At 35.5% G+C, this 137,818-nt stretch overlaps 6 protein-coding genes, 1 non-coding gene and 1 pseudogene across 8 annotated transcripts; 5 read left to right on the top strand and 3 right to left on the bottom strand.

The window, feature by feature from the left end:
* Positions 1 to 55,440: 55,440 nt before the first annotated feature.
* Positions 55,441 to 60,448, top strand: LOC140036212 (RNA polymerase sigma factor sigD, chloroplastic-like). The gene is made up of 6 exons (XM_072077531.1): positions 55,441 to 55,455; positions 56,170 to 56,273; positions 56,429 to 56,603; positions 56,943 to 57,011; positions 57,146 to 57,346; positions 60,347 to 60,448. Exons 1-6 carry the CDS (start codon positions 55,441 to 55,443, stop codon positions 60,446 to 60,448), a joined length of 666 nt encoding a protein of 221 aa, XP_071933632.1.
* Positions 60,449 to 61,012: 564 nt separating this feature from the next.
* On the bottom strand, positions 61,013 to 64,483 carry LOC113732337 (ferredoxin--nitrite reductase, chloroplastic). Its single transcript, XM_027258041.2, has 4 exons — positions 63,957 to 64,483; positions 62,782 to 63,136; positions 62,188 to 62,476; positions 61,013 to 62,054 (listed from the first exon to the last, which is right to left on the bottom strand). Exons 1-4 carry the CDS (start codon positions 64,342 to 64,344, stop codon positions 61,314 to 61,316), a joined length of 1,773 nt encoding a protein of 590 aa, XP_027113842.1. The 5' UTR covers positions 64,345 to 64,483; the 3' UTR covers positions 61,013 to 61,313.
* A 4,420-nt stretch (positions 64,484 to 68,903) lies between these two features.
* Positions 68,904 to 72,429, top strand: LOC113732336 (RNA polymerase sigma factor sigD, chloroplastic-like). Its single transcript, XM_027258040.2, has 5 exons — positions 68,904 to 69,443; positions 69,737 to 69,967; positions 70,044 to 70,184; positions 70,728 to 70,928; positions 71,970 to 72,429. Exons 1-5 carry the CDS (start codon positions 68,964 to 68,966, stop codon positions 72,252 to 72,254), a joined length of 1,338 nt encoding a protein of 445 aa, XP_027113841.2. The 5' UTR covers positions 68,904 to 68,963; the 3' UTR covers positions 72,255 to 72,429.
* A 534-nt stretch (positions 72,430 to 72,963) lies between these two features.
* On the bottom strand, positions 72,964 to 74,076 carry LOC113728916 (ferredoxin--nitrite reductase, chloroplastic-like; annotated as a pseudogene).
* A 1,262-nt stretch (positions 74,077 to 75,338) lies between these two features.
* Positions 75,339 to 81,454, top strand: LOC113732335 (phenylacetaldehyde reductase). Its single transcript, XM_027258039.1, has 6 exons — positions 75,339 to 75,568; positions 75,738 to 75,907; positions 76,516 to 76,704; positions 79,446 to 79,608; positions 80,475 to 80,661; positions 81,056 to 81,454. Exons 1-6 carry the CDS (start codon positions 75,451 to 75,453, stop codon positions 81,201 to 81,203), a joined length of 975 nt encoding a protein of 324 aa, XP_027113840.1. The 5' UTR covers positions 75,339 to 75,450; the 3' UTR covers positions 81,204 to 81,454.
* Positions 81,455 to 84,920: 3,466 nt separating this feature from the next.
* TRNAG-UCC (transfer RNA glycine (anticodon UCC)) lies at positions 84,921 to 84,992 on the top strand. The gene has a single exon. It is a non-coding gene; the product is annotated as a tRNA-Gly (tRNA).
* Positions 84,993 to 91,804: 6,812 nt separating this feature from the next.
* LOC113732334 (uncharacterized) lies at positions 91,805 to 97,999 on the bottom strand. Of its 2 annotated transcripts, none has more exons than XM_027258036.2 (6): positions 97,580 to 97,999; positions 97,418 to 97,495; positions 96,054 to 96,153; positions 94,251 to 94,393; positions 93,391 to 93,514; positions 91,805 to 92,508 (listed from the first exon to the last, which is right to left on the bottom strand). In XM_027258036.2, the coding sequence occupies exons 1-6, from the start codon at positions 97,883 to 97,885 to the stop codon at positions 92,411 to 92,413; spliced, it is 849 nt and encodes a 282-aa protein (XP_027113837.1). In that variant the 5' UTR covers positions 97,886 to 97,999; the 3' UTR covers positions 91,805 to 92,410. The 2 variants fall into 2 exon arrangements, with proteins under 2 accessions (XP_027113837.1, XP_027113839.1); XM_027258038.2 differs by having other exon boundaries at positions 92,429 to 92,555.
* Positions 98,000 to 130,862: 32,863 nt separating this feature from the next.
* LOC113728915 (uncharacterized) lies at positions 130,863 to 132,819 on the top strand. Its single transcript, XM_072077529.1, has 2 exons — positions 130,863 to 131,245; positions 131,457 to 132,819. Exons 1-2 carry the CDS (start codon positions 130,863 to 130,865, stop codon positions 132,817 to 132,819), a joined length of 1,746 nt encoding a protein of 581 aa, XP_071933630.1.
* The last annotated feature ends 4,999 nt before the right edge of the window (positions 132,820 to 137,818 follow it).

Here is a 137,818-nt window from a genome sequence, read left to right as displayed (position 1 = left end):
AGCATCACTTGTTTAATGTTTTATTTTTCTTTAAAAATAAAATAATATTTTAACTACTCAAATACTGTAAAATGATTAATTGTATGATAAGCAATTGGTAAAATCTCATGTATGTTTAAATGAAAATCCAATGTACAAATCTTGTCAAAAGTATATATATATATATATTTTGTTTCAAAAATAAAAATAGAAAAAAAGTTAATTGACAAATTGGATGGGTTTCTGATTAAACCAGTGAATCAAATGAATTTGATCAAGTCAACTCTTTTTATTCGATCAAATTAGAGATGTGGTCCAACCTGATGCTCAAGTCACCAAGCTAACCGATTCAATTGCCAAGTCGAACTGAATCTAATAACTATGGGTTCAAGTACTGTGTATACAATATAAAGGGAGAGGAAAGGGGTTTCGCGTAAATATTATTTATCATTTTATGAACTTTCATTTTTACCCTTTTAGTAACTATTTTTATTTTAACCACCTAAACATGTGATTATGATTAATTGTCTTGAAAACATGTTTTACTTCAACTATTTACACTTCAACATAATTGACCCTAAGCCTTATAACTACCAATATATTAATTATTATGTGAAATAAATATAAGAGATTAGAGTTTGCTTTATCAATTAAAGTCCGTTTACTATAAATATTATGCATTTTTCTATTGCACACATATTGAGTGTGCAAAAGGAACTAGTTCCTATAAAAAGAGTTGAGGCAAAATTATCAAAGGAGTAAACTAACAAATATGCTGGAAATTTTAGGAAATTTGTATATAAGATATGCTAGGACTATCAATGGAGTCAACTCAACTTGAGCCAATTGAACCTAATTTTTAATTAAGCCAAGTAGAGTTTAGGCTTGAATTACATGTAAGCTGAGTTTGGGCTATATTAGGCTCAGTCCTGATTAAGGCCCGACCTTTGTATGTGAGTGCGAGTGACATCCCTAGGTAGGGTTTACCATTCATAAATTATAAAATATCGTAAGCTAAATTATGAATTTACCCTAATGTGCACATACTAATACTTGTATTATGTGCACATACGTCATATTCACCAAACACATTTCTATACATTAAAGTGCATTTTTCTATTCAATACAAGAGTAATTTAGTCATTTAGTAATAATTTTATTGCTCATTTTAATTTGTCAAGAATAACCCATACTACATTTGCAAATTCTCAAAAATTACACCATACTTATACATTTTCAATCTTCCAATTCCCTTTTTTCAACTTTTCCCAACAATTAGTATTGCACCTGCCTAAAAGAAAAGTTGAAAAACCAATTCTGTAGAAAAAATTACCAATGGAATCACTTTAAAAACAATGTGTATAATACTGTAATTTTGTAACAAGGATATGATATTCAAGTTAAACATTTAAATGCACATCTTTGGCTATTATTGCTATCTTGGCTTCTCACATAGTTAGAAGACTTTTCATGATTTTGTATTCCTTTTATCGTATCTCTCCATGACAAGTTGAATTTAAGTAATTACACGATAAACAACAAAGTTTAATTATTTTGATTGAAAAAATATATAATTCATAACGCGGGGAATTTTGATGTTTACTTTTGAGAATTGAAGATTTTGAGTTAACTTCATTGAGAGAATACATATTTTATGATGAATTCAATTAATAGCATTAAATTCTCAAGGAAGAATGTGATAAATTATTTTCATAGTATATATGCACTTAAAAAGTAATTTTAGTGAGGGAAAAGTTTTTATAAATATAAAACTAAGCTATACAAAACAAAATTTTCTCATGGAGTATAATGGCCGACTGCTTTGTAGTGGTGTTAGTAAGTCGTTAGACTCGACAAAGTGATTGCATTTATAATCCACTTGATTGACGTTAAACTAAGAGGGCTAAGAATGATACTCAAGCCCTTTTTTTATTGGGGCTTTGAGGGGAAACAATGAAAATTTGTGTGGAAATTTGAAGACTAAGATATTCAAAAACTGTTGTGCAAGTAAATTGTTGGAGGAAAAAGAATTAGTGGTTGATTTTACTATTGTAACCTCACCAATTCTTTTATGAGTTCAAAACAAAAAATCCCCCCTATTGTATACCTAATACATAGGTGATAGGTTGCAATTTGTCGTTAAATTTATGATTAATTTCCCCTTTATTCTTGTCAAATATTGTTTTAATTGTCAGATTCTACTTATATTTGGTATTCGGTACTAATTATAGGAGGTAGAGTAAAAAGTGACTAAAACGGTGATCTTTCGAGAATTGCTATCAAGCTCGGGGACGCGAGATTTGCACATAAGAGTTTCCTCATTCAAGATGGAGTTCAAGCATGGCATTGGCTGGACACTAAAAAACTGTCACTTTTCTTTTAGATATTTGATTCAATTAGGGGACAATTAGTATTATCTTAGGAAGTTTCCTTTTTTAACTAGAAGTTTGTTTTCTTTTGGTTAGCTAGATAAGGAAGCTGAACTATTAGTATTGAAAAGACGGTACTTGAAGGCGAGGTTTTTTGTTTTTGGGTACCTAATCTTGCATGAAGACGGCTTGCATTTTTCTTTCTCTTTAGCTTTTGCTATTATCGGATGTTTAGATAATTCACTTCAATGAAATTGCGTTGTTTGATCCCGACAATGTGCAACTAAATTCTTTTTTTCTAGCCAAGGAATAACAAGGATTTGGGTGATCAATAACTGTGAGATCTAATTGTTTTCTTAATTTCTTTTATTGGTTAGTACTCGTATGTCTTTTGTTTTAATTTCTTTTGATTGTTGAGTTGTTTGAATATCAAAGACGCCTAATATTTAAGTCAACTTAGCAAATTAAAGTCAGTTAGGACAATTAAATCCGTAATTGTTTAATTGTTTTAAATTAGTGGTGACCAGTGTGATTGGTTTCATGTTAGAGAGATATATAATCTAATTTAAATAAACCCTGGTAGTGTATTTATTTATTAAAAAAAGGATTTTTCTAGTTTCTAATGCAATCAAGAAATAAAATTTTATGGGCGTACTTAGGGTTATTTCTTGATTAGGAAAGTAGTTAATGGGCGTACCTTAACTATCGAGACACCAAGAAAAGCTAATTGTCATTGTGTATTTGGCAGCTATAACCTGTTTATTAAAAAATAGATGAAATAATTTTTGTATCAATGAACTGTTATATGAACCATTTTCAAAGTTACATCCTGCTAGAGCTTCGTTATTCTTGATTTAAATTTAATTTACTTCTGTTCTAGTATTTTTATTTTCTTTGAGTAGTTGTTTTTAATCGTAATTTTAATTCTCCAAACTCCTCCCCCACCCCCCCCCAAATCAATTTTTACTTGGAAAGAAGGAAAATTTCTAAGGATGGCAATGGGAGCGGGGGGAAATTTTTCTCCCCATTTAGAAACGGGGCGGGGGGCAGGGGACTCGTTTAAAAAAATAAAGATATATATATATATACATAATTATATATATAATATTTAATTTAATTAGTTATAAATTTATAATAATGATATTATTAGTTATATGTATCATTTAATGTATATTAGTATATGTAATATAATTGACATTATCAATTATACTACTAATTATACATGTCTATTAATAAAAATTATTATTTATTTATACTAAATTTACTAATACATTTATATTAAATTTCTAATTACACTTAATACAACAACATTTTTTTCTAAAAAAAATACTATAATAATTTAGTGATTGTATTTGTATCAAAAGTGAAAACTTGATTATTTTAGTTATATTTGTTATATTATATTAGATTGTATTCAAATAACTTTTATTTAATTATTTTTATGAGTTTCAATTGTGAAGTTATAGTAAATAATAATTTGGTGATGTGTTGATATTTTAGTACTTGATTATTTGCTAAAATTTAATTAATAATGAAATTATTTAACAAAATTTTTTAACCCCCACGGGGAAGCGAGGCGGGGCGCCCCATTGCCACCCCTAAAAATTTCTTCTCAATCCATGTGGAGACGACCTTACTTGTCATTGTAATAATTTATATCTGGTCGTAAGTAAGTTTTTATTATTGCACAGGTTGGACACCTGTCAACAGGAAAGCCTCCATCATTTCAAAACATACAAAACGATATCTCATGTTTTGAAGTAAATTGTAAAATTGATGAAATCTGATAAACTTAATGGAAATTGCGTATTGGAATCGAAAGACAAATTCTTTAAACTTAATTTTTAGTAAATATACCAGTTCTACCATTTAGCTCTCAATAAAACTCCCAGTGATATCAAAATCCGACAAGTTTGAGTAGAGAAATCCAATTTGCTTCTTGATTGAGAGAAATCGAACTAGGCTTTGGGAGAAATCAAATTACCACCCAATCGAAAAGGAAGGTAAAGCTTCTTGAGGGATGAAGTGAACCACCGAGCAAATTGTTGCTGGACAATCTTGGCTAAGGTAAAAAGTTTTGATTTTGGATTTTTGCTAACAAACTGTTGTTATTAGGTTTAAAGTAAGAATGTTGGTAATAAAATTGGGATTTATGTACTGATCAAGGGAAACGACTGGAAAAAGACTTGAACCTGTGGTTATTTCCAGCCCACAGGTGAAGATTGCTCATGTCTTCGTCATGCTCTCGAGGGGTAGCAGAGCTAGGGATCTACAGTACCAATATAAAATTTGTGATTCATGTACTGATCAAGGGAAACGATTGGAAAAAGACTTGAACCTGTGGTTATTTCCAGCCCACAGGTGAAGATTGCTCATGTCTTCGTCATGCTCTCGAGGGGTAGCAGAGCTAGGGATCTACAATACCAATATAAAATTTGTGATTGTCGAAGAAAGGCAAAGGTGAAAATTGTTGAGTCCAAAAAGCCATCAAAAGGGATGAATGTAGATTTTGGTCATGGTGTAATTCCATCTATAGAGATGAACCCACAAGAGAAAACTCTTTTGGGAGGCCAATGGTTGAAGAACATTTCCTGAACTTGAAATTGAATGATGAACTGAAGAACTTGAAAGCACTAGTTAGCTGTTGTCTAATGGCATCTATTTTTTCACTTTTGCTTCTGTTGATAATGATGTCTATAAAATAAGACAATGATTTTCTTATGAATGAAAATTTAGAAATTTGGTTGTTTGTTTTGTTCATAAAAATCATGAAAATGTGCACCTTTTTCTTCTAATTTTCTAGAAAATATCCTGCCAAAAACAATGAAACGAAACAAGCAACTGTGAAATACACTTCCAGCCCTTAATCAAATTTGTCCATTAAAATACTCAATAAGTACACAAAAGTTTCCAAGAACTATAACTTTTCTAGCACTTGAGAAATACTTGTCCAGCCCTTAATCAGAAGTCTCCATTAAAACATTCAATAAGTACATTAAAATTTCCATCAATTGACAAGAATTCCAAGTGAAGCAGACAAAAGCATCCCACCAAACATAAATTGCCTCAAAAACATGTCCAAATGTTTGCCACCAACCCTAACAAGAAGCACAAACTGTCTGAAAACCTACACAAAAGTTTTTCAACAAACATAAAGTTCATCTTAAAATCAACTATCAAGTTGCTATGTTAAGTGAGCTACAGTTATCTAGATCTTGCTTTCTTGGCTCTTAGGTTGTATAGAACATCAACAACAGTAGGATGATGGGCTCTTTTTTCTGGTGAAGTCGTGCCAGCAGCCTTGTTAGATCCTTTCTCGCTTCCATCCATAGGCTGCAATTAAAGATGGAAACAAAAAAGTTGGTTATGAAATTGAATGAAAGATGCTTTATTAATTTGGAAATACAGTGCACATAAGCCAACCTAAGAACATAATTGTCTGGCAGGCATGCTTTTTGCCACACTCATAATTGTCGGCTATGTTTACTACTTCCCAGGCCTGCAGCTTATTTTTTGAACAGGTGCAGCAGTACTACATCCTTGTTCTTGATGGACAATTGGTTGTGAGGGCACCATTAGTGAGGGAATTGTTGAATCAACTGCTAAACTTGATTCAGCTACATTTGCTTTAGATGCTTGCAAAAAACAAGTTCATATTAGTGCTAAATTAAAGCTTTTTGAGTAAGCACAGTGTAAATTCTGGTTCATGTTATCCTGTAAAATTTAGATTTGGGATGAATGGCATTCTTACAAGTCCTTGAATTATGTCTAGGCTGAAAACATCTCTTGCAATATATCATAAGATCCTTCCTAGTTGAACTTGACCCTTTTCGGTCTCATCAGCTGCTCTTTGTTGGACCTTTGGGTCTACCAGGAAATCTTCGAACTACTGGAGGATTTGGGGGTTGTTATTCACATCTTACCCAGTAGTTATCACTTGGGACAAGTGTGATAGTATGCTCATAAGTTCTCAAGTAATTTTCTCTACTAGACTTCACATCTCAAGCAATCTTCCTTGCTGGACTTCACAATCAGATCTGCACTTGTCTAGCAGCTCTTCATCAGAAACTATTAGTTCCTGCCAATCCTCTTCTTGTATATGTGGTGCTCCTTCTGCTTTTGATTTTCCCTCATTATTTTCACTGTTCAGTTCTTCAACTTGCGATGAAATCTGAGATGGGTGTTGGTATGATGCTTGAGATGGAGTCTGAGATGAAATTTGAGAAGAGATGTGAGGTCGAATTTCTCCAATGGTATCGAGCCCTCTAGACTACTTCGTACTTTTGCTGAACTTCTTTTTCTTATCAGTTTCACTTTTGGCAGGGCTTTTCATAGCTACCTTTGCAGGAAAAGAAAACACATGATAAGGTTGAAAATAGGTGGAATGTAATATGGATTCGCCTTTTGGTTTGTTGCATTTATCTACATCTTTCTTAGCTGCAAAGCTATCCTCATCCTCTATTGTCTCCAACCCCTCCTTCAGCCATTCAGGATCCTTATCATCAGCATAATTTGTTTTCTTTGGAGTGGTGTTACTAACCCTATTTTCTTTCTTTTCTGAAGTCTTTTAAATGTTTTGGTGTTATGTACCCCACCATCATTGATGTCTGCACATTTATTTTTTAATATTGAGGCAGCCTTTGTCAAATTTGGCTCCACCAAATTGTCCCCACCATGTTCAAGTGACTTTTCAAAAGGATCATCCCCACTGCAGACATAAATTATTCTTGTTGCCATACCCCAATGTGATTTATTCATCAATTTAACATCATCATTGTCCCTAATTGGATGTAGGCCACCATCTAAGTCAACATTTGGGGTACAAAACCAAAAGGTCACTCTAGTTGCTTGCTCGTCCACTTTTTTAAACATTCTGCAAAGGTCAACTATGGAGATCTCGTCTTCAACTCTATCTTTACAGACAGCCATATGGGTTCCTGTATAGTGGAGGATTGGATATTTTCTAAAACTCCCATCAAAATACATAAGTATGTCTACTTTTTCCTTTGAGTTGTCTTCTTCTGTTGAATATTTCAAGGTATATAACAAACATGTTTTAGTCCCCCACCTAATATGTCTCGGTCATTGATATACATAAAGCCAAATAAACAGAAAAGCATAAACACATTCAATTTTAATAGCTAATCTTTTCTGCACCACTAAAACCACTATCTCACATGACAATGACAAGTATAGAAATTTACACGTGATGCATACAACTCTTTGTTATATATCTAGTTGTGACAATTATTTGAGTTATACTTAAATACAAATAGAACCTATGACAAATGGAACTTTCACAAATTATTTGCATGATTCCTAGTCAACATAAATAATCACCCATTAGTAGAGTCATACGCAAACACTAAGAAATCTTCCGAAAACTGGAATAAAATTAAGACAATCTTTAAATATTGAAAATCAAATTAGCAAAATTCTCGACTTTAAATCCAAAGTAGCAGTCCCAAAACTCACAAAATTAGCATTTTTGTATGGTCAACAACCAAACATAGCATCTTATTTAAGTAAATAACATCATCGGTCCAAAGAATTTAAATGAAATCAGCAAAAATCTGAGATAGGTAACCCTAAACCCTAACTAACATGAACGATTTATAGCATACATACCCATTTGCCTTCGATTTTATGGAAGAAATCTTAGTCTCATTGTCTTTTCCTTCGCTCCTCTTGCTTGATTCAGATCAAAAACTGCACAAAGCCAATCGATTTGGCTTCTCTCTCGCTGTCTCTCTCTACAGATGCTCCTCTCTCTCTCTCTCTTCGTAGGATTTGAAACAATGAAATAAATGATTCCGTTGAACTGTGTTTTACTTAGATATATGAGGGCAATTTTGTGATTTCATCAATTTTCATTAAGTTTACTTGATTTCGTCGGTTTTACAATTTAGTTCAAAACATGAGGTGTCGTTCTGTACATTCAGGAAGAAGAAGAGTTAGTTAGATTTCATTCAGGAACCTGGTCTGATTCTCAAAAGAATTATTCAACTATTAAAAAAGAAATTTTATCAATAGTTTTATGTATATCAAAATTTTAAGATGATTTATATAACAAGAAATTTTTAATAAGAATAGACTGTAAATCTGCAAAAGAGATTTTACAAAAAGATGTTCAAAATATAGTTTCAAAACAAATATTTGCTAGATGGCAAGCTATTTTATCCGTTTTTAATTTTGATATAGAATTCATTAAAGGAGAAAATAATTCATTACCAGATTTTCTTACTAGAGAATTCTTACAAGGACATGGATCGTGAATTGATGGCCCAAAGAACAGATCGAGAATATACCAATTATTTGAGAGCTCAAAGAGATTCTCCCAAACTCCAAAACAAAGAAAAAGTTATCCGATCCAGAGGTTATCAATACTTTGTTCAAACTAGCCATGGTAGGCAAAGTATTCCAGCCTATCAAATTCCTAAACATGATACAATATACATTCAAAAAAGCTCTTATGCTACGATTACCCCACAAGAAAGAGCTTTTATTATTCAAAGAGAGATTCAACGAAATACTATCCGAATTCAAGTCCTGAGAAGAGTTGAAAGAAATGAAGAATTTATTCAGTACTACAAAGAACAAAATAAGCAATTATCTGACCAGCTTAAAGATATTGTTTATTAATATTGCAGGAATATGGATTCAAAAGCAGGAAATTCCAGGCCAAAGACTCCTCAAGATTATGAGATGAGTCCAACTCCTGTAACCCAAAATAGATTCCAAATATTGCAGGATTTCCCAGCCTTGACATATAGTCAAGCTGCCTGCACTCCCATTTCTTCTCAAATAAAACCTCTTCAACAAATTCCAAAACCCTCAGAAAAATTCAATGAAAATACCTATTTCACCAAGCCATTTACTCAACATATTACTCTAATCAGATTTCAAGAAATACCTTTATACTCTACCCTCAATCAAATTACCCAAAGAATCTTTCCTCAAAAATGCAATTGGCAACCAGATGATTCCTCAAAAAATTTGGATTACTATGAATTAATTCTTACAGATACTCAATCTGTTGAAATATTTCCTATTCCAGATAGAAAAAATCCAAATATAGTCAGCCATTCAAAATGTATAATAAAGAAAGTTTGTTCTCCCAATGAATGGACTTCTCTTTATTAGAAATAGAAACGTAATTCAAATAAAGTAATAAATTCAAAGTCTAAATATGCAGTCGTAATGTGGCTCTGATACCACTTCTACCCAGGCTGCTTTCTATTGATGATTGCATAGAAAAGTAATACATTTAGTGTAAATAGACTTACAAGAATATTGAGTAGACAACGGAAGCTTGTATTGTAGAAACCTTGAATCTTCTATATTGAATATTGAAAGTTAAGAGACTTGAATACAAAAGAGTGGTTGAACTTGAAAAGAGGTTGGTTGAATTACAAAATAGGGAGAGTTTTCACTGATCTAATCTCGTAGTGTTCGCCGATGCCTTTCTTCTGAATTTTGATTCTATTTATAGAGGCTCGGGACTTCTCATTTCATCTTCATTTGAATTTCATTTGTCTTTTGGGTCGACACTTTATTTGTGGCCGACATCTTTTTCAAAAGTCATTTGGATCTTGTCCGCATGGTCCTCCGAAAGGATCGAAAGTAGATTCGGATGATTCTGCTGACTCGTCAATTTTGTTGGTTTCTTCTTTCGTATCCTGCTTTTGCAAATAGTCCAAATATTCTTTGAGTAGTCTTGGATCTTGAATCATCTTTTTCATCAGAAAGTCATTTGAACTTGCCTCGGATACCATCTCAGTATCTTTTTCTTTTTCTTTCTTTATTGGAGTAATTGTTGGGGTAGGTGCCATAGTGGTTGGAGTAGGTGGAGAAGTTGTTGTAGTAGGTACCGTAGTAGTTGGAGTAGGTAGCTGTTTGGTCCACTTGAGTTTGTCCCCGGTTGTTAGGAATCTGATGACGTTTACTTGATCTCCAAATTCCTGATTGAATCCTGTCCACCATTTAATTTTGAATTCTCTGACCAATGACATTGGAAGTGGTTTTTCTAATTCTTGATGGATCTTAAAACTTCAGCAAAAGATCCATGGAACTTTGAACTCCATATGAAATAAAATTGGCCTTGTATATTCTTCCCCCTTTGCTCTTTTTAGGTATGTCTGAAATCCCATGAGCACGTTTGGAGGTAGAATTTCTGGTTGTGGTCCAAACCATTTCCACCAATGATTGAACCAAATTGGAAATTCTCTACTGCAACTTTCTTTGAATGTGAAGAACCAGGAATGATTGAATGGTCTAAAAAGGAAAACACGATATCATGCCATTTTGTAATCTTGATATGTAAATCCATCTGGAATGAATCTTACTGAAAAGGATTTTTTAGAATAAAGAAAAGTCAATTCATTGGAAGAACAAACTTTCTTTATTATACATTTTGAATGGCTGACTATATTTGGATTTTTTCTATCTGGAATAGGAAATATTTCAACAGATTGGGTATGTGTAAGAATTAATTCATAGTAATCCAAATTTTTTGAGGAATCATCTGGTTGCCAATAGCATTTTTGAGGAAAGATTCTTTGGGTAATTTGATTGAGGGTAGAGTATAAAGGTACTTCTTGAAATCTGGTTAGAGCAATATGTTGAGTAAATGGCTTGGTGAAATAGGTATTTTCATTGAATTTTTCTGAGGGTTTTGGAATTTGTTGAAGAGGTTTTATTTGAGAAGAAGTGGGAGTGCAGGCAGCTTGACTATATGTCAAGGCTGGGAAATCCTGCAATATTTGGAATCTATTTTGGGTTACAGGAGTTAGACTCATCTCATAATCTTGAGGAGTTTTTGGCCTGAAATTTCCTGCTTTTGAATCCATATTCCTGCAATATTAATAAACAATATGTTTAAGCTGGTCAGATAATTGCTTATTTTGTTCTTTGTAGTACTGAATAAATTCTTCATTTCTTTCAACTCTTCTCAGGACTTGAATTCGGATAGTATTTCGCTGAATCTCTCTTTGAATAATAAAAGCTCTTTCTTGTGGAGTAATCGTAGCTTAAGGGCTTTTTTGAATGTATATTGTATCATGTTTAGGAATTTGATAGGTTGGAATACTTTGCCTACCATGGCTAGTTTGAACAAAGTATTGATAACCTCTGGATCGGATAACTTTTTCTTTGTTTTGGAGTTTGGGAGAATCTCTTTGAGCTCTCAAATAATTGGTATATTCTCGATCTGTTCTTTGGGCCATCAATTCACGATCCATGTCATTAAACGAAATTGGAAATTCTCTACTGCAACTTTCTTTGAATGTGAAGAACCAGGAATGATTGAATGGTTTAAAAAGGAAAGCACGATACCATGCCATTTTGTAATCTTGATATGTAAATTCATCTGGAATGAATCTTACTGAAAAGGATTTTTTAGAATAAAGAGAAGTCCATTCATTGGGAGAACAAACTTTCTTTATTATACATTTTGAATGGCTGACTATATTTGAATTTTTTCTATCTGGAATAGGAAATATTTTTAGACTACCGGACGTCCGATACTCCAACGGCTTGTTGACTCTTCAACTACTTTCTATCTGTTGGAAACATTAATGAAGCATTTTTTTGGTCTCCTATAAATAGGGCATGGTCAGAAATTTCAAATAGCTTTTGCACATTGAGACTACATCAGATCTTGAGTGATTAAAATGTTAGAATATTCTTTAAAGAAAATTTGTACTCTTAGTTGTGTAATTTTCGATAAGTTTTTCAAGTGTGTTTCTATTTTTTCAATAGTGTAATTTTGTGAGAGTTATTCGAGTGATAGTAAAACTTTCTTACTTGACCAAGTACGGTTTGGGGCGAGGAGAAAGTGATCCTTCCTTTGTACACAAGAGATTGGTTGTAAGTTGATTAACTTAAAGAAACTTGCTATATAAAGTAATTTTCAAATTCAAGTGGAGTTTGAAATTTGGTTACTGTCTTGCAATATAAATTGTTTATCTCTTCTACTCTCAAGCACTTGTGCTTTTTCATCAATTGCTCCATTGTGCGGTCTTTTAAAAAAAGAGGGCAAGTTCTCAAAAAGTGACTCATATCTTGATCGATTTTTTTAAATCACCTAATTTACCCCCCCTCTTAGGTTGTTTTCGATTCTTACAGATAATACCTTCAAAGTGCATATTGGTGGCACTGCCACTTTTAGAAGCTAGCCAGTTCTTTACTCTTACATCATTTAAAGGATTGGAGATGGTGCAGTCGGTAACAAAGATACCCTCAACAGGCAGTTCATTGTCATACCTTCCAAGACTTCCAACACTGATTCCGTGGCCAGGTCCACATGTCACTTTGCTTATGTTAACTTGTTTGGCACCATCACCAATTGAGATGCAATCGTCCCCGGTTCTTATGTTTGAATCTGTGATGACTACTCCAGTGGAATGTCCAATGTGAATACCATCAGTGTTGGGACTGTCCCCAGGTGCTGTGATTGTGAAGTGTTGGAATGTTAAATTAATATACGATATCTTTATCAGTGTTGGAATATTAAATTAATATACGATATCTTTATCAGTGTTGGAATGTTAAATTAATATACGATATCTTTATGATGTCAATTTTCAAGTCAAGGGGATCATTTTATTGAATCAGTGAGTCTTGACTGAGTCAATTTTTGAGTCAATCAACAATTTTTATCAAAAATCTTGCTAAAGACACAATAGGGGCCTAAAGGGTATTTCACTTCTAAAAGTTCTTCATTTTTCTTGTTTTATCAAAGCCCTCACTCATTCCTTTTACTCTTATAATCACTTCACTTCTTTAATTAAAAGTTATATCTCAAGTCAGGAGTAATCGTGGCCATTGTCATCAATGCCGTTTGTAAAGTTATCATTTTTATCACCCACCATTATAATTGTTCTCATTCTCACCGTTGTCATCAATCAACAATCATCATTATAAGCCATTAATTAGACGATTTTCTTCATTCGTTAAGTAGTCACTTTTTCAATTTTATAAGTTATGGAATTAAAAAACTTAAACTTATCTTGGATTTCTGACTAACCTATCTACGATTTCTTAATTTGATTTTATCCTAGGTATTTTGGTAATTTTAAATAGCAAATGATAATTTGCATACTTATAATAAAAGCAAATAATAATGGGTCACATGCTTTGCACGTGCTTATAGTATCATGATACATGATATTTTTGATACACTAAAAATTTTGTTGTTAATATCATAATTGTTGTGCTTGATCATTATACTGTCATGTCCCCCCTTTATTGTTGGGGGGCAAGAAAAGTTTACCAAGAAAAAAGAGGAGCAAAATGATCCAGGGTGGACATAAAATCAATAGAACGATATTGAGTTACTTTTAGGCCTTAGTTTCTTATTACTTTTTTTATGATGCGGACTATACATAACTTGCAAGTTTAGCTCAACAAATTAAGCGCAGCCTGTAAAATCTAAAAGAGGAATTTGGCAATAGCAATTGATGCTGAAAACCAGGATGCATGTCTTTTTGAATACCGAATGCACATATCTTCTCTGCTGCTTGAACAAGAAAAAAGAAAAGAGTGTGTTTGGATTGTAAGTTATTTGTCCAAATATATTTGCTTACATCACCGTTACTTTTTGGCTGTGTTATTTGTAGGGAAAGGCTGAAGAAGGCTGAAAGTGGCTCTGTTTGGATTGTAAATTATTTGAGATATTTTTACTGTAGCACTTTTTGTGATGTGATGTATGTGAGATAAAAAAGTAATTGGAAAGATAAAAAGGTGTGTTGGAAATTGTAATAATGATGTAAGCAAATAAATTTTGACAAATAATCCTCTATCCAAACAAACCCACTGATCTTTAGAGAAGCGAACAAGAATCCAAAAATGAAAAAAAAAGAGGAAGCTGGAAAAAGGGTAACTTGTATTTGATTGTTTTTAATTATTTTTATAATAGAAAAATAAATTTCTAATAAATTTTTAATATTTGTTGTTTTGCAGGTATTTCAGTGTTATCACTGTCGATTTCAGTGTTCTCCGTCTCTGGAGAAACTGAAACGGCATTATTTCATTGATCTGTCCAGGAGGCATATGCGAGTTCTTGACGAACATTACGGTTCGGAAAAGAAGGGGTCAAAGAAAAATTTGGAAAAATTGGCTGAGTGCGCTAAATGTGGGAACCTGTTTGAGAAATCAAGACTCCACTCTCACGCTTGTAACCATTAGATTGAGTTTGGAGGTGTTCCATTCGAGCCCTCTTACTATGGACATAAAGAGGATGATACGTTAAAGGGTCCGAGCAGCAGCCCAATGGAGAAGCCCAAGCCAAAGTCCAGGTCCGAGCTTCCAAGCCCCCCAGCCGAAATGTAGAGCCACCGGAGGAGTTAATTAGGATTCTTACCATAGACTAGAGATATTTTGTTTCGGCAGACTAGAGATAGGCTCTGTTTGGATTGTAAATTATTTGAGATATTTTTACTGTAGCACTTTTTGTGATGTGATGTATGTGAGATAAAAAAGTAATTGAGAATGTAAAAAGCTGTATTGGAAATTATAATGATGAAGTAAGCAAATAAATTTTGGCAAATAATCCTCAATCCAAACAAACCTTGTTTTGTTAGACTAACTCTTATCTCTAGCTCTTTTCTCTAGTTCTTAGTAAATGTTACCTGATTGCACGTCTCTTAGAATTCTATTACTTCATGTTTTGGAATGAACCCGTGATGTCCCTTAACGTATGTTTAAGTGGGAAGGCACAAGACCCGATCTTTCTTGTAATATTTTATAGCAGTGGGGTCATGTTTTATGCAGTTAATTCGGTGGATTTGTGACCCAATACAGGATAATGAGTGATGAGTTGCTCTCATGTTGTCCCATCCAGCTTCAGATAGGAATTTAAAGTTATGCACCTGTCCTGAAAGTCATCACTGCATCAACCACCCCAACTGGAAATTCCTTCCCCCAGCAGTTTCCTTCTTAGCTCTACAGCTGTATAAGCTCTAAAGGATAAATGCACAGTAGTAACAAAAGTTCATCAGCAGCATGTATGGTGCAGCATGATTGAGTTTGACTATTTAGTGACTTAAAATTTTAATACTAAGTACTGAATCTGAGGATAGCATAAAACTATCACATTGAGTACTTCTTAAATACGATAGAGTACTTCTTAAATTAATAACATTCCAACACTGATGGTATTCACATTGGACATTATGCTTTGGTTAAATTATTGACTTGGGTTTTGATGAAATTAAAGTCTTGGTTGGATATCTTATATTTTAGAATTTTGGAGTTGTTTTTAGTTGGTATTCATGTTGACTTTCTAAAATTTCATGTTTTGATGCTTTGCTATGAATTGGGGGTCAATTGTTGTTGATATGGTTGAAACTTGGCTTAAAGTTTTTAACGAACCAAACTGTTTGTGAACAAGTTTGTTTTCGGCTTGTTTGAGTTCAAAAATTATTCGATTGTATAATAAATGAATCGAACTCAAATACAAATTAGATTCGTTTAATAATCAAGTCAAACACGAAATTGTTAACAAACTATTCAAATAGGTTTGTGAATACATATATAATTATAAGTAAAAACAAGTATAAATACATATAATATTACTAAATATATGTATATATATACCTCATATTTTCCTTTAAAAAGTAATTATACATAAAATTAGTATTATTTATTTTCTAAAACAAAGAATATAATTAATTCATTCTAATTTATGTATTATTATTATAAAATATAATTAATCATTTTAGAGCTCGAATTCGACTCGTAAACAAGCCTAATTCGAATTTGAGCAATGTTTATAGCTCATTTAATATTCATTAAGTTCGAACCTTGTTCATATATTATATGAATAGATATTGAACACCAGGTATTCGACTTGATTCACCTCATTAAAAACTCTAGCTTGGGATAAGGTTGAGAATGAGTTAAATTGTGTTGGGAACAAAAAAGAAAATTTTTCATCATATTCATGATAGAATTCAATCACTATTTCAAAGAATAGCTTTTTATTTTTTAATTTTTCTAGCAAGGGATTGATGGGATTTAAGAAATGGAGGACAAGAGAATTTGAATCCAAAACTTCTAATTCTTTTTATTTCTTTTTTTATATATTATAATAGTCAATGAGTATTATCACATTATAACAAATTCATGTGCAAAAGTTTTTAAAGGCTAATATTTTTTTGACAAACACCGTAATAACTATTAGTCTTTAAAGACTAACATGATAATTAAATATTTGGAATACAATGGGTCTATTTGGATAGAGTGTTATTTGAAATATTATTTGGAATAATTACTGTAATATTTTTTGTGATGTGATGTATTTGAGTTGAAATGGTGATTAGGAATATAAAAAGGTGGGTTGGAAAATGTGTTTATGATACAAACGAAGTATTATTTGGAAAAATGAGGTATCCAAACAAACCTAATAATTTTTTGATGTAAGTATGAATGATATGTCATTATTGATGTATTATTTATGGTTTGCATTGATTCATAACTAATAACAATAAAAATATTTCATGCTAATGTATGTGCTAAATACTAGTTTCGTGGTAAAAGTGAATTTAGTTGTTTTTATATTGGTTACCTGTTTCTTTAATTCAAATTTCTAAATTCCTAGTTTGTAGGGAAACTATGACTTAGTTAGACAAACTTATCCAAAAAAACCAATATAGATTAATTCACTGTGTCCAACACAAACTATCTATCAACAATTAGATTTTCTATTGAATATGGTTTAAAAACTAGTGTAGAACTTAGTAAATTTGTAGTGTACTTGTTTGCTTTATGTGTGCATGATGAATAACAAAAATTGTCATTTGCAAAATATTTTTGTACAAAAAACTAATGGGCAAAAATACATACCCTTATAAGATGGCTACATTTTTTTTACCTTAACCATGTCATTAAGATTTTCTTTAATTGTCTTCATTTTCTTGATATCTTCATCTTTGTATAGTATTCATGCAAGAGAAATTTAAGCTAAACTTGTTTTCGAAAATAGACGGTTTGTTTGGATATCAATTTTTTTCGAATAATATTTCGCTTGTATCATAAACATATTTTTCAACTCACATTTTTATATTTTCAGCAATTTTTTTATCTCACATACATTACATCACAAAAAATTCTATAATAATTATTTTAAATAATATTTCAAATAACACTCTATCCAAACAAACCTAGAGTTTCTTTCTTAGTTTTGAACAAGTGTTAAATTCTAGCAGCACAATAATGGTGTTTTTCAATTAATTAGTTCATATGTTTGGCTAAATTGATTTCAAGAAGTTATAATTTTTAAATTATGATACTACAAAGAGTTTTATCACTATTTGCATTTAGCATGAAGCATATCTTGGTATTTTATGAATTCTACATTTTTTGGAAAAAGTGTAGCACAACATTACTAACTACAAGAATAATGCAAAACTCATTATTTTACGTTTAAATTTCCAATTTCACAAAATTCAGTAGAATCTCTATACCCTTCACAAGTGCAAAAAATGTCTGCTTCTTTTAAGGAAAAAAAGAAAAGTGACCTTTTTGGTCTCATAACTTTAGGGTGTTTGTAACTTTATGGTGTTGGCTGATGTGGTATCTTATGTACTAGTCTTACCAATTTAATCCTCATCTTTTTAAAATAAAACCAATATAGGAATTTTAATGGGCAATTGAAAACATTAAAGGAATTGATCACATGTATAGTGATGAGGTGAATTCTGGCCAAATGAGCCTAGTCGAAAACGCACGAGCCTACCAAAAATCAAGTAGCTGGGGTCTTGTCCCCCGATTTCACTCCAGTACTAAAGTTAGTTAAGGTTCAAGAGTTTAATATACAAGTTAGACTGCGTACTTCATTTGGAAGTATTAGATGAATATTTATAGTACTTGTACCTAGAGAAGGAATGATAAGGTCTACCTCCTACCTGACATCAGAAAGTGTTAATTTTAGTTCCTAACTTTTAATGTTTACAAAACAAATGGATGATACTAATATTCTTCAAGAAATTCTTTCAGCCATGAAGTAAATCAGATTCAAAAATCAAGTGTAATTGAAAGAGACAAAGGTTGCTGAAAACTGTCGGACGCTCATGAAGACAGGACCGGACGTCCAACAATCGTTGCGTAACTTCGGACGCATGAAAAACTCCACCACCGGACGTCCGAAGGAATTAAGACATTCCATCTAACTCACTGATCTCGATCGGACGCAAAGCATTAGAGCACCGGATGTCCGATAAACGACGAGTTACTTCGGATGCAAAGCATTGGAGGTACAAGAAGTCCGAAAGAATTGAAGAAAATTTCTCATATTTATCATCTGCTTTCGGACGCAAGTATCAGAGACACCGGGCGTCCGAAAGAATTAAAGAAGTTTCCACAAGCTCATTGCCTGCTGTCGGACGCAAGTATCGGATATACTGGACGTCCGATACTTCCAACGACTAGTTGACTCTTCATCTGCCTTCTATCCGTTGGAAGTATTAATAGGACACTTTTTGGTCTCATATAAATAGTGCATGGCCAACTACTTTCAAAACATTTTTGCACATTGAGAATACGAAAAGATCAAGAGTAGTTTTAGTGAGAAAATACTCTTCCAAGAAGATTTGTACTCTTAGCTGTGTAAATTTGGTATAAACTTTTCTTGTGTGAGAAAAATACTTCAATAATATAGTTTTGTGGGGGTTATCCGATGATAGTAACACTTCCTAGCTTGACTAAGTGTAACTTGGGGCAAGAAAGAAGTGACCCTTCTTTTGTACACAAAAATTGATTGTATTTGATTAATTTGAAGAAATTTGCTCTACAAAGTAATATTCAATTTCAAAAGGAGTTTAAAATTTGGTTTACTATTCTTTCCCTATTACTTACTGTCTTGTAAATATAAACTGCTCACACTCACAAGTAATCTTGCTTTCTTATAATTTGTTCCATTGAGTGGTCATCTAGAAAAGAGGGTAAATTTTATATTGAACCAAAAAGTGTCTCATAATTTGATTAGTTTTTAAATTACCTACTTCACTCTCTCTTAGATTGTTTTCGATCCTTATAATTGGTATCAGAATTTAGTCTTCTCGAGATTAAGCTCAAACGACTTTGGAGTAAAATGACAACCAATAATGCCATATTTTTTTAAGGACAATCTGTCACTAGACCCCTAATATTTAATGGATCCAATTATGTGAGTTGGAAGTAAAGAATGATTATTTTCTTATAATCTATTGATATTGAACTGTGATTTATTGTTAATGAAAATTCATATGATACCTCTATAATAGATGAAATCACTCATAGACCAAGATAAAAATCCAGAAATGAATTGACTGGTGATGATAGAACTCACCTCACTTTGAATGCCAAGACTATGAATGTGTTGTATAGTGCTTTAGATTCAAATGAGTCTATTAGGGTCAAAAGTTGTAGGTCTGCTAAAGAGATTTGAGATAAATTGAGAGAAATTCATGAAGGAAGTGAGAATGTGAGATAACAAAAGAAATCTATCTTAATTACTAAATATGAATCATTTAAGATGGAATCTCATGAAAATATTGACAAAATGTATTGTAAATTCAATGATCTCATTAAGGATTTAGAGGTGCTAGAAAAAGAATACTCCTTAGGAAAGAAAAACAGAAAAATCTTGAATGCCTTGTCCAAGGAGTGGGAGAGTAAGGTGACTGCCATTGAAGAAGCTAAAGATTTGAATTCTATGCCTATTGAATCTCTTATTAATTCTCTAATCTCTTATGAGTTGAACCTTAAGATTAAGGTGCAAGAGGAAGAGGATGTAAAAGTGAGAATGAGCATTGCTCTAAAAGCATCTCAAGATGAAGATGACTTAGTTTCCTTTAATGGAGAAGATGTGAAAGTTGATGACAATGATCTTACTCTTTTCACAAGAAACTTCAAAAGAATCCTCAACAAAAAGAAATTCAGAAAAGGAGAACTTAGCAATACATTTGCAAATCAGTTCAACAATGCAAGAAAAAAAGTAAAACAAGAGGCCAATAAAAAGTAAATTGACAAATATTTTGAATGCGGTCAATTTGGACACTATATGAGTGAGTGTCCAATGAAGACAAAGAAAGAAAAAAAATTGAATGAAAATCAAAATTCAACAACTTTCAAATCATATGGAATGATTGCAACTCAGATGGTGATGTTGAAGAGGAAGAAGAATATGTTCAAATGGCTTTTATGGCCATTGGTGATGATGAGATAACTACTTGCAACTCTTAACTTGATAGTGATGATGAATCTGATAATGATATTGAATCTTTCATTGAGAGATTGCATGATAACTTGAAAGAATCTTATGTTAGAAATAAGGAACTAAAACAGAAAATTAGTTTTTTGTTTCAAGATAATGCAAATCTTTTTCAACAAAAAAAAATTGAAAGATGAAAATGACTACTTCAAAAGGAATGAGATTGTTTTACTTTTTGAGTTTGATAGAAAAATAAAACTGTGTGATTTGTTCAAAAAGGAACAAAGTGAATTGAAAAGAAGAAGGGATTGTCTAAATGAATTGCTTCAACACAAGAAATAAAACTATTTTCAAAGGAATGAATCAAACCATCATTTTGGCATTCATGAAAAAATGTTGAATTCTAGTGCAAATGAATTTATCATTTATAAGAGAAGGCAAGTTAGATTTGTTAAACTTGTCCATGCAAGTAATTCGCTGACTATGTGTAGTGTTTATTCTCAAATTGATCACATGAAGAGTAATTGCTATGCAAGGAAAAATTTGAGAAATGACATGAAATGCATGTGGATAGTTAAATATAATACTAAATCTCAAGAATTCAAAAAATAAATGGTACCAAATATTATCTTGTGAACTTTTGTGTAGGTGAACTTGGTGAATATCATTAAGGAATCAAAATAGTTCATAGATAGTGGATGTTCAAGGCACATGACCGATGATCCATCACAATTCATCAAGTTCAAACCAAAATCAAGTGAAAAAGTAATATTTAGAGATGATAACAAAGTTAAAACAGTTGGAGTAGGAGATGTTAGTAAGAATAATCAAACTTTTATTCACAATATTCTTCTAGTTGATAATTTGAGTTATAATTTGTTAAGTGTTAGCCAATTGTGTAATAGAAATCTGTTTGTGTTATTCAAAAAGTATGAATGTCTTATTTTTTACTCAAAATTTAATATTATTTTCAAAGAAAAAAGAATAAATTACATCTATGTAGGTATTCTTGAAAATGTTAATTCCTCTACTTTTGAATGCCTTAAAGTTTCAAATGAAGACCCTTGGTTGTGGCATAGAACAATTTGTCATTTCAACATGAATTTGTTAAAAGAAATTTACAAAAAGGAACTTGTTAGAGGTTTTCCAAAATTTAAGTTTGAAAAGGATAAAATTTGTGATACTTGTTAATTTGAAAAAACAAGTCAAAGTTTCTTTTAAACTTAAGAAATGTGTTTCTACTTTAAAAGATTTAGAACTTTTACATTTTGATTTGTTTGGTCCTACACAAATTGCTAACTTAGGTGGTAAAAGATATTGTTTAGTTATTGTTGATGATTATTTTAGATATATTTGGGTGATGTTTCTTGCTCATAAGGATGATACTTTCAAAAATTTTGTTTTTATATTTGCAAAAGTTCAAAATTTGATTGGGTCAAAAATTATTAAGATTAGAAGTGATAATGGCTCGAAATTTAAATTTTATGATTTTTCAAAATTTTGTGAACACAATAAAATTACACATAAATTTTTAATTGCAAGAACTCCTCAATAAAATGGTATTGTTAAAAGAAAGAATAGAATTTTTCAAGAAGTCGCAAGAACCATGTTAAGTGAATGCAACTTGCCAAAATATTTTTGGGCCGAAATCGTAAATACGGCTTGATATGCAATGAATAGAGTTCTTTTGAAACCAATTTTGAACAAAACCTCTTTTGAGTTAATTTTTGGTAAAAAGCCAATTGTTGGATATTTCAAAATTTTTGGTTGCACATATTTTATTTTAAATATCAAGAAACATCTTGAAAAATTTGATAAGAAATTCGATGAAGGTATTTTCTTGGATTATTGTGGTAACAAAAGAGGATTTAGAGTCTATAACAGAAGGACCTTTATTATTGAAGAAGTAATACATGTTACATTTTAGGAATCTAATGATGATATTTCTAAGAGTTGTTGTGAGGATGATGATGTAGGTGTTCAAGAAAGACTTAAGAAACTCACAATTTATGATCAAGACAATGCTCCACTAGAAGAAAATTCAAAGGAAGATGATTCTCAAGAGAATCAAGTATTAGAAGAAAATGAAAAAGATGATGGTGCACCTAGGGATCTTCCAAAAGTTTGAAAATTTGTTCAAAATTATCCCAAGGAGCTTATCATTGGTGATCCATCCGAAAAGGTAAGAACTCGCTCCTCCTCTAAACAATTGATGAATAATTTTATCTTGGTCTCGCATTTTGAACCTAAAAATGTTGTTGATACCTTAAAAGATGAAAACTGAATTTTAACTATAGAAGAGGAATTAAATCAATTTGAAAGAAACAAGATTTGGTCTCTAGTTGAAAAGCCTCAAGATCATTCTATCATTGGCACAAAATAGATTTTTAGAAGTAAAATGAATGACAAAGGTGATGTTGTGAGAAATAAGGCTAGACTTGTAATTAAGGGGTATCCTAAAAAAAAAAAAATTTTTGATGAAACATTTGTTCCCATTGTTAAGCTAGAATCAATTAGAATATTTTTGGCATTTGCATATTTCAAGAATTTTAAATTATTTCAAATGGATGTTAAAAGTGCTTTTTTAAATGGTTTTATTGATCAAGAGATTTATGTTGACCAACCTCCCGATTTTGAAAATGAGACATATCCAAATCATGTGTTTAAATTTTTAAAAGTTTTGTATGGATTAAAACAAACTCCAAGAGTACGGTAAGAGCGTTTAAGTGATTTTTTGGTTGAAAATGGTTTTAAAAGAGGTATTGTGGATACCATTCTTTTCAATAAACAAAGTTCAAATGATCTTTTAATTGTGCAAATAATGTGGATGATATTATCTTTGGTGCTACTAATGAGTGTTTGTGCAAAAATTTTTTCACTATTATGCAAAATGAGTTTGAAATATGCATGATGGGAGAGTTGAACTTCTTCCTTGCGCTCCAAGTGGTTCAAAATCGAGAAGGCACATTCATTAATCAAGCTAAATATACAAAAGAACTTCTCAAAAGATTTGGAATGGTGGATTCAAAACAAGTTGGAACACCTATGTGCACATCTACCAAGTTTGACAAGGATGAAAATGTATAAAAATTGATGAGAAGAAGTATAGATGTATGATTGGTAGTTTACTTTATTTAACCTCAAGTAGACCTGATATTATGTTTGCTGTTTGCTTGTGTACTCGTTTCCAATCTTGTCCAAAGGAATCTCACTTAATTGCTGTGAAAAGAATTTTTAGATAGTTAAAAGGAATCTTGAATTATGGTCTTTGGTATCCTAAGTATCATGAATTTTCTTTATGTGATTTTTGGATACTGATTTTGGTGGTTGTAGGATAGATAGAAAAATTACAAGTGGTACATGTCACTTTCTTGGTAATTATTTTGTATTTTGATTTAGTAAGAAATAAAATGCTATTTTCTTGTCTGTGGCCGAAACAGAGTATGTTGCTGTTGGTGCATGTTGTGCTCAATTGTTGTGGATGAAAAGTATCTTGAATGATTTTGGATTAGTGTATGACTGTGTGCCTATGTATTGTGATAATACAAGTGCCATAAATTTGATAAAAAATCTCATTCAACATTCTAGGACAAAACATATAGACATAAAGCATCATTTTATTCCTGATTTTGTCCAAAAGGGTGAAATTTATGTACAATATGTTTGCTCAAAAGATTAAAGTGCTGACATTTTTACAAAAATCCTACCACTGGACCAGTTTGTATTTTTTAGAACAAAATTGGGCGTTTTGAACGTCCAACAGTGTCCTAAACCATTTATTCAGAAAAATTTTGGTTCGGACGGTAGTGTTAGGCGCCGCTCTTCGTTCGGCCGTCCGACATTCAAAAGAGGCGTATTATAAAGCAGTCCTTTCCTTTATTTAGTTCATTTTCAACCGTTGTTTCGGACGCACTCTTTCCTCTTCTCTCACTTTGAAATCTCAAATTTATCTTTCCTCTGAACAAGTTTCAAGAAATCTTTTGCACATTCATTAGCACTCATAATTTTCTCTAACTGCCAACCACTCCATCGATCTCAATTCCCAGCAAAAACGCTAGTCACTTAAAATTCACCTTTTTTGAAAGATTCAAGCATACATTGTAGTCTATACTGCAATTTTAGTTCATCTCATACACCACTCTGCAATAAAAATATCTTGCATATCATCATGATTCGATTGCGAGGAGACCCTGCTGGTACCGGACGCACTACCAGGCTAAAAGATGAAGACATTGAAATTGTCGAGCCTTTCACCACGAAATCACCCAGAAAAGGGACTGAAACACGAGGTGAAAAAAGGAAATATTCTACCAGAAAGAAACGAACTGCTCAAACTGAGGAACATCCAACTGTTTTGCCCGATATTAGTGATGATGAACAGCCATCTGTTGAGTCTTCCACCAGGAAATCACCAAGAAAAAGGACTGATGTACCAATTGCTGCTCAATGCGGAGAAAAAAGGAAATGTCCTACCAGAATGTAACCTGCTGCTCAAACAAAGGAAGAGCCAAATCCATTGCCCAAGTTTATTGATGATGATGCTAGGGAGAGATTTGAATGGATTTTACAGAAGGGTTTCATCACTCAAAGCACCATTCTCCCCTCTGAATTCCGTAAGTTTGACTTTGAACCAGTTCTTAGGCTCTTTGAATTCAAAAAATGGTCTCACATTCTGACCTTACCCAACATTTATTATCCTGATATGTTTCATCAATTTTTTGCTAATCTTAGAAAGGGTAGTTCACATACTGACCTTGTTTCTCGTATCAATTCAGTTGATATTGCATTCAATCCTGACATTGTTAATGCGATCTTAAAAACCAAAATTGAAGATGATTTTAAAGAAAAAATTATAAACTTTTTCTCTTATGAAGAGTTTCCTTCTGCCTATCATCATTTTCATATTGAAAAATTGATGGCCTATTTTCAAACATACTTTTACACACCTGTTGAGGCAAAATTGGAGGATCTTAGTTCTCAAAATCTGATCATCTTTACAATAATTTCAAACCTGTTGGTTTCTACTAATGGTTATAGGACTGATGCCAATAAAATGGAGTTTTACTTGTTTTATTGCTTTGTTGAGAAAGTCAGAATTGACGTTGGCTTTGTCATGTGTAAATTTTTGCTTAAAATCAGCACTGATAGTCGTAGAAAATTTTTCTATAAAAAATTTATAATTCTAATCTTTGCTCATTTTAAGATTTCTTACACCGGCATATCTCCAAAAGAGGATGCATTCTCCATCTTTTCAAAAGCTTACTTTGAAAGAAAAAGTATTAGATTCTTTGATGGTCATTGGTGCTATAAAGAAACTATTTTGGAGTTTAGGACAAAGAGTCGTCATGAAATTCTTGTCACCCCTAGACCTTCCAGAGATCAGTCTCAGTATGTTTCACCCTTTACCACCCATCCTAGAAAATCATCCACTCAACCTTCCTTATCTAATTTTGAAGTCATCTCCCTACTTGAGAAACTTAAACAACACATTCTCCTTCTTTTAGAATGTCTGATGATGACCATGTCACCTGAGCAACAAACCACCTTTATAGACAAAAGAAACTTGTTTGTGCCTCCTGTCCCTCAAGAAGATGAAAATATGCATCAAAAGGAGTGTCGAATTGAGTCAACCCCTGTTCCACAAGATAAAGGGCCACATATTGAGTTCACTTCTGAAGTTCATGTCTCAAATTCTCAACCATAAGATAATGGCAAGGCTCCAGCAACTGAAACTAGCGATGATGATGATGATGAGGAAACTGAAGAAGAAGTGGATTCTGATCAGTTTCGCCTTGCAAGAAGAAGACCTGGATCGTCCAAAATCACCATTTAGACACTCTTAGACACTTGCATTTCATTTTAGGATGACACTTCATATTAGGCATTTGCATCTTAAAAGATTTTGATATTTCAAGTATTCTGCACTAATGGATGTTGGTTAACTTTAATGATTTCTAGTTAATTTGCTAATGTACTCTCGATAGTATTTCTCTTGTTGATAATTTTTTTGGTATAAATTTCCTGTTTTTAGCTAATGATTGTTGTATGATTGGCTTGTGATTGCTGTTTTTTCTAGTACCAATTTTTTTTTATTTGTGAACTATATTTCTGGTGTATTTGATATATCAGATTGAATATTGATTGTTGGTTGTTAATATTGAATGAGTTGGATTGCTGATATTGATAATGTTGGGTGTTACACTCATCTTATGATGACAAAAAGGGGTAAAATGGATATTGGGATCCGTTGTAATATTGTAAAATGATAAATGTGTAAGGGGGAGTTATTTTGACTCTTAAAAATTTTGGCACTTAAAATTTTTTTATGATTTGAGTGAGGGGAAGCTTATGCTCATTTTTCTTTCCTCCATCAATTATTTTGTCATCATCAAAAAGGGGAAGATTGTTAATTTTAGTCCGTAACTTTTGATGTTTATAAAATAAATGGATGATACTAATATCTTTTCAAGAAATTCTTTCAACTATGAAGTAAATCAGATTCAAACATCAAGTGCAATTGAAAGAGACAAAGGTTGCTGAAAGTTGTCGGACGCTCGTGAAAACAGAACCGGACGTCTGATAATCGTTGCATAACTTCGGACGTATGAAGAATTTCACCACCGGACGTCCGAAAAAACTAAGACATTTCATCTAACTCACTGATCTCGATCGAACGCAAAGCATTAGAGTACTGGACGTCCGATAAACAACGAGTTACTTCTGACGCAAGGACGTTCGAAAGAATTGAAGACGATTTCTCATATTTATCATTTGCTTTCGAACGCAAGTATCGGATGTACCGGACGTCCGATACTTCTAAAGGCTAGTTGACTCTTCAGTGGCCTTCTATCTGTTGGAAGCATTAATGGGACACTTTTTGGTTTCATATAAATAGTGCATGGCCAACTACTTTCAAAGCACTTTTACACATTGAGAATGCGAAAAATTCAAGAATAATTTTAGTGAGAAAATACTCTTCAAAGAAGATTTGTACTCTTAGTTGTGTAAATTTCGTATAAACTTTTCTTGTGTGAGAAAAATACTTCAATAATTTAGCTTTGTGAGGGTTATCCAAGTGATAGTAACACTTCTTAACTTGACTAAGTGTAACTTGGGGCAAGAAGGAAGTGATTATTCCTTTGTACACAAAGATTGGTTGTATTTGATCAATTTGAAGAAACTTGCTCTATAAAGTAATATTCAATTTCAAAAGAAGTTTGGAATTTGGTTTGCTATTCTTTCCCTATTACTTACTATCTTGCAAATATAAACTGCTCATCTCTTCTATTCACAAGCAATCTTGGTTTCTTATAATTTGTTCCATTGGGTGGTTATTTAGAAAAGAGGATAAATTTCATATTGAGCCAAAAAAGTGTCTTATAACTTGATTAGTTTTAAAATTACCTAATTCACCTTCTCTTTTAGGTTGTTTTCGATCTTTACGGAAAACAGCCTAAGATGGCGGTGTCAGATGTAGGTCTGATCAGTAGGGTGGTTGGCAGTCAAATCACTCCATCAGTCATGAGTCAATCAAATAGCTGAGATGTTGGCAGTCCTGAGTAAGAGGAAAACGAGGTGGGTCGTCTCTTCAGTGTAACCTCGTTGATCACTTCATCTGAGGACGTCTAAGATGAGGTGTCTGTTGTCGACAGGAGTGAACGAACTAACAGAGGGCTCAGGTAAACCGAGGTATCCACATAAATCCCCTAGCCTCGGGTGGAGTGGGCATATCGAACACCCCTTTCGAGGCTTCATCCAGGAATTCTGGAGGGACACATGTGATAAGGGGTTAAAACGAAGCATAAGGGTGTTTAACGTGCCCAGCTGAACGGATGACAGTTACTCCATCGGACATTTAATGCAGAGAGAAAGAGAGGGAAAGATGTGAGCGTTTCAAAATTTAAATAGTCTGCCTTTTTACCTTCCTCCCCTTCTATAAATAGTGGAGGATTTATAGTTCATTTTCACTTTGAATTAAAAACCTTTAGTCTATTCAAGGTAGTAATTCGAAGCACTAGTGCCGAGCTACTATCTGCTGAGCCTTGTTTTGTGAAGAAATAGTAAGTTCCTTTCTTTTTAGCTTTAGATTATGGCTAAGGTAGTCCGAACTCATAAGGAGACGGTAAAACCGAACTACGAGGAAGCAAGAGGCTCGATCGGTCCAAGAAAGAGACAACCAACTCAGAGGAGGCGACCAGCTCGGGAGAATCCGAGGAGACGGGTTCATCAGACTTCTTGAAGGAATTAGATGTGGTTTATAATGATGAAGTCGAAAATGAGATGCCTCGAGATAAAGGCATGGTTATTCCCCAAACCCCACCAGATCTCTTAGCCATTGATTTCTATGAGCTTCCCTTGTTCAGAAGTACCATTGGAAAGGAAAAGGTCAAAGAGTTGTTAAGGACTTGTCCTTGGAGCCAAGGTTACAACGTTTATTATCCCAAGGCAAATGAATCAGCCGCGCTTTCCCTTGAAGGTCAAGTGGCCAAGTACGCTGACCAATTAGAAGCCGAGTTGAGGATGCCGACCACAAAATTTTTTCGAGATAATCTCCAATACTAGGGAGTTCGAATCACCCAACTCATCCTTAATGTCATTTGAATTCTAGTGGGATTAAAAATATTGTGCCGAGAAGGGGTGATTTTATTTTCAAACTTATTCTCCGAATATTAAAAGCTAGTGGTGGATGCCCGTACCTCTATCAAGAGGTGAAAGAATAATTTCGTCTTCGTACCAATCGAGGACTTCCTGCAGGGATTCTGGTGGAGGCCACACAATGCTGCAGCTAACCCGTCACGTAAACTTATAGAAGAGCCAAATTTCCTAAAAATCAAGGGCTTGAGTCTCAAGATAAATAGTTGGTTCTATGCCGAGACAGTCCTAATGAATGGGAGTATCAGTCGAACACTTCTCAATCCCAACAAACCCCCTTACTTCTCTTCTAGGTTCAAGAAAACTTGTAATTTTCATTTCATTGCTTTGTGTTCCTCTTTTTGTACTAGTAGTAATTCATTTCTTTTTTACAGTGGTAAAGATATTTGACCTAATTATCTCGGGAACGGGGGTAGTAGCCAAAAGATAAAAGTGCAAGGCTCCAGCCAAGCCATCTGGAGGTGGAAGAAAGAGGAGCAACATCTCAACTGTGCGACAAGCTCTTGTAATAATAGTGGAGGAAGGAACCTTGGCTACGCCTGTAATCTCTCAAGGGGTGACCACCCGAGGTGTGACCGTGGTCTCAACTGGCCATGAAAGAGGTAAAACCCTTCCTTTGTACCCTCCAGTCATTGTGGGTGTGTCTCTCTAGAATAGGTACACCTACCTCCACGTCCTACTGGCTCCGAGACAAGACATTCCGATGAGTACTATTGTCCAAAATGGGACATCAACACTAACGACCAATGTTAATATCCACGTCCATCTCGGGAATTGCTAGTGCATAATGTTGACTACATGAAGTAGCTGGCTGGCGGATCACCTTGCCATTACTTGGGTTTCCTCGTCAGCCTTTACTACTGAGATGACCAGGCGTTATTGCCTTATACTTGAAACACATCAGTCGACAATCGAGTTTCAAAAGAGAATGGTCTCTCTAGAGAAGGAGCCAGTTGTATCTAATAACGAGAGTGATCATGCTATCGTCGAGTCCAACTCTTATAAGACAACCTTCGAGAAAGAGCAAAAGAGGATCCATTAGGAGAAACTGGCTAATGATACGGCTCTCGAGAAAGCGGGGACCTCGGTCGTAGAGGCCTTTCAAAAATCTGAAAGCTTCACTAAGAACCTCAACTAGCTCACCTTACTGAGCTTCATGTTCGTCTATATCTCAGCTATCAATGAAGTTGGACCCTTACTATTCGAGGAAGATTTGGAGAAATTCAAGGCTAAGAATAGCTATAACGAGGACGCCAAAGAGTTATGTGATCACGTGGTAGAGGGCATCCAAGAGGGGAGAAACCTGGCCGAAGTGAGAGAGGAATTTAACCAATGGTTTGCTGAGTTCGAGCTCAACGAGGAGTTTGAATATAGAGGCAAAGGCCAGGGAGACATCGAAACTATAGGGGATGTCGAAGTGGTGAGGGTAATAATGAAACGAGACAGGTGATACTTAGGAGTGTTACTGAGTTCGATATTTTGCATTTGAAAAAATCCATTGCACTATGTATTTATCTATAATATTAGTATTTTTGCTGTATCAACTTGGCTATTCACTCTATACTTAGCTCTCCTGTCCCTCTTATTTTTAACAAATATGAACCTGTTGAAAATAAACTTGTTGAAAATAAATCAACATTTATATCATTAAGGGTAGTACAACTTTTGGTTCTCGACATACCAAGTTTGAGGTACAAGAGTACCATCTTGGTAAACTAATTTATAATAGCCATTGAGACTAACTTCAATAACACGGTAGAGTTCTTCCTATTTTGGAGTTAACTTCTCTCGGGGTTTGGATCGACAAATCGAATTTTTTCTAAGAACTAAATCACCTTATTTGAAATAAAGATTTTTAACCCTAGTATTGTGATAATGGATCAAGATATTCTTGTACAAAGCAATTCTCATCACTATTGCCTCCCCCTTCTCTTTCAATAAGTCTAGGTCGATTTGTCACTCCTAATCGTTCATCTTGGCCACATAAGTCGCTATTCTATGACTTAAAATGAGGAACTTGATCAGAACAACAGTTTTAGATCCATAGGTTAAAGAGAACGGTGTTTCTTAAGTTGCAAATCTCGGCATGGTACGGTAGGCCTAGAGCACGTTTGGTAATTTATTCGCCCATGCCATTCCAACCCAATAAAGCCATATCTTGAGGCTGTGTAGAAGAGTTCGTTTAAAGTTTTCGACCTGACCATTGGTTTGGGAATGGTCTACCGAGGTAAAATGTTGTCTGATACTGAGATCTTCACACCATTTCTTAACTGGGTTATCAGGAAATTGTTTTCTGTTGTAAAAAATGATAACCCGTGGTACCCCAAACCTGCAGACAATATTCTTCGAAAAGAATTTCTGAACGATCTGACCAGTTGTACTCGTCAATAGTTCGACTTCTATCCATTTAGTAAAGTAGTCAATAAGAACCACTAAATAGGTATAGTTATCCGGTGCCTGAGAAAAGGAACCGATTATATCTGTTCCCCACTATTAGAATGGCCAAAAGGATGTGATGGGGATCATTGGATTAATCGGTTTGTGATGCTCAAGGGCATGATATTGACATGAAGGGCAATTTAATACAAGGACTTAAGAATTCCATTGAAAAGTGGGCCAAAAATACCTGAGAAGCAGAGTCTTTTTGACCAACAACTGGACTCTGGCATGAATTCTATAGAGTTCTTTATGAATGTCCTTAAGTATCTATTTTCTTCTCCCTCCCCTGCGATAATGCATCTTAGTCATGGTTCGAGATAAGATCTCTTATATAACGACTCGTTATGTAGGTCGTACCGATTTGATCTGCATTGGATTTTTCTAACCTCAGGTCGATCCTCAAGGAGGGTTCCTTGATCGAAAAGTCTGACAATGGGATCTATCCAAGTTTTCTCCAGAGTGGACTTGGCAAACTTCTTCTTCGTTGTGGTTGGATTTGGTTAACACTTCTACTAAGACTCTTTTACTTAGTTCAGAAAATGAAGTGGGGGCTAATTTGGAGTGAGCATCGGCTCCTTGATTTTAGGAGGAATGTATCCTCTGAATCTCAAGCTACTCAAAGAAATTGGAGAGTCATTGGACTCAAGAGAAGCATTCCTTCATGTTTTCTTCTTTGGTTTCATAGTCACCCAAGACCTGTTGAACCACCAATTGGGAGTCGCTGTATACTTGAACACGACGACCTCCTAGTTCTCGTGTTAAACATAGACTAACAATTAGTATCTCGTAGTTGGTCATATTATAAAAAGTAGGGAAATTGAAGTGGAGGGCAAACAAACATTCATTTTCGTCTGACCCTACGAGGAGCAAGTCGACATCATAATTTTCATTATTAGAGGAGCGTTCACATAAAGAGTCCATATTGGTAGGGGTTGGACCGATTCTAGGGCATCTTGGTTCATTGCGGGGGTGGATTCAGTCAAGAAATCGACTAAGTTTTGTGCCTTAATCACTTTCCCGGGCTTGTAAGTTAAGTCATATTCCCCTAACTCAACGGCCCACATAGTCAATTGCTCTAAGGCCTCCGGCTTGGTTAGAATTTGATGGATAATTTGATTAGCCTGAATACAGATGCGGTGAGCCAAGAAATAGGATTTTAATCATCGAACCGCGTGGATTAAACATAACACTAGCTTTTTCATCTGAGGGTATCGACATTCAGGCCCGCGAAGAGCTCGACTAACATAATAAATAGGTCGCTGGACACTCCCATCTTCTTATATCAACACAGCACTTTTCTTATAAAGTTCTTGAAGTATTTGATATCAACACAGCACTAACAGTTATTTGGGATAGTTATCTCTTGAATTGCCTTGACCTTATCGGGATTAGGTTCAATGTCCCATCGGGATATCAAATACTCCAAGAACTTTTCTGAGGTGATTCCAAATATACATTTCTTGGGATTGAGTATCATCTGAATTCCCTATAATATCTCAAAAATTTTCTGCATGTCTAAGAGAAAGACATTAGAGGTCTTGCTCTTAATTAGGATAGCGTCCACATAGGCCTCCATATTACACCCGATCTATTTTTGGAAGATTTGATTAATAAGACATTGATAGGTGGTTTCGACATTCTTTAATTCGAAAGCATAGTAGCATAGCAATAAACGCCCTGATCAGTGATGAAGGCCGTTTTCTCTTAATTTTTCATACTCATTCTTATTTGATGGTAACCTTTGAAGATGCCTAGGAAACAGAGGACTTCATGTCCCATAATTAAATCAATCAAAGCGCCTATTCTCGATAGTGGGTAGTAATATTTCAAGTAGGCTTTGTTGATGTTGGTAAAATTTACACACATGCGCCACCCGCCATCGTCTTTCTTGACCATTACAGGATTGGATAGCCAAATCGGATATTGGACCTCTTTTATCATCCGTATTGGAAGGAGTTTATCCATCTCTTTCAAGATAATTTGGCTTCGCTCTGGGTCGAAATGTCTCCTCTTCTATTTCACAGGACGTGCCCGAGAGTCAACGTTGAACTCATGTGTCATCAAACTATACGGAATGCCAATGATCTCCTCGGCTATCTAAGCAAATATATCCTCGAATTTCTTGAGGAGGTTTATCAATATGTCTCAAATGAGAGGAGGATGAGCCATTTCAACTCGGACAATCTGTTTAGACTATATAAAATCTAGCGCAATTTCTTTTACCTCATCTCCAGTCTTTAGTTTCTGGAACTTTCCGATCTCTTGAGATTCGATTGCGTGGATGAATAACATGTCAAGCCCTCTACTTCTTGACCTTGATAAAAAGCTAATAGAGATTGTGACTTTCAAGATATCAAGTAACATTCGCGAGTTATTTACACATCACTAATAACCTCGATTACACCCGTTGGGGTTGAAATTTTGAAATTTAAATGATAAGTTGAATAGATAATTTAAAAGTCATTTAAGGTAGGTCGACTGATCAAAATATTGTATGGAGAATCAACCTTTATCACAGCAAATTTAACAGGGATAGTACGATGGCGAGGGTAGTTTTCGACGGTCATTGTCAAAGTAATCATCCCTTCAAGATAGATTACATATCCCCTAAATCCTATCAGTGAGATTTGCACTGATACCAGTTGGTTGTCTATCAGTTGCAATCTTTCAAAAGTACGGTAGTATAGTACATTCATTAAACTGTCAGGATCAGCATACATTTTTTTAATGAAAAAATTGTTGACACTTGCTTCGATCACCAAGACTTTGTGGTTAGTTGACTCAGCAGGAACGGATCATCTAGACCATATACTACTATTTGGGTGAGTTGAAAGTTCGACTCCATTCAATCGAGATCAGCCTGATGGTACATCATTTTTCGGGAGTTCTGACTATCTCCTCCCATTAGGCCGCCAGCGATAATGTTAATAAATCTCGCTATGTTGGGTTCGTAGTCAGAGGATCCATTTTAGGGAGGTCAGTTAGTCTTCCTAGGATCTCGAGAGGATCTATCGTAACTCCTTTGGTCACGCCTATCTTCATGCCTATGATCTTGGCGCTCATCTTGGCGATTTTTCTGGTGATTTGGACCTTGATCGCTTTTGATGAATTGTTTCAAGTGCCCTTGTTTAATGAGATTTTCAATTTCTTTTTTGAAATCAATGCAATTTTTAGTCTCATTACTGATGTTTCGGTGATATGCACAAAAGAATTTGCGTTTCTTTTCTCTCTCTTCCCAGTCATCTTGGATGGAGTTCAACCAAGTTGTACTGCTCCATAATGGCAAAAACGTGCGATTGCATCGTGTTGAGGGGAGTCAACTCAATTTCGGGACTGCTTTTCCTTTGCTATCTGGTCAAATACACTTTGTTGATTTTGGGAGGAGTTCTGTCCCATGATCCCCAATGTTCCAACATCAGTCCTGACTTGGTCATTCTTCCTTCTTGAATCAGGAGATGTCTGGGATATGTGAGTTTTCCTCTTCATGCGATTGACGTCCTCACCTTGGATACCCGTGCCGACCTTCTATCGAAACTCTCTTAATGTCCGGGGCTATTCCTTATGTACTTCAGTGTTGAAAGTCCAGACTATCAATTTCGGCAATTGTTACTTGTTTATTTAGATCAGGAATTTTGACACTTTCATTGTAAAATTTTTGAACATATGAACATAAGGATTTACTGGGGGTTTGATGAATATTCATCAAATAAGTGGGCGTCTTGATCATTGGATGAGATGAGAAGAACCTGTATATAAACTTATCCACTAATTCTCTCAAGAGAGATATATTCTTAGATTCTAAACTCTAGAATTAGGGATGACAACTGGAACGAGTGCCCGTGCGGAGGGCTAATGGGGCTGGGGTTGAGACGGGGCAGGAAGAATCTTTTTCCCTTCTTTTAGAAACGAGGCAATATTCTCCCGCCCCGCCACCCGTTAAAAAAATTAATAAATGTATGTATATAATTATATATATAATATTTAATTTAATTAATTATAAATTTATAATAATGATATTATTGGTTATATGTATTATATATTATACTAGCTTCTGGGCGCGGGGTGACCTGTATGTAGTTTGTGTTCAATATTATGATTGAATTTTGAATTTTATGTGTAACAATTTAATAAGTTGGAATTGTTTAGTTAAATTTGTAATTTTTGATTACGTTATTGCATGATTAAAAAGTGATAATCTATATATTGATTGTGAATAACTTGTGGGTAAAATGTGAGTTTGATTTGTGAAAAAAAAAAAATTTATTGTAGATAGAGGTAGATGTCTAATTAAACATATACACAATTATAAGTTTGTGCTGGTGATTGAAATTTGGAAAGGATAGATAGAAAGATATAATAGTCTGCTTATATATCGAAAGATAGAAACAGGCCTTGGTTTCATTGTAGCAAAACTCCCTTCCCGCTTTTATATAGTTAAGGATATATATATATATATATATATAAGATAGGTACATCGGCATTAGTTTTGTCTTTGAGGATGTTGTTGCTGAAGGTATAGCTTCATCTGGTCTGAGAGCTCGTGAAGCATTGGAAGCGTTTCAAAGTCATTGAGAGTTGAGTGCAGTATTGAAGTCCATGCATGAATATGGTAGAATTTTTCAAACTGCCTAATGATTTCATTTTTTTAGTTGAGCAAGTTCTGTTGTTTGCTCGTTTTTTTGGGCAATTAGATGGTTAACATATTTAAGGACTATGGGGTTTGATTGAATACTTCTGAAAGTTGTGTCTACAAGTAGTTGTTGGGAGATGCGTGAGTTTGGGTTTGTAAATGCACGATTTTCATCCGAATTGTTCATATTTTAGTAAGGAGTTTTTGGTGTTTGAGGAAATTTTTGAGAATGGTTGTTGGAGTATAGCAGAGGTTTAGCTATATTGGTGTTATGGTGGTCAGCTAGTTTGTGCCTTTATTTATAGACAGAGTTATTTTTGTTTTAGTTTAGTTTTGATAATAATTTAGTATTTTTCTTTAGTAATTTACTTGGGATAAGTATGTTGTTAAGTTGATGTTGAATTTAAATTATAATTTATATATTATTATTTATTTTGTATTTTTTTATCGTTGGTTTGTTGAATATGTATGTGAACTTTTTGTGATGGATATTGGTTGTAAAGCTATTCAAATTGGACATTGTTTGTCGCATATTATTGTTTGTGATAGACAATGTAGGGTTAGAGTGAAGCGTGTTTGACAAATGAAATATTTTTTTAGATATTTATATATTGTCTCTTTATAATGGAATTTTTTGTTGGTTGTTGTTTCTACAGTGCATATTATGAGTTTTTTATATTTGTTATTTTCTTTAGTAGTATTTTCTAATTAGGTTTTTTAATAGGTATATGTATCTGTGTATATGTGTGTGTGTGTGTGTGTGTGTGAAGATATGAATAGTTCATTAATTGTAAGTACTAAAACGGATATAGTTCTATATATTCATCATTGAATATTTGTTCAAAATATTCGTTATTTTGTTTGTGAGTAATGATTAAGGTGAACCCAGGTTTAATGCTATGGTATTTAATTACTTTTCTCCATCCATTTGTTAGGCATTCATCTTCATACTTTATTTTCCATGTATGGTACTGGCAATGAAATATTATTATTCCATTATTGTTTGGATGAAAGTGTGCTATGTTCTTTAGATAGATCTCCTGTATAAAAAATTAAGTAATTTGTGAGTATGTGTTAGATGAAAAGATACATGTTTAAATGTTTAATAAATGATTGTTTTTATATATAGTAACTTAGATGTTCGGATGTCATTAAAAGATAGAAGGAGATTTCTGCCATCAATTTTCCTTGCTTGAGAAGTAACATGCAATATTTAGTAAACTTTGTAAGTAGTGCATTTTTGTGATCGGATGAAACTTTTTTTTTAATATTTGTTTTCGTGTTTTTTTGTGTTGTCGTCAATAGGTAAGATGTTCCATTCATAAGATGCTGCACATTTGTTTGGTGTGAAATTTGTTACTCTAAATACCATGACTCTGATGTGGAAAAATTGGAGAAGGAGTGATCACAAACAGCATGGTCTTGTATGAATTTGTTCTAACCACTGTTTTGTCCAATCTCACCCAAGCTGACAAACCAAATTTTGTTGCCAACTTTTAGGATCGCTGTTATCCTAAAATGGTTGTCAAGATATAGAATGTAGTTGTTTGGAATAGTTTGTGTATAAATAAGATAGTTATTGAATTTTTTGGTGGTTGCAAAATTTAATATATGTATGTAGTTAGGAAATAAGTGAAAGGATGTGTTTAATACCATTTGATTGTTATTGCACGTGATGTGGTACATCAAAAAGGATTTAATGAGACAGTCTACAAGAATTGAGATTATATATGAGTTATTTGATTGGTGGGGGATGGGATAAAATATATTTTGTACTTGAGTGAAGTTCGAGTGGAGGATATGGCCTTATAATCGTTTCAAGCCATGCTATAACATCTTGGTCATTTCTCCAGTAGTGTAATTTTGGCTTATGGATGAACCAAAATAGATTGTCTTGTAGCCATTCAACAACTTCATATGTTGGCCGAAGATTAAAGTGTAAGGTTGCTTTGATTGCAACAGTGGATTCATTGTCTTGATTTAGAAATGAGTATGTAGTTATTTTGTCTCCATTGAGGTTGTTGTATGAATCAATGTTTCAGTAAACAAAGGAATTTGATTCCATGGGAATTTGTTTGAATTTTGTTGCAGATTTATTAGTCAGGAAGAGTAATATAGAGATGGGTGGTTCTTTATGCTGGCAAGTGATGAATTTGATTTTAGAAATATATATATAGAACTCTATGGTAGTTTCTATAATTTATAATAATTTTGTGTATCTGACATAAGCCTTTTTTTTTTTAGGAAAATTGCATGCAAAATATTTTTTCTATAGTATAGAAGGATGTATATGAGTCATTTGTTTTTTTTCATTATGTTGGATAGTGTGTAGTGGAGCATGAGTTGTCAACTATTTTGATTTTAGTGATAATAGATGAGTGAGATAATGTAGAGTGTCTAAATGGTGGGAAAGAAGCTGACTAAGGATAAGAGTGACAAATATTATGCATAGTGGATTATGTGATCAAGTTAAGAGCAATGGTACAAAAGACTTCATTGGTATTTAATACTGTATGTACATAATGCATTAGTGCACATAGTAATTCATACATTGCTTAGTTATGCATGCATGTGTTACTATGTCTTGCTTAACTGTTCTTTATGTACATATATGGTCAAAAACATGAGTTGGGCTAGAGTATAGTTCATGTTAAATACAAAAGCTGCAGGACTAATACTATAGATGCAAAAATAGTTAATTTTTGGATATAGATGTTGAGAGAGTGTTTCAAAAGGAAGATTTGTCCGTCACTTGTGATCATTAGTTATCCTTCATATGCTTTGCTTCTTGATCCATATCTGGTTCTAGGCTACGCTTTGCAGATGATTTGCCTGTGATACTTCTACTATATATGAAGTAGTGACATTTGTTGGTTTGGAGATTGGTGTTTCTTATGTGTTGTCATTTTCAGCTAGCAAAGATTCTCTCTCAGATAGTCCAGAAATCATGCAGATATCTGCAGCAATAGTCATTGATGATTGTTGGTTTGGATTATTTTCTATGACAAGTAGCTCATCATGTGGGGTAGGAATAAAGGATGCAAGGAAGAAGGTTGCTGGTCCTTGATTCATTCCACGGTTTGGAGTAGCTCAAATCTGACAGTACATTACCTGTGCAAATAGGTTCTCATTGAAGCTATGAACTGGAATATTTTCTCCCTATGAAGGAGAATGATATAAATAAAATGTTTATCCAATTCATATGTGTCATGTATAGTAACAATTTAATGGTTGATAGAGATCTACTTATAGAGCATGATTTGTTGTGAATTTCTTTTGCATTTAGTCCAATTATATCTTCGGCATAGTTGTCTTGGACAAATGCATCTATGTGTGCTGAGTCGTCAGATATTTGGACAAAAAGTCTTACCCTGTATTAAAGTATATAATGATGAATTATACATGTGGGTGCTAAAGGTTAGTGCAAAATTATATACTAACATATTTTGGCACTGGTCTTGGTCTGTCTTTGTTACCGTTGTGGCAAGTGAATTGTATGTCCATGGGAGCATTGCTAGTGTAACCACAATCATCACAAGTTACACTATAGAATCGTTGATGAGGATTTGTGATTTGAATTTTGTCTTTGATCCAGAAATCTTTAGGCTGCATAGAGATAAATAGTTAATTTAAAACATAGGAATAGTATAGAGGTTAAAAGTTAGAATGTCTGTATGGTATATAAAATGGATGAAAAAAACATTCTACTTCTTCTTAACAGACCAAAATAACTCCACTAAAAATTTGAGACATTTGTCGGATGTCATTTTCTGAAGGGGGACTGATCTTTTGTTTGCTTTTCTCATATGGCTTTTCTGACTTGATTTGATCAATGTACGCCTTATTTTCTTCAAGCTTGAGTAAGAAGGAAGAAGAGGAGCTGATGTTCTTGTTACTGTATAATTTTTTTGGCATAAATGATATTTAGATGTGTGTACTAGGTTGCAAGAGAACTCATTTTTTAAAATGGTGGGTCGATGAGTATGTTAGTGCTTCCTTTTGTTCTAAGAGAGATACTTGGAATGAAATTTATGTTTTGTCAGATGTAATACTTTATATATGTAGTATAAGAGATGATATTGTAGAATTTATGTATTGTACCATAATAGGTAGTCACTACAGGTATCAGAATAACAATAATTGGGTGTGTATGAAGAATCTGGAGAAGGTATGCTGCTTCGTTATACACAAATGAGTCCCAAAGTGTGATTACAAGTGGACGCTGGCTAATGAATCAAAATTTGTACAAACAAAATAGTGTTAACATGGAGGAATGTAAATGAACATATATTTGGAATACTCTTGATTAATGATGACAAACTCTTGAATGATAGATGACTTTTTCCAGCCAATAACTCTTTGTGGAAATGTTTGGATAATTGCACATATTAACAGATGATAGAGTTGTAATTATAATTGAAAAAAAAAGATTTAACGATGTATATAGTAGAATGTATGAGAAATTAGAGATTTACTGAATCTTTGCTTTTGTTTCCTTGGTATTGGTCGAGTTCCCAGAATGAAGTCAGTGGGAAGTAGGTTGGGAGTAGCATTGGTAATTGTGATGCAGCTTCTTGTATGAATGACTTTCTGTCAAATGTGAGTTGCAAAGGAATTGTACCCATTTGATGTATGTGTTGTATCTTGGCAATGTAGGCGCCTCCGACATAGTTTTTTTTGTAACTTGAAAAGATCACCAATGTATGGTAAATCTTGTTGATAAATGATTCCTTGAATGGTGTTATTCTGCAAGTTATATAAAAAGAATTATGATCAATCTGGAAAAATGACAGTATTTATACAATGATATAACTGTGAGATATCACATCAATTATTTGTTTGGATCAAGGAATATTTGATCTTGAATATTCATACCTCAGCATTTGCAAATAGGAGCGAGTGGTACCCTTTTGAATATGGAGTTAGTTTAAAAATTCTGGTAACTTCGATGATATGCAACTTTGCGAACCAATGTCGCTCCTTTTCCTTAAAGTCTTTGATTGGAAGCATAGTTGAAGAAAATCTCGAACAAGGGATTCGTATAGAGCAAAATTGGTTGAAAATTTAAAGTTATTATAATGTAAGCTATTATTATGATAGTTGAATTTTGTGTGTTATTTTTTGTAAAATAAGTAGGAAAAGTAGTGAGAAGGTAGAAGGATATGATATGTAGCTTTTAATTGCCATTTTGTGCATGATATGGTTGTTTAAATAACTAAAAAATGTAAAGATGATTTTTTCAAATTATGATGATAAAGATAGTAACAGGGAAATCATGTCATAGATAAATGAATGAAAGAACAGAATATTACTTAGCCTGTATGAGCAATGGATAGGACCTTCTCATAAACTATATTTCTTGTAGAAATAGTATCATTTTCTTCATCAAGATGAGTTTTTACTAAGACGACAACATCATTCATTGTTTTAGCTCTAGACAAGGCTACATATAATTGTCCATGTGTGATAAGTTGTAATTTTGTCATTAATTTTATAATTATTTTCCTATTTTATTTTATCAAATATTGCGTTAATTGATAGATTCTACTTATATTTGGTTAATGGTGCTAATTGTAGGGAAAAAGAGCAAAATGTGACAAAAATGGGCAATTTTCCAATTAATTTGATGGTGGCACGTTCGGGACCGGTTTCCAAGTTAGATTCAAACTCTGGGCAGCTTTACAGGAAGATTTGGAAGACTTGAATTCCAATTATTAGTTTTATGGTCGAATTAGGAAACTTGAAATACTTTCTTTTGCGGTTTACTTTTCTATTTAGGAGACTAGTCTTATTTGGTAGTAGACTTCAATTAGGAAATAAAAAGGAATAAGGAAAAGCTGGATTCCCACGTGATTAAGAGTTGGACAGCAATAATCTTGCGGGGAGGGACTCTTTGAAGTATTAGGGGAAGCCGTCACTTGCTTTGGGGAGGCTGGTCGACTGGCCTTTTCATGAGTTTTAGAGAAAAACTTATGCGATCAAATTCAAGGGAGCCTTGCGGATTTCCCTTGAGGATGTGTAGCTAAATTTTCATTTTCTAGTCAAAGGTCAATTTGAAGACTCGGTTCCAAACATCTATGAGATCGAATTATTTTACTTATTTCTTTTATTCATTGGTATTCGTACGTTTTCTGGTTTAACTTCTTATGATTGTTTTGTTATTTGAATGTCAAGAGTCCGATATTCGAATTAACCTAATAATCTACTGCCAATTTAACCGGTTAAATCCGTAATTATTTGATTGGTTAATACCAGTGACGACTAACGTGATTGGTTCCATATTAGGAAAACGTATGATCTAATTTAAGCAAACCCTCATAGTGTGTTTGTTGGTTAGGGTTGGATTTTTCTAATTTTTAATACAATCGAGGAATTGAATCCTACGGTCATACCTAGGGTTATTTCTGGGTTGGGAAAATAGTTAACGGTCGTACCTTAACTATCGAAAAAATAAGGAAGAGTTGGCTGTTTATCGCGTGTATGACAACTATAATCAATCTATTAATGAGTAATTGAATTATCGTTGCATCGATGATCAGTTGAATGGACCGTGTCTGAAAAGTTACACCTTTGGTTAGAGTCGTATCTATTATTGATTAATTCCTGTTTATTTTCTTGAGTTGCTTTAATTTAGTGAATTGGTTAATTTTATATTTTTATAAAAAAAAATCCCCCATACTCTGGACTCTAAAAGAAATAAATTATTTCCAATCCCTGTGAATTCGACCCTACTCATCGCTATATACAAAATTTATAATTTTGTTGAGTAGGTAATTATTATTACACAGACTCGACACCTATCAATATGCAAAAACTAGTTCTTTAAGATAAAGACCAATAAAATTATGAGTCTGTTCTTGTGCATTATTGATAGTCATAGCAAAACAGAGTCTAATGAAAAATTGTGTTCTTTTAAATGCAATTATATGGACATGAGGATCAAAACATTGTAATGATATTTTTGGAATAAAAACTTGCTTTCCACTATGATTCCTACAACAATCATTGCATGAATAACATTCTTATTAAATCCGAAACAAATTAACCTTGTTCCATTACACAGACCTTCCCTAGGATTTAAATTTCTGAACAATATAGCAGGGTAGTTTGTCTTAAGAATTAACTCATGTGGTGGTAAACTTGGAGGTTCGAGTAATTGCAAAAAATTTTCATGGTTTGCTTGTTTCGTGATGTCAAGAATTTCATCATAACCAAAGTATCTATGTTCTGCACCATAAAATTGCTTAATCAAAACATCATTTATTTCATGCACAAAATCGTTTCTAGTAGTGAATATAGTTCTATTAACCATATGGAGTGAGTCAGGGCCAAAAGCTGTGAGATCAGGTAATACTGATTTAATCAAAACATTTAGTAAGGAATCATCATCAACAAATGGAATGACAAGGTTATTGGGTAAAATGACTCTAGAATCAACAAAAGTGGGTATGGTTCCATTGCTAATGGACAAAAGGAATTCAGAGAATGGCTTATCTAAGTGTACACGCATGTTTTCGACCAATTATATTTTCTCAAGATAATTCCAAACATACGACTTTACCAAACTTGCAGAGATGTAGTCCTCCTTATATCCGTTCACCACGACTGGTAATATTTGTCGAAAATCACCACCAAAGATGACAGTTTTTCCACCAAATATAATCTTTCAAGAGTGTATCAAACATTCAATGGCATATTTTTTAGCTATTGTTGCTTTATTTCGAATGATCAACCTTGCTTGTTTGATTAGTTTCACTGCCCCACTTTGCTTCTTAACAGTATAAGCAGTATCATTCTCTTCATTAATTGGGATTTTGAAGCGTGAGTGTGCTATGCGACCACCTGGAAGGATTGAAACTGTGACTCCGCATGAAACAGTTGCTAATGCAATTTCACCTCTAGATCTGATAGTGGCCAACAAAGCTAGATATAGAAATGTCTTACCAGTTCCTCTTGGTCCATCTATAAAAAATGCACCTCTTTTATGATTACTAACTCTATCCATAATTGTATTATATGCAATTTTTTTGGTCCCTATTAAGAAGGAAAACTGATGCCAGATCATCATCAGAAACTTTAATATTTTGTTCAGTTTCAATTTCTTTTATTTCTAATTCTGCTAGAGAACAGTCTACATCAGGGATTGTTATGTTAAAATGTGCAAGTTGCTTCTCCATGGATTGCAAGTGGGCATTGATTAACTGAAGAACCTTGACTTTTATTTTGATCAATTGATAGTAGGGCTGTGCATCGAAATCGAAAGCGGTAATTCGGAAGTTTGAAATCAAAAATTTTTGAAATTTTGGCTTGAATTTTCCCGACTGAATTCGATTTCGAAATGGCCAATTCCGATTTCGAATTCGATACCGAATTGAATTCGGAATTCGGTGAATTTTGAATTCACAGAATTCCTTTTTTTTTCCTCCTCTCTTGTTCAAAAAAGCAAAAACCTGTTCAAATTTAATGCAGTCCCCTTGGATTCCACAAGTCGGCTGTCTCAAATTCAAGAGGAAAGGATAAAGGATGAAGCTAAATAGCTGATAACATAACAATTATAACCTATACAATCATCCTAGCAGAGTTTGAATTGCAGAAATTACTTATGGCCCGTACAAACATCCAAACCAGAGTGCCTTTTCAATACTAAAAATCACAAGAACTCTATCACTTCATAGTTCATACGAGAATACTTATACAACCACTCCAGTGAATACTTATACAACCATTCCAGTCCAAATTTTAAATACAAAACAATTCCAGTAAATAATACAAATCAACTATTATCAAATAATACAAATGTAAGCAACAATTCCAGTCCAAATTTCACACAAATAAGACAACAAATATTTCAAAATAAATCATAAATGTAAAACAACATTTCAATTTGCAACTTTCGAGGGATTGAGGGATAGACTTGACTACTCAAACTTGAATTTCTATACTCCAAATCAGAATCACCATTAGAGAATTCAAACATCAAGAATTGTGACTTCTGCACCTCCTTTGATCAAACCTATTATTCAAGAAAGAAAAAAGAATGAACTAGCTTAATTGCATTTATGAATAGAAAAAATATTTCAAGTTTGTCAATAAGAAAAAAGACAATTTACCAAATTCAAATTCCTCAAGATCCTCCAATTTTTCTTCTACATTCAACTCATTTTCGGATGCCCGAAACCAGTCTTGAGCACAAATCAAGGCTTGCACAATTCTTGGAGTTAAAGAGCTTCTGAATGGGTCAAGAACACGCCCTCCGGTACTAAAGGCAGATTCGCAAGCAATCGTAGAGACCGGGACAGCCAACACATCACGAGTCATTTGCGAAAGTATTGGCAACCGAAGACTATTACCTTCCACCAATTCAAGATATCGAACTTGGGATCCTCATCCTCACAATCCTCACTCAAATATTTGTCAAGTTCAGATTTAGTATTCTTTCCTCCAAGTTCAACTTTTCTTTTCTTGAACTCAATTTTGTATCTATCATTTATTTTTTTGGATTCTCCATCAAAGGAAGAGATGCTATTTTCAGATCCGCTAGAAAGTGAAGAAGTAGAGGATTGAGAAGATCCAGTAGGAGTATTAAGTCTCTTGTAATCATCAAACAATTCATACATTGCATCCTTGGCTACACGAGCCACAACGGCACCCTCGGTATCACCATACATTTTACAAGCAATGAATTCAAAATACTCAAACTTTGTCCTAGGATCAAGCATGTAAGCAATGAAAATCAACATGTTCATTTTCTCCACTTGTCCCCAATACTTATCATACTTGTCTTTCATCGTTTTTGCCATTCCACTCAAGTCAAGATTAGCACTTTCTGCCATTTCCTTTAGGATGCCATTAATGTGACTAAGCTCATTGATAAAATTATTAGATGTCACATATTTGGAACCAGAAACTTTTACTGTGAGATCATAAAAGTTCTCCAAAAATATAGTTAAGAATCTTGCCTTTTCCCAATCAACTTTTGTTGGCAAGTGCTCTAGCTCATGCAGCATATATGCATCTTGCTCCTCAAACCTCTCAAATGCCCTCTCAAACCTATGAGCACTGTCTAACATTAAGTAGGTTGAGTTCCACCTAGTTGCCACATCTAAACTAAGTAACCTTTTACTGTCAATTTTTTCAATTTCAGCACATTCCTTGAATTTTTTCAAATGAGAAGGTGATTGTCTAATATATCTCACAATTGTTCGGATAGAATCAACGGACCCCCCAAATTTTTTTAGGCCATCACTCACAATCAAATTGATTATGTGAGCTACACATCTTATATGAATCCACTTTCCCCCTAATATAGCTTTACCCCAATTTTGCAATTTTCCAGCCAAATATTGTACAACCGTGTCATTTGAATAAGCATTGTCAACTGTTACTGTGAAAACATCATCAATCCCCCACTCTAATAAGCATTTCTCAATACTCTTCCCAATTTCAGTCCCTTTATGACTACTAATTGGAAAAAATTTAAAATTCTTTTGTTCAATAGCCAATCACAGTTAATAAAGTGAGCTGTCAAACACATATAATTTATTCGCTGGATAGATGTCCAACAATCAGTGGTAAGACAAACTCTAACAGCTCTACGCCTTAACATATTCTTCAACTTAATTTTTTCATCTAAATAAAGTTGATAGCAATCTCTCGTAATTGTCCACCTTGAAGAAATTTTAAAAGAAGGACAAGCAGTTCTCATGACATGCTGAAATCCTTTACCTTCTACATGTTTGAATGGAAATTCATCAACAATCAATATATATGCAATGCCTTTTCTAATTGCATCAGGGCCATACTTCCAACTAACAAGTGCGCTCTTAACACCCCCCTAAGAGCACCAACTTCTCCCAAACATAATGTACCTTGCCCCTTACACATATTTGCAGGATTCGTTTCACATGATTTAACATGGGATAAGAGAGGAGTAGTACCATTAGACTTCGGATCAGTAGCTATCATTTTCGTACAGTAGTTACATATGCCATGACAAACACCTTGGACATAGTGAAGCTGAAAATGATCCCAAGTTGGTGACCTTTTCTTGTACTCGCCTATCTTTTTCTTAACACCAAGGCCAGATTCTTCACAGCTGTTGGAAATAGGAGCTGGACATGAAGATGGCATTGAATCACTTGAACCTTCTATCTCCTCAAAAGTGGACATGTTTATTGGTATGCAAAAGAAAATAAAAAAAAATGAAGATAGTTTGAATCACATAATGCAGTTTCCTGGAGAACTTGTTTCCAATTTAGCGCAGAAAGTAAGAAGATGGAGCCAAACATAGCATCATAAATACTAATTCAACGAGAGTTTAACACTCAAAAAATTGGAAGAAAATCATAGATGAATTTGCCATAACCAATATGGCATAGGACAGGGAACAGAGAGGTTTTAGTCCTCTAGAGGTGCGGGCTTCAATTAGTACGCATAGATGGCTATAAAAGCATAGGAAGTTGAAAGTAGATAATTAAACTTCATGAATCAGAAGTTTGAACTCCTCCACTTGAGTAATACTTCTATAGTATTATGTATTTCTATAGTAATACTTCCATCTCAGGCCACTTCATTCAGCTTCCTAACTCTTTCTGCCTTGGCCTCCGTGGCACTGGTACCTTCCATTTTCACCGTCTATGAACCCACCCCCTTCTTATCACTTTCACTTTCTTCTTAGTTGCTTCATGTGAGCTAGTTGTGTTCTGCAATCTGCTTATTCATAAACAGATTACCATTTGGTTCCTAATATTTACTGACATGTTGCGTAAACGATTTACCTTTCCTTTATTATTTGTATAGAGATTTGGGAAAATGTTTTCAAAACCCCAACCAAGTTTCTTCTTTGAGCTCAGAGGTAGTAACTAACGTGGATTGTGCCATTTAGGAGAAGAACACTGACATCATCTTATTTCGTTTGACTATTATTAACCCTCGATGGTAAATAGAGTTAGCCTGTGAAAGAGAATATAGCAGGGGATAGGACTACCGCTTGATCAGGCTCACCGTTACAGACTTCAATGTGAGAGTTTTCTGCTGCACTTTAGTTTTTTTATTCTTCTTGTTGTTCTTTTTTCATATTTTTGAAAGTGTTTGAAGTAAGTCAGTAACACTCCCAAGTGGGCCAAGACAACCTAAAGCTACAATTTGACTACCCCATCACTAATCAAAAATGCAAGAACACAGGAACAACAAACATAATAGCCACCGCCTAATTCATCCAGAACCTAATTCAGAAATACTTAGAAGCTGTTTGATGAAATGCCTAAGAAAAATAAACTAGAAACATAGATGAAAGCTAAGTAAAATCACCGGCGTACCTCAATTTGTCCTTGAAGATGAAGGGTGATGATGGCTTGAAGATGAAGGCTGATGATTGCATGAAGATGTTTGTCGGTCTTGAAGATGAAGGCTGATGATGTCTGTCTCTATCGGGCTGGAAGAAGGTGAGAAAGATGAAGGTGAAATCGAGACCGAGAGTGAGAGAGAGTAAGCTGAGTCGGAGAGGGAGGAAGGAAGGTGAGTGAGACAGTGAGTCAGGCAGTGGAGGCGGAGGAAGGAAGCTGAGACTCTGAGGAAGACAGTGACGAAAAGGCGATGACGAAGAGGCAGCGGAAGAGTAAGGACTAAGATGAGTTAACAGATTAGGGTTTTTGCAATATCATGTATCACAGTATCAGTATTAACTTATTATTTCAATTATTAACTTATTATGTTATATAATATATATCATATATGTATTGTTAAATACATTTTCGAATTCGACCCGATTTCGACTAATTCGAAATCGGAATTACCGAATTCACTTCCAAATTCGAAATTCTGAATTCAATTCGAAATCAAAATTTTTCGACTTTGCACACCCTAATTGACAGAGAGCTATCTTGTGAAATATCTTGTGAGAGATGGACTTCATGTTCTTGACTTTTATTTGATTAATTGACAGAATGTTATCTTGTGAAATATCTTGTGATTTTTTTCCAAAAAAGTGGTGGATTTGGAGGTGATATATGGACCAGTATCATAGCAAATAACTGATGCAAGTTGTGGGACATATGATAGAGCACAACTTATGCTAAACAATCTTCCGCATTGTGATCAGTTTTTATCAGTCCTAATATCTCTATTGCTTGTCTAAATGTTAAAGTTGTGATTGATCCAATGCATTTTAGGTCTTCATAAGAAATAGGCCCTTTTACATGCATCAGAAGCAATCGCAAGTAGTATCTTTCACCTTGGATAGGGTGCATAGCAATCACTCTTCCAATTATACTTCTTCTTTATCTATGCTCCAAGTTCCTATGAGTTGCATTTCAAACAAAGTGCTGTGTAAAATCTTTATATAAACATTTGAGTTTTTTTGCATCTTCATCTGTAGCATTCATTTGAAAGAATTTTGTTAGCATAGTGCGTGACATTCGTTCATCTGTAGCTACTCTTTCCAAGATATCATTTTCATTAAACACCATTGATTGCTCTCCTTCTAGATGAACTTGTAAGGACATGACAGATGGATTTATGTCAGTTAGATCAAAAGCAAATATACGCCAAGTTGCTTATGGTGCACATAGCCACCTTGCTGATTGAAAATTTTTTATTTCATCAATTGGGCCGCTGTCTTGTTTTGAGTGTAGTTGATATAGGATCTTTGCGTGACCTTTGTATATATATTTATAAATATATTTCATAGGTTCAATGGTTTAACATACCTCAACATTGACGTGGCAGTTGTACTTTGCTAGTAGGTATGGGTTATATAAATCCACCCAGCGATTATCAAGCTCATAGCCTCTCACTTGAATTTTTCTTCCATTGTCACGATGCATGTAAATTGGGTATGAATTTTTGTTGTGCCTTGTGAAGTCAGCAAAATCTTTTGGGTACCTAAACTTGCATTTGTCGTTTTGCTTCATACATGGAGTTGTTTTGTTCATCACTCCACATGGAGCATGTATCATGTAAGCAACAGCAACAAAATGGAGATAAGGAAAAAAATTGAGTCTAGTAATTCAGCAGAAGCAACTCTGTCATAAGCTTTAGGGGATTCGAGTTTTGATTCATTTGCTAATATAATGAGAAAATGTGCCTGAGGAAGTCCTCTTTTTTGAAATTCTATGACATATGTGTAAACTGCAACCTTGTCAAAGAGGTTTTTTTCACGATATCATCTTTTAGCATTTCCAACTTTGCACGAAATACCCTTGCTGTTAGATCGGGTCTGTTATGTGCTTCTTCATGATCCCATAGATGCTGTGTGATTTTCGGCCAAGCTGGATTACAGGTAATTGTCAAGAAAATATCTGGCTTTCCATATTGTTGAACTAAGGTCATAGCATCCATGTATCTACGCTTCATGTCTCTAGACCCTCCAATAAACGAAGCTGGTAAAAATATCCGACGATCAATATTAGATGTTGAGATTTCTCCATTTGCAATTCTGTCTAAGATGCCTTGGTATATGTTGGTTCTAATCTATCGCTGCCTATTTCGATGAAAATCTAGCTGAGCATATTCTAGCTTCACATATGTATCAATGCAAAATTACTGAAACAAACGACCACAATGAAGCAGGAGAGATTTGTTCAATTTGACGCATTTGAAATTTGTATTAATAGTACTCTCGACAAGAAACTGTGGTTCTTTTCTTTTACCTGTATGCAAAACTTACATAAAAAGGAAAATGCTTCAAAATCTTAGAATTGCTACAAGAGAAATCTCAATAGCGAATATGCTTGACAACGGAGTATAAATTTTATATTTTACCTGCACTCTCAGTCGCTATAACATCTTCTACGGTAGAACAATGATCTATAACAATGTTTTCACTAGCATAAGTTGTTGGTTGCTGTGTGGACAGAGTTTGTTTTACGATTCTTTGAATCCCTTCGTGCCAACCTATTTCATCCCTTGCAAAGATGAGTGGATACTATAGTGTATCATAACAGCCGAAATAATGCTTAATAATCTGTGGTCTTCCATTTTTACCAAAGACTTGTATATGTTGCGATGTATCACCAATATTGAGGTCATTTTCAGCCCAAATAGCGGCCACTTGAGAAACTGTTGGTGTGTTGTAGACTTGCTAATCTAGATTTGCATGTGACTTCAAAAAGATCCTATGACTACAAAGATCGTCAAAATCTCTCAAGCTTTTAAAAAATGCAGCATATGGATTATTGTCAAGGATCTATTGTAACTGGTGAGCAATCGATTCACGAAATTTTCCAGATATAGCCATTAGATTGTTAATTTCATGTTCCGTGTCAAAATAATACAGTTGAACATTTGATGGTTTTTGTCCATCTGAAAGTACCAGTTGGTTCAAAAAGTGATACATCTGGCCTTGGATACGAAATGCATAAATGTCTCTATCTCTTTTGTTTAATTCTTTATCATAGTGCACTCTCAAGGATGTGAACGCGAACATGTTATTATAGCTTTTTACACACTGTCTAAATTCCATTGCTTCTAGTGAGTTTGTACTATAAAGCTTTATCAACTAATGAGAATTTTTGTCTCTGCAAGGTGGATTTGACCAGATGCACCACAGAAACCAAGTGGCTCGAGATAGAAATGTTTAGCATTACAGAAAGGACAATCTTGAACAGCAGGCAGAATAGACGGCTGTGTAGGTATCTTGTTAATCAAATGACTTTTCTTTTTTTGCTTTTGTTGATGTCCTAATGATTTTGTTAATCGTGGTACATCACTCTAACTCTTTTTTTTTGCTTTTGTTGATGTACCACGATTTTCTTTTGACCTATTGCTATTTGTTTGAGAGCTCAAAAACACTGTCTGTTCTTCAACTAAAGGAAAAGAAGAAGTTGTGTCAAAGAATTTATTGATATAATCATGAAGGATTTGATTTCTTTTTAGTAAAATATGTGACTCATAGATGAATCACTACCTCTAAACATAACTAAATCAGTGTCTTCTTGAGAGGAATGAACTTGGTTCTGAGTAGAGGATGAACATGTGTGATCTGCATGGAAAGATTTTGTAATAGGGTCTTGATTTCTTGCGATGAATTCAATGGTCCAAGATTGGAAGTAAATGAGTGCAAAAAAAATCAATTCCTATGTATTATTTCTTACTTAGTGAAGGTGAACTCAATACAGTCCCAATGTTTTCACCAGCAATATGTGGTAAGACTATGCCATTTTGAGCTACTCTTGACGTGACTATGCATGTATTGAGACAATAATTATATTGGGAGTCAGTGTTATCGAAATTTTGTGGCACAGATGATGTTCCAGCCTTAACCATTCTTGCTTCTGTATGACGACGATTTTTTTCTAAAGACATTTCTTCATAAGAACCATACTTCCTTTTGCGGGGCATAGATATTAAATCTCTAAAAAAAAGAGAGAATAACAAAAAAGATAAAGAAGAAATAAGCAAGAATATAAAAGATCATGTATCATGTCGTACAAATTTGAATGAAACACAATGGAAAAAAAAGATTTACACTAAGGAAAATATGCAAGCATATAATCAGAGAAAATTTGTTAACTTGATATCTGTCAGAGATACATATACCAGTTATCCTTAGAAAAGCAGAGACACTGTTACGGCTGTTATAAAGTATAATAAGAATTTCCTGAAAAATAGAAAGCAATGCTCATCAGAACAAATAGCCAAAGAATGAAACATTTCATAAGTATCTCCGAACAAAGATTTATTAATTAAATAGTTAAATGTTTAGAAGAACTAAATCATTAGCGAATATAACACTTAAAATAATAATAAAGAAATTTCTTTAATCATTGGTGAATCATATAGAACAAAGAATATAATAATAATTATTGAAAAATTGGTAAGAAATTTAAGAAGAAACAGTCATGCACATGTGAACGTTGAAAGAAACAGAGAGTTCATTGAGTAAGTCGATGACCGAGGAGAACTTGACTGATATTTATATACGTTGACTATTAGAAAGACTAAATGATTAAAATGATTTAAGCATCAATGAATAAGATTGGACTTAAGACATGCAGAAGCAAGAACAAAATAAAGAGAATAAAATAGAACCTGAAACATGTGCAGAGAAGCAGAAAATGAATACATTGAGCAAAAGGTCGAAAATAATGCAAGAATGTAAAAAGTAGAAAACATTGCTATTGAACAATCAATCTAAATAAACTAACCTTTTGTAGAATACAGTAGGTGAAGTAAAACAAAAGAAGAACAACAATAACCAAGAACTCAGGAACTCTGAAGAACAATGGAGAAAAAGTAAGAAAGCAAATGTCGTTCGTAAATGAAAGACATGGAATAAAAACAAAAAGCAGAATATGTGGAGCCAAAATTGAGACCAAATAATGATAATATTAGCTACGCAAAAGCTCCTCAATAATGAAGAAGCAAAAGCTATATCGCAGCCAAAAGTCAGCAGAAACCAAACGAATGGGTTTAAAATAGCAGGAGAGCAAACAACTCATATAAGCAATTAATGAGCCAAACGGGAGATTGTGCCAAGTGTAATATTGAGAGCCTTTGCAAGAAACAGACCACACGCCCAAGCAAGGCATAGCAAACACAGGCCCATGAATAAACTATACATATGAAATTGCAATGGGCAGTGTAGGCTAATAGCTGATAGAATGCAGATAAAGTGAAGTAGAGACGCAAATAGAGCCTCTAATGATGTACAATGAATGCTAATATTTTTTGTTTGCCATTAACACCTAAAAACCTATTCAACCAACCAAAACTCTGAAAACCCAAAAATGCCTACCAATGTCCACGAAATTACCTCCGACTAAACCGGCCCATGGATTCACTATAGCAAAACTCCCTTCCCGCTTTCATATAGTTAAGGATATTACTGTATGTAATATAATTGATATTATCAATTATACTAATAATTATACATGTCTACTAATATAAATTATTAATTAGTTATAATAAATTTACTAATATAGTTATACTAAATTCCTAATTACACTTGACACAATAATACTTTTTTCTTAAAAAAAAACACAATAATAATTTAGTGATTGTATTTGTATCAAAAGTAAAAACTTCACTACTTTAATCATTTTATTTTCTCATGTTGGATTGCATTCAAATAATTTTTGTTTGATTGTTTTTATGAGTTTCAATTGTGAAATTACAATGGATAATAACTTTGTGATATGTTGATATTTTAATACTTGATTATTTATTAAAATTTGACTATAATAAAATATATAACAAATTTTTATTAATCTCACGGGTGCCCTCGCGGGGGAAGCAGGGTGGGATGAGGGACAGGTCTCCCAACCCAACCCTGCCCCGTTGCCATCTCTATCTAGAACCATTTTTTAACATTCCCTTGGAGGAAGACTGGGAAGAATCGGAAAATGATTGAATCGAGCACACAGTATAGTCGAAAGATCAAGATGAAGGCATAAATATGATCCTGAGAATCACCTTGCCCATCATAAAATTATAGAACGGGGAGTTTGAAATTGGATGGAACCAGGTCATCATTTATGTTATCTATGAAGGGTTGTGCCTTCACGTAATCGATAGCGAACCTTGAGTCTGGGTGCATCATTTGTTCGCCTCCCGAGCAGGCCTTGAGAAAAAGCTCTAGACAGGGAGGCCAATTTAGAAGTAGATTTGGAGGGGATTCACTTGGAGTAACTCCTTCTCGGATGGCGGTCATTTGATTCCTCTTCGAAAGAAATTTCTGGGGAGGTAACCAGCCATCATTTTGATGATTCGGTTTTTTCCTTTCCCTTCCTCTTAAAAAATCTTCCCAACTTTTCAAATATGTCGAGATTCTCTGCTACAAATTTAGCCATTTTAGTGAGGGTTTCTTCATTTGTAGGCTGAGGATCTGGTCTGGGCTCCTCAATGCATTGAGAAGTCTCATGTTAATTATCATCCCGAGGAGCTCTTTGACTTTTTGATCATGTAGGTATTATATTAACGAAACTATCGTTCCCACAAACGGTGTGAATTGATGAGGTGAATTCTGATTAAATGAGCCCAGTCGAGAACGCACGAGCTCACCTACCAAAAATCAAGTAGTCGGGGTCTTGTCCCTCAATCTCACTCCGATGTTTAAGTTAGTTATGGTTCGGGAGTTTAATATACAAGTTCAACTGCGTACCTCAATTGGGAGTATTAGATGAGTATTTATAGTACTTGTACCTAGGGAAGGAATGATACCTGACATCAAAAAGCAGTTTAGAATGGCGGTGTCAGGTGTAAGTCTGACTAGTAGGGTGGCTGGCAGTTAAATCACTCCATCAGTCATGAGTTAATCAAATAGCTAAGGTGTTGGCAGTCTTGAGCAAGAGGGAAAACAAGGTGGGATGCCTCTTCAGTGAAACCTCGTTGATCACTTCGCTTGAGGATGTCAGAGACGATATGTCTGTTATCGACAGGGAGTGAACGGGCTAATGGAAGGCCCAAGTAGACCGAGGTATCCACATACAACATGTGCACTTTTAAAACAACCACTTTAGTATCATTATTATTTAGAATTATGTCCAATTTTTTAAAACAACCATTTTAGAAAGGCTTTTTCAAAGAGTTTGGAGAATGAGAAAGTAATTACGAATGTTGCTATAAACCAACCAAGACAATATTTGACACCTAAACAAGAGGCAACATATACTCTTTGCGTTAAGTTATGTTCTGTTTTCAAAGCCTGAAACAAGAAAATTTCCAGCAATTCTCAATCTACATTTTATTGCTTCATGGACATTAAAGTCCTATGCACCTGGCAAAGGAGAAAGAAAGAACATTAGCTCAAATCATATGAATTTTGTAGAAAACTATTTAACAAGCACATAGAGATGACATATAAAACTTGTTTCTTTGTTAAAGTTACAGCATTTGCTCTTTTGATTTAAGTGTTCAATCAGAAAGTATTTAAATGTTTGTTAAATGATATGGAGATTTCTAAACATTTTTAGGAGGAGGCAAGAGTTGAAACTGTGAGAAAGAGAATTGAAGAAACTACTGAGAATGAAGTTACTCTAGCTCAATGGGCCAAGGTTGTAGGGATGAGTAGAAATTCGTTAGATAAGGTTTTGTGTGATTGCAGAGAAGCTTAGGAAAGAATCACAAGATGCTATAGAAACCTATAATTTCTATTGCATCTTCTTATCAAGGCAAAGGGCTGAGCTTGCAAGATCTGATCTAGGTTCTTTTATATTTATTTCACTTCTTTAGGCAACAGTCATCTTCAATTATTTTTGAAAAAAAAGCTTTGTCTCTATATACTGTAGAAGGAAACCTTGAGCTTCTTCGTGGTGCAAAGAATAAGGTATCAACATATGTTTACTGGTGGATTAGGCAAGCTATCACTAGACCAATAGCAAAGAAGTCTAAAATTACTCGGTTGCGAGTAAGAAAATATGTACTGTTAAATTCTTTGTTCTTCTACAGGTCCACCTGACCAATTAAATTTGTTCAGCTACTACCCTTCTATTCAACGTCACTCATTAATCGCTCTTAAAGTTTGTTCTAGTCTGTTTGAAATAGTCACAGTCTTCAATTTGATGTACATAGTTTCTAGCTTTTGCTGAAGCTTTAGTTTGCCTTTTCTCTTTTCAAGTTCCTTTTTTTTTTGTTTATTTACTATGAAACAAAGGTCAACACTCATGATAACATGGCAAGCCAGTTGAGTAACATTACAGATTCATGTAAAGCATTCTTTGCCTGGTTTTTCCGTGCATTGATATAGGCTATTTGCACAATCATACTTAATGCAGAATCAGCAGCATACACAAGCACATTCCCTAAATTTATCATGGTGCATGTTGTTGTTGATCATAGATATCCAAGATCATTTTGTTCTTACCTGAATTGAGTGCAATAATTTGTAGTGTATATGACTTTGAAAAGAAAGTTTGTAATTGGTGAATGCAATTAGCCTATCCTGTATAGGGAAGCGTAAGTGAACTGGTCCCAAGGATATGCGAGGCAAATGCTATCTTAAGTAGGAGGCTATGGAAACTGCCAACATGCCAAGAAATTGCAGAAGCCGTTAAAAGGGACATTTTGACTGTGGAGCTTGCTCTTGAAAGATACAGAGAGCCAATTTCCCTAGATCAACCAATAGTAGCTGGAGCTTCCATATCATTGCAGGTTCTAATAAATTTCACTTTTGTTCTCTTTCTTTTCTCATCGAAATCATTCCTACGTTAAATTCAGTGTGTTATAGGAGACCAAGATATTAGGGAGAAATGTCTTGAAAGAACCCACCAAAGAGCATAATATGTAAGTCAGGGACCTAACTCTGATCCAAAAATTTAAACTATTAGGTTTCGGACCCTTACTTATATATTAACAACTCTTTCTCTATCTCTCGAATTAATGTGGGATATAATCATTTACTTATGAACCTAACAAATCATTCTCTTCATGAGTAACCTCTCACATTAAATTCAAATTTACAAGCCCTTCTTCAAACCCTCTTTAATACTCAACACAAGTTCAGCTTATCACTTAAGGTCACATCTTTTGCCAAATATGGACCCGCCCTTCTTCAATATGCAAATTGCATTCTGAACCTCTGCCAACCTTTGACTCTTTGGTCTAATTCCAACCAGATCCCCTGCTAAACCCATGGCGCACTTAGTCCAACACTAGCAAAATTCCTTAGCACTTCGGTCCACTATCAAGAAGAGAATTTTCACTGGTTCAACTTCTAAAAGAATTCACTTGCCCATGATTAGCCCAATTTTGTAACCTGAAAGTCTGATATGACTTGTTAGGACCCAAACTCGGAACACACAACTATTAAGACATTAAACGCACAACAATTTAATGACAAACAAACTACAAGTATGAAAGATAATCGACACATAATATTTAACGTGATTTGCCTCCACCATTGAATTTACGTTCACGGAGAGAAATAAGTTTTTTATTATGAGAGAAAAACCCTATATAAGAATACAATTTGAACCCAAATTCAACTCTTGTATACCATCTCTCATCTTCTAAAAACCCTCTCTCACACCCCATACATAAGGTTACATGTCGCTCTTGTGTGTGCCTTGTGTAATATGCCAATCTATCTATTTATAGATAACATTATTTGACCAAAAAATCAATTAACAATAGAAAATCAATACTAATTCCTAAATTGGTTTAGAATAGGAAATAACTCCTATTTCTAAACTCATACAAATAGAAAATTTCTTGACTACTATTTTAAGTAATTAAAATCAATTAGAAAACTAGTTACTTCCACACAAAATAAGAAACCTGTCTAAAAAAATAATCAATTTTCTAACAAATCTCCATCTTGGCAAAAATTTCTTTTAACAATCATTTGTTTTCAACTATCAAATAATATGGTACTTAACTACACACCCAAATTAATTCAGTTTTGATACCAAATTAATTCAATTGACAAATGAGTATGTATAGTTACCCCGAGTCTAATCTCTTGTTGACTCGTGAAAAGGTGCCTCAATTCATCATCTCTCTTTGCAGAATTTTTTCTGACCACCATTGCAATCCGAGATCCCTTTCTGTGAGTTCTAACCTTAATCATTGAGGCAATCAAGTGAAAAAATCATCATACTTTTTTCCATCATCAAGATTGTCTTACCACGTGTGATTTACAAAACTCCACCTAAAACGAAAAATTCGTAACTATCGGACTCTTTTGGTATATGAAAATTAGATCTCTTTGTTTTATTAGGACACATACCTCACCACCTAAAGAACATAATTCGAATCTAATAACCATTTGAGATGAAGTATCAACTGATGGAGTTATAAGAAAGTCTCCACCGATTCACGTCTAAAATCAACATTAGATTTCACTTTTTCCTGACTCTTGAATCACTTGCTTAGATTCACCATCAAGTATCTTCATACTTTTTGACTTTCCATCTTTCATCTTCAATGCTTCTTACCAAACTCTTGAAACAAGGATACCACCCATTAAATTATTCAATTGGCAATAACCACCAACCCACTTGATCTTAACAGTTAATTAGGATCCAACCATTTGTTGGGGAGAAACATCTCAGGAGAATCCATCAAAAAGCCCAATATGTAAGTCAGAAATCTAATTTTGATCAAAAAATTTAAACTATTAGGTCTCGATTCCTTACTTATATATTAACCGTTCTTTTTTTTATCTCTCGGATCAATGTGTAACATAATTCTTTACTCATGAACCTAACATAAGAAGGTGTAAGGAATGTTTTAAAATGTTTTTTGTAAGTAAGATCAGAATGAATCATCAAAACTGACTCAAAGTTCAAGACCAAATCACATTTAAAAAGAACCAGACTCGTATGAATAGAACATAGCACATAACATTGGGTACCAGACTAGTCTAAAAGAATGAGGCAACCTGATATGACATTTTTTTTCGAAATAAAAACCATTTAACCACATAGTCAAATGATTGAAGACATCTTAACTATTCCTGAAGCAGCCTACAATACAATTCACTCCTTTCTCTGAAAAGGAGTACCGTTCTTCACAAGACTGCAGAACTTAAAGTTGCAATAGCAAATGGATTCGTTCCTTGTCATAGATGAAGGATTAGATCCTTGTCGTCCTGATTCTCTCATCCCCTTCTTATTTCCTCTTCTGAAGAAATGTTAGAGAAAAGGTTGCCAATAAATGCTTAAAAGGAAATTAAAGACCTTCCAGATCTGAAAGTAACAGTGAGTGCTATAACTTGCAACTAGCAAATTTTTTCTTACATTAGCAGAGGTAATCTTACGTAGCCAAACAGGGATAAGAAAACTAGATAACATTATACTATCATTGGATTCCTTTCAAAAGAAAAGATTAACGAGACAGCCATAGCCTTTTCAATAAAATGCTTAATGGTTTAGAATCCCATTAAGTAGGATCCATCAACATTCATCCACATATTCCTGGTGTCCTTTACAAGTGTGTGGAAATTATCGTTTCAGTGTTGATTCTTCCTGCTCCGTTTCTCCATTACCCACTCTTTGTCATTTCCCTAGTACTAGTATAAAACCAACCAAAAAAAGGAATGCTTAAATTGAAAGGAGACACCAATTTTAAGTATATTTTAGTTCAAATTATCAGAGTGCAACTATGAGCGGTATCTGTTTATAAGCTTTTTGAATTTCAATGGTTGTGCAGGAGATTGTAGCAGGGCCAGACGAAACAACTCCAGAAGCAATGTTGAAGAAACAGTTCATGAAGAGGGACATGGAGAAACTGCTCAATCATTCGACGAGATAGGAAGACACCTAAAACTTTCAAGAGAGCGAGTACGGCAGATCAGTTACACTGCCTTAACAAAATTACGTGAGAGTGAGACTAGTATGGTAAATGATTTGATAGCATATATATTGCATAGCTGAATCAGCAGATTACATATATGACATAATAAAGAACTAAATTGGCAGAAATTGTGGTTCTGCAGTTATTCCTTGAAGAGAACTCAATAGCATTATTTGAAACAAACCAAAAACCAAATTGACCAAAGTGGATTTCTTTTCTCAAAATGGTGGTTTCCACTTTTATCTATTGTACCTATCTGGTAGAAGCGTGATAAATTAGTAGAGTTAGTGACTGCAACTAGACCAAGGAAAACATGATCTTTTTCCATAGCTGTTTCATTTATGAGATAGTAGCTGGTATATAATCAGAACGGCCTAAAGCCTAAAGTGAAGGTTTCCTAATCAACAAGCGAACTGCATTTACCGCAACGAGCAGGAATACGTGTATTAGACTAGCTATCATAATCAAATCATTTGTCATCCACTTTGCGTTGTTGGTTACATCATTACTAAATGCACGACGAAGAAGAAGATTTACCTGATATAAATATTCCATCTTGAGCTATTCATACAAGTAAAAGGGTAGCTGGAGGATTTTGCCTTTTCAGATCAAACAGGGAAAAGAAAATGCAAGTATAAATTATACCTGTCTAATTTCATCTCTAAACAAATTTACGTCAGAAATTTTATTCTAGCATCTTGTACGTGGAAGCTGCAGAAAGCTTCTGAACAATGGTTTCAAATTAGTCAAAAGTGATTCATCCTTCGTCATTCTCTTTCCCCAGCACAGACATCCAAATGATAAACCAGAGGAGTTATCCAAATTACTCTTCCCCTCCTTCACTCTCCCGACGGACTGCATCAAATTGATTTATTAAAAGGTCTACAACCAAGGGTACCAAATCATCACATGGAACTCCCTTCTTATAAACTTCTCCTAAATGTGAATCACTGCCAATTCTCCCTCCCAAGAACACATCCGCACCTTCGACTGGCTTTCCATTTTTATCTCTTGTCATGCATCCCATGAATCCAATATCTGCAACTTGAACCTGTCCACAGGAATTTGGGCAGCCAGTCCAGTGCATTCTTACAGGCCGAGTGATGGAAACTTGGCGCTGAACCTCCTCTGTGATCTTCAGTGCACGAGCTTTAGTCTCTATTATTGCCTGCCCACAGAACTGATTGCCAGTACAAGCTACCAAACCTCTCATGAGAATAGGTGGTTCTGGAGAAAACCTGTTCTTTAAAAGAGGCTCTTTGAGCAATGCCTCAAGCTTTGCATTCTCAATGTTGGGAATTATGATATTTTGTTCCACAGTTAATCGGAGTTCACCCGAGCCATACTCATCAGCTAAACGAGCAAGCTCATCCATGTCATCTGCTTGGACACGACCTACTGGTATATGAAGACCTACGAAGCTATAGCCTTCCTGTTTCTGTGGATGGATACCAAGATAATCTCTCCTCTCCCATTGCTTTTGAACCAGGTCTTCAGATGATGCTCTCTCTAGCTCTTGTTGGGGAATCCTCTTAACAACCTCAGACCTGAAACCTTCTATTCCCTGCAAGATTGACATGGACAAACTCGGATAAGCTAAAATAATTTCATGTTCTCTTATCTGTTCAGCAAAATTTGCATTTAACTGCAGTAACTTATTAATGATGTTCTGAATGAAAAGAGAATGAAATGCTCACAAGTTCATCAATCAACCACATCATTCTTGTTTTCTGCCTGTTCCCTCTTGTACCAAGATCTCTGAAAGTTTCTAGTATTGCTTTACAAACCGGTATTATATCATCTCCTGGAACCCATGCATCAAGAGGGATTGCGTCTGCACAACGTTTGGGGCTAAAAAATCCACCCACCAGTAAATTGAATCCAAATCTTCCATTTTTAGTGGCAGGCATATAGGCAAGATCATTTATGTGAGGGTGCTCGTAAAGATCATGAGAGCCAATTACGCATACATTCCACTTCCTTGGCCTGCACAAATAGCATAAGTTACTAAGTTAAAACTTATTGATGAAATTCAGTGAAACTTTTGTGGATAAATAGCGGTATGCTGTAAATTTTTACAACTTTCTATTACGATATCATCTGCTTCATAATGTTGGTAAATTCACCAGAGGCATTAAAAATTATAAAGAATGTCTAAAAATTGGGGACAAAAAAGGGAAAAACCACTGTGCTGAGACGATATATTTATCAGAACCAAGCAACGAGATCTTCACTGACACACTTATTACCTTTCCGTAACAAAGGGAGCTAGCTAGCACAGAAAAACTTACAAATTACTGATGCTTGGATTGCCACGGGAATTTGCAGTTACAAACTGAGAGAGCAAGTTAGTATAAGGCCTTGTGTCAACAATTTCTTCAGGATCAATCCCTGCAAGAGGGTTCCCAACTGGATTCCTTACATTGTCCATTCCACTCTGTAGGCTTGTCAAGCCAACTTCTTCCAGTCCTTTCAAAATCTCTGGTACATCCGGGAGAACAACACCTCGAATTTGCCAATTCTGCCTTGTTGTAACATCAGCACACCCCTCCTTCCCATATTTCCTTATCACACTTGCCAGATATCGAGTTTGAGCACTAGTTGTTACACCATTTGGCAGCTTCAATCTCATCATGAACCGACCATCTAGTGATCACAAGTCACAAACAGCAAATTAGGATTAAGTGTATAATGCAATTAACATTTGAAATATGAAGAAAGGTATATGTGGTGGACAAATCTTTCTTACAAATATATAACGTGGTTTCAACTCCAAGACTCTCATAGATCCCATTTTTCAGGCCCAATGAACATCCATTCCACTGTAAAAGAACTATGACATTCCTCTGTTTTCGGGTGTGCATATATAGTTGAGGCAAGCCAAAGGCAGCAATCCTAATCGGGTATGACCTTATCCAACAGTATGGCATTCTAGTCATAGTGCATTTTCACATACAAAGACCAGCTGCAGCTGAATATTCATCACCCTTTTCAACATATTATATGATTTAATCAAATATGCATTATTAGGTGTCTGTTTGCAAGTTTGCAACTTCAATCTAGACAACTTAGTCTAGTTTTTTATACAGGGACAATCTAGTCAAACTGAAGAGATCACTCCAGGGACAATTCTACCAAAATCATATGAACATCTTCTTCCAGTATAATGAGCTAGAACTAGACTAATGTAGTGAAAGATGACATATAGCTCCCTAACTAATCACACAACAAATGTTGCCAAAAATATTGACATATGAAAAATGCAAGGAGAGCTAATTTTCTGACTACACTCCAATCAAAGGCAGAAAAATGTGAATAGAAATCACTTAACCGATTCATGATATCTATTAACCATCCACTCATCACAAAACGCGTGTCATTAATTATTTAGAACATAAATCGACTGATCTGTGACAAAAGTATGTATTTCTTTAGCACATCCTAAAAAAAAAAATTTCAGACTTACAATGGTGCTTCCTCCTATGGAACAGACCAAGCCACTTGAGTCTCACATCAATATCATCCTTAGTAAGCTTGGATTTATCAATTTCTTCAACTGGGATGTTAGCAAGCTCTTCAATTCCATTCTCCACGAACAACTTCATAGGCTCCTTCTCAATCTTGACTTTCTCCGGAGGATTTATACCTTGTCTGTATTTCTCCTTTAGCACCCAATATCCTTCTCTTTCCTCTACTCTAGGCTCCAGCCTCAGAGCATCAACATCTGCTGCCCCCCCTGATGATGATGCTGGTGGTGCAACAGTCTGAGATGCTGGTGGAGTTGCATGAAGCCTAAAATTCTTAGAGTTTGGCCATGGATTTGGTGCCAAGAATTTAACTGAAAGTGATGCCATTCTTCCAAAACTGCAAGAAATTCTTCAGGGCTGGTGGGATCGGTGGTGGAAATGGTGAAGAGTTGGAAGAAGGAGAGAATGAGGTGAGACCATTTTGTAGAGGATGAATATGTGACAACGGTTTCCAGTGGACTCTTGGTAGCTGCTAAGGGTCGTTTTGGACTCTAGCATAGGTTGTTTACAGCCTGAAACGATGGGCTTCTTGCACCCTTTCCGCTAAGGTTACCGACCAATGGTGATTAATGCACTTTTTTTTTTTTTTTATCCAAAACAGGAGAAGGATGAGACATATAAAAAGTCCCGGGGGGGCGGGGGATTTAATCCGAAACCTCTAATTTTTTAAATTTTAATTTTAATCATTAGATTAAGGTTTCACTAGTAATAAATGTATATTTAAAGGTGTTTACATTAAATAAATATAATACATTTGTAGGAATTTATCTTACATTTGCACGGTAAATGTATATAAAGGATTAAGTAAAATAGGTTTAGATTAGTGGGTAGTCATTTAGATAAGTTCTTAATTATTTAATGGAAAATGATAGTGTTAAATGGTAGAAGGTGAGGACTGAGGAAGGAATAACTGGACGAGTTTAAATAATGCAAGTTGTAAATTGAATGGTAGTGGTTTAGTGTACAGTTGTCGAGATAATACAGTTCCTTTAAAGTATATGATGAATTATTAAAAAAAAAAAAAAAAAAAAGTATATGATGAATTAACTAACATCAAATCATGATTTGTTAGGGGAAAGAGTAGGTTTGTTAGCAAGATGATTAGGCGTAGCTCCAGAAACCACAAGCTATTTCTAACATCATGTTCAATTGATTAAGATAAGACCAAGATTATCAAACTTTTCTCAGTTATGTGATACTTTTACAGAAATCTGTCTCATTATTATAGATTATCAAGTCCACAAGTGTAATTCCTTTTACCACACGCAAAAAAAAAAAAGAAAAAGAAAAAATTTGGAGACAATTACCCAAGTTGATTTTTATTTTAAGCTTGTACTTCTAACTTTTAATTAGAAAAACAAATCAAAAAGCTACCCATGTACTTCTCTTTCTTCTCATACGTAGGCAAAAATGGGTTTTGTTTCACTCTATTCGAGTTAACAGTTTGGATAGAAGATTATTTGAGAATATATATTTTTTGAAATACTACAGTATTGGAACACATTTTATAATATAACGTATATGAAATAGAAAAGTAGTTAAAAAGACAAAACGGTAAAGAAAATGTATTTATGTTGTAAGTACAAAAAATTTTTCCAATAAAAAGCTATCCAAACGCTCCCATAATATTATTCAAATTCTTTACTTTTGTTTTTATTTTTAATATATTGAGACCATTTTACTTATGCAATCATCAAGGATATAACAAAAAAATTTAAAATGTGATTGTCAGATAGTACTCCAACTTCAGCCTTATATATTGTGTATATAGATTTTTTTTTGGTACACAAGAGGTGCAACATTGTAAGTAATTCAATTAAGGGAAGTTGCTAAAGTAATCTTTCACAGTTTGAGAGCATTTTAATTTAGTTCCCAATATATAAAAAAAAAAATTATTTTCATTGTTGACAAAAAATTAAAACAAAGTGGTCCATATTTCATTTCTAGTTGTTTTGTTCATATATACACACACATTATATATTTCGAAAACGTTTCTATTATTTTAGCCACTTAGGGGATCAAATTAAGGTCCATTTTTTTTTTTAATGAAGTACCTCAAATTTTGGAAACTATGGTCCCTTTTCTCGAAGTCGATCGAGCAATAATTAGAGCATAGTGTAAAGTTATAAGCAAGTAGCTTAGTTAGGAAAGATTTCACAAACTTTTACTAGATCAAATAATGCAAATTTTGTTATCATTGTTGATTGTACTCTTAGGATGAGCTTTATGAATTGAGAAGTTAAATTATCAGGAAAATGGATTAGAATGAAGTTTAGCAAATAAAGAGGGTTAAAAAAAAGACAAATTATTTTAACTACAAATAATTACCTGATAAAAGAGAGATCAATATAATTTCGTAGCTTCTACAACTATTTCGAATTGTGGTGACGTTTTGGCCTCCAAGCATAGCCAAAGGCCAAGCGGACAATCACCGCCGCCAACTCGATCACTACGATCATTCCACCGCATTGCAAGCCGCCTGAAGAATGGTTGAAAAGGCCAGATGATGTGGCGGCTAGGTATCGTAAGCTTTTAAGCCACAGACTTCGACTGTTTTTGTCACATATTAGCTGCAAACTCAATTTGTTCCTTTTTGAAAAAAAAAAAAAAAAAATCCCACCCGCCTGTGTCTTTCTCATCAAAATTGTCTATTACAAAATTCGAATCTTAAAACTTGATACAAAAATGTCCAAGAGTTCTCCTCCAACAGAATTTTTTTTCTTTACAAGCTCAAGTTACAAGTTGAATTTTTTTTTTTTTTTTGTGTTTGAGTAATGGTTAATTGATTAAGGTAAATTTTGTCACTAGTCCTATTAACATCTGCTTAAAGTTTGCCTATAATTAATGTTTTCTTTTCTTGCCTATAATTATGTTAGAAATAAAATGATTTTTTTACTAAAGAAAGAGTGGAAACGGATACGAGTTGACAAATTCAATTTTGTTTTGAATGAGAGTTAATTGATTATGTGTAATATCTCACTAGTCAACATCGTACTACTTAATTTTTCTTTTTTTTTTTTAACCTCATACTACTATTTCCTCGTTAAAATGATATGACTACTAGAAGCACAAAATTTTTACGTTTGTGATTGCTCGCAATGGGACTATTGTTCGAGCACCTGAGTTGCCACCAGAAGTATTAATGATGCACACTGGTGATTCTCGGCAAACGCATTTTATTGTTATTTTTTTTTAATTTCCAAAATGCAAACGCATTCTACTGTTTTTTTTTTAATTTCCAAAATGCCAGTCAACTGTGCCCCTTCTCTTTTCTTTTTTTGGGGTTAAGTAAAATAGTATGAACTCTCCCTACTCCTTTTTTTTTTGGGTTAAGTAACATAATATGAACTCTCACTTGGGCCCTGGTTGATAACCTAATTCAACACTTAATTTTAATGAATTCAAATCTTAACATATTCAAACCATTTGATAACCAAAAATTGAACATCTAAATTAATTAAGTGACACTGAATTTTCTAAGCAAAACTTACTTCCAAAATTAAGTGATAAGCTATTCACTTATCACTGAATGTGATATGCACTCAAATGTATTAAATTTAGGAATATTATCACTTTACGCCCTTAAACTATATCACTACTGTTAGTTTACTCCTTAAGTTATCTTTTAGTCACTTCACCTCCATAACTAATTCAACTCAATATGTTAAGAAATTTTGGACAAAAATACCCTTTTATTCTATAGCATTACTACATTATTATTATCACTTTATCCCTTTTAATTATAATGATATAATCACTTTAAATCCTAACATTATTTTCTAGGTATTTTACCTCATTGTTAATCTAACCAGTATGGTAAAACAAATTTAAATGTATTTACCCTTTTTATATATATAATTATAATTAAAAAATTACAATAGATCCAAAAATATAAAAATAAAAGAATTTTCTCAAATTTTTGTTTTTCACACTTATTAATACTAGAAAATGGAAAATAGATAGGAAAGAAGGAGACAAAAAAAATTAGATTTTACAAAAAAAAAAAAAAAACAAAGAAGAGTCTAACATTGTCGTATTATTTTAAAGTTGTCGGGATTAGAATTGGAATTGAGTAGTAAACAGAAAAGTAAAATAATTTAAAATAATAAAAATATTTAATTCTTTCTTATTTGTATTTTTTTAAAAAAAGAATTAAACTCTCTCTCTCTCTCTCTCTCTCTCTCTCTATCTCTCTCCCTCCCCCTCCCCCTCCCCCTCCCCATCTTTCTATTTTTTTTTTCAATATTAATAAGATTGTCAAGAAATAAGAGATTAATATTTTGACTTTTTTTTCTTAATACTAAAAAGGAGAAAAGTCACTCTAAATTTTCTATTATTTTTACACAAAGATAAGGGTACTTTCTTCTAAAGTTTTTTAACTTGTTAAATTGGTTTAACGGTGGGATAAATTGCTTACAAAATAACTTTAGGGGGTAAATTGATAATGAGACTATAGTTCATAGGGGTAAAGTGATAATAATTTTAAGGGCTAAACATGTTTTTTTATTTTAATCAACAAATTTCGTTAAGTTTAACCGTTAATTTTGGAGGTAAAATGACTAAAATGTAACATTGAGGGAGAAATTAACAGTGACACTAAACATTAAGGGGGTAAAGTGATAATAACTCTTAAATTTAATATTTAATAATTTAATAGCTTAATAAATTTAGATTTTAGATTTTAGATTTTAGATTTCAAATTTTAGATTTCAATTTTATCAAATGCATCCCTTAATTTTACTACGAGGATGAGCTGGTGCACATTAGGAAACAATGGCACATACAAAGTGGAATATTTCATTCTTTGCTTTATATTTCTTCCTCTGGACCCCGCATAGGAAAATATCATGCAGAGAGTATAAATGATATATCTTCAAAAACCTTTGGACAATATTTTCTGCATCCTCTCAGTCTATCCAAAAACAGAGCTCTCGCTTCAAAGTTTCATGGCGATCAGTGGATGCTCATCTACAAACCATTCATCAACTCTTCCCACTATATCCTTCTCTTACTATAGTCCAACTAAATCATGTCATCAAGTTTTCAACAATCTTCAGCTTCCTCCAAGTCATTCTTCCTCTAAGCATGCTCTGAAGTCAACTCCTGAGGTTACATTTGCCACTTCTACAGCTACTCATGAGGGTGTGACACTCACCATTGATGCTGCTAAGGCTGCAAGAGCTGCGGTTGCTTCCGCATTTGAAATTGAGAACTTCTTGGATTTCAGAGAGAGGAAGAAAGATGATGAAGAGAAGAGTTGGAGAAATGGAGTGTTGATGAGGAGGAAGAGGAGAAGAAAAAGGAGAAAGGCTTTTTCAGAGAGTGTGGAGAATGAGAAAGTAATTATGAATGTTGCTATAAAACCAACCAATTCAGGGCAATATTTGACACCTAAACAAGAGGCAGAATATACTCTTTGCCTTAAGGTATGTTCTGCTTTCAAAGCCTGAAACAGGAAAATTTCCAGCAATTCTCAATCTACATTTTATTGGTAAATGGAACATTAAAGTCCTATGCACCTAGCAAAAGACAAAGAAAGAACCTTTGTTCAAATCATATGCATGTTGTAAAAAACTATTTAACAAGCACATAGAGATGGCAAGTGAAACTTGTTTCTTGGTTAGAGTTACAGCATTTGCTCCTTTAATTTAATTTAAGTGTTTAATCAGAAAGTATGTAAATGTTCGTTAAATGAGCGGAGATTTCTGAACATTTTTAGGAAGAGGCAAGAGTTGAAGCTGTGAGAAAGAGAATTGAAGAGACTAGTGAGAATGAAGTCACTTTAGCTCAATGGGCCAAGGCAGCAGGGATGAGTAAAAATTCACTAGATAAGGTTTTGTGTGATGGCAGAGAAGCTCAGGAAAGAATCACAAGATGCTACAGAAGACTTGTAATTTCTGTTGCATCTTCTTATCAAGGCAAAGGGTTGAGCTTGCAAGATCTGATCCAGGTTCCTTTATTTCACTTCTTTAGTCAGCAGTTATCTTCAGTTATTTATATATAAAACCTGCTTTGTCTCCGTGTAGGAAGGAAATCTTGGGCTTCTTCATGGTGCAAAGAAATTCAATCCAGAGAAGGGCTATAAGCTATCAACTTATGTTTACTGGTGGATTAGGCAAGCTATCACCAAAGCGATAGCAAAGAAGTCTAAAATTACTCGGCTGCCGGTAAGAAAATACATACTGTTAAATTCTCTGTTCTTCTACAGGTCCACCTGACCAATTAAATTTGTTCAGCTACTACCCTTCTATTCACCATCACTCATTAATCACTCGTAAAGTTTGTTCTAGTCTGTTTGAAACAGTCAGTCTTCAGCTTGATGTACACAGTTTCTGGCTTTTGCTGAAGCTTTAGTTTGCCTTTTCTCTATTCAGGTTCCTTTTTTTTTTCTTGTTTATTTGCTATGAAACAAATGTCAACACCTGTAATAACATAGCCAGCCAGTTGAGTAACATTACAGATTCATGTAAAGCATTCTTTGCCTGGTTTTTCCATGCATCGATATAGTCTATTTGCACAATCATACTTAATACAGAATCAGCAGCATACATGAGAACATTCCCTAAATTTATCATGGTGCATGCTGTTGTGGACCATAGATATCCAAGATCATTTTGTTCTTGGCTGAATTGAGTGCAATAATTTGTAGTGTATATGACTTTGAAAAGAAAGTTTGTAATTGGTGAATGCAATTAGCCTGTCCTGTGTAGGGAAGCGTAAGTGAACTGGTCCCAAGGATATGCGAGGCAAATGCTGTCTTAAGCAGGAGGCTACGGAAGCTGCCAACATGCCAAGAAATTGCAGAAGCAGTTAAAAGGGACATGTTGACTGTGTGGCTTGCTCTTGAAAGAAACAGAGAGCCAATTTCCCTAGATCAACCAATAGTAGCTGGAGCTTCCATGTCATTGCAGGTTCTAATAAATTTCAGTTTTGTTCTCTTTCTTTTCTCATCGAAACCATGTCCTACGATAAATTCAGTGTGTTATAGGAGACCAAGAAGGTGCAGTTTTCTCCTTCAAAGTCATGATGGTTAGGCAACTGCCTTGCAAAAAACGTTTTAAAATGTCTTTTGCAAGTAAGATCAGAATGAATCGTCAAAACAGACTCAAAGTTCAAGACCAAATCACATTTAAAAAGAACTAGACTCGTAAGAATAGAACATAGCAAACAACATTGGGTACCATACTAGTCTAAAAGAATGGGACAACCTGATATGACAAATTGATTCTCGAAATAAAAACCATTTAACCACACAGTCAAAGCCTTTTTAGGCAAATGATTGAGGACATCTTAACTATTCCTGAAGCAGCCTACAATACAATTCACTCCTTTCTCTAAAGAGGAGTACCGTTCTTTACAAGACTGCAGAACTTAAAGTTTGAATAGCAAATGGATTCGTCCCTTGTCATAGATGAAGGATTAGATCCTTATTGTCCTGATTCTCTCATTTCCTTCTTATTTCCTCTACTGAAGAAATGCTAGAGAAAAGGTTGCCAATAAATGCTTAAAAGGAAATTAAAGACCTTCCAGATCTGAAAGTAACAGTGAGAGCTATAACTTGCAACTGGCAAATTTTTTCTTACATTAGCAGAGATCAGAAAACTAGATGACATTATACTATCATTGGATTCCTTTCAAAAGAAAAGATTGACGAGACAGCCATAGCCTTTTGAAGAAAATGCTTAATGGTTTAGAATCCCATTAAGTAGGAGTCATCAACGTTCATCTACATATTCCTGATGTCCTTTACAACAGTATGAAAAATATCGTTTCAGTGTTGATTCTTACTGCTCCATTTCTCCCTTACCCTCTTTGTCATTTCCCTTGTATAAAACCAACCAAAAAAAAAAAAGGAATGCTTAAAGTGAAAGGATACACTTTGGTTCAAATTATCAGAGTGCAACTATGAGCAGTATCTGTTTATAAGCTATTGAATTTCAATGGTTGCGCAGGAGATTGTAGCAGGGCCAGATGAAACAACTCCAGAAGCAATAGTGAAGAAACAGTTCATGAAGAGGGATATAGAGAAACTGCTCAAGGGACTATGTGATAGAGAAGTAAATATCTTAAGACTGTACTATGGCCTAAATGGGAATACTCCTCAATCATTCGAGGAGATAGGAAGACACCTAGAACTTTCAAGAGAGCGAGTACGGCAGATCAGTTGCACAGCCTTAACAAAATTACGTCAGACTAGTATGGTAAATGATTTGATAACATATATATTGCATAGCTGAATCAGCAGATTACATATATGACAAAATAAAGAACTCAATTGGCAGAAATTGTGGTTCTGCTGTAATTCTTTGAAGAGAATTAAATAGCATTATTTGAAACAAACCAAAAACTTAATTGACCAAAGTGGATTTCTTTTCTCAGTATGGTGGTATCCACTTTTATCTATTGTACCCATCTAGTAGTAAGCATGATCTTTATCCATAGCTGTTTCATTTATGAGATAGTAGCTGGTAAATAATCAGAACAACCTATAGCCTGAAGTGAAGGTTTCCTAATCAACAAGCGGACTGCAATTACTGCAATGAGCAGGAATGCGTGTATTAAGCTAGCTGTGATAATCAAATCATTTGTCTTCCACTTTGTGATGTTGGTCACATCTTTACTAAATGCACGACAATGACGAAGATTTACCTGATATAAATATTCCATCTTGAGCTATTCATACAAGTAAAATGGTAGCCGGAGGATTTTGCCTTTTCAGATCAAACAGGGAAAAGAAAATGCATGTACCTTCTCAGAAATAGTTTCATGTATAAATTATAACTGTCTAATTTCATCTCTAAACAAATTTACGTCAGAAATTTTATTTTAGCATCTTGTACGTGGAAGAGATCCCCCATGTGTCAATACGTAAACACTCTTGTATGTGTTAGAAGCTGCAGAAAGCTTCTGAACAATGGTTTCAAATTAGTCAAAAAGTAACTCCTCTTTCGTCATTCTCTTTCCCCAGCACAGACATCCAAATGATAAACCAGAGGAGTTATCCAAATTACTCTTCCCCTTCTTCACTCTCCCGACGGACTGCATCAAATTGATTTATTAAAAGGTCTACAACCAAGGGTACCAAATCATCACATGGAACTCCCTTCTTATAAACTTCTCCTAAATGTGAATCACTGCCAATTCTCCCTCCCAAGAACACATCAGCACCTTCGACTGGCTTTCCATTTTTATCTCTTGTCATGCATCCCATGAATCCAATATCTGCAACTTGAACCTGTCCACAGGAATTTGGGCAGCCAGTCCAGTGCATTCTTACAGGCCGAGTGACGGAAACTTGGCGCTGAACCTCCTCTGTGATCTTCAGTGCACGAGCTTTAGTCTCTATTATTGCCTGCCCACAGAACTGATTGCCAGTACAAGCTACCAAGCCTCTCATGAGAATAGGTGGTTCTGGAGAAAACCTGTTCTTTAAAAGAGGCTCTTTGAGCAATGCCTCAAGCTATGAAGACCAACGAAGCTATAGCTTTCCTGTTTCTGTGGATGGATACCAAGATAATCTCTCCTCTCCCATTGCTTTCGAACCAGGTCTTCAGATGATGCTCTCTCTAGCTCTTGTTGGGGTATCCTCTTAACCACCTGATCTGTTCAGCAAAATTTGCATTTAACTGCAGTAACTTATTAATGATGTTCTGAATGAAAAGAGAATGAAATGCTCACAAGTTCATCAATCAACCACATCATTCTTGTTTCTGCCTGTTCCCCCTAGTACCAAGATGTCTGAAAGTTTCCAGTATTGCTTTACAAACAGGTATTATATCGTCTCCTGGAACCCATGCATCAAGAGGGATTGCGTCTGCACAACGTTTGGGGCTAAAGAATCCACCCACCAGTAAATTGAATCCAAATCTTCCATTTTTAGTGGCAGGCATATAGGCAAGATCATTTATGTGAGGGTGCTCGTAAAGATCATGAGAGCCAATTACGCATACATTCCACTTCCTTGGCTATATTTTTTAAAGACAGAATTAAATTGGTAGAGATAATACATGTGGGACTAAATTGCTTAAAACTTCAAAGATAAAGGACCGAAATGGTCATTTTTCCGATTAAGGCCCAATGCGTTGACTTATCCACATTATGTTAACACGACTACTGGTTCTAAGGACCAATTTCACATGGCCCAAGCTTGATGCAATCAAAATAATAGGCTATTGAACTTAGGACACAACCAAATAAATAAGCCCTCTTTGATAATCTAATTTATCATTTAAATTTAATAAAATTTAAATTTAATATGTTCAGATATATTTGATAACAAAAAATAGAACATATGAATTAATTAAGTGATATTAAAATTTTTAGGCAAAACTTGCTTTAAAAAATAAATGATAAGTTATTCACTTATGACATACACTGAAATGTATCAAATTTAATATTTAACGATTTAGTAATTTAATAAATTTATATTTCAAATTTTAGTTTTCAAACTTCAATTTTATCATATACATCCTAAGTAAATAATAATAAATAACTAGAAGCACATGGGCTTGGTTTAATATTTGGGATAATTTTAGAAACCTCACCTGAGATTTCTCATGATATTACTCAGTTCCTCTAAGGTTTTTAAAATCTTACTTACTTCCCCTGTCAATTTGATAAGATCAAATATCCCTATCAAAGGTCACGAATTGACAATGTTACCCTTGCTTTTAATAGCTATTTAACCAAAGAGCCAAAACAAAATAAAAATTTTAAACCAACAAATATAAATTAAAAAATAAATATCAAGGTCATGGTGGGACAACAAAGAATGTAGATAAATTAAATCTAGTCAAAGTTAACTATTTACAAGGATTTTGGTAAGTAACTAACACCTTAAAAAATTTTATGGGCAGTTATAATGAAATCAATAAATTATTTAAGAAATATGTTTTAATACATGGTGTAGTTTAAGTTGTACTAAAAAATAAAATAATCTCCTCATATGTGTAGTTTGTAATATAAGTCCAAGTTATAGAAAAACTTTATAAATAAGTCAGAAATTAAAAAATAATCAAAAAATGATCTAATGACTAAATATATATTTAGGAATATCCTTGTTTTGTTTGGTTAAACATCATGCATTATATTAGATAATAGTTGTTGTATATCTGTAAAATTACTCATTATTGCATTTATCTTTCTTGTATTTCCTTCGAAGGGGCTAAATGTTATAAGAAATGTCAATCTAGGGAGGTATACGAGATTTTAAAAACCTCAAGAGCGTTGACTGATATTATGCAAAACGCTAGGGAGGTTTCTGAAATTATCCCTTTATATTTCCTACAAATTTAGTGTACGCATTCATCGTCCACCACAAAAGTAGCTCGAGCAATAGTTTTTAGACAATTTGGGATGGTTCAAATTCCCAGCTTCCTTGCACTTTCGCTGATTACACCAGCTGCAGAAACAGAGACTCACTGAAGAGGAGAAATGAGCGGAGAAGGGAAGGTGGTGTGCGTGACTGGAGCTTCGGGATACATAGCTTCATGGCTAGTCAAGCTGTTGCTTGAGCGTGGCTATGCTGTTAAAGCTTCAGTTCGTGACCTCAGTAAATCATTCATGCTCTTTACTGCTTTTGGTTTCTTCTCTGAACTCTTTCTTGTGTCCACCCAATACATTTCACCTATCAAATTTAGCGTTCAATGAATTGTTCGGGTAAATATTTGAGAAATTTAGCATCCCTTTAATTGGTAGTTTGTTTTTGCATGATGACACAGATGATCCAAGAAAGACAGAATTCTTGGAGGCACTGAATGGAGCCAAGGAAAGACTTCACTTGTTCCAGGCAAACTTACTAGAAGAGGGATCCTTTGATGCAGTGGTTGATGGATGTGAAGGCGTTTTCCATGCTGCATCTCCAGTTCAACTTTCAGTGAGCAATCCGCAGGTACATTTCAAATGATGATCAAATTTTGAAAAATTTGAATTTCAACTAATAATAACTATATGCCTCTTAACATTCGTAATTCTTCACATGCTTAAATAATTGTTATGTGGCTAGTTAGTTACTGAAATGGTCTAATTCCTTTATGTTCCTCAGTTACAAAATTGTTGTGTACTAGAAGTCTCAAGTGCAAAGAGAATGAGTATTCTAGTTTCTCAGCAGCCATATGGATGTTGCCGACAAAATCGTAGTACTCAAAGGGCATCCTGCAAGTCTCTGTTTCTATGTTTCTGTTTTTGTGGATTTCCTCAAGTAACTTACAGGAACTTCAAGTCTTAATCGAGTGTTTAGAGTAATTAGGATGAACGATATCTGTAAAATAAGCTGTCATCCAGAAAAAAGTTCAAAAAGGACAACAGTTGGATAACATTAGAACTAGTATAGTCTCAACAGTGTGATGCATACACTATATATAAAATGGTATTGATAACAATTTCTTAGGCAATGATTTCACTCCTTTTCTATGGGTTAGTGCATAATGGAGCTTATGAATTACACAAATCTGTAACGACTTCATCCCCACCCCCCTTTTTTGGCTGTTAATTTCTTAGGCACAGCTATTGGATCCTGCAGTGAAGGGAACGCTGAATGTGCTACAGTCTTGTGCCAAAGTTCAATCTATCAAAAGAGTGATTTTAACGTCTTCTATTGCAGCAGTTGCTACCAATGATGAATTAAAGGACGGTGTCATAGTTGATGAAAGTTGGCTTTCAAATCCATTATATTGTGAGGAGCACAAGGTGTGTCTATCTGCTATTTTCAGTTAAACTGCCTGAGGAAATGCTTGCTGTTTGTTAGATTCGACGGTAATCAGCCCAATCGCCTGATTGGCTGACACAGTTCTTCTGGTCGATTCAATTTGTTTATGAAAGATAGTAGTATCACTAATGAGGCTATAAGTATTGAAAGCACTTGCAATAATTGGTTTTGTTAGAATCCAAACGCGGAACACGTGATTATTGAGATATCAAGTATATAATAATTTAATGATTAACAAGCCACAAGCATGAAAGATAAACGACACTTAATATTAAACGTGGTTCGATTCCACCATTAAATCTATGTCCATGGAGAGAAATCTATTCTTTATTATGAAAGGGAAAAAAAATCATATACAAGAATACAATTTCAATTCAAACCCAATCATTGTATACCATCTCTCATCAACCCTCCCTTACACCCTATGTATAAGGCTACATGTCGTCTTTATGCGCTCTTGTGTAGTATGCCAATCCACTTATTTATAGAGAATATTATTTGGCCAAGAAACCAAATAATAACAGGAAACTAGTACTAATTTCTAAACTTACACAGAATGGGAAATAACTTTTAAATTCTAAATAAAATAGAAAATTTCTTGGTTACTACTTCAACTAACTAAAATTAATTAGGAAACTAATTACTTCTACACAAAACAAAAAATTTGCCTAAAAGAAATTAAACCAATTCCTAACAAATCTCTATCTTGACGAATATTTCTTTTAACAATCATTTATCTTCAATTACCAAATAATATGGTACTGAACTATACATCCGAATCAATACAGTCTTGACACCAAATTGATTCAATCGGTAAATGAACATGTGTAATTATTTCGAATCCAACCTCTAGTTGACTTGGGAGAATGTGTCTCAATTCACCATCTCCCTTTGCAGGATTTCTTCTCACTATCACTTGCAATTCGATATTTCCTTCTGTGAATTCTATTTCTAACCATTGAGGCAATTAAGTGGTAAAATTACTATATTTCTTTCCATTTTCAGGACTGTTTTGACACGTGTGATTTTTAAAACTCCACCTAAAACGAAAAACTAGTAACTGTTAGAGTCTTCTGGAGTATGAAAATTAGATCTCTTAGTTCTTTAGAACACATGTCACACCACCTAAAGAACATAATCCGAATCTAATAATCATTTGGGATGAAATATCAACCGATAGAGTTGTAAGAATATCTCTACCAGTTCATGTCCAAAATCAATATTGGATTTCACCTTTTTTTTTTATCCTTGAATCACCTGACTAAATTTACTGTCAAGTATCTCCATGCTTTTCGACTTTCCATCCTTCACGTTCAATGCTTCTTGTTAAACTCTTGAAACAAGGATATCACCCATTAAATTACCCAATTGGTAATAGTCACCAACCCACTTGATCTCAGTAGTTAACCAGAATCCAATCACGAACCCCGTTCTGATACTAGTTGGGATTTAAGTGTTTGTGAGCAATTCAGTCTCGGAACTAAACTCTGATACCACTTGTTAGGATCCAAGCACGGAATACGTGACTATTGAAATATCAAGTACACAACAATTTAATGATTAACAAGCCACAAATATAAAAATAAACGACACGCAATATTTAATATAGTTTGACTCCATCATTGAACCTACGTCTACGGAGATAAACATATTTTTTATTATGAGAGAAAAAAAATCGTATACAAAAATACAACTTTAACCTAAACCCAACAATTTTATACTATTTCTCATCTCTCAAGAATCCTCTCTCACACCCCATATATAAGGTTATATGTCGCCCTTGTGTCTCTCTTGTATAGTATGTCAACTCACCTATTTATAGAGAATATTATTTGGCCAAAAATCAAATAATAACATGAAACCAATACTAATTCCTAGACTTATATAGAATAGGAAATAACTTCTAAATCTTAAATAAAATAGGAAATTCCTTGGCTATTACTTCAAGTAACTAAAATTAATTAGGAAACTAGTTACTTCTACACAAAACAAGAAATCTGGCTAAAAGAAATTGACAGAAGGCTCTACAGTTAAATATTCATCACGCTGATAACACATCTTCTCTTAAAAGGCTTAGCAAAAGAGCCCTTACCATGCTCACCCATCGCAAAAGCACCTCAGCCTTTGTGAGTAGAAGATACTTAACAAAAGATAAAGTAAAGAAAACAGAAGAAAGCAACGGAGACGAAACTTTCCTATTGCTAGCATTGCTAGCTATTTGATGGCATCAACAAAATCAAAACGCTAAAAGCGCGCAACAGATTGATAACAGACCAAAAGAATGTGTTTTATAGATGAAAGAAGTGTGGGATTACTTCGAAGCCAAAAGGTATATTACTATGGAATGAATATTGGAATGCTTGCTTGAGAAGGCTTATTGACATATGCACAAAGAAAACGTCACGCTGCTGAAAATGTTAACTTTAGTTTCTGTTTTGTTGTTTACTCGAGTGCTAAGAAATCAAAACAGTAAATTTAGCAAGTAATCTGCCAATAATTATAATCATTCGATGCGATCAACTAACATTGTCTGGAGGGAGAAAAATTAACCTTGTTTAGAGCCATGTATACTTCAAAAATAAGCCCCATTTCTCCAGAGTAGAAGGATTTAGAGAATGTGACTGGATGGTCTCCCAAGTGTCTAGAAAATATACTTTTCTAATGTTCGACTTGAAGAATTATGCTCTCAACTAAAGCTACCAAATATGTTCTCTCTTTTCAGTTATGGTATCGACTATCAAAAATTTTGGCAGAGAATGCTGCTTGGGATTTCTCAAAGGAGCATGGTATTGACATGATTTCAATTAATCCAGGAATGGTCATTGGTCCATTCTTGCAGCCTTCTGCCACTTTGAGTGCAGAAGTGATCTTGAGCCTAGTAAATGGTATGTTAAGAAATTTATCATATTGTTAAGTAGTCAATCTACAGAAAGTTTCTTCTACACAATTAAAACAAAGAAGCCGTGGTTGACTCTGGTGAAGTTGTGAGCCTGCTCATTTTGTATTACAGAAAAAATATACATTGCACACAATAGGTATGCATTATTGGGCATCATATGTAATCTTTTCAACTCCTTTTATTTGATTATGTAATGCACATGAATACAAACAGGTGAGCGCATATGTCTAGTTGCTTGGTATACAATCATATTGTCTAAAGAGCTTGCTACCAAATTCTTCTTTGGAACTTACCTGTGTCAGCATTTCTTCACTGCCAAAGCTTTGGAAGTTCAATGTGAATTAAACAAAAACATCTGCTTCAGTTATACGAATTATTTACTTTGAGGTAGTCGCATAGGACTTGGAGGCTTTTCATTTGAAACACAGTTTAGCAGTTGAAAGACTTCTTATAGCAGACGATATACGAATTGGAGCTTGTTGTGGTGGCTTCTAAAGCTTTCTTACAAGATAGAGTAACCAGTTTGAGTACTAGTTCGTTGTGATCTCTAGTCTCTGCAGATTTTGCATAAGTTACCTGCCAATCTGCTTGGTTTTCGTGACTTGATCATTTTCCCATGCAGACTCTCTCAGACCACAGCGTTATTTACCCGACCTGGTTTCTCACGTTCCCTCTTCTTTTATATAGTTTTTGGGTTGTAAAATGTCCAGAAAAATGAAGTAAAATACTTCATGTTAAATAGAAATTTGTCACATTTGACTATTTACGTCTCTCTTTAAGTATCCTGACTTTACAAGTAATGATACTCGTCAATATGGTAAGAGATGTTATCCCTTTTACTGTCGAATGCAGGAATTGACCCATTCCCTAATATGATTATACCATGGGTTGATGTTAGAGACGTTGCATATTCACATATTGTTGCCTTTGAAATCGCTTCTGCCAGTGGAAGATATTGCGTAGCTGAGAGAACTGCAGGCTGCTGTGAGCTTATCAAGATTCTGACTGAACTCTTCCCTAATCTCCAATTGCCAGATAAGTGAGTCTGGTTTTCCTTCTCCGTTACGCCACACTGACGTCTTTGCATGCTTTAGCTGATTGCTTGCAGCTCCAAAATGTATCTCATCTTTTGGCTTCTTTCTCAACATGATAAAGAATACTGCATCCTTCTGTACCATTTTAGTAGTATTAAGGGACTGATTTCTGATAATTTTATAGGCCTAAATCCTAATCCTGGTTGATGCATGATGTTTTTGCTGTTAAGAATCATTAGCTTCTTCTCTGGATCCTAATCCATTAGAATGCAAGATGGACCTTGGCATAACATTGGGTAGTAATTAGTAAACTACCTCACTTTCTCAACATGTTTTTGCTGCATTCTCACTTTTACCTCATTTTTTTTCCTGTTCTGAAATGGTTTTAACCTTTTGCAGATGTTCTAATGGCAGTCCACTAATTCAGCTGAAATATGATGTATCAAATGAGAAAGTAAAAGGTTTGGGCATTGAGTTCATGCCTTTGGAGGTGAGCCTCAAGGATACTATCGAAAGCTTCAAAGAGATGAAATTAGTCAGCCTTTGAATCATGGCATTCATGTACTGTCATTAACTTGAAATTGTTTATATCCAAGTTTGGAAAACATACAATTTCAAACTTTTTATTCTTGTTTGTACAAGGTACGCGATGGAGATTATATATAAAGTTGCTAAAATGTAAACAAAAAGGACAGAACTGGTACGAGCATGAATAGGCTGCTCCATAAGGAAACAATCAGAAAGACATTTTGGTATATCTGAACAGATAATAAAAGCATAGCACCTCATTATTGACCATTTCCTCAAATTTTATTGTAATCTTTTTTGGTAATTTTCACCCATATATTCAATTTTTTGTGCTTTGAAAAATTCTAATCCTTAAGGGAACAATTTGTACTTATGTCTCCAAATTTGTTGGGATAGCTCACTTGTGTATTTGATAAAACTGAAATCTAAAAATTGAAATCTGAAATTTGTAATCTAAATCCATTAAGTTAGTGAAATATTATATACTAAATCTGATATATTTAAGTGTACATTTTTGGAGCAAATTTTGCCTAAAAAATTTAGAACCATTTAATTCATTCAGATGTTCTAGTTTTGGTTATCAAACGTATTTGAACATGTTAAGATCTGAATCTATTAAATTTAAGTGTTGAATTGGATTATCAAACGGGGTTCAAAAAGACTTTTAGTTATATTTAAATAGATAATAAAAGCATAGCACCTCATTATTGACCATTTCCTCAAATTTTATTGTAATCTTTTTGGTAATTTTGTGCAATATTTTTAATTTTTTGAGCTTTGAAAAATTCTAATGCTTAAACAAAATTTTCGGTCACACTAAGACAGAAATAAAGGTCAAGTCTTTCCAAAAATAAATTTTTGCCCTAGTCATTGTCAAACTTATTTGTAAGAATCATTATCTAACTGGTGCTCATAGGATACTCGTTAAGATATATTTCATGTGTCATATTTTTAGAAATGTAAGATTAATTAGGGAAAGTAAATAAATACAAGATAAAGTAAGTAAAATTAAATAGAAAAAGTATATAAATGCAAGCAAAGATAATAATTATTAGTATGTGTATATACATTGTAAGTTAGATAAATATTAAGTGTGTTAATAAGTGCCTTATGAGCAAACGTTACAAAAACTCTTGATTTATTACTTGTTACAAAATGAGAGCAACTTGAAAATAGGATCAAGACAAGTATCAAAGTATTTAAGTGGAGAACACTTTATGATTGTTTTCTTCTTTTTTTTTTTGTCAAAATTTATGATTGTTTTCGAGATTACAAAATCTGCATGATTAGTAAGGCAGATATTAACAGTCGTGTATGCATTTTCTTTTTTTTTTTGTGGGATAATTTGAGCTTTAGTATTCCAAGCTAGCTTTAATTAGGGATGGTAATTTCTAACACGACCTGAAAATACGATACAAACCTAATACGAAATTAATTATAGTAGTTTAGTGACAGTTTCTTAAAATATATGATGAACTAACTAACATCAAATCATGATTTGTTAGGAGAAAGAGTAGGTTTGTTAGCAAGATGATTAGGCGTAGCTCCAGAAACCACAAGTTATTTCTAACCTCATGTTCAATTGATTAAGATAAGACCAAGATTATCAAACTTTTCTCAGTTATGTGATACTTTTACAGAAATCTGTCTCATTAAGATAGATTATCAAGTCCACAAGTGTAATTCCTTTTACCACAAAAAAAAAGAAAAAGAAAAAATTCGGAGACAATTACCCAAGTTGATTTTTATTTTAAGCTTGTGCTTCTAACTTTTAATTAGAAAAACGAATAAAAAAGCTACCCATGTACTCCTCTTTCTTCTCATACATAGGCAAAAATGGGCTTTGTTAAAATATTTTTGTTATGTTTTCACTCTATTCGAGTTAAATTTCAGATAGAAGATTATTTGAGAATATTTTTTTTGGAATACTACAGTACTGGAACACATTTAATAATATAATGTATATGAAATAGAAAAGTAGTTAAAAAGATAAAATGGTAAAGAAAATGTATTTATGTTGTAAGTACAAAAAAATTTTCCAATAAAAAGCTATCCAAACACTCCCAATATTATTCAAATTCTACACTTTTGTTTTTATTTTTAATATATTGAGACCATTTTACTTATGCAATCATCAAGGATATAATAAAAAAAAATTAAAATGTGATTGTCACGTAGTACTCCAATTTTAGCCTTATATATTGTGTAGATAATTTTTTTCTTTTTCAGTACATGAGAGGTGTAACATTGTAAGTAGTCCAATGACGGGAAGTTGCTAAAGTAGTCTTTCACAGTTTGAGGGCATTTTAATTTAGTTCCCAACATATAAAACAAAGTATTTTCGTTGTTGACCAAAAATTAAAACAAAGTGATCCATATATCATTTCGAAAACGTATCAATTATTTTAGCCACATAGGGGATCAAATTAAGGTCCATTTTTTTTTAATGAAGTACCTCAAATTTTGGAAACTATGGTCCCTTTTCTCGAAGTCATCGATCGAGCAATAATTAGAGCATAATGTAAAGTTATAAGCAAGTACCTTAGTTAGGAAAGATTTCACAAACTTTTACTGGATCAATGCAAATTTTGTTATCACTGTTGATTGTACTCTTAGGATGAGCTTTATGAATTGAGAAATTAAATTATCAGGAAAATGGATTAGAATGAAGTTTAGCAAATAAGAAGGGTTAAAAAAAAGACAAATTATTTTAACCACAAATAATTACCTGATAAAAGAGAGATCAATATAATTTCATAGCTTCTACAACTACTCCAAGCATAGCCAAAGGCCAACCGGGCAATCACCGCCACCAATTCCATCAATACGATCATTCCACCGTATTGCAAACGGCCTAAAGAGTGGTTGAAAAGGCCAGAACATGTGGCGGCTAGGAATCTTAAGCTTCTCCAAGAGTCCTTAGCAGAATTTCCGACCCAGTGGTTTGCAAACTCAATTTACTAATTATCTAATAAATACAGCGATTTCTTTACAAACTCAATTTACATGTTGAAATTTTTCGCGTTTGAGTAACAATTAAATTTTTTTTTATCAAATCGCAACATCTAACCTAACTTGGCGAGAGGTCTAACGAGACCTAGAAAAATCGAAAGAAACTGAACTACTATCGACCTAAATAGGTACACTACGCATCTCTATACATTTAGAAGAAATTACATATAATGACACATTGATGAGAAGCAAATTCAAATCTTGGCGGTGATTAACTGTCCAAAGATTTAAAATTTTAGATTTTTTGATGATGACCAACTACCCCACAAAGACTTAAAGTCTTTGGTGGAGTGACCAACTGCCCAAAGGGCCGTTGGTTGAGCAACAGTTAGTTAATTAAGGTAAATTTTGTCACTAGTCTTGTTAATGTCGTGCTTAAAGTTTGCCTATTTATTAGTAATGCTTTTTTGCCTATAATTTTCTTAGAAATAGATTGATTTGTTTGCTAAAGAAAGAGAGGAAATGGTTACAAGTTGACAAGTTCAATTTTGTTTTGAAAGTCAATTGATTATGTGTCATTTGTCACTGGTCAACATCGTACTACTTAATTTTACTTTTTAGCTCGTATTACTATTTCCACGTTAAAATAATATGGACTTCTGGAAGAACAAAATTTTTACGTTTTGATTGCTCGCAATTGGACTATTGGCGTGGGTACCTTAGTTACTACTTGCTACCAAAGTATTAATAATATATAATGTTGTGTCACCTTAAGCAGGAACCAGCGTTTGTAGTCCAACGGTTAGGATAATTGCCTTCCAAGCAATAGACCCGGGTTCGACTCCCGGCAAACGCATTTTACTGTTTTGCGTAAGTTCAAAAATGCCAGTCAACTGTGCCCCTACTCTTTTTTTTTCCTTTTTTTTTATTTAATATTGGCTTAAGTAACATAGTATGAACTCTCACTTATATTTACTATGAGGATGAGCTTGTGCAAGTGGAGACACAATGGCACACCAACAAGTGTGTGTTTGTGTTCTGCTGGATACAAATTGGCATATTTCTTTCTTTGTTCTATATTTCTTCCTCTGGACCCCGTTTAGGAATAAGGCGCAGGTAAATAGACAAAATTTGGATCCACAGGTGTATTGAACTTATACTTTATCTGAGTAGTTTAGTAGCAGCAAATTACTTCAGCCGGTGCTTCCTCATGTAATTTTAGTGGTTGTTAATGCAGAGTTGGTGTATTGCCTGTAATATCGCAGGGAAGTCTAAAGAGCCTCTTAGTTTCACTATAAGGTTGAGAATTGCGTTAGGTACAGGCAAAGGAATCCTCTACCTGCATACAGAAACTGTGCCCCTACTTGGTAATAAACTTTTGGTATAATGGGCTTAAAGCACAAAAACAGAAATAATGCAGTTAATGATTTAAAGGTTGCGGTGTTAACTAATTATATACATATGAATGTACTATGCAGCGAAAATTTAAATACTCTTATCTCTAACCATTGTTGCCAAGCACAAGTTAATCTTTTCTAGTGTCTTTGATTTCTTCTTGTCTACTCTAACAAAACAAAATGTGTAGAAGAAGGAAAAGTAGAAGGAGAATTTAGAGTAAGGATCTTCTAATCTATGTCTAACCCAAAAGTGTATTATTGATGGAACACCACAGACTATTTATATGTTAGGCTAGGGACCCTTACTAGCAAATACAAAAATTTTTGAGATTTCCTTCCACTAAGGAAATCTTGTCAAAATTCATAACTGAAAATAATATTTTCTGACTAATTGATTGATTTGATTGATCAACTGATTAAACAAGATATCAATCAAAGATATCAATCAATCATTAACAAATGAGAGATACTAATCAATTAACCAGGATATCAATCACCAATCATTATCTAATGGGAGAAGTTACTTAATTATTGACAAAATGTCAATCAATTAATTATGATATCAATCACTTCAGAATCAATCATGTGGGTCATAATTGTTTCAAAAGGAGACAAGTTTTATATTCTCTCACTTGACCCATATGAAATAGTCAGATAACTTATGAGTGACTAACTACTTAAAAATGGCCATAAACCTTGTTTGTCACTCACCAAGTTCAACAGTTATGTAACATTTGCTTAATTAGAAAATAATAATACACAAATCATGACAGTTATACTTTCATGGCAAACACTTCCTTCCATGTAATCAACAAGTTGAGTGATTAAAGATATCAATAATTAATCAATGTAATCAAAGATATTATTGTAATTAAAGATATCTTCCATGCAATCAAAGATATCAATCAATCATTAAAAAATACGAGATACTAATTAATTATTGATAAAATATCAATCAATTAATCAAGATATCAATCACAATCATTATCTAATGGGACAAGCTAATTAATTATTGACAAAATGTCAATCAATTAATTATGATATCAATCACTTTAAAATCAATCATATGGGTTATAATTGTTTCCAAAAGAGGCAAGTCTTACATTCTCCCACTTGACTCACACAGAATAGTCAGATAACTTATGAGTGACTATTTATTTAAAAATGGTCATAAACCTTGTTTGTCACTCACCAAGTTCAACAGTTATGTAACAGTTGCTTAATTAGAAAATAATAATACACGAATCATAACGGTTATACTTTCATAGCAAACACTTCCTTCTATGTATTACAGTGTATTATACTTCCTAATCAATTGCTTTAAAAGAACTTTATGAATAACTTCATATAAGTTATTCATGGTCCAACTTTATGGATCACATGATCCTTACTTTATACATGAAGAACAATGTGCACAAAATCATGTAAATATAAGTATCTCACGTGTCTAGACAATAACAATAGTTTGAAAATAATAGCAAAATACTAAATGAACTACTGAGTTCCATGTGAGTTATTTGATCAACAATAATAGCAACCTTTAGTTGTTTGATCAACAATAATAACTTCTTGTTGTATACTTAACAGCTAAATTTTACTTTCTAAATAACTATTGAATACCTTATGTCAACTTGCTTATCTTGATTCCCACTCTTTCATGTATACATATAAAGTCGAATCGAATATCTATAGTGTGATATCGACAAACTTTATGTCAAACGGCAGATGCCTATGGTATAACTTCATAGCATCCTTAATGAATTTATATATTCATTCCAATGCATGATGTGAACATTATGCAATTGTTCACTATTATTACTTAAAAGTAATCAAAGAACTCTTGCATGAAGATCTTAAAATAGATTAACTATCTTTTACATTCTATTTTGTGAATATCAATGATAGAAGGGTTTCACAAATATCATTATTATCCTAGACCAAGTCCTCCGGATATTCAATATGAAGAAAGATCAAAATTTAGAACAACTAAATATGATGGAGACTCAATATATGAATGGAACATAGATGGCAAAGCAGAATATGAAGTATTAAATAATTTGCAAGAAATGGGAATGGCGAGATTAGCCTATAAAATTAAAAATATTCAAGAAAGAAATATTGCAACTTTATTAGTCTCAAGATTTACTGGACAATTAAAGAATTGGTGGGATAATGCTTTAACATTACAAGATAAATTATCAATATTAGATCATACACAAGAAATAGAAGATGATCAAGGAAATATTCAAATACAGTCAGATGCTGCAGAATTTTTAATAGTAACAATAGTAATGTATTTTATAGGAAATCCTAAAGAAGAATTAAATTCAAATAAAACATTCTTAACAAATTTAAGATGCCCAACATTATCAGATTTTAGATGGTATAAAGATATGTTTTTAAAATAGAAGAATTGGTGTTTTATTATTTGATTTTGGTGTATTTTATTTACTTTTATAGCTCATGAACTAAGTTTTTAGTAAAAATATGTATTTTATGATTTAAGTGTCAAAAAATTGCATTTCTATGAATTTTAATGGTGAAAATTTCATGTTTTTGTAGGTTTAATGATTCAATCATCAATTGTACTGACTTGAAAAGATATTTGAATGATTATTGATGAATTGGAGTGATTTAAAAAAGACATGAATTGCCAAATGTTCAAAAGAGAAAATGCAATCAAGAATAAAAGGAAGGGAGTTTTTTTAGTTTTGACACCTTGTGATATTTCAGCTATATGTTGAGATACACGTATTGGATTGAGATAATTTTTAAACTATTTTGAAGTTAAGAGATAGATCTATATTTTTCGTGAGAACCTCGAAATTCAGTCCAGTCGTTTTCATTGTCAAAATATAGAAGTGCAATTTTGTTGCCGAAAGTTGAAATAGGGGATTGACCAGTCAAGGGTGTTTTGATCATTTATCGGTCCACAAAACTTCAAATTAGATGATTCTAGAGGCATTGGAAAGCTAAATCAAAGGGATATAACTTTCATGTTTCGTACAAGAATCAGTTCAGCTTCTATCATCAAGAAAATATTAGTTGAATTTGGACCAAAAATAGAGCAAAGAGAAGACTTGACCAAAGATGAGCAAACCTGCAAAAGAGCAAAACGTGGGTATAATACGCGATCTTAAGTCGCATTTTCGAGGTGGTGTATTCTTCAATTTTGGCTGCAACTTACTTTGCAACTTGTGCTCTATTCACACAAGTTTTTTGACCCATTTTTCTACAAGAATTCTAGCTGTATCTAAGCAAGTAAGTATAGAATCTTGTAGAAACAACCTTTGAGAGTTTCAAGAATAAAAAATGTCAACTAGAAACAACTCTTCTTGATCTTGAATCTCTCTATAAATAGCAGCCTTGGAGGATATTTTTCACAATTTTGGAAGGCTAGAGAAACTCCACAATTTTGATAGTCTTCACTAGTTTTTCTTAGTTCACTAGTGTAGTATAGTTAGTGTAGTTTTTCTTTCTTGTACTTATAACTAGATTTGGATGAAGATTTGAAAAGCAAAGATAGAGAGTTTGAAACTTATGTGACAAGGTTGACTTCTCTCCTAGCACTTTCTCTTTTGTATTTGATTTTATATTTAGTTATAATACAAGTTTGGTATTTGTTTTCATATTTTATTAAAGTTTATGCCTAAAATTATGAATAAACTTTTCATATCTTGTTAGTGATATTTACTTGGTTATTTGATGATATTATTTTGAACAAGTTATTTATCACTTTTGCTTTTCTAATCATGATTAACCGGCCATTAATTGTGATAATGTTAAGGTGTTAAGTTTGCAAATGAAAATTGAAATTTAACACTAGTTCAAGAAAGTGATAACTAGGAAGTACACTCACAAGAGTAGATGTGCACCTATGTGGGTTTAGTGACTTGTTTCATGTAATTTCATAGAAGAAATGAGTTTGTAATTAATTTCATAACTACAAAAGTAGGTATGGCTTACTTACAAGTACAGTTGATTCACTACGAGAGTAGGTTTCACATACATTAGGAAATTACGTCGTAATTAATCAAGATAATAGCATTCACTTAACCGGTATGTCATTTGTGAGAGTAGTAAGGAATTTCATACCTCTAGGAGTTTTATATTATTATTTGTATTACTTTTATTTTATGTTTATAGTGTAGATTTAATTTCTTACATTTGTCATAGTCTAAATAATAAAGAAATTTGAAAATCATCGGTAATTGATAATCTAACCTGTAGGTTCAACCTTTAATACCCTATATTTAATCACGACTCGTATACTTGCAAAAAATTGAGTGTGGGGTATTTAGGATTTATAATTGTAAAATTTGATTGTAGATGAGTTAATTGTTATATGTATACCTCGCGTTTGTCAATAATTATTTTAATGAATTAATTGTAACTTGATATAGATGCCATTTTTTTTAATTTCTTTAATCACTCAACAATATGTGAAAAAAAAATACAAAATTTCTCCAAACACCAATATACTTAAGATGTTGTGGTTACTTCTAAGTATACGGTGTTATAAGAAAAATTGTCAACTAGTTAATATTGACTAAAAATTCATAATTTCAATCACCAAATTGTATATGATGAAAAGTTTTCTCATCAAATATTTGGGATGCTGTGACTACTCCTAAATATATAATATAAAAGTGAAATTCTTAGCATGGTATCTTGTTATTTGTCAATAGTCAAAAACTTTATGTTGACTGAATTTCATTGAATTTTCCTTTCCTTTTATAATCACTTAATCTTATGTGATTAATGTTCTTTACACCATATATTTGAGATGTTGTGACTACTTCCAAATATATGATCCAAGAAAACTTCTAAAATGAATATTCATAGAAAATAAGTAGCCAACTTGTTAACTAGAAATCCTTGATTTTAATCACTGAACTATATATGATAAAAATTGTAGTACACCAATGTTTGAGATGCTATGGCTACTCTCAAACATAAAGTGTGCTAGAGTTTATAAAAATACCAAAATAGTCAAAAATTTTGTGTTTTGACAAAAGAATTTCTCAATTTTCCTTTTTTTATATTCATTTTTAACCACCAATCTTTATGTGATTAAAATACTTCATGCATCAAATAATTGAGATGCAAGACAAACTTTATAAAGGAAATTCTCTGAAATTCAAATGTAATCAACCATACTAATGTTGATATTATAATATGAGATAAATGAACATAAGTATAGTGCACAAAAATATTACATAATTCCAAATAATAATAGAAACGTAGAGGCAAACTCATATTGAAATCATACCTTTAGATATTTATCTCGTAATAAGGTAGCAGAGATTCAATAAGCCAGCAGATCCATTCATATAAAGTCAACCAATTATTTTGCATAGATTAATATGATATTAATCTTTTGATCGATGAATATAATAACTCTTTATATGTTTCTTGAATTGTTATATTGTATTGATAACAACAATCAATACATATAACCCTTACAATCACAAATATATAAGTCCAAGAAACATTCAAATTATTTGTAGTTATACTAGATTATTAGAGAAAATTTGGATGAATTGTATAATCAAATAAGGTATCATATGAATGATACATATCATGAGATTAGTCATTAAATCTCAATTATTGAGAAAATGAAACCATAAATCCCATGACAAATTAAATTTGATTCATTCAAACTTGATATGAATTTCTAAAACTTTTACCCGATTGTCAAAAGGCCATGAAGTTACAAGCTGAACAACATGGTTAGAGGTTTGCTCTAATACCACATGTTAACTAATTATATACATATGAATGTACTCTACAGCGAAAATCTAAATACACTTACCTCTAACCATTGTTGTCAAGCACAAGTTGATCTTTTCTTGTGTCTTTGACTCTTTCTTGTCTATTTTAACAAAACAAAATATGTAAAAGAAGGAAAAGTGGAAGGAGAATTTAGAGTAAGAATCTTCTAACCTGTGTCTAACCCAAAAATGTACAATTGATGGAATACCATAGACTATTTATAGGTTAGGTTACGGACCTGTACTAGCAAATACAGAATCCGTAGGGTTTCCTTCCATCAAGGAAATCTTGCCAAAATTCATAATTGAAAATAATATTTTCTGACTAATTGATTGATTTGATTGATTAACTAATTGAATAAGATATCAATCAATCATTAACAATGAGAGGTACTAATTAATTGATTGATAAAATGTCAATCAATTAATCACGATATCAATCACTAATCATTATCTAATGGGAGATGCTAATTAATTTTTGACAAAATATCAATCAATTAATTATGATATCAATCACTTTAGAATCAATCATGTGGGTTATAATTGCCTCAAAAGGAGGCAAGTCTTACATGCGGATCAACATCTTTGGATTCACACACACTTCAGGTAACTTTGTGGCACATTCTAGTTGAAAATCGGTAGACAGAGGAACTGATTTTAGCAATGGTAAATTAGCCATGAATGGTCAGACTAGCCAAGGTTGTTGGCCTTTTTTCTGAAGCCAGTAATATCTAAATGATACCCCTGGATGCAGGAAATTGGAATACCGTATTGTCCTTCCACTTTTGGTTATGTTTCTCCATTTCCAGCAGCCAAAAGATTGCCTTCAGGAATAGCATCAACTACACTGTCAGCACCGATCCCCACAATCACATCTTTTGCTATCAACCATCAGAATCCATCATGTTGTTCAGCTCACCAATTTCAGATTTGTTGCAAGGTTCAGAAATAAGTTGTCAATTTCCAAAATGTTTAACCCTGAGCTCATGTCATTTCTATGCCATCCAAATTCTAAACACTCGGACTTCTAGAACATCCAGGATAATCTCACAAACTGTTTCCTTGCTGAGGTCACGTTTCAGAATAATTTGTTCTAGAACTGGTTATGGTAGTTTGTCCAGAATAATGATTCCCCTTTTCCGCCAGAGTTCATTCGTAGCTGCCCACTGATGCAGTTCTTTAAAGCCACGACGTCGGAAAGCTGACAGCAAACAAGTAGCACTCAAGTGTCAGAAACCAGTCATTCACCTGTTCGTATGCAAACAGAAGTTATTCTTATCCTTTGGAATAAGCTCCATGCCAATGGAGAATATTAAATGCCCAGTGTTTGAAGTTATATTATGTGGTAGCGCAGAGGCTGTTGGAACTTTATATTTTAACTGATTTTGCTTAATCGGTTAAGCCATCATGCATATGGACTTTCTCATCTTCCACTATGTTGGTCCAGTTACTAATACTTCAACTACTTTGTGTTGTTTGGGAGTGGCTGGATTGAGGTAGCACAATATGGCTAGGTGCAACGCTAGGAAATTGATAAAGATTTTAAAAAATGTGACAACAAAATGAAATATGTACAAGAACTGATGGACTAGATTGCATTAGCCTACTAGCTGCAGCACCCAAAGACAAAAAGCAAAAATTCTAGGACCTCACACTTATGGGGAAAAAGGGGATTTCTTCAGCTTGATATATTTATACGAGGAAGCAGAATGGACTCTTCACAAATTGGCTATTACATGTAGAAAATAGCGTGCACGGCTGACCCTATATGACCTCAAGAATCATCAGTAAAGCTAACTTCTTTTGAATGACAAAGAATTCCATCCCCGAAGAAATGTGCAGCTGATATGCAAAGCTAAAAATAGAAGTTATCAAGCTTATGAAGAAAGAATGTGGGATGCATGCAAGTAAATTATGCTCATTTATAAACATATTATACATGGTTTACAAATTACATAGCAGCGTCCATGGGACAAGAAGCTGTTTATCTCCAACTTCTACTCTGATTTGTGCAAATTATGGAGTATATACAACGAAGCTGAAGACAAAAAAATACTTATAGAATAGCTCAATAGATCCATACCAGTTACTATTGTTACCATCTTGCTTCTTTCAAACATCTTCACTAAAAGAATCATGACAATTACATGTCCTACTTTAGTCTTTAACTCGTCAAGCGAACTAATTTTCATCCATTTTGGTCTCTCCTGCAAACGATGAAACCTGTTTATTAGCAAAGAAACTCTTGATGTGTAGACACATCACAATGTGAAAAGCAACTCGTGTGTGCAAATACATGATTAAAGTTGATTATTTTGATCAGTTCCACCAAACTCGAACTTCTTTTCCTTTTTAAAATGCAACTGAAAAGAAGAAACAAGTGTCATTGACTAATAGAATCTCACATTTCTTGTTGTTTGTCTATAATAGAATAGACGAGAGGCCACTCCATTTAAATAAATACAATATCAGAAAAACTATTTACTTCTAGAATATAACTTCATTAGCAATCATTTTTTTTAAACTAACTTAACCAAACTCCTTTGACATTTATTCTACTTTTGCGTCAGTATCAATTTGCAAGGAAAAGGAAAACTAAATGAAGAAGAATAGTTTAGCGACCAAAGATACCATCTAAAAAACTTCAAACTTTAAAAACCAAATCAAAGTTTGAAAAACAAAAACTCAAAGTTTGCACAAAAGCGTCTTTTGATCTTAATTAATAAAATGTTTAACACTGTACAAAAGGTCAATTTGCCGTCCAAAAAAAAAAGAGGTATAAATGTACAGTGTGTGAAAAACTAATCACTTGGAATATAATTACTGCACGAAAAGAGGAAACTTAACTGGGAAAACAAAAAAAAAAAGAAAAGCCAGTGCAAAGAAGACATGGAAGAAGTCATACAAACAGGAGAAGTAAGCAAGTAAACAAAATGATGCTACCTTCAGTGCAAACATCCCAAATAAGGAAGAACCCTTAAGGGCACGATCAGAAGCAGGAGATTCATTAGGATCCACATTAGAGATGAACAATCCATACAAGCCCATCCCAAAAATTAACATTACAGTTCCAGCTAGATATACATCTGCAAAAACATGAGTAAACATCACCAAGAGCCGGATGCAGTAAAAATAATGAAAAAATAAGCAAGTTAGGCTTCTTTGAGAAGGAGAGGTGGATGCCATCAAAGAGATGAATTCCTGAACATCTGATGCTGGTTCATTAACAGGAGAAAGCTTTATGTTGATTGCTAATTACTACATTGCAAGTGCATTAGCTACAATTGGACAAAAAGTTACAACTTCTTCACCTAATGTGCCTACTTCCTTGAATGATATGCTTACTGAATGGGGGAAAGGACCTGGCAGCAACTAATGATACATCAGCAGAAAGAAAATTCATTTACACTCAAATTCAAGAGATCTTTCAGAATAATAATGAATCTGGAGCCCAAGAAACAGTGTATGTAGAAGCAAGATCTAAGAACAATGAGAAAAATGCAGATACTTTTCTGCATGATACTTTTCAAACAATGCAATTCTACTTCAATCTCTTTAAGAATATTCCAAAGTCTGGGCTCTGGGTTCTTTTCTGAGCTCTTAGAGAACAGTAAGCAAGGGTTTACCTCTATCCTCGGGAAAATAATGGAAGTGAGGCAGGTATAAAGCTGAGGTAAAATGGTATTGCCTTCCAGACACTAAAGATTAGTGCTGAGACACAAATCTCCATGACTAGAGATGATAAAGGGGAAAAGTAGTGTAACATTAAGTGGGAAATTGAAATTTCCAATTACTGGACCATCAGGCAAAGTGTTTCCAATGGCGATCCAAAGCATGACACAGTTATGGTATGTGCCTGGTGTTCATTAAGTCAATCTCGCGGAAACACACGAGAAAGCCCCATCTTGCTTTCTCTCTCTCTCTTTTCTGTTTTTGGGAATAGTAGTTTCTGCTATCATCACCAGTACCAATAAAGGATAAATTGGAAGTTATATAGACTAAGTAAGAGAAGACAACCACTTGTGCCTCCCAAAAAACTTCACAAGATCTTCAAATAGAAAAAAAAAAAAAAAGAATCTAAAAGATGATGGGAGACCATTATGAGCAAACAAATAGAATATTACACCTTCCTATCTGCATTTATTATTTTAACGAGTACAATTAGAGGAGAGTAGAAATGTGTAAGAGTTCCAAGGTAAAAGTCAAGCTGTCAATTATGGTCATCTGTTACTTAATTCAGATTCTACAGTATAAAATTGCAATGGTGGGGTTAACCATTTTTTGTTGTTGTAAAAGAAGAAAAATCTTTTTTTTGATCTTTGTCATACAGGGAAGGTTGAAAAGGGGCACAGAGAACATGGGCAGTCAGAATTTTTTTAATCCTTGTTCTAAAATGCGGAAAGCAACTTTTGACAATGGGTACAGTGGATCTAACAAACACTTGTTACATAAATTAGATTGTTCATGATATATTATTAAAGAAATTACTATTTACAGACAAGCAAAAAGCAAATTAGGATGTTGAATTTGGGATCACAACGTACTTCATCACAATAGTTGTGCAAGGCTTTTCATGAAAATGAGACTTCTTACCTAAAGCAACTCTAGCAGTTATGAGGAAACAACAATTTACAAAGGTATTAAGTCTCATCTAAAGATCCAGGAAAAATGCTGTGGAAAAGTAAAATGCAGAGTCTGTTGTTAACTAAGACTGCAGATTCCGAAGCAAGATACTTTGTAACTTACCAATTGCTTCAACTAGTCGTAGAACCATGTTTCCAGTATGAATTCCTTTGACGCAGCTTGTCCAATAAACTTTGTATGCTTCAAAGATGTAAATGCAACCCTGGAAAGATGTTAAACAGTCAGTGGAATGGACAATCTACAGTCCACAAAGACAAAAAATCCTATTGCATTATGGAGATTTTGTGAAGTCTAATTTATGTCTTATGACATGAGACAGTATTTTGGGTTAAAAACACACCAAATTGTTCAGATTCAACAATCAACTAATATGTTTGCTATTCTGAAAGAGTTTTAAACGTAATATCAGACTAAGTATTGACAGTACATGGGAAATGGAAACCTTTGCATTAGCCAGAAGTATAAACAATCTGAAATGTTATTCCTTTGAGTTTGAGACCTGCCTCATATTTTTAGGCAATAATCAAGTTTCCTGTATTAGCTCTTCGGGATAAAAAGCAACATCAAACTTCTTTCTTCCTTGTGTCACTCTGATACAATAGTCTCAGATATGATCTCATATTCACTAAATGCTTGCATCAAATTTACTTGAAAATTTGAGACTTAAGTGTGGATTACAGAAGTGCCATCTATTATGTTGTTATCGACATTTTTACCCTGACAAATTACGAGCATGCTGCAATGGGAACTCACGTTGAGAAAAAAGACAAGTTCCATTTCTGATGTTAAAAGATAAAGAAGTTCAGAAATCAAGCTTACAAATTCCACCTATGCAGTATAGGCATACGAAGAAAACCCATCCCACAAGAAGATTAGCGATTTTTCAACACAACTTACAGCTTAGAAATGAAAGGGAAAAAAATGGGTCTCCTGATATACTCTACCAATCCTCGAACACATTGATCAGATATGTAAGGAAGCTATTTTTCTCTATACCATATTAGCTGGTTCATTAGTAAATGATACTCTGCTCTTAAAAACTCACAATTTCTTCCCTTCCACTGTCAGATAAATAAAATAAAAGCCAATCAATAATTTAGGTTAGAACTGCTAGAAAGACCCAAAACAGTATAAACTCTGCCGTTTTGCCATATATTAAGTCCAAAACTAACCGATCAACATGTTTAGGACAAAACCTCTTGACTTACCACTTTGATCTCCAAAGAGAAGTATCAAGATATGCAATCTCAAAATCACGAGATTATGAAAATGTTGAATAACTTTCATGTTATATTGACATACTACCATGAACTTCAACATTTTCAAAGACAGTAAAATTGTTCAAAACACAACAGAAACTACTACTACTACAATTCCAGACCAAGTCTCGACTGTAAATACATCATTATACAATTATACCAAACTTGAAATGAGAAAAACGACAAAGTATATGTTGGGGAAATTACATTAAGAAAGCAGAGCATAGAACCTGCCAGAGAACCTCCAACAGCTAAAAGTGCCAAAAAGCGAAAGTCGAATATTGCCTGCATAGAAAGCAGCAGTTATTCTCAAAAAAATTAAAGAGAAAGGGTATTATGAACTGAATAATGTTTTCTTTTTTATGTTACCCTTTCAATGTTTGATTCAGTGGACTCAACAAATCTCACAACCGGGCCTACGTTTGTGTTTGCCAAAGCATAGTCAAACCCCTTTACTGAACTGGTTGCCTTTGCAGACTCAACTTTAATTTGGGCTGGTGCTGCTGCTGTTGATGATGATTCATGATGAGAAGAAGAAGATGGAGAAGATGAGCTTTGCAGAGAAGCAAGCGGAGAAAAGGGGAGGCGTTTTCTGTAAATTCTTGGAGATTGAAGGGTTGTTCTGCAGAGGGAAAGAGAAGAAGAAGTTACTGGGATGGGAGTTGAGAGTGCCATAGTTGCAGAGGGAGGGAAGAATGATGTCAGTTTGAAGGAGGGACTGAGCTGAGAAGTTTATGTGAAAGTAGAGAGCGTTCCTCGAAAAAAGATTTTTGGTGCTTTTGGACCCGCCTATTTTGTCCATTTAGGTAATATAATAACACGAGGTGAACCTGGTGCGGCCCCACTTATAGACCTATAGCCTACTTCTCCCAACTTGGCTAACAGGTCACTCCGAACCAATGATTTAAAACACAGACCGGTGACTGACTCGGCTGAGCCGTCGGTTCCGATTCAATAGGGCGGTTCACCGATTTACTGTTTTTATTTATTTTAAAAATTAAAAAAATCTGAAAAGTCCTCCCCCCATAGTCAGTGGTGACTTCTCTTACATCGCTATTATCGCTTAAACAAAGGATTCAAAAACATGTTTGTACGCATAAATTTAATAGTATTCTTTTGCCAAAAATCAAGAGACTTTTAAATCCCCTAAAATATTTTCTTGATAGCATGAAAAAATAGAAAAAATATTTGATAGACTGAATTTTTTCAAAGAAAAAAAGAGAAAAAAAATCAAACAAACAAAAAAAATTGCAAGCCAAGAAAGAAGCTTTCAGGATTGTAAACAACCATTAAAAAAGAGGTAATTAAATATTTGGAAGCATTTATAGAAGATATGTTTAATATTTGGAAGCAACCATTGCCAACTGCTGGTAGCCAAAAACTTCCTACTCTTGATGATGTAAACGGTTGATGCACCAATATATTGGAAACATTGGGAAGAAAAGTTCAAAAGAAAATGGAATAAAAGAAATTCAACATATAGACACAAGACAGAAAAGAAAAAGTTCAAAAGATTAAACTAAAAATGATGGATGAAAACACCAACATATTAAACTAAAGAGTGGAATTAAGAAGAGGGTGACAAAGGGAAAAAAAAAAGGAGAGAGTGGAGATTGAAGATTAGAAAGAAGAGAGAGTGGAGTAAAGATGAAAGTTTGTAATAGAAAGATCATGAAAATCATGTTTCGATGATGTGAAAATTGGAATTGAGAAGAGAAAGTAGGAAAGATTGTAGTGGCAGCTAATGTTTAGGGTTAATATTTGTAGGCTTATTTAGTAATAACATCTAAAGAAAATTTTTGACATGATAAATTGTCAACCAAGTCTTGGTGCATTTGATAGTTGTTGAACATTCATAACAAAGGTCCTAGGTTTGCACAGTCCCAAAATGGCCGGTTCATGGTTCGTCCGGTTTTTAGCGATTCGCACAATTGGAATGGTTTATATCGCTTTTGAAGTACTATCCGGCTTTTGTACTAAGACCAAACCAGTGAAATAGTCCGTTCGTGGTTCAATCAGTCGAACCGGTCAGTCCAGTCCGGTTCTCGAAACATTTCTCCCAACTAGGTTAACAGATCCCAAAGACAAGAAACGATCTTCAACTTTTCTCCATATCTACCGTTTCTCTTCCTTCTTCAACATCCTTAGCCTTATTTTCAAAATTCAAACGTTTTTGTGGGAGGGAGTTGACGGGGGTTGAGGCAAGATAAATTGCATAACTATGATATTTTCTTGAAATTTTGTTTAGTTTATGGAGAATACCAATTAGAAAGAGTAACAAAGATTGAAAATTTTGAAAGGTGACGAAGAAATAATGAGGATGTAGATCAAGATCTTTGCTGGTGAATATTTGCAAAGACCATGCATTAATTACTAATCTAACTTTTGCTTGTACCTTTTTAGCACTAATAATTGGAAGATCGTGATAGAAGGTGCATGGAAGGGACGGATTTTTTGCGAAGAATCGATGATGGAAGAGCTGAAAAAACTTTTGTTTTGACCTCCATGGAGTTTTATATTTGGATGATTTTTATTGGATTTGACTTTACTAATCTGTTAGGTTGTTAGCGGTTGAGATTCTTTCAAGTAAAATGTAATAATTTAGTTTTATTTCTCGTGGATAATCAGAACGAATCTGAAGAATGAAACTTCTTTCTTGCTTCAACATTTGTTCTTGCGTTTTCTATTTTGGGAGAACAAGGGCTATTAACTATCATTCTCTAACCCTTTTCAGAGAGTTGACAAAGCAAGTCCTCATTAACAAAGAAAAAAAAACAAGCTTACCATTTCCCAAAAGCAAAAAAAAAAAAAAAGACATGGGTATTTAAGAACCACACAGTTCACGAGTAGGGCCGTGAACCAATTTTACCCATGTTTTTGCCCATAAAATTTGGGGGGCAGCTATTGAAATTAGGTAATTTCAAACTAGGGTTACCTAAACCTTTTCTTAATACATACTTGTTGACACATGGTCAATGCTGATAAGAGATAACAAATAATGTAACTTAGATTGGAAATGGTGGAGTTAGGGCATTTCAAATCTTTTATATAACTTTATGTAGATTTTGTAGCCTTTTTTAGAACTACAACTAGTTTTTGATAAGAGTTTTTTAACAACAATGAGATCATGTGTCAAATTTTGATCAATTTTTTTTAGAATTACTTATTTAGAATTAGATTTTATAAAATTTGAAGCAACCAAAAAAAAACCGTAATATAGTAATAAGATTTCCATTAGAGGCCAAAAAAAAAGATTGAGGCTATACAATTACAGTGGTTATTCTAAGATATGATTAATGATAGGAATCCATTTATTTAAACTTAGGTGGATAAAATTTATTGTGAGACGTAATTTTCAACAAGTGTTATAATTTGTTTGTTGTGCATAAATTTTTTTGTCTCTACATAAGTACATAAATTTTTATCATGCAATTGAGACCAGTGATTATGAAAATTTTGGATTCTTAAAAATAGTCTACCCTGCAAAGGCCTTTGATTTTGATATTGTGTATAGTTAACTCACTGGAATCATTTTTTTCTTCCATAATTACACCTTGCGCATAATTTCCAATCAAGCAAACTGGTAATTTTTCCCACACAAAATCAACAATTTATAAAAAAAAATACTATAGATAAATTACTATACAATCCATTGTAGTCGACAAAAAAATTTGGATTTTTTTTTGTTTACCTTCTTTCTTTTTTTCCCTAAATTTGGCGACAATTAACATGAATAGGGCAACCCATTAAGGGGTTATTCAAGGGAAGGAGAGAGTGGAGACGTAGAGGTAGGAAAGAAGAGAATATTAAGAGGTACAAAAAAAGGGGAAAGGCTTGTAGAGAGGGGCAATGGGAAGAGAGAGGAGATTAGAAGGGAGGTGGGAGGAGGGAATGGAAGGAGGAGGGCAGTGTGGGAGAAAGGGAAAAAGGAATAAAGAAATACAGAGGAAAAAAATTTTATTTCAAAAAAATTGCAAGTTTCTTTATATTTCCTTACATTTTTTACCTTTAATTTGTTTGAATTTTTTTAATAATATCTTTAATTAAGTTCAAGAAATTAAAAAGGACAAACATATCTTCTTGTGCATGTCACGTGTGCTTTCTTCCATAAGTTCAAATGATTGGAAATAATGGAAGTTCTTAAACTTTACGCATTATTTTGTTGCCAACTTATTTGAGACGAAATATAATGGAGAGGATAAAATTTTAGGTCAGCTGTATATGGATCCTTTCAACATGCACAGACTTTAGATAATGTGATGATTTAACGCACGCTTTCACTTTTTGGTGTTTACATCAAGATTATGTGACTTACTAATGTGACATTTGGATATTTACAGTGATATCTATGTCGCTATACAGCTAATTATGTTGTTTGATCGTATATTTTTGTTTCACTTGGATGGTTTTGAATGAAATCCATGCCCTCTTTTTATCATAAATATTTTACTATAACTAAATGATATTTAGTTGTGATTCTTACGAAGGTCATCTAAATAGTTCTAGATTTATTTGTTTGATTGAAACATGTGTTTTATATCGTATCTTTTTTCTCTCAATAAACAAATTGTAGCGATAAACTATTCATCTTCGTTTTTATCCAGTTTTTTGAATGTTTTAAATAACAAATAAGGTGCAAGTCTTTTATACTAAAAGTTAGGTGTAATAAAACATTTATGAGCTAAGATATACTAAAAGTTAGGTGTAATAAAACATTTGTGAGCTAAGATAATACATCAAGATTCAAATTTAGTGCTTCACAGTATAAAACTAAATGCAAAAAATATATAAATTAGAGTATTGCATAAACTCTTACAAAATCAAAATTATGTGTAATGTTATCACATTTAAGTGATCCAATCTATGTATAATGGATGACAATTTCAAAATAGGATGCTACTTTATTTACAAGAAGTTAATAACAATATAGGTCAACGAAATATCGAATTTGTGAGGTTGTTTCTCTTTTGGTATTTTTGAGCTAATATTTTAGCTTGTGATTTGTTTGTTATTATTATTTTTCTATGGACGCCGTGAAAAAATTGAAAAAGGTCAGTTTTAGTTTATTATCCAATTAAATGATATGTCCCTCTTTTCCTCTTCTCTCTCACCAAATGTCACTCAGACATACTCGCCTCGCACACTATATGCACAAATTTATTAATATTGCATAGTGAATTTTGGACGAAAAACATTAAATTTGCATGATTTAAATATTTGGAAGCATTTATAGAAGTTTGTGCTTAATATTTGAAAGCAACCATTACCAATTGCTGGTAACCCAAAAACTTCCTACTCCTCATGATGCAAACGGTTGATGCACCAATAGCATATTGGAAATAGTGGAAAGAAAAGAGAAAAAAAGAAATTCAACATATAAACACAGGACACAAAAGAAAGAGTTCAAAAGATTAAACTAAAAATGGAGAAAGAAATCACCAATACATTAAATTAAAGAATGGGACTAAGAAGGGGGTAACGAAGGTAAAAAAAGTAAAGGAGAAAGTAGAAATTGAAGATTAGAAAGAAGAGAGAGTGGAATAAAGATGAAAGCTTGTAATGGAGAGGCCACGAAAATTGTGATATGACGAAGTGAAAATTGGACTTGAGAAGAAAAAGTAAGAAAGATTGAAGTGGCAGCTAATGTTTAGGGTTAATATTTGTAGGATTATTTAGTAATAACGTCCAAAGAAAATTTTTGGCAAGATAAGTTGTCAACCGAAGTTTGGTGTGTTGGGCAGTTGTTGAACATTCATAGCAAAGGTCTCAAGTTTGAATCTTGGCACTTTGGCACTTCCAAAAAAGAATTTTCTGTTTCACTTATTGTATTGTATAGAGACTTTAAAAACTGCTGGTCATGGGTTATGCAGCTTTTAACAATTTGCTTCACATGGTTAGAATGGTTTATGGTGGTTTTGAAGCACTATCTAGCTTTTGTGCTAGATCGAACCGATGACATAGTTGGTTCGCAGTTCAACAGGTCAAATCGGACAGTCCGATCTAGTTTTGAAAACATTGCTTCCAACTAGTTAATAGATCCCAGACACAAGAAAAGATCTCCAACTTTTCTCCAAATCTTCCATTTCTCATCCTTCTTCATAATCCTTAACTTCATTTTCAAAATGCAAACTTCATAATCCTTACCTTCACAATCCTTAGATTTTGTTGCTTTTTTTTTGGATAACAACTACAACTAGTTTTTGATAAGGGGGCTGTTTTTCACAACAACAAGATCACATGTCAAATTTTGATCAAATTTTTTAGAATTACTTATTTATAATCATATTTTATAAAATTTGAAGCAACCAAAAGAAAACCGTAATCCTTAACTTTATTTTCAAAATTCAAACTTTTTTGTGGGAGGGAGTTGAAGGGGGTTTAGGCAAGATAAATTGCATAAACATGATATTTTCTTGAAACTTTGCTTAGCTTATGGAGAATATCAACTAGGGAGAGGAACAGAGGTTAAAAATTTTAAAAGGTGATGAAGAAACAATAGGGACATTGATCAAGATCTTTGCTGGTGAATATTTGCAAAGACCATGCAGTAATTACTAATATAACTTTTGCTTGTGCTTTTTTTTAGCATTAATAATTGGAAGATCGTGATAGAATGTGTATGGAAAGGAGGAATTTTTTTGTGAAGAATCGATGATGGAAGAAGTGAAAAGACTTTTATTTTAACTTTCATGGAGTTCTACATTTGGATGATTTTTATTGGATTTGACTTTGCTAATCTGTTGGGTTGTTGGGGTTTGAGATTCTTTCACATAAAATGTAATAATTTGGCTTTATTTCTCATGGATAATTAGAAGAAATCTGGAGAATGAAACTTCTTTCTTACTTCAACATCTTTTCTTGCATTTTCTATTTTGGAATAACAGGGGCTATTAACACTATTGTTCTCCAACACTTTTTAGAGAGTTGACAAAAAAAAATGCATTTGTCCTTGTTCACAAAGCCAAAAAAAAGAAAAGAAAAAGAAACTTACCATTTCCCAGAAGCCAAAAAAAATAAAATGACATGAGTGTTTAAGAACCACATAGTTCACAGGCAGAGCTATGGGCTAGTTTCACCCAAGTTTTTGCCCATACAATTTGAGGGGTAGCTATTGAAATTTGATAATTTCAAGTTAAGGTTACCCAAATCTTTTCCTATTACATACTTGTTGACACGTAGTCAATGCTAATAAAAGATAACAAATAATATAACTTAGATTGGAAATGGTGAAGTTAGGGCATTTCAAATCTTTTATATAGCTTTATATAGATTTTGTGACTTTTTTCTTCGAGAACAAATACCACTAGTTTTTTATAAGGGTTTTTTTTCACAAAAATGAGATCACGTGTCAAATTTTGATCAAATTTTTTAGAATTACTTATTTATAATCATATTTTATAAAATTTGAAACAACCAAAAGAAGGCCGTAATATAGTAATAAGATTTCCATTGGAGGCCAAAAAAAATATTGGGGGTCTACAATTACAGTGGTTATTATAAGATATGATTAACGATAGGAATCAATTTATTTAAACTTAGGTGGATAAAATTTATTGTGAGATAAATTTCAACAAGGGTCATAATTTGTTTATTGTGTTCTTGCATGCTATAGTCTTTATTCCTATATTTCTTATTTTTGTCTCTACGTAAGTGTATAAATTTTTATCTTGCAATTGAGACGGGTAATTGTTGAAATCTTGGATTCTTAAAAATAGTCTACCCTGCATAGACTTTGATTTTGATATTGTGCATAGTTAACTTACCGGAATCATTTTTGCTTCCATAATTACACCTTGCTCATAATTTCTAATCAAGAAAATTGATAGTTTTCTCACACAAAATGAACAATTTATAAAAAAATCTATAGATAAATTACCATACAATCTAGTGTAGCCAACCCAAAATTTTGCTTTGTTCTTTTTCTTAACGTTCTTTCTTTTTTCCCTAAATATGGCAATAGTTAACATAAATAGGGCCATCTATTAAGGGGTTCTTCAAGGGAGGGAGAGAGTGAAAAGGTAGAGGCAAGAAAGAAAAGAATATTAAGAAGTACAAGAAAGAGAGGGAAGGTTGTAGGGAGAGGCGATGGAAAGAAAGAGAAAATCAAAAGAGAGGTAGGAGGGGGGAATGGAAGAATGAGGGCAGTGTGGGGGAAAGGGATGAAGGAATAAAGAAATATAGAGGAAGAAAATTTTATTTAAAAAAATTCCAAGTCTCTCTATATTTCCTTACATTGTATTTTAACCTTTAATTTGTTTGAAAATTTTTAATTGGCGCTAAAGTTTTTAATAATATCTTCAATTAAGTCCAAGAAATTAAAAAGGGACAAACATACCTTCTCGTGCATGTCACATGCACTTCTTTCCATAAGTTCAAATGGTTGAAAATGATGGAAATTCTTTAACTTTACGCATTATTTTGTTGCCCACTTATTTGAGGGTGGTTGTTGAAGAAGCACGGAACTTCCCCTGACCGAGCTGACCTGATGAGCTCGGCTGGATGGCGGAGAGTGCGCGTCCTAAGCCTGAAAGATGAACAAGAAAGTGGACTGACAGGGGCCCTGAGGTTGTCCCCGAGGGCACTCCGACGGTCAAGTTAGTTTTCCGGTGAGTAAGGTTCACGGGAAGTAAACAGTCGAGAGGAGTTGTCCAGTCAATCAGTGAGCGTACCGTGCGCAGTCATTGCGTGTTACTGTTTATACCTGCTAAGGAGTCCGACCTCCGTACGTTCCGGGACTTGCCCTGGATAGCTCTCCATCCCGCACTGAGGGGGATTCCCCCTGCCCTCTGCGGGGCAGCTCCCGGGAGCCCTGGGGAGCCCTAGCCATCGTGTGGCCTGGGCTGGTCCCCCATGGGCTCGGGGTCCAAGCCCAGCTCAGATCGCCCTGGGCCGCCACGTGTCCAGACCCAGGAAGGGCCTCTGCACTAGCCCCCTAGATTAGGTCAGGCTCCCAGGCAGACCTGATCTATCCTCTTGCCACGTGGAAGCCCATCATCACACTGCTCTGCCGCGGTCACCTCCGGCACAGTGCTGTCATTGGGAAGTGGCGTCTGCGTTCTTTCAGTGGTCGCGTCCCTTCGGTTTCTGTACCTCTATTAAATGTGTTCACATGGGGCGGTTCCAATTCAAACAAACCGTTTCCCCCCCATTTCGTCCCCTATAAATAGTGGCTGCCAAATTCCAGTTAACTCTATTTGTCATTTTCTCCTTTTCTCGTGCGTTTCCAACTCCCAGTAGTGCATTTCCGGCCAACAGCACCCAGATTCCGGCGACTTCTCCATCCCCTTCTTCACTCCGGTCATCAGTAAGTCCTTTCCCCTCTTCTTTCGCATTTTCTTTCCTCCTTTTGCTACCCCCTACACTTTATGTCGGGTCACTCCGACGTCACTTCCACCGCATCCCAGACTCCGGTCCGTCGTAGAGCCACCAGAATCTTCATTTCCTCCTCGTCCTCGTCTTCATCTTCATCTTCATCCTTACCATCTCCCCCTCATTCTCCTTCTTCATCCTCTGCTTCCAACCCCAATTTTCCCATTCCTGACTTGCTTGAGCCTATTGACATCATGAGCTCTCCCTCTGCTCATTCTCCTTCCGCCCGGCTCCTGGAGGAGGTGGCCGAGCTCGATGCTCTCATCGAGCAGCAAGCCACTTCTGTCCCCTCCCCCAAGTCTCCACACAACTCCCCCGGCGGAGCCCAGGAGGGGGCTGGGGAGGACAGGGACTCCTCCGAGGGGACCCCTGCTGCCGAGCAGGGGGATGACCCTGAATTCAACTACGGTCACCCCGACCGGGAGGAGACCACCCTCTCGCCCGGGGCGGTGGCCGATCTGGCCGCGTCCTTCTCTATTCCTCCGGCCTTTGAGCCGCGAGCTGCCGAGCCCACCGACCGGGCTTGCCGACCTCCCCCAGGCTTTGTAGCCATTTACAAAGAGCAGCTGGTCGCGGGGTTTCGACTCCCCATTCCCCCGGCCCTGGCAGAGATCCTGAGCTTCTGGGAGCTCAGGATCACCCAGGTCCACCCTAACTCGATCAGGAGTATCATTGGGTTCCTGATCTACTGTCAGATCTGCTCCATCCCCTATTCTCTCTCTCTCTTCCACACCATCTACGTCCTCAAGGCTTCTCTCCCTGGGTGGTACTACTTCTGCCGCCGCTCCGCCAACAATCGCGGCGGGAAGGGCGTCCAAGATCTTCTCTACGAGGTCCCCTCTTCCGTGAAGAATTGGAAGGGGGACTTCTTTTTTGTCAAAACCACGCACTTTCCTCCCAATGCGTGGAAGGTTGGGGGGGTCGAGGACGACCCCTGCCCGGAGGACCTGGACCCTGAGGCTTTCGGCCAGCTGCTGGGCTCTGCGACGAAGTTGTACGCAGCCAAGTTCTCCACCGAACAGATTTCCGCAACCGGGCTGTTGGGGAAGTTGTCCGAGTCCCCCGGAGGGGTGGAGTTCTCCCCCGCCGATCGAGATACCTGTAATACTGCTCCTGTTTTCCTGTTATTTGCTGCCTTTTCTCCTTTATTTCTCTGACTTGTAGCACTAATTCGGTGGTATTCTCTGCAGTGAAGAGGCTCTCCAGGCTGCTGGGCGCGTCAACTGAGGAGGTCGCCTCCGACACACAGCCTGAGGCGCCCAAGAAGGCCCCTGAGGCCTCTGCAACTCCTGGGGGCAGCTCGACCCCCCAGAAGGAGGCCTCTGCGACTCAGTCCCCCTCCAAGCAGGCCCTCAGCAAAAAGAAGGCAACGGGGCCGAAGAGGGGACGAGAGGACGAGCCCTCCCAGCTCGGGAAGAAACCTGCGCAGGGCCAGGCACAGCGCCCTTTCCAGCTGACGTCCGGGGGCCTCGTCCACCTGGGGGTAGGCTCCGCGGAGGAGCACGCCCAGGAGAGCGCCCCCCGAGCTTGTGGCACTTCCGTCACGTGGCCCCCTCGAAGCCGGGGCAGGCCCCCACACTGCATGATCCCCGACGTTTCTGCCCGTCTTGAGAGCTCTCCATCAATGACCAAATCCAATTCCCCGAGGTGGCTCGCGAACTGGTCACGGGCTCAGTCCTTCCACGTGACAAGAAGTGGATGGAGCTGGCTACTCCGTCCGAGTTCCAGGACATGTACTACACCGCCCAGGCCCAAGTAAGCCCTCTCCCTCTTAGGTCCTTTGGGCCCCTGCTCTTTCTCTGAACGGGGTTAGCAGTGTGCTGACTCTTACTTTCATTTCTGCAGGCCAACGCCGCCGGTGCTGCCCTGGTGACCCGCTTCTCCGAGCTGTCTCCCGACTTGGAGAAGATGCAAAAGAAGAATCGGGAGGCTGAGCAGAAGCTGGCCAAGGCCCTTAAGGAGGTAGACTCCCTTAAGGCCAAGTTGGGCAAGGCTGAGAAGGGGCTGGAGGACTCCCAAGTCCAGCTCGCCTCCACCCGGTCTGAGCTGGACCAGGAGAAGAAGGGCGTGGCGAAACTGAAGGAGGAGCACGCCTTTGAGCTCTCTGGCGCCATCAGCCGGGAGCGCAAGAAGGCTGTCCGGGACTTCATCTGCTCCGATCAGTTCGCCGATGACGTGGCCTGCCTCAATCAGCCCATCTTCCAGATGGGCGCCACGTGGACCCTGGACAAGGTGAAGGGCCTCAACCCACCCGGCTTCAACTTGGCGGATTTCAAGGACTACAATCCCGCGGCCGAGGAGAAGCTGGACTGGCTCTTCGATGGGTAACGCAAGGGGCATGCCCTGAAGGAACTGATGGGAAGGAGCGACGTGGGGGCAGAGCTGGCGGAGCTTCCCTTGGAGGAGGAGGAGACTCCTGGCAGGGCTTCCGGGAAGGAGCCTGTGGCCTAGGGCAGCGGCCACTCCAGAAACCCTTTCCGTCTCCTTATAAGGATGTGACCATGCTCCAGTTGAAAATGCTCTTGAGGGTCCATCTGAGACGGAAAGGCTCCCCAGGTCCTTTTTAACAGCCTTCTCCACCTGACATAAGGATGTGACCATGCTCCAGTTGAAAATGCTCTTGAGGGTCCATCTTCCTTTTTAACAGCCTTCTCCACCCGACCTCCAACATGCTTAAGGTGTACCTTCAGCTCCTATCTCTCAGCATGTTTAAGGTGTACTTTCAGCCCCCACCTCAAGCAGGTCGCCAGCAAGAAGAAGACGTAGTTAGGCCCCCCTTTCCTTGTATAGCTCGGTGAGCGTCGTAATAGATAGGATGTAAGTTTTGTAATAGACAGGCTGGAAGTTTTGTAATAGACAAGCTTTGAATGCATATACGAAATTCGAAGGGGATTTCCTTGCAATTTCTTCCTGCACCCCTCTGTAACAACCAAAGCCAGGTGCCGACCTCCTGGGTCGAGCACCCAACGCATATCCTCGTTAATCTAACAACTAAATCATTAGAGAGAACCAGGTTGTCGAAACCCTGTGCCGACCTACCGGGTCGAGCACCATGCCGCCCTACCAGGGCAACGCGCCAGCCTCTTGGGGCTGGGCACCAAGTCTTTAAGGTTTTTTCCCGCCGACCTCCCGGGTCGAGCGTCGAACCTCTTAGTTTCCCCGCTGACCTCTCGCGGCCGAGCGTCGTGCTCTCAGACTTCCCAGCTTTAACCCTTGCCGACCTTTTGGGGTCGAGCATGCATCCGGAAGCCTTAATCAGTGCCGACCTCTCGGGGTCGAGCGTTGAATTTTCAGAATCCTTCGAAGTTCTTCAAAGTTTTTCAGTCGTGCCGACCTCCTGGGTCGAACACTCTAGCGAACACTCTTGCATCCTCGGGCATTCGACCTTGAAGGTGTTCGTGCCGACCTCCTGAGTCGAGCATCGCGCCTTGCGATGGCGCCCGCCGACCTCCTGGGTCGAGCGTGGAATCTTTAGAATCCTTCAAAATTCTTCAAAGTTTTCCAGTCGTGCCGACCTCCTGGGTCGAACACTCTAGCGAACACTCTTGCATCCTCGGGCATCCGACCTTGAAGGTGTTCGTGCCGACCTCCTGGGTCGAGCATCGCGCCTTGCGATGGCGCCCGCCGACCTCCTGGGTCGAGCGTGGAATCTTTAGAATCCTTCAAAATTCTTCAAAGTTTTCCAGTCGTGCCGACCTCCTGGGTCGAACACTCTAGCGAACACTCTTGCATCCAGTACTACCCCCTAGCCCCCCACTAGGACATTTAGTAAGGGAACGCTAAGTGTGCTAGTGTAAGATTCAAACTTAAAAAGCAAACAAGTACAAATAAAATCACAAATAAGTGAGCTTTTATTGAGTAATGAGACTGAAATTCGAATTCCAGAGAACAGACAAACGGACACCCTAGTCCAACCTATGCTACAAACAGTCGCAGATTGGAGAAGTGCCAGGTGCGGGGTACCTCTGATCCATCTATTTTCGCGAGCTTGCAGTAGCCAGCTTGGCTTGCCTCGAGGACCTGGTAAGGGCCCTCCCAGTTCGGGTTGAGCTTGTTGGAGCTGTGAGCTCGGCTGACCGAGTTTTTCCTTAGAACAAGGAGCAATCCCCGCGGGTACCACCGCCTCCACTCCGTAAGTCAGAGAGAACGGGGTCTCGTGGGTGGCCGTTCTGGGCGTGGTGCGGTAAGCCCAGAGGACGCTAGGCAGTTCGTTTAGCCAATTAGACTGGGCTTGCTCCAACCTAGTCTTTAGTCCCTGCAGAACGGTTCGGTTGACATTCTCCACCTGACCGTTGGCCTGGGGGTGTCCGACCGAGGTGAAGTGCTGGTTAATCCCGAGCTCGGCGCACCAACTTTTAAAGGGATTTTCAGCAAACTGTCCCCCGTTGTCGGATATTAGGGCATGCGAGATTCCGAAGCGACAGACTATGTTTTTCCAGAAGAACTTCTGAATCGCTCTACCGGAGATAGTGGCCAGGGGTTCGACTTCCATCCATTTCGTGAAATAGTCGATGGCTACCACGGGGTATTCGTACCTGCCCGGAGCTCGGGGGAAGGGACCCAGGAGGTCTATCCCCCATTGGGCGAAAGGCCAGGGACTGTGGATGGGGACCATCTCTTGGGTGGGTTGATGGCGCAGCGGGGCCTGCACCTGACAGGCTCGACATTTTTGAACCAGAGCAGCCGCATCTTGGAAAATCGAAGGCCAATAGTAGCCCAGGAGAAGGCACTTTTTGGCCAGTACCCGGGACTCGACATGCGCCGCGCATAATCCTTCATGGACTTCGCGGAGGACGTAATCGCCCTTTTCGGGAGTCACGCACTTTAGCCAGGGGGATAAGTATGACCTCCTGTAGAGGGTTCCCCCAGCGTAGGCGTACTTGGCAGCTCTGAACTGGATCCGACGAGCCTCGGTTTTGTTCTCGGCGAGGGTGCCCTAGCTGAGGAAGCTTACGAGGGGGGTCATCCAGGTGGCCGAGCTGTCTATAGACAGGATTTGGACCTGGTCGATACTTTTCTGCTTTACCACCTCCACCAGAACTTCCATGTTCAGGTGCGCAAACGAGGAGGATGCCAGCTTTGAAAGGGCGTCTGCGCGCTTGTTTTGCGATTTAGGCACCCGCTCAATTTCAAATGTATCAAACAGAGCTGTCGCCTCCTGCACCTTGGCCAAGTACTTCTTCATGACCTCCTCCTTGGCCTCGTATTCCCCGCAAACTTGGAGGACGATGAGCTGAGAGTCACTCCGGACTTTGATCGCGGTAATACCCATCTGGTGGGCTATCCCCAATCCCGTCAATAGGGCCTCATATTCAGCCTCATTGTTAGACACGGGGAAGTCAAACCGGAGAGCATAAGTCAGCTCTTCCCCCGTTGGCGAGGTGAGCAGCAGACCGGCCCCGCTTCCCTCCTTGCTCGAAGCCCCGTCCACGAATAGCACCCAGGGCTGTTCTGACCTGGCCTATTCGGGCAAAGAGCTCATCTCAGCGGTGGACAGGCTGGCTCCCTCGGCGAGGAAGTCCGCCAGGGCCTGAGCCTTGATTGCGGTGCGAGGCTGGTAGCCGATGTCGTGCTCGGCAAGCTCGACGGCCCACTTGATCATCCTGCCCGAGACCTCAGGCCTTGTGAGGATCTGTCGCAGGGGCTGATCGGTCCTGACCATGATGCTGTGGGCCTGGAAGTAAGGTCGGAGCTTCCGGGCAGCATGCACCAGAGCCAGGACCAGTTTTTCAGCCGGCGTCTACCGCGTCTCCTGCCCTTGTAGAGCACGACTGACATAATATATTGGCTTCTGAACCCCCCTGTCCTCCCGCACCAAAACCGCACTGATGGCCTCGTTGCAAGCGGACAAGTACAGGAACAAGGTCTCTCCCTGTTCCGGAGCGGTCAGAGTGGGTAGCTCGGCCAAATACGCCTTTAGGTCGGTAAAGGCCTTCTGGCACTCCTCGGTCCATTGAAAGTCCTTGGGCACCTTAAGGATTCGGAAGAAGGGGAGCCCTCTCACGGCGGACCGTGAAAGGAACCTATTCAGGGCAGCCATCCTTCCCGTAAGTCGCTGGACCTCCTTTACATTCCGTGGACGGGCCATGTCCATGATGGCCTGGAGTTTTTCGGGGTTGGCCCGGATCCCTTCTCAGGAGACCAAGAAAACTCCGAAGGTGCATTTCTTTGGGTTTAGCCGCATCCGGCTCTCCCGCAGGATGCTCAGGATTTTCCTAAGGGTGGGGACGAGTTGCTGATCAGTTCGGCTCTTGACGATCATATCGTCCACTTAGACTTCCATGTTCCTGCCGATCTGGTCCTGGAACAATTTGTTGACCAAGCGCTAGTAAGTAGCTCCAGCGTTCTTTAGTCCGAAGGGTATCGTCCGGTAGCAGTAAGTTCCTTCCTCGGTGATGAACGATGTTTTTTCCCGATCCTCCTCGACCATCTCTATCTGGTGGTATCCCTTAAAGGCATCTAGGAAACACAAAACATCAAAACCAACAGTAGCATCTACTAACCTGTCGATCCTCGGCAAGGGGAAGCAGTCCTTCTGGCAGGCTTTATTGAGATCCGTAAAGTCAACACACATCCTCCAGGACTGGTCCTCCTTTTTTACCAGAACTGGGTTGGCTAGCCAAGTCGGGTAGTAGATCTCCATGATGATTTTGGACTCCAACAGCTTTCCGACCTCCTTCCTGATCACCTCATTTCTCTCCGGAGTGAAGTTCCTCTTCTTCTGCTTCACTGGCTTGAAGCGGGGGTTTATGTTGAGGTGATGGACGGCAAGGTCGGTCGGAATCCCTGGCATGTCCTCGACCGTCCAAGCAAAAACCTGGGCGTACTCCCTCAGGAGGGCCTTCAAGCCGTCCTTCTCCTTGGGCAATAGTGACGCCCCGATGCGGATTACCTGGTCAGGCCTGTCCTCCTTCAACGGAAACTCCTCGATCTCATCCTGAGTGTCCAGCTGCCGTTCCTCCTCCCCCGGGATATAAGGCTCCAAGCTGGTCGCCTGAGCGACCAACTTCTCGTGGCCCCGGAGCATGGCTAGGTAGCAAGTTCGGGCCACCTCTGGGTCTCCGTGCACCTCGGCAACTCCTCCCGAGGTGGGGAATTTGACGCTGAGGTGGAGCGTTGAAGGAATAGCTCGGAGGGCATTCAGAGCGGGCCGACCTAGGAACATGTTGTACGGGGAAGGCTGCTTGACCACCACAAAATTGACAGGGATGGTCCGGCATCTGGGTGCCTGACCTACTGTGACCATCGGGGTGATCATCCCCTCCGGGTTGATGGGTGGTCCCGTAAAGCCTACCAGAGGTGTTCGGACAGGGGTTAGCTGTCCGTCCTCCAAGCCGAGCTCTTTGAACACCCGATAAAACATAATGTCGACCGCACTCCCTTGATCGACGTACACCTTCTTCACCCGGTAGTTGTTGGTCACAACATCGATGACGATGGCCTCATGGTTCCCAGATGCTAGGGGAACCGCATCTCTCTGCCCGAAGGTGATCTCCTCGTCCACGCGCAGGCGTTTTAGGGAGTCGTCCCCCTCGGGGGGAGATCGCTTGTTCTTCCGGGCGGCATGGCTGTCCCCCCCTGGGACCGCCGGCAATGGTGTTTATCACACCAGCCAAGTTCTGGGCGTCCTGGTCGGGGGAATAACCCTGGGGTACGCCACGCCGATCAGGTCGGTCACGATGCTGGCCCTCGCCTCTTTCTCCACGGTAGGTGCGTCCCAGATCCTGGCCTGGGCGGCCTTGTTGCACAAATCGCCCCAGGAAGCCGCGCTGAACAAGGTCTTCGATTTCCATTTTTAGGGCCCAGCACCGCTCAGTGTCATGCCCGACGTCCCTGTGGAAGGCGCAGTACCGGTCCTGATTACTCTTATTCCGAGGTGTGCCCATTTTAGGCGGCCGGTCCCCCAGGCCCTCTGTCTCCATGACAACCAGGATTTGGGCCCTGGGCCGAGTTAGGGGGGTATAGCCTTTCTCTGGGATCGGTGGCGGAGCAGGGGCTTTATCCTTAGAGAGGCGATCGAAGACGTTCTTCTTGGTCTGGCCGTCCTTTGCGTCAGGGGGATTTGCCCGTCCTTTCCGGTCCCCGAGATCCCGATCGGATTCTCGTTTCAGGCTGCCAACCTCCTCTGCGTTAGCAGCGGCATGAGCCCGGGTCAAGAGCTCTCCCAGATTCTTAGGGAGCTGTTCGACAAGCTTGTAGTAGAGCTCCTCTACCCTTAGCCCGTTCATGAAAGCAGCCATGACCACCTTCTTATCCTTGTCCCTGATCTGCAGGTTTTCTGTGTTGAAGCGCGTCATGAAATTCTTCAGGGACTCGTCCGGCTTTTGCTTGATGGCCATCAGGTGGGCCGCGTTTTTCGAATAAGTCTTCGAGGAGACGAATTGGACGGCGAACTGTCTGGCCAGTTCAGTGAAACTCCGGATAGACCTCGGTGCTAGGCCCTGGAACCAGAGCCGGGCCTTACCCTTAAGAAACATGGGGAAGGTCTTGCAACGGAGGGCATCCGCGGCGGTTTGTAGACGCATATGCGTCAGGAAGAGCGAGAGGTGGTCTTCCGGGTGAGTCGAACTATCGTACAGCTCGATGTTCGGGATTTTAAACCTCCGCGGTAACGGGTAGTCCTCGACCTCTCGGGTGAAGGGCGAGACTGCATAGTTGTCCTCGTACGGTTGTGGTCGCAGGATCTGCTCGAGCTCGTCCCGGACGGGCTGCCATTGGGGAGGGTCCCTCGGCCGGCTCTTGACAGACCGGGTGGGGGAGCGCTCCGGCTCGTTCCGCGCAAGCTTCCATGAGGAGGGATTCCTCAGTCGGCCCCCAGCGGACCGGTCGCGAGAATATCTCTCACTGTCCCCGACCACCGAGGCTCGCGGCTTGGGAGGAGTCCGCGGTCGTTTCCTCCTAGGGGGCTGGTCCCGGGACTCGTCCTCCAAGGGAATGGGGAGCGACTCCCTCTCCTTCCCCTTCGCCTTGGAGGTTTGCGTACCGCCGGCCTCACCTCCCTCCTTCGCCTGCTGGATTATATCTTTCAGCATGGGGAGATTTTCGGTTACAAACTGATAGATCTGCTGTCTTCGCTCCCCGGAAAGGGCCGAGCCCCCGGCGCCTCGGGCTGCCTCAGTTTCCAACCGCCGGGATCCCTCACCGGCTCCGGGATCAGTGTTATCCATGGTTCGCTTGAAACGCGTTCTCGCCATCAACACAAATAATCGTACCTTCGTTCCCACAGACGGCGCCAACTGAAGAAGCACGGAACTTCCCCCGACCGAGCTGACCTGATGAGCTCGGCTGGATGGCAGAGAGTGCGCGTCCTAAGCCTGAAAGATGAACAAGAAAGTGGACTGACAGGGGCCCTGAGGTTGTCCCCGAGGGTACTCCGACGGTCAAGTTAGTTTTCCGGTGAGTAAGGTTCACGGGAAGTAAACAGTCGAGAGGAGTTGTCCAGTCAATCAGTGAGCGTACCGTGCGCAGTCATTGCGTGTTACTGTTTATACCTGCTAAGGAGTCCGACTTCCGTACGTTCCGGGACTTGCCCTGGATTGCTCTCCATCCCGCACTGAGGGGGATTCCCCCCGCCCTCTGCGGGGTAGCTCCCGGGAGCCCTGTGGAGCCCTAGCCATCGTGTGGCCTGGGCTGGTCCCCCATGGGCTCGGGGTCCAAGCCCAGCTCAGATCGCCCTGGGCCGCCACGTGTCCAGGCCCAGGAAGGGCCTCTGCAGCTGTATTTGTATCCTTTCAACATGCACAGACTTCAGATAATGCAATGATTTCAAGCACATTTTCACTTTTTGGTGTTTACATCTAGATTATGTGACTTACTAGTGTGATATTTGGGTATTTATGATGACAAGTATGTCGCTATAAAGCAAGTTATGTTGTTAGATCCTTGGCTCTGTTTGGATTAGCTGTTTTTAAAAACTTTACTGTAGCTGTGTATATGAAAAACTTTTACTGTAGATGTTTTTTGGATTATTTTTAGAAGTATTTTTAAAATATATTTTTGAATATTTTTATAATTTACAATTTTTTTTGGAATTTTTTAAAATATATATTGGCTCTGTTTCTATATATTAATGTTTATTTATTTATATATATAATATTTTTTATTTCAATTTTGTTTTATAATATGTATATTAATATATATTTAATATACATATATAATTTATAAATATAATATGTATATTAATATATATTTAATATACATATATAAATATATATATCAATATACATATTATAAAATAAAATTGAAATATATATATTTATATAAATATATAAATAAATATATTTATATATTTACATAAATATATTTTAAACAAAATATTTATATTTATATATAAATATCTATATTTGTTTCAATTGATATAATATATATAATATACATATTAATATACATAATTTAAATATACATATTAATATTATTATGATTTATATATATAATATAATATACATAATTGAAATATACATATTAATATATATTAATATACATATTATAAAAAATTGAAATAAATATATTTATATATTTATAAGAATATATATAAATAAATATATATGTATTTATATAAAAAAAGTAAAAATATATTTATAAATATATATAAATATTTATATTTATATATAAATATATAATATTTATTTCAATTGATATAATATATATAATATACATATTAATATACATAATTGAAATATATAAATATTACTATAATTTATATATATATATATATAACATAATATACATAATTGAAATATACATATTAATATATATTAATATACATATTATAAAACAAAATTGAAATAAATATATATAAATAAATATATTTATATATTTAGATAAATATATATAAATATATTTTAAACAAAATTTTAATATTTATATATATTTATTTTTTTGTATATATATTTTATTAATTTCATTTTTTTTAAAAATTTATTTTTTGTATATACATTTTATTAATTTTATTTTTTGAAATAAATATATTTATAAATTTATATAAATTTATATAAATAAATATATTTATATATTTACATAAACATATATGTAATGTAAATATATTTATAAATATATATAAATATATTTTAAACAAAATATATTACTATTTGTACATAAATATATATTTATTTTCTGTATATATATTTTATTAATTTGATAAGTATATATATTTATTTTAAACAAAATATAAATATTAATTTTTGTATTAATATTTATATATAAATATATATATTTATTAAACAAAACATATTTTTTGTATATATTATTTATATATTAATATATATTAATATATATTTTTGTATATTTGGAGTTGTTTTTGATATATTGTTTGGATATGGTGTTTTTGGAGTTGTTTTTATTTGTGTATTACTGTAGCAATGTAGATGAAAAATAAGTATTTCAAAAACTCTCAAATCCAAACGGAGCCCAATATTTTTGTTTCACTTGGATAGTTTAGAATGAGATCCATGCCCTTCCTTTCTTTTATCATAAATATTTTACTATAACTGAATGATATTTAGTTGTGATTCTTATGATTGCCATCTAAATAGTTCTAGATTTATTTATTTGATTGAAACCTGCATTTTATATCATATCATTTTCTTTCACTAGACAATTTATAGTAATAAACTATTCATCTTTTTTTCTTGTTCTTTGAATGTTTTCAATTACAAATAAGGTGCAAGTCTTTTATACTAAATTGTAGGTGTAATCAAACATTTATGAGCTAAGATAATATATCAAGATTCAGATTTAGAGCTTCATAGTATTAGACTAAATGCATAAAATATATAAATTAGAGTATCACATAAACTCTTACAAAATCAAAATTATGTGTATTGTTAGCATATTTAAGTGATCCAATCTATATAATGGATTACAATTTCAAAATTGGAAACTAGTTTATTTACAAGAAGTAAATGACAATATAGGTCAACTGAATATCAAATTTGTTAGGTTGTTCCTCTTTTTGGATTTTTGAGCTGATATTTTGGCTTGTAATTTGTTTGTTATTATTGTTTTTCTATGGATGACGTGCAAAAATTGAAAAGGGTCAGGTTTAGTATCTAATTAAATGGTATATCGTCCTTTCCCTCTTCTTTCTCATCAAATTTCACTCAGACATACTTGCACGCTATATGCACAAATTTATCAATATTGCATAATTTTGTTTACATCTTATGAATTTTAGAAAGAAAACATTAAATTTTCATGATTTAAATATTTGGAAGCATTTTATAGAACTTTGTGCTTAATATTTGGAGGCAACCATTACCAATTGCAAGTAGTCCAAAACTTCCTACTCTTCATGATGCAAACTGTTGATGCACCAGTAACATATTGGAAATAGTGGAAAGAAAAATTCGAAAGAAAAGAGAAAAAGAAATTCAACATATAAACACAGGAAAGAATAGAAAAAGTTCAAAAGATTACTCTAAAAATGGTGGAAGAAAACACCAATACATTAAATTAAAAAGTGGGACTAAGAAGGGGGTGACAAAGGTAAAAAAAAGTAAAGGAGAAAGTGGAGACTGAATATTAGAAAGAAGAGAGTGTGGGGTAAACAGGAAAGTTTGTAATGGAGTGGCAATGAAAATTGTGATATGATGAAGTGAAAATTAGAGGGGGGGAGGGAGTATAAGCAAGAGGTCTCGGGTTCGAGTCCTTCTGCTTACACAAAAAAAAAAAAAAAAAAAATTGGAGTTGAGAAGATAAAGTAAGAAAGATTGAAGTGGCGGCTAATGTTTAGGGTTAATATTTGTAGGATTATTTAGTAATAGCATCCAAAGAAATTTTTGGCATGATCAATTGTCAACAAAAGTTTGGTGTGTTGGGCAGTTTTCAAACATTCATAGCAAAGGTCCCGCATTTGACTCTTGGCACTTGCAAAAAAGAACTTATTTTTCAATTGCCCTATTGTGTAGAGACTTAAAAAAATCATCAGTTCACGGTTCGTGTGGCTTTTAATAATTTGCTTTACAATGTAGAAATGGTTTAATTATGGTGATTTTGAAGTACTATCTGGCTTTTGTGCCAGATCGAACCGGTGACATAGTTGGTTCGCAGTTCAACTGGTCGAATCGGACAGCCCGATCTAGTTTTCAAAACATTACTTCCAACCAGGATAACAAATCCCAAACACAAGAAAAGATTTTCAACTTTCTCCATATCTACTGTTTCTCTTCCTCCTTCATAATCCTTAACTTTATTTTCAAAATTCAAACTTTTTTGTGGGAGGGAGTTGAAGGGGGTTTAGGCTAGATAAATTGCATAAACATGATATTTTCTTGAAACTTTGCTTAGCTTATGGAGAATATCAATTAGGGAGAGGAACAGTGGTTGAAAATTTTAAAAGGTGATGAAGAAACAATTAGGATGTTGATCAAGATCTTTGCTGGTGAATATTTGCAAAGACCATGCATTAATTACTAATATAACTTTTGCTTGTGCTTTTTTTAGCATTAATAATTGGAAGATCGTGATAGAATGTGTATGCAAAGGAGGAATTTTTTGTGAAGAATCGATGATGGAAGAACTGAAAAAAATTTTGTTTTAACTTTCATGGAGTTCTACATTTGGATGATTTTTATTGGATTTGACTTTGCTAATCTGTTGGGTTGTTGGGGTTTGAGATTCTTTCACATAAAATGTAATAATTTGGTTTTATTTCTCATGGGTAATTAGAAGAAATCTAGAGAATGAAACTTCTTTCTTACTTAAACGTCTTTTCTTGCATTTTCTGTGTTGGAGTAACAGGGGTTATTAACACTATTGTTCTCCAACCCTTTTCAAAGAGTTGACAAGGCAAAATGCATTGGTCCTTGTTCACAAAGCAAACAAAAAGAAACTTACCATTTCCCAGAAGCAAAAAATAAAATAAAATGACATGAGTGTTTAAGAAACACATAGTTCACAAGCAGGGCTATGGACTAGTTTCACCCATGTTTTCGCCCATAGAATTTGAGGGGTAGCTATTGAAATTTGGTAATTTCAAGTTAAAGTTATCCAAATCTTTTCCTATTACATACTTGTTGACACATGATCAATGCTAATAAAAGATAACAAATAATATAACTTAGATTGGAAATGGTAAAATTAGGGCATTTCAAATCTTTTATGTAGATTTATATAGATTTTGTTGCTTTTTCCTTCGAGAACAACTACCACTATTTTTTTATAAGGGTTTTTTGTCACAACAATGAGATCACGTGTCAAATTTTGATCAATTTTTTAGAATTACTTATTTATAATCATATTTTGTAAAATTTGAAGCAACCAATAGAAGACCGTAATATAGTAGTAAGATTACCACTAGAGGCCCAAAAAAAAAAGATTGGGGGTCTACAATTACAGTGGTTATTATAAGATATGATTAACGATAGGAATCCTTTTATTTAAACTTAGGTGGATAAAATTTATTGTGAGACATAATTTTCAACATGGGTCATAATTTGTTTGTTGTGTTCTTGCATGTTGTAGTCTTTATTCCTATATTTCTTATTTTTGTCTTTATGTAAGTACATAAATTTTTATCATGCAATTGAGACGGGTGATTGTGGAAATCTTGGATTCTTAAAAATAGTCTACTTACAAAGACCTTTGATTTTGATATTGTGCATAGTTAACTCACTGGAATCATTTTTTCTTCCATAATTACACTTTGCTCATAATTTCCAATCAAGAAAATTGATAGTTTTCTCACACAAATTGAACAATTTATATAAAAAAGAGTATAGATAAATTACCATATAATCTAGTACAGCCAACCCAAAATTTTGCTTTGTTCTTTTTTTTAACCTTCTTTCTTTTTTCCCTAGATATGGTGATGGTTAACATAAACTGGGCCATCTATTAAGGGGTTATTCAAGGGAAGATAAGAGTGAAAAGGCAGAGGCAGGAAAGAAGAAATATTAAGAGGTACAGGAAAAAGGTAGAAGGTTGTAGCGAGAGGCGATGGAAAGAAATAGGAGATCAAAAGAGAGGCCAAGGGGGGGGGAGAATGGAGGAAGGAGGGCAGTATGGGAGAAAGGGATGAAGGAATAAAGAAATACATAAAAAGAAAATTTTATTTAAAAAAATTTCAAATCCCTCTATGTTTCCTTACGTTGTATTTTGACCTTTAATTTGTTTGAGAAATTTTAATTGGCGCTAAATTTTTTAATAATATCTTCAATTAAGTCCAAAAAATTAAAAAGGGACAAGCATACCTTCTCGTGCATGTCACATGCGCTTCCTTCCATAAGTTCAAATGGTTGAAAAGGATGGAAATCCTTAATTTTACACATTATTTTGTTGCCAACTTATTTGAGGGTGACTGTATTTGTATCTTTTCAACATGCACATATTTCAGATAGTGTAATGATTTCATGCACATTTTCACTTTTTGGTGTTTATGTGACTTACTAGTGTGATATTTGGGTATTTATGATGAGAAGTATGTCACTATACGGCAAGTTATGTTGTTTGATCCATTATTTTTGTTTCACTTGGATAGTTTAGAATGAGATCCGTGTCCTTCCTTTCTTTTATCATAAATATTTTACTATAACTAAATGATATTTAGTTGTGATTCTTGGGATTGCCATTCTAAATAGTTCTAGATTTATTTATTTGATTGAAACCTACATTTTATATCATATCATTTTCTTTCACTAGACAATTTATAGTGATAAAAATAATCATCTTTCTTTCCTGTTCTTTGAATGTTTTCAATTACAAATAAAGTGCAAGTCTTTTACACTAAAAGATAGGTGTAATCAAACATTTATGACCTAAAATAATAAATGAAGATTCGGACTTAGAGATTCACAGTATTAGACTAAATGCAAAAAAATATATAAATTAGAGTATTGCATAAATTCTTACAAAATCAAAATTATGTGTATTGTTTGCACATTCAAGTGATCCAATCTATATAATGGATTACAATTTCAAAATTGGAAACTAGTTTATTTACAAGAAGTTAATGACAATATAGGTCAACTAAATATCAAATTTGATAGGTTGTTTCACTTTTTGGGTTTTTGAGCTAATATTTTGGCTTGTGATTTGTTTGTTATTATTATTTTTCTATGGATGACGTGAAAAATTTGAAAAAGGTCAAGTTTTGTATCTAATTGAATAATATGTCCTCCTTTCCCTCTTCTCTCTCATCAAATTTTACTCAGACATGCACGCTATATGCACAAATTTATTAATATTGCATACTTTTGTAATACTTGAGAGTCTTTTTGATATCTTTTATATTGTTTAAACATTATATATTATTGTTTTAGAAGAATAGTCAGACTTTGCTTTTTCTTCTCTTTTAGGTCTCAATGTACATTTTCTAGCTTATACGTTTCATAATTTTGTTGAATAGTTTTGGTATATTCATGTCTACACGCACTTAAAAGTGTTGTTATTCCTTTACCTTATATATTGTTTGGACGAATAGGAATCTTGTGATGAAAGAAACATTCAGCTAATTGAGATAGGTATATGTTCATAGATTAGCACTCAATCTCAGACAAAGAAAAATTAACCATAGTGCTCTTTATAATTGTTGCATATAATGTGCCAACTATGAATTATAAATGTTCGCATTTTTAAGATGCCTTTAAGTCTTGAATTGGTTCCTCCTCCAATTGATGCAAGATTCGTAAATGCGAAACAAGTTTTAGTAGCATGTTAAAATGGTTCTCCAAGTGAGCGAGAATAGTGTCAATTTTGTTACCTATAAGGATGAATAATTGAATAATTGGGAGAGGCAAATGAATTAAATCTTAAGATCAGTGAACTAAAAGAACAACTATTAATAATAAGGATTATGTGGATTCATTTAGATCACATACACAAGATTCTATTGTCAAAACAAGACTTTTGAATGGTGTATAGAAAGCTAATATCAAAAACCAATTCAATTAAGTAACTGCATTGGAGTTATAAAGAGGAAGTCTCGTATCCCATGTAGCGCACGGGGTTTGCAACTAGATTTTTTTGGGTTATTACATCAAAATAAATTTTGAGTGTCTTAAAAACTCTAACCTTTTGATAGTCTGCCATGCAAAATATCATAACACATCCTGGTTTGTAGCAAAATAATCCTCTAGTAAATCATAAAATTGTTTGTAAGGCACATATTCTTCTCTAAAGGTAGTTTGAAACTTTAGATCAAATATTAACTTCCTTCTTCTTATTGAATTAACAAAATACTTTGCTTTTATGTATTACTATTAATTATTGACTTATCATTTTACTTGAACTCCTTATATATTTACCAACTTATAAGAAAATATATAAGAAGTTTTGAACACCATGAATAAATTTCAAATTCCTTGACCTTGGATTGCTCTTTCTCATGGACCTGGTTTAGTAATTGGTAGATTTAATTGTTTGCTAACTCTTAGTATATTACACTGTACTAACGATAATATATATGAAAATAAGGAAAGTGCAATGAAAATAGGAAAATGAGGTTGATGTAAACAATGCAACAAGCAACTAATAAAAATTAAAAGAAGTCGACAATCACGATGGAATATGATTCAAAAAAGATATCGTAAGAAGTGACAAAATCATACAAGGAGAGAGAGCCTCAACAATTAACCTACCAATTTCTAAAAATTTTGAAACTATGTGGGTCAACTTGGCAGGTTTGTTTTAGAAGTAGAAAATTTGTCTAAAACACCATTTACGTTAAGAATTTAAAATGCCTTAGAAATACACCAAAAAAATACATCAAATAGGATACTTGTGATAGATGTTGCCAGTGTCAGAAGGCTGTCTTTTGAAAGAATAGGATGTTTTGAGTGTTTTGAGCAAATTTCTACATTTATCTAAGATAATTACAGTAAGTTATACTAAAATTTTAGATAAATATGAAAAAAAACACACCGTATAAGCGGATTCTAAATTATTCAAATCCTCAATTTTCTCAATAATCTTGAATGGTAAGACCCTCTTTCTCGCTCTATCCTCCCAAACACACACATAAATATACAGCTATATTAACATATTACATGCATGAACTCACTAACACAATGTAATTCTCTTTTTGTTTGTTGAGCCACCAAAGGAAATTTTCAAATTTTACATGGTTTAAAGAAATACAATGACCAAATACCATCAGTCTTGCATTAGGAAGGTTCTTCCACTTGACTGGTCAAGGTTTGAACTTGGCTAGGCATGTTTGGATAGAGAGGGGACTTGGAAGGGGGGGTTAAAAAAAAATAAAACCACTAAAGACAAAGATGCCATTGATTGGTACCATAAATTCTATATATAATGGCATTAGCAATAAAAATATAATAAAAATGTTAGATTGCTAGATTTGGTATATTTCAAAATAGCCTATTTAGATTGCTATTCATTAATATGTCAAGAATGATCATTTGCTAATATTATATCTTTTCTTGTTAGCAAAAGTGAAGCTAGCATGAAATAGCTAATAGAGGTGGAATCTTATAGAAAATATTTTATTATGATCAAGTGTCTTTGAGGTTGACGTTTGGTAGGTTTTATGTCATAATTTTTGGCTAAATATGTTGATGATTTTTTCTATTTACATTTTGCTAATGAGAATGAATGACTAAATCTTGTAGTAAAAACATAAAATATAAAAGGTTTAGTGACAAATGTCTAACTTTACGTTATTTCTTTCTTCTTCCCCCAAATTAACAAGCCATTCATGAACTCAATTACTTGCTTTTGTCTCTCGAGTCTTTTAGATAGTGATATAAACGTCATGCATAATAATGTTTATGTTTCTCACGTTACATGTTCTATAGATGCACGCCTATATATAATGTGGCCCTCACATTCTCTCTTCTTCTTTTTGTTTGATCTTCACCCATAAGCAGCAACAATAGCTAACCATCTTTCCCTAGCCTTTTAATTTTCAAATCCTAACTTTTACAGTTGGATCATATGAGCCTACAACCAATACATTAAAATGTTAATCATTTTCTTCAAATTGAAAATAATAATATAAAATAAGGCCCAATTATTATTACTGAAATATTCGATATCTAGAATATTCTCTTTTGAAAAATACTTCCATCTTAAGGGCTCTTCCATCGTGTGTTATGTGTGGCGTCTTTATATTGTGACAGATCTAATCCCAATTCAAGAAAACCATTATCACACCCACCTTGTTTTCATATTGCAGTACACCTAATTCTAGTTCAAGTAACCTATTATCACACTTCAGTTTGTTTTCCTGGATTTGGTTATAGGAAGATACCGAGCTCAATCTCATTTGTCACCATATTTTAATTTTTCAATTAAAACAAGCCATTATCCAAGTTGTTTTCCTAAATTCAATAAAGCACTTCAACATTCAAAGGAAAGAACTCAATCTCATTTGTCTCATTTGTTAATTTTGATATTCTACGTGTAAATCATCCATACCATCCTTGCGTGATAAGTTCGATGAGAGGCAAGTTTCTATACCCCTATATATTGGAAGAAGGTTCAAGAAAAGTATCACCCAATGTACAACTTTTTAGTAATTAGTAGATTATTGTTACTTGATGTGTGACTTTCAATATTTGGAGCAGATGATTGTGGTTTAGGTCCTTTTCTTGTAGGTACAGGAGGGAATGAAAATGGTATCATTCTTCTAGACAAAATTCTTTATTGTATCAGATCTTGCAACCAATCTTGTTTTGGTTTCACCGCATGACTATTGTACAAATTAATAGTCTCCTCAAATGGAGTACACCCAAATTTTGGAGCACAATGTGGTTGGCCTATTGTGAATCTGGATTGGCACATTGTGGTTCACGTGCCTCTCAAGTGGGTCTCTCTCTCCAAATTTGGTCTATCAATAGATAAGCCGCCATAGCAATGTGATGCGTGTGTTTTCAATAGAAGGGAGAACCTAGCCTTTTATAACTATAGTAGGAATTATCATTAAGATAGCGTCTAATTTTAAAAAGAGTTCTTACACCTTACATATTGCATCAAATAGATGATTGAAACAGATTTAGTCCCAAATTTTATATATCGTAGTTTTACTAGTCTTTACTTAACCTTTCTTTTTTGACAAAATAAAATTAATTAGTAGAAGCCTAAATTAAAAAATATTTCTATAATTATACAATCATATTTGGTTGAATATTTTGGTTATTTTTAGTATGTATTTGTCGTAGAAAAGATGAATATGTTGCAAATATTTCCTTATAAGATGTACTTCGCTCTTTTGCATTTCATGAGTTTGTTACTAGTTTTTTGGTTACTATGGAAAAATTAGTCTAGAATATTTTTTTTTTAAAAAAATCTCTATTCTTTTAGTAGTTTTGTGTGGAAGATATCATAACTCTATGTATTCTAGTTAGTAACATAATGTGTTTCCAACAAATGATAAATTAAAAAAATATAAAAATCCTAGGACTGCACAATCAATCAAATTGAAACGATAAAAAATGGCATAAAAAATTAAATAGTATATATGATACAATTGGCTTTCGAACTAAAAGAAATGATGCAGGAAGTGATAAGGGAGACGATACTTGTGACATGACCATGTATACAAAATATTATTTTATAATAAAAATGTACTTAAATACATCTTGATAATAGATAGAAGGATGTTATAATTAGCAGAGATGTTTAGGAACTTAGTTTGTTTTTGACTTTATCTAACTTATAGAGTGTTATTACAGAAATCTTGTAATATATAACCTGTTATTCTTCACTAAATAACTCATTATCATTTCTACCACTTTTGTACGGTGGATTATTATATAAATAAAGATTAGAGTATACCAAATTCTCTAGAGTAGTATAACAATAATATAGCTATTCACAGTAGAACTGGTTGAATATATGACATTAAAATTGCTTTTATAATGTTCTTACTCAACAAATAAAGAAGTAAATATAGCTACTAGTGTATGTTTGAAAAACTAGAGGATTCTTTTCTTTAATCATTTTCTCTTTTATCTACTCTTGATCTTACACTATAAGAGCATTTTAACCAAAAAAAATAGTCTGAAGAATCTTTTTTTTTTTAAAGTGTAAGTCGAGACCTCTCGCTTACACTCCCTCCTTCCCCCAAATAGTCAAAAGAATCATTTAAATAAGAAAAATATCTGTCTATTATAGTAAAAATTATAGTTGATGAAATCAAACCTAAATTAACGCCAATTGTTGATTTAGGACAGAAGAAAGTGATGAGTTTTGATTAACATTAAATTTTAGACAGTTTTAAATGCCAGTTAATCTTACATTACTTGTAAATATTCAATTAAATCTATTATTTTGTCAGTAGATAATTTTTCATCATCTATGCTCAATATATATATATATATATATATATTTGCTACTTCTAACATTCTTCTTTCCTATCTCTCTTTTCTCTTTTGCTGCAATTTAAGGTATCCTAAGTAGGGGTGTAATAAGATCTCTTTAGAATTTTTTTTTTTGTTTACAAATATATTATAACATAATCTACGCCCATTTCGTGCATCTCGTGAACTAGTTAAAACTAAATATATGTTGGTTTTAGAAATATTGTTTCATAGTTATATAAATATTGAGGAATGAGGAATTTAGTCTTTGCTTTGATCAATTGATAGGGTGCATTTTAGTGGAATATTTTGGGTAATATTGCACAATTGTTTAACTAAATATTGCAGTAATTGGGTGGATTCTACTCAAATATGATTTTGGTGCTAATTGCAGGAATTGATGCTGAAAAGTGTTTAAAATCAAAATTCAAAGGATTCATCGCACGTGGGGCACATCAAGCAGTGGGATCCGCTTAAGGTTTTTAAATTGTAATAGGTTTTTCTTTTATTTAGGGAGTTTTTGGTACTTGAATACGAATTTTTGGAAAGGAGTGAAAAAACAAGAATTTGAGGGAACCGTTTGTTTTTCCCTCTGGTGGGGCCGGCGGAATAGAAGGAAACAAATCCCTTCAATTTCGTGGCTACCAAAACAAAAAAGGAGGGAAGTATTAGACTCTCGGGGGGTCTGCTTGGCTTGGGATGTATTTTGTTTGGTTTTGCTATGCTTTGAAAACAATCAGGAGACAAAACGCCACTATTGTTGACTTTTGAAAAACACTTTTCATTCTTGTATTGACCAAATTGAAGGAACAAAGAAGAGAAACCTTTCTCGTATGCTTGTGAGGCTAGCCGCCATTGTGGACCAATTGGAATTGCTTTTCATTCTTGCTTTTGATAGAAATTAAAAGAGAGCTTCAGACTCTCTGTACGTTTGGCCTCGGAAGATAATTGAAAGTAATCGAAATCATTCGTTCCTTTTCTTTTCTCGGCTGACCGATTTTGGGAAAAAAGAATTGACGGCTATTTTCAACTTTGTTCGCATGGCTTGTTCTCTAATTATGGAGAACTAAATCCCTAATTCTAGTCAAGAGGGCAACTAACCACTTGGTTCGGCAATTACTGTGAGATCTAAACCGTTTTTAATTATTTCTTTCATTTATTGGTATTTATATGTTTCCTATTTTTAAATGTTATAGCTCTTACGTATGATTGATTAGTGCGCAATAATAAATTGTTCATATAGGTTATTTTGCTAATTATGAGTAATTGAATCCGTAATTGTTTGAATATCCCTATCTCAGTAACAACTGGCGTAATTGAGTTTATGTCAGGGAAACATATGATCTAATTTAAACAAATCCTCGTAGCGTGTTTGTTAGTTAGGATTGGACCTTTTTAATTATTAATGCAATCTAGAAATTAAATCCTATGGTCGTACCTAGGGTTGTTTTCGGATTAGAGAAATAGTTAATGGTCGTACCTTAACTATCGAGAAATTAAGGAAATGTTGGTTGTTTATCGCGTGCATGACAACTATAACCAATCTATTAATAAATGTTCGAATTATCTGTGAATCGATGATCAGTGCATGAACCATTTCTAAAGTGTACCCTTGGCTAGAATTCTCCTAATTATTTCTTTTAATTAATTATTTTCTACAGTTAATTTATTTAGATAGCATTTAATCGTGAAAACCCCCATTTGTCTGTATTCGAAAAGAAACAAATTTCTCCCCAATCCCTGAGGAGATGACCATGCTTGCCACTATCTACTAGTTAGTGAATTCAGTTAAATAATTAATTTTGGTATATCGGATTAAACAAACTCTTCGGGAATAGGGTGAATCAAGTAACCCATTGCACACTTAGGGTTTCTGCTCCAGTACTAGAATTGATTATTGACTGCTTCAGATTGTAGTTAGATTTTATTTATTATTATTGCACAAGTTTGGCACCTGTCAATTTTTGGCGCCGTTGCCGGGGACTAGCATTTGAATTATTTATTTCTTTTTTAATTCAATTTCTTCTTGATATTTTTTGTTAGTTTATGCCCCATTCTTCTCGTACAGGTGAATTGATATACGACCTTGAGATTGAGAAGGCAGCACGTAGGCGAAGATAAGAGATCAAGAGATGAAAAGAAGGGCAATTATCTACTGCAAACGAGTCAGTAGAAGACGAATTTAGCATGGTTAACACCCAGACATTAAGGGAATTGGTTGCCCCGGAGTTGACTCATCAGCCCTTGTGCATTACGTTCCCAACTCTGACTGAGAAAACCTCCTTCGAGCTGAAATTGGGATTGATTCATCTCTTACCTTCGTTCCATGGTCTCTCTGGTAAAAAACTCCACAAAAACGTCAAGAAGTTCGAAGTGATTTATTCTACCATGAAACCTCCTGGGGTAACTGAAGAGCAAATTAGACTACGATCCTTCCTTTTTTCTCTCAAGAATGCAGCTAAAAATTGGATATACTACCTACCCGCAGGTAGTATTACCACATGGACACAGTTGAAAAAGAAATTTTTGGAAAAATTCTTTCCTGCATCCCGGGTTGCGAGTTTGAGGAAGGAGATATGCAGCATGAAATAGTACCCGGGAGAGTCCTTGTATGACTATTGGGAAAGGTTCAATAAGTTGTGCACTAGAGGGGCTCCATACATCAAATTAGTGAACAACTGTTGATCCAGTACTTCTATGAGGGGCTCCATACATCTGACAGAAGCATCATTGACGCTGCAAGTGGAGGAGCACTGGCAAATAAGACGCCAAAGGAAGCATGGGAGCTCATTGAGTCAATGGCAGAAAATTCGTAACAATTTGGCTTCCGTGAGAGCAACCCCACCCGTAGAGTCAACGAGGTAGAGACGTCATCCATTCAACAGCAACTGTCAGAGTTGACGTCTACTATTAGGCAATCAGCCATGGGGAATACGCCGCGAGCGAAGGTGTGTGGAATCTGTACAAGTATGAACCACTGCACGGACACATGTCCCCTTTTACAAGAGAATGGGACGAAACAGGTGAACATGGCCGGAGACGTGCCCGCTCCCCGTAAGCAGTATGACCCGTACTCCAACACGTACAACCCCGGATGGAGAGACCATCCCAATTTCAGTTATGGGAATAGACCACAAAATTTCTTCCCAAATCGTCCACCAGGGTTTCAGCAATCATGGCAACCGAATCCTCAACTTTCATCCTCTAACTCAGGAAGCTCTTTGGAGGATATTGTAAAAAGTCTGGCCACGACTACCACTCAGCTCCAACAAGAAATTAGATCTTTGGTCATGAGCACTACTCAGTTTCAGCAGGACACCAGAACAGGTATGAAAGATATGGAAACTCGAATGAGCCAAATGGCAACTGCTATTAATCGCCTGGAGTCCCACGTTTATGGAAAATTTCCATCGTAACCCGAGGCAAACCCCAAGAATGTAAGTACCATGATTCTGAGAAGTGGCAAGGAAGTAAAGGGATCTAATGTGGGGAATTCGAAAAGCAAAATTGAGGAGGAGATAGAAAAGGAGATTGAAGAGAAAGGACGCATTTGTGAAGACACTAAGGTAATATTCACTCCTTCACCCCTCTATTAAATCTAACTTACCTCATTTTCCTTGCAGGTTGGAAAAGACAAAGAAAGTGGAGAAGGAAAAAGAGTTTTTGGATGTGTTCAGGAAAGTAGAGATTAACATTCCCCTGTTGGATGCAATCAAACAGATACCAAAGGACGCCAAATTCTTGAAAGATTTGTGCACCCATAAAAAGAAGCTACGGGGTGACGAAAAAGTGACGGTGGGAGAAAATATGTCAACTATACTCCAAAGAAAACTCCCATCAAAATGTGGGGACCCATATATGTTCACAATTCTATGTAAAATAGGAGGTACCCTAATTAGGAAAGCGATGTTGGATTTAGAGGCGTCGATAAATGTAATGCCTAAAACTATTTATGCGTCTCTTAATCTTGGGCCATTAAAAAGCACAGACATTATAATCCAACTAGCAGACCGTACCAATGCTTATCGAGAAGGGTTAGTTGAAGATGTTTTGATACAGGTCAATGAATTAGTCTTCCTAGCAGATTTTTATGTCCTAGATATGGGGGATGAAAGGTCATTAAATCCGTTACCTATCTTGTTAGGTAGACCATTTTTAAATACTGTTAGGACAAAAATAAATGTGAATGAGGATACTTTGTCAATGGAGTTTGATGATGAAATTGTAAATTTCAATATTTTTTATGCGATGAAATTCACTAAAAAATCTAACTCTATTTTTGCTTTGAGTGTTACTGAACCCATTGTACAGAAAACGTTTGAACAGGATGGGAAGGACGCACTGGAAGTGGCTTTGACGAAACACCTTGAGTTAGGAGCAACTCTCAGTGTGGAAATAAGTGATGAGTTGTATCATGCTATTGAAGCACTACACTCACTTCCATCAATTTTCTCAAGGTATGAGATCCCTTCTGTATTTGTACCTGAAACTCAGACGAAATTGTTACATTCTGTTGTGCAGACACCCGAGCTAGAGTTTAAACCCCTCCCAAAGCACCTGAAGCATGCATTTCTTGGGGACAAGGAAATACTACCGGTGATAATTTCTGCACACCTGTCACCGAGCCAAGAAGACAACCTAGTTCGTCTTCTTCAAGATCATAAGCAGGCGATTGGATGGAGCATAGCAGACATCAAAGGAATTAACCCATCCTTATACATGCACCGGATACGGCTTGAGACTGATGCAAAGCTGATAAGACAGGCGCAACGGAGATTGAACCCACTAATGATGGAGGTAGTTAAAAAGGAGATACTGAAACTCCTAAAAGTGGGAATCATCTTCGCCATCTCATACAGTCTCTTGGTGAGCCCAATTCAAGTAGTCCCGAAAAAGGCGGGAGTTACAGTAGAAGAGAATCAGGAGGACGAGATGGTCCCAGTGAGAAAGCCCACAGGATGGCGCCAATGCATCGACTACCGGTGATTGAATTCAGTGACGAAAAAGGATCACTTCTCTCTCTCTTTTATTGATCAGATGATAGAAAAGTTGGCTGACAGTGTTTACTATTGTTTTCTTGATGGTTTTTCAGGGTACTTTCAGATCGCAATAGCACCGGAGGACCAGGAGAAAACTACATTCACCTGCCCATTTGGCACGTTTGCCTACCGGAGGATGCCTTTCGGCCTTTGCAATACTCCAGCGACTTTTCAGAGGTGTATGGCAAGTATATTATCCGAATATGTAGAAAATATTATTGAGGTGTTTATGGATAATTTTAGTGTATATGGGGAAAGTTTTGAAGAATGTCTTGATAATTTAGCTTTACTTTTGAAAAGATGTATAGAAACAAATTTAGTCCTTAATTGGGAGAAATGTCACTTTATGGTGGAGCATGGTATTATCTTAGGATATGTAGTGTCGGTTAGGGGCATAGAGATAGATAAAATAAAGGTCGATATTATTTCTGTTTTACCTTACCCCGTCAGTGTACGGGAAGTGCGTTCCTTTTTGGGTCATGCAGGGTTCTACAGAAGATTCATCAAAGATTTCTCCAAAATTGGAGCGCCCCTGTTCAAGCTGTTCCAAAAGAATGTAGCATTTGATTTCACCGAGTGCAAGATAGCATTTGACAAATTGAAGGAATCGTTAACCTCACTGCCAGTCATTCAACCTCCAGATTGGAGTCTCCCATTCGAAATAATATGTGACGCGAGTGACTACGCAGTGGGAGCAGTGTTGGGGCAAAGAATTGGCAGGGCGGCACATACGATCTACTATGCATCGAAGGCGTTGAACGGAGTTCAACTTAACTACTCTACGACGGAGAAAGAATTACTAACTGTTGTTTTTGCATTAGAAAAGTTGAGACCTTATTTATTGGGTGCAAAAGTAACAATTTTTTCTGATCATGCAGCCTTAAGGTACTTGATGACGAAGAAGGATGCAAAACCAAGGTTCATCCGATGGATCCTGCTCCTACAAGAGTTCAACTTGGAGATTAAAAATAAAAGTGGGGCAGAGAACTTAGTTGCCGATCACTTGAGTCGCTTGCTTGCACATAAGGAGGAGCAACCATTGAGAGAGGAGTTTCCAGAGGAGCAACTACTTGCCGTTGATTCGTCGGCACCCTGGTATGCTGATATTGTAAATTTCTTATTAACTAATCAATTGCCTGCAGGTTGGCCAAAGGTTAGGAGAGACAAGTTGAAAAGTGATGCCAAATACTACATTTGGAATGATCCCTACCTTTGCAGGCAGTGCTCGGATCAAGTACTGAGAAGATATGTGGGTGCAGGTGAATTCCACTCCATTTTAAATTTCTGTCATTCGTTTGCATGTGGAGTGCATTTTGGGTCTAAACGAACAGCTCGTAAGGTGTTTAAGAGTGGCTCTTATTTGCCCACCCTTTTTAAAAATGCGTACTTATTTTGCAAATCCTGTGATAGGTGTCAAAGGGTAGGAAATATTTTTCATAGGGACCAAATGCTTCAAACTCCTATGTTGTTTGTTGAAATTTTTGATATTTGGGGGATAGATTTTATGGGTCTTTTTCCCTTGTCTTTTGGTTCCATATATATCTTACTTGAGGTTGATTATGTTTCTAAGTGGGTGGAAGCGAAAGCCACCCGTACTAACGATTCTAGAGTGGTTGTAGAGTTTTTAAAATCTAACATATTTGTCTGCTTTGGAATTCTAAGAGCTGTGGTAAGTGATAGAGGCACAGACTTTTGTAACAAGACTGTTGCTGCCATGTTCCGAAAATATGACGTACTCCACAAATTATCAACGCCGTACCACCCACAGACGAATGGTCAAGCCGAAGTGTCGAATAGGGAGATCAAATCAATTTTGGAGAAGATGGTGCGCCCCGATCGAAAGGATTGGAGGTTGAACTTAGAAGATGCATTATGGGCGTACCGCACCGCGTATAAGACGCCGATTGGAATGTCCCCGTACAGACTAGTCTTCAGTAAGGCTTGTCATCTTCCTGTGGAGTTTGAACACGCGTTCTGGGCGGTGAAGCAATGCAACATGAATCTGGAAGAGGCGGGGGTCCAACGGAAATTGCAACTACAAGAATTAGGAGAGATTAGGAATGAGGCATACGAGAATGCCACGATTTACAAGGAAATGAGCAAAATCTTCCATGATCAGCAAGTTTTAAGGAAATCATTTGTAGTGGGGCAAAAAATCCTCTTGTATCACTCAAGGTTTAAACTTTTTCCCAATAAGTTGCATTCTCGTTGGATTGGTCCCTTTATCGTTTCTAATGTGTTTCGTTATGGTACAGTGGAGATCCAAAGTTTAAAGACGGAGAAGAAGTTCGTGATGAATGGCCATCATCTAAAACCTTATTATGAAGGATTCTCTGTTGAAGAAGTAGAAATTGTACGCCTCAAGGATCCAATTTATCTTGCTTGAGGGTTCTGACTGTATCTAGCCAAAGACGTTAAAGAAAGGCGCTACTTGGGAGGCAACCCAAGGTTATTTGTTTTAGTTCTCGTACATTTTTTAAGTTTTGTTAAGTGTTGGTATCATTTAATTGTTTGTTGTTTTGGGCAGGAAGTTGGCAGTTAGGCGTGCTTACGCTAAGTGGTCACGTCTAAGAAAAAGAGTTGAAAGGCGACGGTCAGAAGACTCTAAAGCAATTAAGCGTACCCACACCAGGTGGTCACGCTTAAGGGAAGAAAATTCTTGTCTGCGATCAGAAAACTTTATAGCAGTTAGACGTGCCCACGCCAGATGATTACTGTTAAGGATCAAAAATTTTAACGGATGACTAGAAGACTAGATGGCAATTAGGCGCGCCCGCACCTAAGACAGAGGTTCTTTGTTATATATATGTATAAAAAAAATAAAAAAAAAAGTGGGAGTACCCACGGTTGACCTATTTTTTCCTCCTTCTTTCTTTTTTTTTTTTTCTTCTTCTTCTTTCTTCTTTCTTGTCTTTCTTCTTCTTCCCTTCTTCTCCACCCGCCGCCACCTTCGTCTTTGTCCGCCACCGAAGCCTGTCACCACCTGCAGCCAGTCGCGCACACGCCATCAGCTCACGTGACCTAGCTCAGTCAGCTCGCGCGAGCCCAAGCGCGCACCAGCGCGCCATCCCCTGTCCGCGTCCCAGCCCAGCTTGTGAGCCTTACGCGCAAGCTCCAGGCGCGACCAACAGCCAGCAGCCCCGCACTCTGGTCTCCAGTCCACAACTCAGCTCGCACCAAGGCGAGCCTGAGCTCCAGCCCTAGTGCGCACCAGCCAGGCCCATGCACGCCCAGCAGGCGCACGCCCCTCGCGCGCCCTTCTGCGCCTCTGCTCACGTACGTCGCCTTCCTCCACCACCGTGCCGTCTCTGTTGCTCTGCCGTACCTACTGCTTGCCTCCAAACTCCGGTGATTTCTTTCTTTAATTTTCTGTCACTATAGCTAAGGCCAGATTACTAATTTTTTATTAGCTGAGGACAGATTTTTAATTTTGTAGCTAAGGCCAGATTTTTGAATTGCTAGTTGATGACAGATATTTTGTGCTTAATTTGGGTGCTGTGATTTTGTCTGTGGTTGCTGTTAACTATTTGCTAAATTTTGTGCTAAACCTGTGGTATTTGGTGAATTTGTGGGCTGTTTACCTGTTCAATTAGTTGTTGGGTAAGTTTATTGTCCTTTTTTTTTCAATTGTCGATGTTTGGGAGCTGTGTTTGGGACCCCTTGCTTAGTGGCTGCCTGTTGACTTCTTTTGAGCACATTTACCCTGACTTTGCCCTGTTCTCTGATATCCAATGACTAAACCAAAAAATAAGGGTAAGAATAGACCTTCCACCTCCACCCCACAGCCTACTGTGCCTCTGAGTGGGCCTTCCCCAGCGACTGCTCCGGGAGGGCCCCGGACCCGTCTTGGACGGAATAGGGAGGTTCATATCTCCTCTGCGGCCCACTTTGGTGGTCATTTGACTTTTATTAAGGTTGTCGATAAGGAACGGTATGTCGCGGCTTGCACAAGGAAGATTATTCCTTGCAAGTACATCCACGGCCCTACCCTTGAACTCCTGAATCTTAGGGATGAGGTTGCTAAGCAATTAGCTATCATAGGCTGGACCCGTTATGCTGCTATCATTCTATCTGCTTTTACTAAACTGACGTGGAAATTCTATGCTACTTTTGAGTTTAATATTCCCGATGAATTTTTCGTTACCACTCCCGGGGTTGTGCGTTTTAGGTTGATGGGTAAGGAGTTCACATTGTCTATCACTGAATTTAATTTCGCCCTTGATTTCATTGATTTTCCCTATTCCCGGAGTGAGGAATATATGACCAGTTCATGCGAATACACGGAGCCATTTTTCTCCCATAACATTAGTTATTGGAGAGAATTGTAGGTTGACCGACAAAACTATGATTCTAGCCAGTCAAAGACATCTTTTCTCAAGAGCCCCGCCTACCGCTATTTGCACAGATTATGCCTTATAGTTTCTCTGGTAGAAAAGACAGTTCGGTTATTCTGACCAAACCCGAATTCTTTTTCATTTGATGCATGGTTGCTCAGATTAAGGTCAATTTGGGTTACTGTTTGCCTCTCACCTCCAAACTGTCTTAAGAAAGAAAAATAATCCATTAATTATGGGTTCATATATCACTCACTTAGCTATGAATCTTGGAGTTTTGGACTTGAATAATCATAATCTGCATCAAGCTTGTACTGTAGAACCCCTCGATTTAGTTTGTTTGGAAAAAATGGATCTAGTGCAACAGGTAAATGGCGTTTTCTAGTTCGTTCCCCCCGGACCGATCGCGGTTCCTCCGAAGTGCAAAGCTTCCAAATCTGCCACTTCGGAGGCCGGTGGTCCTTCTACGGACGCCCCCGGACCTTCATCTTCAGCATCTCCGCCACCGCCCCTCTTCTGATATCCAGTTTTCAGCCTTTCGGTTCCAGCTGCACCACATGGATACTCGAATGGAGCGGATGGAGCCTCAAATGGTCGGAATAGCCTAAAATT

The sequence above is a fragment of the Coffea arabica genome, chromosome 2e (genome assembly GCF_036785885.1).
Source record: "Coffea arabica cultivar ET-39 chromosome 2e, Coffea Arabica ET-39 HiFi, whole genome shotgun sequence".
NCBI classification, from domain to species: Eukaryota; Viridiplantae; Streptophyta; class Magnoliopsida; order Gentianales; family Rubiaceae; genus Coffea; species Coffea arabica.
The sequence above is the reverse complement of the archived record's forward strand: the minus strand, read 5'-3'. Positions and strand labels throughout refer to the sequence as shown.

Bases quoted from the DNA above. Each gene is read 5' to 3' on its own strand.
- LOC140036212 (XM_072077531.1), top strand. The intron at 56,274-56,428 runs GTTAGATAAGGT...TCACTTCTTTAG, and splicing joins GTAGGGATGAGTAGAAATTC to GCAACAGTCATCTTCAATTA. The intron at 56,604-56,942 runs GTAAGAAAATAT...GCATTGATATAG, and splicing joins CTAAAATTACTCGGTTGCGA to GCTATTTGCACAATCATACT.
- LOC113732337 (XM_027258041.2), bottom strand. From the start codon at position 64,344: ATGGCATCACTTTCAGTTAAATTCTTGGCACCAAATCCATGGCCAAAC. The intron at 63,137-63,956 runs GTAAGTCTGAAA...TGTGATCACTAG, and splicing joins CCATAGGAGGAAGCACCATT to ATGGTCGGTTCATGATGAGA. The intron at 62,055-62,187 runs GTGAGCATTTCA...TCAATCTTGCAG, and splicing joins TGTGGTTGATTGATGAACTT to GGAATAGAAGGTTTCAGGTC.
- LOC113732336 (XM_027258040.2), top strand. From the start codon at position 68,964: ATGGCGATCAGTGGATGCTCATCTACAAACCATTCATCAACTCTTCCC. The intron at 69,444-69,736 runs GTATGTTCTGCT...GAACATTTTTAG, and splicing joins AATATACTCTTTGCCTTAAG to GAAGAGGCAAGAGTTGAAGC. The intron at 69,968-70,043 runs GTTCCTTTATTT...GTCTCCGTGTAG, and splicing joins GCTTGCAAGATCTGATCCAG to GAAGGAAATCTTGGGCTTCT.
- LOC113732335 (XM_027258039.1), top strand. From the start codon at position 75,451: ATGAGCGGAGAAGGGAAGGTGGTGTGCGTGACTGGAGCTTCGGGATAC. The intron at 75,908-76,515 runs GTACATTTCAAA...TTAATTTCTTAG, and splicing joins TTTCAGTGAGCAATCCGCAG to GCACAGCTATTGGATCCTGC. The intron at 80,662-81,055 runs GTGAGTCTGGTT...AACCTTTTGCAG, and splicing joins AATCTCCAATTGCCAGATAA to ATGTTCTAATGGCAGTCCAC.
- LOC113732334 (XM_027258036.2), bottom strand. From the start codon at position 97,885: ATGGCACTCTCAACTCCCATCCCAGTAACTTCTTCTTCTCTTTCCCTC. The intron at 94,394-96,053 runs GTAAGTTACAAA...ATGTTTTTGCAG, and splicing joins ACGACTAGTTGAAGCAATTG to ATGTATATCTAGCTGGAACT. The intron at 92,509-93,390 runs GTATGGATCTAT...GTTTGCTGTCAG, and splicing joins GATGGTAACAATAGTAACTG to CTTTCCGACGTCGTGGCTTT.
- LOC113728915 (XM_072077529.1), top strand. From the start codon at position 130,863: ATGGCCGGAGACGTGCCCGCTCCCCGTAAGCAGTATGACCCGTACTCC. The intron at 131,246-131,456 runs GTAACCCGAGGC...TTTTCCTTGCAG, and splicing joins GTTTATGGAAAATTTCCATC to GTTGGAAAAGACAAAGAAAG.